General features: G+C 42.8%; 3 protein-coding genes across 4 annotated transcripts; all 3 read left to right on the top strand.

The window, feature by feature from the left end:
- Positions 1 to 8261: 8261 nt before the first annotated feature.
- On the top strand, positions 8262 to 11696 carry LOC141109817 (protein BTG3-like). Its single transcript, XM_073601083.1, has 4 exons — positions 8262 to 8434; positions 9322 to 9459; positions 10622 to 10667; positions 11430 to 11696. Exons 1-4 carry the CDS (start codon positions 8262 to 8264, stop codon positions 11694 to 11696), a joined length of 624 nt encoding a protein of 207 aa, XP_073457184.1.
- Positions 11697 to 45442: 33746 nt separating this feature from the next.
- Positions 45443 to 68091, top strand: LOC141110502 (protein BTG3-like). Of its 2 annotated transcripts, none has more exons than XM_073601882.1 (5): positions 45443 to 45544; positions 61935 to 62135; positions 64189 to 64326; positions 64969 to 65185; positions 67573 to 68091. In XM_073601882.1, exons 1-5 carry the CDS (start codon positions 45492 to 45494, stop codon positions 67768 to 67770), a joined length of 807 nt encoding a protein of 268 aa, XP_073457983.1. In that variant the 5' UTR covers positions 45443 to 45491; the 3' UTR covers positions 67771 to 68091. The 2 variants fall into 2 exon arrangements, with proteins under 2 accessions (XP_073457983.1, XP_073457984.1); XM_073601883.1 differs by lacking the exon at positions 45443 to 45544 and adding an exon at positions 45555 to 46276.
- A 30236-nt stretch (positions 68092 to 98327) lies between these two features.
- LOC141109958 (protein BTG2-like) lies at positions 98328 to 103508 on the top strand. The gene is made up of 4 exons (XM_073601212.1): positions 98328 to 98535; positions 99140 to 99274; positions 99941 to 100199; positions 103373 to 103508. The coding sequence occupies exons 1-4, from the start codon at positions 98333 to 98335 to the stop codon at positions 103418 to 103420; spliced, it is 645 nt and encodes a 214-aa protein (XP_073457313.1). The 5' UTR covers positions 98328 to 98332; the 3' UTR covers positions 103421 to 103508.
- Positions 103509 to 144179: the final 40671 nt, after the last annotated feature.

Raw genomic sequence — 144179 nt, 5'->3', positions numbered from 1 at the left:
GCATTGTAAACTGTTTACTATGCTTCAGCTTGTGAATGAACAGGAAGCCTCAGAGCACTTCCCGCTCAGTGCAGCCGAGGGGGTTAAAGCAGGAAGGATCCTAAGGGATCTGAAACGGGTGTAGTTTTGATGAGTTTTTGACTCTCCTAATAGAATAATAAAAAAATAAACATATATATATATCTATATATCTAGATATATAGATATATATCTATATATCTAGATATATATCTAGATATATAGATATATATCTATATACACAGAGTAGTAAAAAAAAAGGAGATACCGGACTATATAGGCCAGATTAGAAGTACACAACCATATAAAAACAATACATTTTATTGTACAATCGATCTAAATCACCATACCTTTTTTTTTTTTTTTTTAGGGGGTGGGGGGCGCTGCTAATATTGAAATTGTCTATAAAAAAATAAAAATAATAATAATAATAATAATAACTATATATATATATATATATATATATTAACATGCTTAATAAAAAAAATATATCACCCACAACTTACTGCAATTCTAGGTATTGGTTCTTGGTCCTGACTCCTTACTGTTTATCACCTGTCCAGTCTGCTCCTCATTATTTTATCACGTCCCATAATGTTGTCTTGTATCTGTAATGACAACTGACTACATGGAGGTGTTCTAGGTCATCCTTATTGCTACAGAAAATGAATAAACATATTAAATAAGAAAAAAGTAACCTACAAAAAAAAAAAAGAAAAGTTTCCATAATTAAATCTAACTTACACGAGACATTTGTTTGTTTTCAATAATACATAAACTGCACAGCAGGGGGCAGCAGCATAGCAGACAGAATCAGATGAGATGTGTGTGGTTAGATTGCTCAATGATATGTCCAATTCGATCCTTGGCTGTACGTTTTAACTCCTAACAATCTCTTCATCTGAGACAAATTGATTTGCACAGCTTACTTGTACGAGGGTAAAACAGCCCCAGGTACATGGGAGATTTCAATCACTTGCCAGGAACTGTTTTTCGATCTTCAGGCAGGCACTTTAGCTCACAATGAAAACATACTAAAATCCTGTCTACTCCATACATCAAAGCAGATCAGCCCCTAGAAACAGATTCATCTTTCATTACCGAATACTGAACGAGTGACCTGGAAGAAGGATGACGCCTGCGATCACAATTATTTAGTCGGTGATTTAGAAATGTATTGAAAACAGAGGATAAGTATGACAGACAGGCAACAAGCATTTTCAGAACCTTTGAGGACAGAAAAAAAAAATTTCAGTAGACATCAGTCTGTCGGTTATAAAAAGCCTAGGAGCCTATTCACACCTTTCCATTCTATTGATGTGCGTTATGTCATGCGTTAAGTCTTTGTTTTAATGCAGCCTATTCATTTGAAAGGACTGCAAGTGCACCAGAAAATACATTAAATAAAAAAACAGACATGGGCCATTTCCAGCAAGGCAGCCACCACAAGGCATAATACTGTGCTACAGTGCGGTGTGTTGCAATGCATGTGTGGCACTGCCCATACTGTTTGGTGGGTTAAAGTAGAACTATAGGCAAAACTTTTTTTACATTTTAGATAGAGGAGAGTTATAATATCAATCACATTTTTTTTTTTTGCCATCTGTGTCCCATTTCTGAGATTTCCTTTTACTTCCTGTCCCATAACCAAACAGGAAGTGAGAGGAAATCCCTGTAAATTAAGGGAAGCCCTTGTGGACCCCCCAGGACACCAGAACTAGTGTCCCCATTGGAAGATTTCCCCTCTATTACTTTTCTGGGGACAACCCAAAATTGGGATTTTCTTGATGTTTACTTTCAATGATAATGGTAAACAGGACAAATAGAGAGGGTGAATCTCCCTAACGGGGACACGGACAGCAATAAATACTGACAGGGGTTCTAATCCCTCCCCGCTCTATCCAAAGCGGAAAAAAAAAAACGTTTTGCCTTTAGTTATACTTGAAGCCGAATAAACTTCATCTTTAACCACTTGCCACCCGCCATATAGCAGAATGACGGCGGCAACGTGGTTGTGATATCCTGATTGGAGGTCATATGACGTGCCCAGATAACACAGCCAGTGCCTGCCCGACAGGTCATGTTTTCAGGATTTCCTTCAGATGAAAGGGCTGTGGTAATTACTAAAGTCTGAAAGCCTGAAAACATGACCTGTTGTGGGAACTTGAGGACTGGAGCTGAGTCAAATTGCTTTATGGACAATTACAGAATTGATACACTTCATCCAAGGGTTGGAAAGGGTCAACACCCTCTTGTGGTCAGAATTAGAAGACTCTCAGGTGTTCTTCAGCCTCTGCTTGGTAATTAGTTAATTGGCATTCATCTGAAGTCTAATTTTCCTTATATAACCCTCTGTTAGGTGAGGGGAAGTGAATAATGTTCTTTTAGTAGTTGTTTTATTAGCAGGTAGGAAGGTTTGCTGGGCTTGAGCTGCAGAACAGAGGTGAGATAGTGGCTTGATGTTTATGGTATGGGTGTCTATAGCATGTTAATGTCTGTATGTTTCCTGTTTGGTAAGGTTGTAATTGTGTGGTGGGGTCTTGTAACAAAATAATTGAGGGCCATCCTGCTACTTCAAATGTAATGGTTGTAAGGGTCAGTTCCTGGTTGGGAATCCTCCAATGGGTGCTTGTGGTTCCTTTTGATGGCCATCCTGCTACTTCAACCTTCTGAAAGACCTTCTAATGCTAGTGCTCCATAATAGTTGTAAGATTCAGTAGTTCCTGGTTGGGGTTCCTTTTGAGGACCAGCCTTCTGAAAGACTTTCTTCTGATGATCAAAGAGGCAAAATGCTTAACAGCTGGTCCCCTATTTCTGATCAGGGTTCATCTAAAGGGTGCTTTGGGGCTTCTTTTAAACTGTGGTTGACTGACCTCCCACTTGATGACGGTGCATATGTACTTCTAAGGCTGTTTGGCAGACCTAGCAGCATGATATTGATCTTTAGCTTCTCTTAACTGATGGTCCCTCAAGACACTTTATCAGAACAGCTCTACCTAATGGTATTGATTCTGGTAGACCCCCATAGCATGTACATATTACACACCCTTGCTCTGCAGTACACTCCAGTGATACATTGTATTCTATTTAGAATCTGATGTGGTGGTCATGCTACTGGAGCTATGGTGGAGTGCAGTTTGCCTAACGACCTGTACATTGGTCAGACAAGTTGGCTCTTGCATTGGGTTAAACACAAAAAACTTTCAGATTGTCTGATCTGCATCACATGGTGCCTGTGAATGTTGCATTTGTCTAGAGGGGCTGATTTGCTTAATTACATTGTATGCCTACTGTGTGTCGAGCAAATCTTTTGTGAAGGCCATTTGACTAAATTGGGTGGGGTTCATTTAAATATGTTCATATTGATGACTCAATTGCTTAAGAATCAATGTACATTGTCATCTGTTCACTATAAAGTCTCGGGGGGGGGGGAAATAGTGTGATCTGTAGGGTTCACCTTAATCCCCCTACAGATCTAATTACCGAATGCCAGTCTCTGGTGTGTTTTGACTTCTCTGCTGTCCTTCTCAAAGAATGGTCTCAATGGCTAGTTTCTTACCTGCTGTTTTAAACATGTAAAGCATATTGCATACACTTCTGCAAGCTATCCAAACCTTAAAATTTTGGGATGACGGTTGGTGTCGGCTCTATACCCGAATGATGGCCACAGCGTGGACCTGAATTTCTGGGAGGCTGTCGTATGATGGCCTCCCCTTTGCACGCTCCCTGTGCGTGCTGTGATCGCTGAGACTCTGGTGATCACAGATAAGATTAAGGGGCCCCTTACCACACGATCAGCTGATCCCATGATGTAAACAGAAGCTTGGTAATCGTGTGGGGGGGGGGGGGGGGGGGGGGGTTTTCTCACGCTGACAGAGTGAGGAGAAAACGACTATCACCGGCTTATGTGCAAGGGACATCAGTCCCGAAAGAGGCAATTCTGCCTCATCTGTGCCACCTAGCAGTGCTGCTTATCAGTGTAACCAATCGGTGCACATTATTGCCGCCTCATCAGTGTAAATCAGTGAAGGAGAAAAATTACCTGTTTGCAAAATTATTTTTAATATATTTATATTTTATTTTTTTATTCTTTTCTCAGTTTAGGTCGATATGTATTCTATATATATATATTTGGTAAAAATCTCAAGCATATATTTGAGCAATGTAGCGTCTACAAAATAGGAGATAGTTTTATAGCATATATATAATTTATTATGGCGGACACATTTTTGGGACCATTGGCAGTTCAGCAATCCTATAAAAATGCACTACTGTAAAAATGGCAGTGAATGGGTAACACTAGGGGGCAATCGAGGGGTTAACTGTTCCCTGGGAGGTGATTCTAACTGAAGGGGGAGGGGACTGACTAGAGAAAGTGATGGATCATGGTTCCTAGCTAATGGGTACACACGATCTGTGTCTCCTGGTCACGGTCGCTCGTGGCCGGCAGTCATCACGACCATTGGCCTCAAGCATTGGCACGGCTATCCTGACCCCGCAAGCCGACGTATAGCTACGACTGTTTGCGCAGGGGAGCCAACCTGCCATGGTAGGACTGCAGAGGTTGGTTGGGAAGCGAACAGGGAATGTGTTTGGCTCTTTAAATATTTGGCTCTTCCAGATATCTGGGTAAATGCCACCCTGAGCTGCAGCTTAGATTGGGTCCCATATCTATCTGCCATGAGCATTGTGGCCATTGTTGCTTTTAAATCCCAGGGTCCCATGTAGTCTTCCTAACAGGGGCTCCCCACTCCGAAAATATCAAATGATGTTTTTGCTAAAGTGCCATGTGTGCAGTGCTATGACACTTCACAGCCATGGCAGGAATTATACTCCCATCCAACAAGAGCCATTGAAGTGAACAGCTCTGCATGCACCCTGTAACAGAGTGCAAAGCATGTGGTTGCAATTCACTAGTGTTGGACTAAAGCAGGTGGTATGTCTTCTCACCACCTGTCAAGTGTGTGTGGTGTGGTGTGTGTTTTTTTTTTTTTTTTTTTTTTTTTTTTTCGGACCCCCTGAAGCCTCACATTTGGGGCACAGATGTGGACTAAGGGCATAGATTCATTAGTCCCCCTCTCTGCAGCCTCAGCTGCACTGAACATGCTGAGGCTTCCAGTTCACACTGAAGCATAGTAAATGGTTTACAATGCCTCATTGATGAATGGACACAGGAGTGATCTATACCAATCGCTCATGGTGTTTGTTCAGAAAAGGAAGGCCCCCCCCCCCTCCAATGTGCCCTCAGCAGCTGAGGGTGGGAAATTAGGAAATGAGCAGTGCTGGGGGGGGGGGTGGTCTGAAAGCATGTGGAAGGGGTGCAGATCTAAGTGCAGCCAGGGAGAGAAGCCAGCAGAGCTGCAGGGGGATCCACAAGTGTCAGCAATAAGGCAGTACAGCCTGCCCTTGTGCTGGGGGGGAGAGACTGATGGGGCCTGGTACCAGAGGGCTGGCTGTACTACCTTTATCAGCAGCCCTGATTGTAGCTGTTTGGAGACCATCCCTTCCTGGGCAAGCAGTAGCGGTACAATACTGCTGTTGTGCTTGCCATGTGTGCATAAAAACCCAAGACTACTGAAATGGCTGAAGGTTCGCTTGCAGCACTTCAGTCTGGTTTTCTTTGTGGTTACAGAAGAGATATGGTGTAAAACTTCTATTCTAGGTCAGCTGAGGCCTGTCTAGCTTCCTCTGTTTAGCAGAAGGTGAATTCTGACACCTGTGTCCCTGTAACAGCTTTTTTTTTTTTTTTTTTTTTTTTTTTTTTGCAACCACATTTCAGAATTGAGACTTCTGAACCAACATCCATACATGTTGTTTGACCAATGGGACAAGTGAAAGGCAAATTTCCCAACACAGATAAAGGTCAATTAAAACCTGACGGGGGCTCTAGCAGCCCTTCTCACCTAATACTTGGTGAGAGATTTACTATAACTGGAGCACTCAGAATCTGGTGCAGCTCTGCATGGTGGTTCAAGTAAGCTTTGGCAATAAGGGCTCTTTCACACTGCTCTGTAGCAATATGCATCTTACTGTTTATGGGTTGCATGTGATTCAAACGCACGTCACAATTTTACTGTGATTTCCATTCCTTTTAAAAGATGCAGTATGCAGGACTTTTCAAAAGTGCCACACCTGTAATCAGGGGCATTGCTAGGTGGCAAAAAGACCAGGGGCTTCAGCCCAAAGTCCAAGGCTGGCACAGCGGGGTTTTTTGGTTGGGCGGAGGGGTTGTGTGCAATGGTGTCCCTAGAGGGGGCCCTGACCACCCAACATTATGCTGTGCCCCCCCAAAAATAGATTTTTTTGTAAAAAAAAAAAAACCCCTAAGAGGGAGAGTCCCCAGTCAGCTCCTGCGGGTGATTCCTCCCCCCTCCCTCTGCTTGCTGATACTGCATAATGTGAGCACTCGCACAACCACGGCCGCCCAATCTGCTCCTTCCCCCCTGCATCCTCATTGGCAGGGAGGAGAGCGAGTTGCAGGAAGGACTACACCAGGACTCTCAGTTACTGAAAAAACAGACTGATTTCTCCCATCCCTGGGACAGGAGAACCAGCCTGTAAATTCCAAGAGATGCCAGACCAGAGCACTCAATAGCAGGGGCAGGACAGCAAGAGGCTGGGAAACGCCACAGTGGCAGAACACCAGGGCCTGGTGGCAAGACAACCTTTGCAACCCTGATAGTTCTCCCACTGCTTTGGATCCTTATATTTTCTTGGTATGCTGGTGACATATATCTCTTTTCTGCCACCCTGGGGAACCCCAATACAGTAGGGAGCTCACTGCAGAACATGTGAAAGGGCCGTGGGATCGTAGAGTCAGGCGGGGGCGGATCTAGAGCCGGAGCCAGCACTGCCAAGGCACAGTCTGCACCTGTCCCCTACATTCTAGGACAAGAGACTCGGGGCTATTAGCCCCAGGCTCTGGGCTGTAGCCTCAATAGCCACCCGCTGACGCCTCTGCCTGTAATGCAGTGGTGTGAAAAGTCCCATAGGATTTAAATTTTTTTTTTTTTTGCAAGATACAAGTGCAGGAAAAACTTTTTTTGGTGTGAAAGGGCCCCAACGCCTGGAAGCTGATTGTTTTCTATGTGCACCAGCTTAATGAATCTCCCCTTTTAGAGTCTAATTTAGATGACAAATGCAAAGTAACCCATGTGACCAATAAATGGACAAAGTTGGCAACCGTCAAACTGCTCTTCAATGCTTGGTTTGCCTTTGCAGCCTTGAAAGTTGGACCTTTAGCATGAGGTCATGTATGTTGTAGAGGCAGGATCAAAATCTATTAATTATTGCAGGGACTTCATGAGCTTTAAAAACTCCTGGTTGGTGTGGATAGTGATGCCTCCAGTGGGTACATGTTGCTCATGCATTAACCTATAAAAGTGATAGTGAACCTTGGCACCCCAGATGTTTTGGGACTACATTTCCCATGATGCTTAACTACTCTGCAGAGTGCATGAGTATCATGGGAAATTTAGTTCCAAAACACCTGGGGTGCCAAGGGTTACCGTCATTACCCTGAGTACAAGCCTGCATTATTTGGGCATCAAAGTAATTGCCTTGAAAGATGCATGGTACCTGGGTAAGAAAGTTACAGGCTATCCCATAATACACAAGCCCCCATGCACCCAGTCTCAACACAATGTTGGGTTCCTGAGCCATGGGAAATACTTGGTATGTCTGGGACATCATGGTACAGGTCCCAAACATAATGCAGTCTTGCCTTCAAGGGGCAATCGGGTCCAAGTGCTGCTGCATTGGCAGGAGGTTGCTGCCTGAACCCTGTGTAGTTTTGAGAATGTAGAATGTTGGCTTGCACAAGCTCAGTGATCCCGTTGATTTGAAGTAATGGATAATGGCAGAGCACCTTCAAAATGATTTGCGTTTCATGTTCTATGATGGGTTTCTTTGAAATGAAACTGTTGTCTGAACTAATATTTATGGATCGGACACTTAAAGCCCCACTTGGTGAATATTAAAACTTGTTGGTGTGGCTTTTTTATTTCCAATTGATTCCTTCACTTGTGTGGTCACCTAAACATGATTTAGGCATCTCCAATGCTGACTAGGACAAATATTAAATAGACTGGAGGCTTTTGCCCCCGTTGAACTTGCCCTTAACCCTTGCTCTCTGCAAAACACATTGTAACTGTCATTGGGCTGTAAAATTAGGGGGTGCGGGAACTAGTATGGCTGTAACAAATTAATCTCTTCTAAAATTGTCTGTTTAGACTCAACAAAAAATGTATCTGGAAATTGAAGCTGCTGTTAGATTCTTTATGAAGATTTTGAGCCTGAAGAATATTCTGACGGCAGACCAGCTGGACTCCCTGGGGAAGAACCTGGCATGTCTGCTGAGGGAACGGTATCGGGGACATTGGTACCCTGACCAGCCTGCCCGGGGCCAAGCTTATAGGTAACTATTTGTTGGACTTCTGCTCTCAGCTTCATCTAAACATGCTTTCACTAGTGGGGGGGCAGAGAGGAACTTTAGTGTTGGTTTCCCTTACTGTAAGGTCTAACTAAGTTTTTGTATTGGCTGAAACCATCATCTTAGATATTTCTCAGAGGTCTTGACAGTGTCTACTGAGATGTTGCTGTCAAATTTGATATCCATACTGATACAACAGTCCTAGGTACCATAGACTTGCTTTAAAACTTCAGGTTTTGAACTTTTAGACATTGCTGCTTAATGTTGGGCTTTCAGTTAGTCTTTATGGTGTATAAGTGGGGTGCAGCATGTGTGATTGCAATACAAGACTTTGTATTCACAACAAACCCAGTGGGAAGCCTGCCCAGCCGGGTTCACTCATGGGTTTCCAGCAACATGAAAGGAGCACATTCCAGCCAGACTGACAGCATCAGTTGAGAGGGGCAGTATGTGGCTTGGTCGTCACATGCCCAATCGGGAAGGTGTCCAGAATGGATGCAACCCTGCATGTTCCCTCATTGGACAGAACTAGCAGCAGGGAAAGGTACCCATTCCTAATCTACCAACTCGCACATGCATGCCAAACCAGGGAGCTGGGGCCTTAAATGGGCTCTGCCTGACCCAAGATGGCTGCCAGATTTGCAACAGCAGCCATCCAGAATAGATTGCTTCCCTAGTGGCCCAGGAAACCATTGACAAATCATATTCCTCATGACTTCTCTCCAGCTGCAGAGCCACTTTGGTTGAGCAGCACCTGCCTACAGGTGTGTAATTCTTGGGTTGTCATCTAGATTCATAGTGTGTGGTGGGAGGGGCATTTACAATTGTGTCTAAATGCATGTTATCTAACATTAACTGGATCTGATTTGCAGGTGCATTCGCATTAATAAATGGCAATATGTGGATGAGTCCCTGCTTCAGGCTTGCAAATACTGTGGTTTAGAATACTCAAGACTTCCCATCCCAAGGGAAATTACAATCTGGATTGACCCATTTGAAGTCTGTGGAAGGTGAGCAGTCTCTATGGGCTTATGTGTAAATGGGTTTGTAAAACTGACTGCTCTGTAAGATACAAGCAGGATACTTAAAGTACTACTAAAAGTTAAATGTCAAACAAGTGTAAACTACACTGCATCTGAGTGGGGGGAGGGGGGGGGGGGTTGCAGGGGTCAGGGCAGTGACCCAAGTTCTATTCTTCACATTAGAAGAAGTCAAGTCACCAAGTGACCTATGGTGATTTAAATCTCAAGACAGGATGAACAGAAGTGCAACTCTGGAACTTACCTCTGGATTGAATGGGCCATCCTGTCTTTTCAAATGGTGGCCTTCCCTGTAGCTGCACCCAACATGCAACCCTCCAAGGGTGAGTTTCAGTTAGAAAGGATCTTCTGCTCCATTAAACCTGTGAAGATGGGGTTAGGGGTGCAGGATATCTAAAAGGCATAACATCCCAGGCCTTAAAGTACCAGCAAACTTGACAGTGGTCCTATGCAGCCTTCTAACAGCAAAGTTGACAGTGACTCTGCCTCCCAGAGAACAGGCCACTGGGAGTACTATTGGTGGCCCTCAATTCTACATTAGCCAGTGCTGGGCTCAAGTATTCCAGGTGAATAAGATGTTTGATTTATTTATTTGTTTTGTCTTGTGAAGGGGAAAACAAGACTGCCAGTGGTATCCAGCTGTGGCTCATGGCCCTTTGCTTGCCTTTATCCAGTCCTTTGGGGCACTAATCTTTTCCTTGATGCAAGGCATTCCATCCTTGATGCAAGGCATTCCATTCTTGACAATGATAAAGCACCATTCTTTCCCCGACAGTGGGCCACTGCTCCTCTTACTGACACAAATGAGGTCCTATTTCATTCACCAACGCCCAATGATGGGGCACAATTTCTACACTCACTGACTTTTTTTTTTTTTTTTTTTTTTTTTTAAATAATCCATTTGTTATATATTCATTGCTCACCACTGGGGTTGCCCAATAGCAAACAGAAGCCTTATGTCCTAAACTTGGGAGAAACATAGCAAATAACACAAGCTGGCTACATCAGAACTGCAAATACAAGTCCCTTAAAGATGCACAGAAGGGTCCTTGCACAATTTTGGCTTGCTTGAACTGCCTATAGGGATGTATGAGGAATGTTCACTAACTTTTAACATGTTTACATTTTACAGGATTGGAGAGACCAGGGAATACTTCACAATAGCAATGTTTAAACCAGTTTATGAAGAGCCATTGCCTGTCTGTCAAGAACCAGTGCTCTTCAGTCCAGAAGATCCAGTGGTTGTCTGTCCAGAACAGGTGCATGAAGAACAAGTTGAACATGTGACTGAAGAGCCAGTGCTTGCCAGTCCAGAACATGTGACTGAAGAGCCAGTGCTTGCCAGTCCAGAACATGTGACTGAAGAGCCAGTGCTTGCCAGTCCAGAACATGTGACTGAAGAGCCAGTGCTTGCCAGTCCAGAACATGTGACTGAAGAGCCAGTGCTTGCCAGTCCAGAACATGTGACTGAAGAGCCAGTGCTTGCCAGTCCAGAACATGTGACTGAAGAGCCAGTGCTTGCCAGTCCAGAACATGTGACTGAAGAGCCAGTGCTTGCCAGTCCAGAACATGTGACTGAAGAGCCAGTGCTTGCCGGTCCAGAACATGTGACTGAAGAGCCAGTGCTTGCCGGTCCAGAACATGTGACTGAAGAGCCAGTGCTTGCCGGTCCAGAACATGTGATTGAAGAGCCAGTGCCTGCCGGTCCAGAACATGTGATTGAAGAGCCAGTGCTTGCCGGTCCAGAACATGAGCCAGTTGAACATGTGCCTGCTGGTCCAGAACATGTGACTGAAGAGCCAGTGCCTGCCGGTCCAGAACATGAGCCAGTGGAACATGTGCCTGCCGGTCCAGAACATGAGCCAGTGGAACATGTGCTTGCTGGTCCAGAACAGGTGAATGAAGAGCCAGTGGAACATGTGCTTGCTGGTCCAGAACAGGTGAATGAAGAGTCAGTGGCTGTCTATCTAGAATGTGAAACATCAGACTATTCCTCAGATGGGCTATCCTCTGAGTCGGAAATTGTTTCTGAGAATTCTTCAGATGAAGAGACTGAAAAGGCTGAGGCAGTAGTAATGCCAACAACCTGTACCTCTCCTGATGAAGCTGTTGACTCTCCTTCAACTTCCAATGCTGGGACCCCAGTAAGTGAGCTGTTGGTCGCAGACCAGGAGACAGATGAAAGTGTTGCCCAAGAGACCACATAACTGATTTCTCAAGTGAGAAAAGCCTATAACATTTTCTTGATCCAAGAAACTGCATGCTCTTATGTTTTAACACTAGCACTTCTACTGCAAATGGGTTTTTATTTTTTTGTTTTGTCGTTTGAGACCTTCAAAAGTAGCTCATGTATTGGCTTTCTGTAAAGAGCCTGATGGTGTTGGTAATTTAGGTAAAGCTTTGTCTAGACTTGCACCAGCTTTTGGCCTAGCTTGTCTATTAAATCAGTTTGGCTCCATGCACCTAATATTTGCAGCCTACTTGGACACTGGTTTGCAAAATCAGTTCTAAGACACTTGCAGAGGCTTAGATACTTGTGACCTGGAACCAGCATGTTGCAAGTAGACATGCCAATATGTGGTCTAATGACTCATCTAGGGACATTGAAGCCATTTGCTCAGTTTAGCCAGGTAACTGCATTTTTTTCACTTTTTTTTTTTTTATTTTTTTTTTTTTATATATATTTTAAAAGGCCCTATGACCTGTGCAAGGGTGATCTAAAATTAGAGCTCTTAAACCTGTGTTCTATTTTCAAAGATGCTCATAGCTAGGGTGCTGTATTTGACCATGTCGCATAAGTCGGAAGAATATCTTGCAGGGGACCTGAACAGCTGACCTAGCTTTTTAAAAGGGGGTTCTGGACAAGGTCCTGCATTGGGGCATAGCTGCCATCAATGGTGGGACAAGGTCTCTGGCACTCCCTAACAAGCTGTAATCTCATAGGGCAGAACCTGCAAACTTTCTGTCCCCTCCTGATAAAATGCCCAAAAGTTGGGTGGTGTAACAATGAACTCACTGCTTTGATATGCATGGGCAAAGCACAGGGTGGTAATTTGCAATTGTACCAGGCGTTAAATTTTAAGGTCAACTGCAAGTCATTAGTGGGTGGCCACTTTTTTAGTCAATATAAACTTCATTTTAATTGGGTTTTTTAGAACTTTTATCTTTAGTACAAAGACTGGCTCTGGATTATAATGCCCATGTTGGTCTTGTGGGATAGTGCAGAGTTGTGTAGACCAATGGTTTTTAACATGGGGTTGAAAAAATGGTGAGGATTGTATGTATACTACATGCAATTTGGGATGCTTTGTAACAATGCAATAAACCTCTGTGCTGACCTAATTCCAAATCCCCCCCCCCCCCCCCCAAAACCATTTGTCCCCTTGGGCATATAAAACAAAGGGGAGCAAATGGAAGTAGGTGGGTTGCTAGTTGATGGAAGGGTAGCCTATTCTGCCTATATACCAGTGTTTCTCAATTCCAGTCCTCAAGTTGCACCAACAGGTCATGTTCATGTTTTTTTCAATACTTTGTACAAGTGATTTGATCAGTTTCACTGCCTTAATAATTGCCACAGCCATTTCATTTAAGGGAAAACATGACCTGTAGGTCTGCCTTGAGGACTGGAATTGAGAAACTCTGCTATATACCATCACTGGTTGAGGTATTAAAATTTTTCCATAGCTTGCTCTAGTAGCATCTGCAGTAACTTGACTCCCTTTGGTTTTAAGCTTCTTTCTTGGCCATTGCCAAGCCTGTAATAGTAGGTTCACATACTGCTGGATAGGTTAAACCTTTCAGACCATTGCTGGATGTTTGGAAAGACTAGCTTCCTGGCTGATATTCTGACCCAACTTCAACATGGTCTTGAATTGCCAACCTAGTAAGTATTCAGGTCAAGTCTTTCTGGATTTGGGTGTATGGCAGCCAAGCAAGTGGTACTTGAAGAAGGTTCAGGAGTGGTGGTCTCTATTAGACTGAAATGGGCTTATTTTGTATGAGCCAGGTCTTGAATGTGAATTGGAGGGAGGGAATGGACATATTGCTAGTTTGCACAAAACACATCCTGAATTCCCAGGAGAATTGTTACAGGACATTTAAGTCAACTCCTGAATTGGATGTTTGGCTGTAAATGTAGCCTTAGAACACTCATGGAGCCCACCAGGCTCTCTAGTAGCCTGTACAAGGGTAATGCAGTAAGTACTTGGCATAAAGTTGGCTTTACTGTCCAGACAGTCAGTGGAATACACTTATCGGACAGACAAGGGTGTTTTATGTGTTTGTAACAGATCTCCTTCTGTATAAACTGATATGGACAGTGTTTATTATTTACTGCAGAATAAAAATTTTAAAAGCCTGTCTGTGTCCTTATGTATTTGTGTGGGGGGGTTTTTTTTTTTTTTTTTTTTTTTTCCTCATGGGCACTTTCAGAATTGGGAAGAATGTCTCACCAACTGAGTCATTTAGTTTTGCAGATTAGAAATGAGGGGAATTCTAGTAAGTGATCACAAAGGCTGCACAGGAATTTAAGAGCTCACATATTCCTGTTAGCTTAAATCAGTATTTCTTGGAACAACAGTGAAGAGTCGCAGTTCTTGGTGTTTTCCAGTATAGGCATAGACCAGGTGTTTGTGTTTTTTTTTTTTTTTTTTTTTAATTGATATTGACAGGATAATGCAACATGAGAATAATTGGGTCAATATACTAACAGACTAGAGACCAATTGTTAATTTAGGAATTGGTACCACATCTGTTGCCATGGTATTATCATCTAACCAACAGGTCCATTTTTTTTTTTTTTTTTTTTTTTTTTTTTTCTAATTTTTGTGGGCAACCCCAGACCAAGTAGGTGGCTTTAGGAAAGCCAGTTTACCCCTTTATAATCTTTTCCAGAAACTGACAGAAGGGGGAGACGATTGTTTCCAGTTCATTGTAACTGCCTTACGAGCATAGTATAATAGCAGGGATAGGAGTATTTTCCTGGCTCTAAGCATTAACACTTGCTCCACCAGCCCCAGCAGGCAATATTTAGGATCCTAAGCAATACAAGTTTTTATTACCTTAGCAATCACCTGGGGGTACTTCTTTGCAATAGTGTTCGATTGCTGGGCAGACCCAGAAAATGTGGAAAAAGTCCCCCCTGGTTGGTAGGAGACCTCACGGATGCAAATGAGCTGCATGTGGCTACATACAATGACTGGTAAAGTGAATAACAACATTGATCTTGTGGCAATGGCACTTGAAAGTGGGTGAGATGTGTTAGGAAGCAAGTCAACATGTTATCCATGATGTGCTTGAAAAAGAGTGGGCAAGTGTAAGATTTGGTGACTTTGTTAAGGACCGGGTTGTAAAGGGTAGAAGGCTGGCTCAGAGCAACTCCAGTACTGTAGCTCTTGTGAGATGTGCCTGGTCTGCAGTGGTCAGGACCTAACAAATGTGGTGTAAGGAAAGAACTGGTGACAGTGTCCTGGGGGGCTAAGGATTACTGATGCATGTATAAGTGGGGACCAAAATGGGACTGAGGCACCACCATTTCTTTCTCTAGAGACTGGATACAGTAGCACTCATTCAGGCCCAGCACTGGCCATAACCGTAGTCCACACTCTTGCATGTACGGTGTGCCATACAACAGGGCAGAGAGTGGGAGGCAGCACAGTACTGTATGAAGGGTGGGAGCAGTCCTAGCAACCAATCGCCAGCTAATTAATATGAAAAGTTAGCTGCAGAGATACTAATGTGATATACTGTGTTCTTCATGCTGTCTTTTTATTGGGCACTTGATAGGTAGGTTTTTTTTTTTTTGTTTTTTAAAAAGTTTCACTCAAGCCCCCCCTTCCCCAATAGGTATCTTTTGATTTTTTCCATATTGTCCAGGTAGATCTTAACTTCTGAAAGGTTGCCTATCCCTGACTTAAAGGATCATCTACTGACTGGTGCCAGATACCCCAGCATACCTTTTAGAGGACTAGTAGAGTCCATGCCTCGACAGGTTATGTTGGGTGGCCCCAATGTCATGGCTGATCGGTGTATAACCACGAGAGCTATGTCCAGCCTGACTGTAACTTCAGCTGCCTGATTGGGCACGTCTACTGATCTTCAAAATAGAACCGGAAAATTTTACATATTGAAGGAGTTTGATGGCTGAACTAACTGCATGTCAACCATTTATGTGATCCTCAGAGATCAAAGTCTAATGCTCAGAACATCTTCCTGCTTGCTAGTTCAGGCATGTTGAGCTCAAACGAAAGTAAGTGCTAGCTATGAATAGGATGCCCCGAGAAGTGTGTGTGAATCCTACAGAGGAACGCACTTATGTAATTGAAATACTTTTTATGTGTCCTTGGGGATAAACATACTAAAGTCCTGGTGTTGAACTCTAGTCTTCCTTGTAATTGTACAGTCTCCTCTCCTGGATTGAAATTGCTTGACTGTCCCTGGGTCTGCCCCTTTCGTTCATTTGATTTCAGTCATGGAGGCTCAGCATCACATGTGGGCATTACCTAGGGTGGTCTGTGGGCAAATATAGCCTACCTAGAAACGCATCCTCCAAAAACTCATCCATATTTGCATAACGCCTCCCAAAGGCTAGTACACTGTTTGCATCAGGACTGAGGGCTGTTGGTAGGAATCCTGAGGCAGGGTCGATGTGATGTTTTGAGGAAGCTATGTAGACCAGGGATATGCAATTAGTGGACCTTCAGCTGTTGCAGAACTACATTTCCCATGAGGCGTAGCAAGACTCTGACAGCCAAAAGCATGACACCCAGAGGCACGATGGGACGTGTAGTTTTGCAACAGCTGGAGGTCCGCTAATTGCATATCCCTGATTTAGAGCATCCTGCCAGCCCCTCCTACCAGCTGTGACCTGCCTGCATTGCATAGAGACCCAATAAAGATGTCACTAGGACTAAAATAACATACATTGCCTTGAAAAAGTATTCACACCATTGAAATTTTCCACATTTTGTCATGTTACAACCAAAAATGTAAATGTATTTTATGTGATAGACCAACACAAAGTGGCACATAATTGTGAAGTGGAAGGAAAATGATAGATGATTTTCAACATTTTTCACAAAAATATGTGAAAAGTGCCTGACCACACAAATGCAGTTCTTCGAAAATGGTCAAACATTCCCATAGACACACTTCTAAACCTTGTGGACAGCCTTCCCAGAAGAGTTGAAGCTGTTATAGCTGCAAAGGGTGGGCCAACTCAATATTGAACCCTACGGACCAAGACTGGGATGTCATTAAAGTCCATGTGCGTGGAAGGGCAGGTGTCCCAATACTTTTGGTAATATATTGTATATGTTCTCAGTGAATCAATCGAGACACACTGGAAGTTGGCAATTTTAACACCTCGTGTTCATAAAAAATTGAAAAATGTTATTCATACAATTTAAAATACATATTTTGTTGAAACACCATATCCATTAATAGTGCCCAATTTTTAAATTGATGTACTGATAATTTTAGAACATCATGGATCTGCGTGTTTTGCTTATAGCTAGCTTCCTCAGGATCCACCAATCATCTCTTCATAATGGAATATGGCAACTCTAAAATAACCCATAATATAAAGTACAAAATAATTTAATAGACCCATAAAAAAGGGTCCCACAAAACACAGCTCTTTCATACAAAGAGGAAACAGGCACCGTTTGCGTATTTTGACAGCCGTCTGGCCAGCTGTCAGAAATTAATAGTCACAGTGGGAGATTTGTTCACCCTACTGTTGGTTGGAGGAATCGTATAGATCTGTGTGTGTATGACTGGCTTTTGAAAGAACTTTGGTCCCTATTGGAAGATTTCCCCTCACCTCTTGTCTCATAACAGCATTGTAGCAATGATCATTAGAACAAATGGAGTGGTGAATTTTCCCTGCAAGGACACCACAGCAATGGAAACTTGCCCTATCCAGCTGCACGCTTTGAAGTGGTTGTAAACCCTTACATCTACCCGGGGCAAGAGGGATGACTGCCCTAGATACTGTGGTACCATGTGAGCTGGGGGGGGCGCAAGGAGATTGGGGGTGAAGATTTGTGCTGGGAGGGAGAATTATTTTAGGTGGGGAAATTAGGGGGGGGGTTTGGGAGGTTTGGGTTGGGAGAAGGGATGGGGGGGGGGGGGGGGTTGTGCTGGGGGGTGTGTGCTATAAGAGCACATATGGTAGGGGATTTTTGCTAGGAGGGGAAATGTTTTTTTTTTTTTTTTTTTTGGGGGGGGGGGGGGGTTGTGCTGGGGGGGGTGTGCTATAAGAGCACATATGGTAGGGGATTTGTGCTAGGAGGGGAAATGTTTTTTTTTTTTTTTTTTTGGGGGGGGGGGATTTGTGCTGGGAGGGTTTTTTTTTTTTGTTTTGGGGGGGTGATTTGTGCTAAGAGGAGGGATTTGGGGGGTTTGTGCTATAAGAGCACATATAGTAGAGGTGGGAGGGGATTTGTGCTGGGAGGGTTTTTTGTTTTGTTTTGGGGGGGCAATTTGTGCTAAGAGGAGGGATTTGGGGGGTTTGTGCTATAAGAGCACATATAGTAGAGGTGGGAGGGGATTTGTGCTGGGAGGGTTTTTTGTTTTGTTTTGGGGGGGCAATTTGTGCTAGGAGGGGGGGGGGATGGGGGCGATTTGTACTGGGAGGGGGGCTTTGGAGTGGATGGTGGGAATGGAAGTTTGAAGGGTAGAGGATTTATGCTAGGAGGGGTGATTTTGTTGGGGGGGGGGGATTTGGGGAAAGAGAAGATTTGAACTGGGAGGTGGGATCGGGGGGCAAAGATTTCTGCTGGGAGGGAGATTTGAAATGGGAGGAGGGGGAATTTATTCTTGGGGGGTAAGCATGCAGATTAATGCTCAATTTATTTTGAGGGGGGAGGGGATTTTTGCTGACGCATAACGCTTACACATCTTGGGGGTGGGGGGCAGTTTTGCATGTTCGCTCTAAATGACTTTCTCCCAGCACTGCATATACCCAAGGCATTGACTGGCCTCGGGTGATACACAAAAATGAAACAACGCCTCCTACATAAGTTGTACCTATTTATCTGCAGGCTTCACTTCTCTACAGCCATTCAAGGTCTAGAATTTATAAAGCTTGTCTGAGATTTCAGAAAGCAGGGGCGGAAATTACTCACTGCAGAGCTCAGTGAGGAGAGCTCTGACAGCTGATTGGAGGGAAGAGACACCCCCTTCACAAAGCACACAGGAACAGAGCGGAGGCTGTCAATCACAGGCTGTGTGTTGCAGCTCCCTCCCGTCACCTTTTTTTTCCCTCTTGGTTTCAGACAAACATGTCAGAAGTGACTCATGCGGATAGCAGAAGAATGAGGCAGCAGACAGAAATGACACTTAGTGCTCTGGATTGAGACAAGTACACACTATAGAGGGATAGGCTTTGTTCATATTTCATGTCTGAGGTTTACAACCACTTTAAGTTTTGGTGTTGGAGTCGCTGTCCTCTTACAGGACCTTTCATAGCTCTACATTGATGGCGTGCCTTGAGGTTGCTTTTGTAGGTTTGCCATCAGCTTTGTTACCGTATCAAACCCTGATAAACTGCCATGGCCATTTAGATAAGTGGGGAGGGTATAGAATTCCTGTACTATGTTCACATGGAGGAGATATGGAAAAACGTAGGACAGGTAATCTCTGCTTTATTATATAACCAACATCGCATGGCCTTGTGCTTTTATTTACAGTGGCCTGTTCAGAAACATTAATGCCCTTCAATTTTAAGACTAGGGGACCTATTTAACCACCTCTGGAAGATTTACCCCCTTCATTTCCAGGCCATTTGTTTGTGATGTGGCACTGCGTTACTTCCCCTTTCACACTGGGGCGGTGGGTGCGGCGGCAGTAAAGCGCCACTATTTTTAGCGGCACTTTACCGCCAATTTCGCTGCGCTATTCGGCCGCTAGCGAGGCGCTTTTACCCCATACCCCGCTAGCGGCTGAGAAAGGGTTAAAACACCGCAAAGTGCTGCTGCAGCAGCGCTATGCCGGCGGTAAAGCCGCGCTGCCCCATTGATTTCAATGGGCAGGAGCGGTGAAGGAGCGGTGTACACACTGCTCCTTCATCGCTCCAAAGATGCTGCTAGCAGGACTTATTTTTTAGACCTCTTTCACACTGGGGTGCTTGGCAGGCGCTATAACGCAAAAAATAGCGCCAGCAAAGCGCCCTGAAAGAGCCGCTGCTGTGTCTCCAGTGTGAAAGCCTCGAGGGCTTTCACACTGGAGCGGTGCGCTGGCAGGATGTTAAGGCCCTTTTCACACTGGCACGGTGGGTGCATCGGTGGTAAAGCAGTGCTATTTTTAGCGGCGCTTTACCGCCAATCTCGCTGCGCTATTCGGCCGCTGTTACCCCCCCCACTAGCGGCTGAGAAAGGGTTAAAACCACCGCAAAGCGCTGCTGCAGCGGCGCTATGCTGGCGGTATAGCGGCGCTGCCCCATTGATTTCAATGGGCAGGAGCGGTGTATACTGCGCTCCTTCACAGCTCCAAAAATGCTGCTAGCAGGACTTTTTTTACCGTCCTGCCAGCGCACCGCTCCAGTGTGACAGTGTGAAAGCCCTCGGGGCTTTCACATTGGAGACACAGCAGCGGCTCTTTCAGGGCTCTTTGCAGGCGATATTTTTAGCGCCTTATCGCCCGCAAAGCGCCCCAGTGTGAAAGGGGCCTAAAATGACAATTGCGCAGTCGTGCAACATTGTACCCAAAAAAAAATCAATGTCCTTTTTTTTCCCACAAATAGAGCTTTCTTTTGGTGGTATTTGATCAGCTCTGCGTTTTTTTTTTTTTTTTTTTTTTTTTTTTTTTTTTTTGCGCTATAAACAAAATATAGTCTAAAAATTTTGAAGAAAAAAATATATTTTTTACTTACTGCCATAATACATATACAATAAAAAAAATTAAATAAAACAATCAAATTTCTTCATCAATTTAGGCCAATTTGTATTCTGCTATATCTTTTTGGTAAAAAAAAAAAAATGCCAATAATTAATTGGTTTGCGCAAAAGTTATCGTGTCTACAAACTATGGGATATATTTACTTATTTATTTAAAAACATTTTTAATGGCGGCGATCAGCGACTTATAGCGGGACTGCGATATGGCGGTGGACAAATTAGACACCTAAATGACAGTTTTGACACTTTTTGTGGACCTGCAATGCAGCACTGCGTTATTTTAACTGACAATTGCGCGATCGTGCGACGCTGTACCCAAATAAAATCAATGTTTTTTTTTCCCTACCACAAATAGAGCTTTCTTTTGGTGGTATTTGATCGCCTCTGTGGTTTTTATTTTTTTTTTTTGCGCTATAAACAAAATATAGTCTGAAATATTTGAAGAAAAAACTATATTTTTTACTTTCTGCTATAATACATATCCAATAAAAAAATTGAAAACAAAATCAACTGTCTTCATCAATTTAGGCCAATTTGTATTCTGCTATATGTTTTTGGTAAAAAAAATTCATAAATAAAAATAAGCGTGTATTAATTGGTTTGCGCAAAATTTAACGTGTCTACAAACTATGAGATATATTTACTTTATGTATTTAAAAAATTTTTTTACTAGTAATGGCGGCGATCAGCTACTTATAGCGGGACTGCAATATGGCGGCGGACAAATCGGACACCTAAATGACAGTTTTGACACTTTTTTGTGGACCAGTGGCACTAATACAGTTACTTATTAATGGGAAACCTGAGCCTGGAACAATGCACACAACCAACATGATGAAATTAAAGTCTTTCTAAAGGAAAGAAAAATGTTATACTTACCTGCTCTGTGTAATGGTTTGCACAGAGCAGCCCCGATCCTCTTCTTTTGGGTCCCCCTGCTGGTGTTCCTGGCTCCTCCCCCTGCCGAGTGCCCCCAATAGCAAGCCTCTCAAGATGGGGGCTCCCGAACCACGCTCTAGGTGTCCATTCACACAGACAGCGTGGCTTGCACCCCCCCCCCCACTTCTCATTGGCTCATTGGTTGTGATTGACAGCGGCAGGGGCCAGAAGAGCTGCTGCTGCACATTGATGGTTCAAGATGGGGCTCGGGTAAGTATAAGGCTAGTTCACATCTATGCAGGGTGCAGTTGGTGCATTTTGCATTTATGGGCACGTGCTTTTGATGCTATTTTCAATTTGTTTGCTAATAGGAAAGTTTTACAGTCCTGTTTAAACACGTGCGTGACGAAAAAAATTTTTTTGTTTATTAATTCATTAATTGAATTATTTTGTTTTGTTAAATTTGGTTGATTTGTTCAGTTCGTATTCGGGCTTTGTATTCGTAATTCTTTTTATGTCTTTTTCAATTTTTCTTCGAATTTACAGATTTTTTTCGTTTCTTAGCACTCAAATTGATGCATTTTGAATCAGCCGAATCAAAAACTTAAAAAAAAAAAAAAAAATTTGATTCAAATGTGGCAAAGTAAACAAACAAAAGAAAAATCTTCATCAAATAATTATAATGACTCTTTAACCTCTTGCCAACCGCCGCACACAGATGTACGTCGGCAGAATGGCACAGGCAGGCAAATGGGCGTACCTGTACGTCCCATTAAGTTTGCAGCGGGCGCATGCACACCGCTGCACGCACGTGGGTCCCGGGAACTTGATGTTCGCTGGCGGCCCACGATTGCGGTGTGGAGAGGTAGAAAGGGGAGATGCCTTTGTAATCAAGGGATTTCCCCGTTCTGCCTAGTGACATGACAGGGAGCTACTGCTCCCTGTCATCGGGAGCAGTGATCGCTGTCATGTCAGTGGTAGCCCATCCCCCCCACAGTTAGAGTCACTCCCTAGGACACACTTTTTTTTTTTATCCAAGAAAATTTTTTTATTGAAAAACGAGTACATACAGTCCAAGAAGTCCACCATTAATATGTACATAATAGCATAAACAGGCATAATTCCAGAAATAAATTCAACTTTATACAATCCTATAATTCTCACTGATAAACAATAAAAACAAAAAAGGAAATTAAAACACTGCATCTTTATCTTCCCATAGTCCTTCCCTCTGTCTTTAACCAACAGGAGCAGTAAGCTCTATTCAAGTTAAATGCAGGGTACACAATACTTCAACCATTATTAAGGCGCAATAGTCTATCCATGACCAGATCCTCTGGGGCAAGCCCAGGAGTGCCCAGCCATGGATCCCAGAGTTTTTCAAATTTCCCTCAACATCCCCTGTGTTGGTATACAATCTTCTCCATTCTTGTATTGCCCAGTGCAGTAACCCATTGCTTGACTGAAGGGGGCGTTTCAGATTTCCAGTGTACCATAATTAACTTACGGGCCACAAAAAGGGCTCTAGATAGAGCTTCTCTAACATGGGGTTCCCACTCCAGTTCATCTAACACATTCAAAATACAGTGTCTAGGGTCCAATGGAATTGAGACCCCAAGAACTGCGCTCAGTGTGTCCACCACCCCCTTCCAGTACATATGTAATTTGGGACATCTCCACAGCATATGTATTAAATCTCCATGGTCTCTCTTTCATCGAGTACAGATTGGAGTGGAAAGAAGTCCCATATTGTGTAACCTATGAGGTGTATAATACGTTCTCAAGAGTGTATATAATTGCGTTAGTCTTTGCGTTACATTCAATGAGCATATGGAAACTGACTGCAGAGCCTCCTCCCATTGATCCTCATCCAAAGGCCCAACATCTATCTCCTATTTTCCTTTCACTGTCAAGGGGTGTTTTAGAAGGTATTTGTGAAGTAAGATGCCATAGCTCTGGGAAATGAATCCTTTAGAGGTCTCAGCCCCTTTAAGTAAAGCTACCAGAGGGTTCGAGTCTTTATGCCATTCAGAGGCTCTTGACTGGGCTGCAAATGCATGCCTAAGTTGCATATAGTAAAAAAAGCATGGAGGTCGGTAGTCTATATAGGTCCCTCAAGTGGTCAAAGGAACGCAGTTTTCCCTCACTTATAATTTGCGTTAAGTATAGAATGCCAAACCTCTTCCACCGCTCCGCATGTTGTAATTTAGCAAGTTCTAGATAGGATTCATTTCCCAATATAGGACTATACTCACCAATACCTGTCGCCTCCTGAATATACTTAGTTTTATTCCATATTTTTTGTATGAGGGCATATGTGCGAAAACATTTATGAGGCTTGCTGAAAGCTGAGGCCACCGAAGCCGTGGGAACGGATTTACCCCCTATTGTATGTAACATTATATATTCTGAAGCGCTACGGGTTCTGACTGTAGACTCCCCCTCCATGACCATGGTACCTATCAAATGTTGCATTTGCGATGACAGGTAATAAAGCCACGGATTCGGTAGTGCAAGGCCTCCTTCATCCTTAGGGCGTTGTAGATTTTCTAATTTTATCCTAGGTGGACGGTTCTTCCATTTCAATTCACTAAAAATGGCATTAACTATCCTGAAAATCTTAAGTGGAATGACTACCGGTGAAGTGTGCAGTACGTATCCCTAGGACACACTTAACCCCTTGATCGCCCCCTAGTGTTTAATCACTTACCTGCCAGTGTCATTTACACAGTAATCAGTGGATTTTTATAGCACTGATCGCTGTATAAATGACAATCGTCCCAAAATAGTGTCAAAAGTGTCTGATGTGTCCGCCATAATGTCACAGTCATGATAAAAATCACAGATCGCCGCCATTACTAATAAAAAGAAATTAATAAAAAAAATGCTATAAATCTTTCCCCTATTTTGTAGACGCTATAACTTTTGCGCAAACCAATCAATATGTAGAAGAATACGTATCGGCCTAAACTGAGAAAAAAAAATGTGTTTTTTTTATATATTTTTTGGGGATATTTATTATAGCAAAAAGTAAAAATTATTGCTTTTTTTTCAAAATTGTCGCTCTTTTTTTGTTATAGCGCAAAAAATAAAAACTGCAGAGGTGATAAAATACCACCAAAAGAAAGCTCTGTTTGAGGGAAAAAAAGGACATCAATTTTGTTTGAGTACAACGTCGCACGATCACGCAATTGTCAGTTAAAGCGACGCAGTGTCGTATCACAAAAAAATGCTCTGGTCAGGAAGGGGGTAAAATATTCCGGAGCTGAAGTGGTTAAATCACCTTTGGCTTAACTAAAACAGCATTATTTCGAAATGGTACTCTAATAACACATACAGTCTTTGATTTCAGAAACATATTTACAGTTGGAATTCGACTAGAATTCGATGTAAAATTCGATTTGATTTTCAATTTGAATTTTGGAAATTTGGACGAATTTTGTTTCGTTATTCGGAGCATTTGGTAAAGTTTGTTCATACTGTAATTGGGGTATGCGGATATATCCGAATCTCTGAATAATGAAAATTCTATCACGAATTTGCACGCCCACAGCTACTAACTAACCGCGACGTGCGTTCCGTGACCGGGGTATATGAGGAACTAAGGGAATAAGGGGGAACTTATACTGAGCATGTAAGACTGGCTGCGGTACTTTCACAGCCTACACTACCTTTGGCCACCACTAGAGGGAGACTCCACTCCAATCCAGCTAGCTGACCACACACAGGCAGATACAAATCTTACATACAATCTGGTGCACTCTAAGGGTTTGGGGAGCAATCTAGCAATTACTACACACTTCTAGGATTCCTCCAGCTATCCTGCAAGCTTGAACCCCGGTGTTAATCACTCTTCCCACTGTCCCCACACCCACACACCAGACACACAATAAACGATAGCCTGCCACCACCCAACAGTTTGTCCGCAGACTGGTCTGCTGAGCCACCACACACGCAGATCTCTGTCTGGAATATTTATTCAGGAACGAAACGAACCGCATATGTCTCATTCTATGCATGGAGTGCAACGTTGCTGCGACTTGAGTGCCAGAGAGTGTAAAGGTTGCATCAAAGTCGCACTCCATGAACAGAACTGTCTGTACTTTCCTATTAGCCAGAATAAAAACCCCATTTGTGTTTTTGGTGTACGCAAAACGCAATCTGCTGCGGGAAAAAAGTCCCTGACCCTTTCCAAAACAACGCACTGGCTCAAAGTGCACAGATGTGAATTAGATCCATAGGAAACCATCTTAAATGGACTGTAGTGTGTTTCTGCAAAACGCAGTAAAAAACGCTTAGATGTGAAACCAATAGTAAGAGGGGGCTTGGGGATTGTTGCACCCAGAAGGTTTTTTTATCTACCTACCTGCATTAAGGTAAAAAAAAAAAAAAAAAACCTTGAGCCTTTAGAAACACTTTAAATTCACATCAGTAGCCACCATCACAAGGGTCAAGGGTCCCCCTCATCACATCACATTCCCCCCACTCACGCAGTCCCCTTTTCATATCAAAGCATTATTTTTAGGTTAAGGCAGCGTAGCGGAGGGTGGGGAAGAAGTAGGCCTGGACGAGGTGGACTTCCATCTTCATCAATGAGTCTTCTCCTCACATCAGAGCCCCCCCACTCATGCAGTCCCCTTTTCATATGAAAGCCCTATTTTCAGGTTAAGCAGCGTAACGGAGAGTGGGGGGCGGAGCAGGTCTGGACGAGATGGACTTCCATCTTCTCCTGAATGGTTGGGGTGGCCCTGCATACCGCCTGCCCTGAATCAGAATCATGATTTGCCATTGTGTGGGTGGACCGGCTGCCATAAATATAGCAGAAAATAACGCTCGCTGTGCATACTGCCTTAGAGCATCATTGGGAAAAACTGGGTGTCGTGTTCGTGGCAACCTGGGGCAACCCAAATGGCACCCCGGTTGGAAATCATTCTGCTATACAAATGTCTGTGTTGCTTAGGTTGCCATTGGATTCTGGAGCATGCAAAGCCCTATTCATTTTCATGAAAGTCATTGAACACTGCTCCTCTGAGAGGACTGGGGTGCCACTTTTAATAAAAGGAAATCAATATTCTTGTTGTAGCCAGTCTGAAAATTAGGCAATGTTTGTTTTCCTATCGTGTAGTATTATTGACCTGGAAGGAGAAGATACCAATGTTTTGGAAATTCAAACACGAACCTTCCTTAAGTTTAGACAGAATGTGATAAAAACTCACATGACGGTAAACCAAGGCTGGGGGGATATTTAAAGCTTATCTGCAGGTGTTGCAGTCACGGCTGATTGAGAAATGCTGCTTCCTGTCTCTGATTACCCATACCGACTTCTTTGTGGTCTTGTAGATCAATGTGGTTAAAATATAACTTCTGCTATGATTCTCTATGCCCAGCATAAACAAAGGCTCTACTAAGAATTATTTGTATCTAAAATTGTCCACGTGGCATGAACTTAGTTTTATTTAAGCACAGCAGTTTTTTCTGTGGCCGAAAAGTGGAGTCATTTATGGATAAAGCTACATGGGAGACTTTCAGTAGCTTAAATCAATTGTGATCAAAGCTTTAGCACAGCCATTGTCAACCAGGGTTCTATGGAAGCCAAGGGTTCCTCCACAGGTTGCTAGGGATTCCTTGATCTGTGGATGATTGACCTTCCATCTCAGGTGTCTGGTGTCCAGCCATTCTCAGCAAGGGTTCTGTGTAACCCTAATGTTCCTCCACAGGTTGCTACATGGGTGAATTTCAGTAGCTCAAATCGATTGTGACCAAAGCTTTAGCCTTACCATTCTCAACAAGGGTTCTGTGAAACTTGGGGTTCCTTCAGAGGTTGCCATATGGGTGACTTTCAGTAGCTCAAATCAATTGTAATAAAAGCTTTAGGCCAGCCATTGTCAACTACTGTTCTGTAGAATTCTAGGGTTCCTCCAAAGGTTGCTACGTGGGTGACTTTCAGTAGCTCAAATCGATTGTGATCAAAGCTCTAGCCCAGCTATCGTCAACCAGGGTTCTATGGAAGCCTAGAGTTCCTCCAGAGGTTGCAACATGGGTGACTTTTAGAAGCTCAAATCAATTGTGATAAAAGCTTCAGTCCAGCCATTTTCAACCAGGGTTCTGTGGAACCCTAAGGGTTCCTCCAGAGGCTGCTACATGGGTGAATTTTAATAATTTAAATAAATTGTGATCAAAGCTTTAGCCCAGCCATTGTCCACCAGGGTTCTATGGAAGCCTAGAGTTTTTGCAGAGGTTGCTACATGGGTGACTTTTTCAATAATTCAAACCAATTGTGATCAAAGCTTTAGCTTAGCCATTGTCAACCAGGGTACTATGGAAGCCTAGAGTTCCTTCAGAGGTTGGTACATGGGTGACTTTCAATAATTCAAACCAATTGTGATCAAAGCTTTAGCTCAGCCATTGTCAACCAGGGTTCTATGGAAGCCAAGGGTTCCTCCAGAGGTTGCTAGGGATTCCTTGATCTGTGGATGATTGACCTCCTATCTGAGGTGTCTGGTGCCCAGCCATTCTCAGCCAGCATTCTGTGGAACTCTAAGGTTCCTCCAGAGGTTGCTACATGGGTGACTTTTGGTAGCCCAAATCAACTGTGATCAAAGCTTTAGGCCCAGTCATTGCCAATCAGGGCTCCATGGAAGCCTAGGGTTCCTCCAGAGGTTGCTAGGGGTTTCTTGATTTTTGGATTGATTGATGGTGACTGGATAGCTCTGGGGCCAACACCACTTGGCAGAACCAGTTGCAGAACACCAATTTTTATCTGTCTCTAAAGATGGCATTCTGACCACCAAGAAAAAGGGGGCATTCTTTCCACTGGCCACCACTGACCCCCCTCCCAGCTTAACTTGAGCTTTAACCATCCCCTACCCCATCCAAGACTAAGACCAAAAAAGTTTTGGCTGAAGTTATTTTGATACTGAGATACTACGTTTTGTATCACTCCGCCTACACTTGGCTGTTGATGCAATTGTATTGTAATACGTGTGGCCAGTTTATCACTTGTAAGTCTTTTGCTAGCACAGCAGAACTCCGTATGACTCACAGACTGTTTATGTGAAGTACATGTGTAGCCAGTGTTGCTCAACACCGACGTAGCTTATGGTGAAGTCACACGACGCTCACATCCTGATTGCTGGAACAGGACGGCCCGAGGCGGAGAGAGAGAGTCCCAAAACACTCACGCCTCTCCTGTGAGATCATGAGACCATGAAGAACATAAACACGTTTACTTTCATAACACGCCTGTGGCCTTTACTGTTCTCCTAAATTCCTTACGGCTAGCGGGAAAGTCTTTTTACTGCTGTTGACTTCTAGTAAGGTTGTAAACTTACCTCTGAAAACCAGCAAACCTAGAACCAAACCTCAGCCTGTTACTGAGATATCGTAATAAAATTCAGATAGTTATAGTAACTCCTCTCAGAATACATTTTTAATTGAGGTCTTCCCAAAACTGTAGGCTGTAGAGAAGGTTTTTTTCCTCCTAACGCTTCTCTTCTAGCAGGAGAAAAGCAACTTCAAAAACGTGCTTAAAGTGATTCTAAAGCCTTAGCCCCCTTTCACAGGGGGCAGAATCTGTCCAAGCGGATCCGCCTGCTCAGTGGGGAATCTCTCTGCTGATCCCCGATGAGCAGACAGGATGTATGCAGAGCAGACACAGACACTGCCTGCTGCTCTCTATGTCCGTGTCCATCTGATTGTCATCTGATCCGCCAGATGGATGGCCACTGTATCCCCACCCGTCTGTTTTTAGTGGACCGGATCGGATCAGATGCCGGCAGGTGACAGCGGAAACATGTCCGCTGACATCCGCTGCCCCATAGAGAGCAATGGGGGGTCCGATTGGGTCCGCCTGAAAAATCAACAGGCAGACCCAATCAGTCTTCTGGTGTGAAAGAGGCCTTAAAGAGGAGCTCCAGTTATTTTTGTGTTTATTAAAAGTCAGCAGCTACAAAATATGTAGCTGCTGACTTTTAAAAAACAGCCACTCACCTGTTCCAGGATCCAGCGATGTGCTCACTCAAGCCGTCCCTTCTCTCCCTCTTCTCTCTCCAGTGCCAGCATCTCAACTGCGGGCATCCGGCTGTGAAAGCCTGCGTCTTCACAGCCTGTGCCCACTGCGCATGTGCGAGTTGTGCTGTACCTCCTGAATGGTCTGGCAGTCTTCTGAGACCATTGACGTGCCCCAGAAGACTGTAGGGAGGGAGGGGGAGAGGAGAACTTCCATTCGGATTGCCTGGGTGATCCGAGCGGAAGTGGAAGCGGGTACCTGTCAAAACTAGGTACCAGCCCCCCCCCAAACAAAATTGCATGCCAAATGTGGCAGGGGAGGAGTATTTAAAGTTGAACTTCCCCTTTTGAGTGGAGCTCCACTTTAAGGTTTTTCACCTTAAAGTGATACTAAAGACCTGCTGAACCTGCCAAACTTTGATCCATCTATGGCCAACCTTAGACCCTCTGCTAAGTTTACATTGCCGTCTTTGTCCCCATTGGGGATATTCGCCCTTTATTTGTACCAGTGACCATTGTCACTGAAGCAGAAAGTGATGGGAAATGTAGAATTGTCATGAGAGTGAGAAATGCTGGGAAATCTTCCAACTTTCCAGTGACAACTGCCAATGGGGGGAAGTTCCCTGTCTTTGGGAAGATTTCTTCTCACTTCCTGTTGTGGTTCCAAGACAGGAAATGAAAGGAAATTTCCCCAGGAATAACCTGCTAAGGGTTTTAACTCTATCCAAAAAAAAAAAAGTTGGGCTATACATTGACTTTGCTCTACTTTCTCTTACGTAACTTTGGTTGTTCCTGACACATAGACTGAGTCAAAGCGATTAGAGCTAGATGGGAATGTAATGAATGGCCGTAATCACAATAATTAAAATCAGCTTACTTCCGCTTCTGATGGCTGGATAGTCATGACCGTCCTTCTAAAATAATAATTATAATTCTCACACAGTGTCGGCATGAGCAATCATGTGGCAATGAAGAGTATGTAAAGCCAAAACTTTTTCTTAGGGACCTTTGGATAGAGTGGGTGAAGCATTAAAACCCTTGTTAGTCTATTCTTTGTTGCCTGTGTCCCGTTGGGGAGATTGCCCTTCAATTTCTTCTTGGAGACACAACAGGAAGTGAGAGAAAATCAAGTGTTGTCACTGGAATAAGTGTCCTAATTGGAAGATTGGCTCTCCATTCTTCTTCTGTTCACAATTTTGGATTTGGAAGTGCCAGCTGGTCAATCGGGACTCCTGGTGAGACGGGGGATCCCAGTAAAGCAGCGGAAGGCATCGGGATGGTGGGGGGAGGTCCCCTCCCTCTGCTTTTAAAAGCAATCCAGTGGCTAGTTAGTTGCTAGGATTGCTTTTACAAGAGAGCCGACCATCAGCTCTAAAAAACTATACTGGGATGATGCCTGCAGCTGTGGACATTATACTGGTATAACCATTTGAAGTCCGGGGATGTACCGGTATGTTGGTGGTTGGCAAGTGGTTAATCTGATTGCTTGAGTGACTTCATTTTTGCATAGCTCCCAACTGTCCCTGATTTGGAGGTACTGTCCCTGATTTGGAGCAATGTCCCTCTGTCCCACTTTCCTCCTCATTTGTCCCTCATTTTGGTCTGATCTATATAGTTGTATATAAAATGCACTTTTTATCTATCAAAAAGTGTTTTCCAGCATGAAACCTTTCATCTAAATTGCTGCATTTGCAAATTCCAAAATCCAATATAAAGGAACAGTAGTGGTAAAAATAAGCACGTGTAGGTTTAACCAATCTTGTTTTTTTTGTACAATTGTCCTTTAAGGGGGCATGGCAAGGGGTGTGTCCTATGCCTGCATACTTTTGCTGATAGGTGTCCCATCTCAAAAAGTTGGGAGGTATGATTTTTGATATGCCGAAAATACCACGTTGGCCAAAAGCGAAAGGCTAGACCAGTGATCATACTTACATGTGATCATATTATATCGTCCTTCCTTCTAAAATGATCGTTCCACTCCAACAAAAAAAAAAAAAGGTGGATTTGGTCAAATTTGATTGGACTTTCTTCCCGGAATTTTTCTCTTCCAAAGAAGACAATTGTTTAGTGCAACCAAATTTTTTGAAAAGTCTCCAGATTGGAGTTTTCTTGAGTATCTTCTGGTGCCAGTCCCACTTCAGGAGGACAATGAAGGTGGTAGTTGGTGGACCTTACAGAAAGATGTTAATGATGGTCTCCTCTGATCTCCGGGTCCAATCTTCCTTTGCATTTCAACAAACAAGCGGGTGTTGTCGATATACATCTCCTTCCATTGTCCCAACCCGAAATAAAACAAAGGCCTTCACCTAATTGTTTAACTGACCCCCCCCCCCCCCCCCCCCCCCCCCGGATTATCCTGCTCTGATCTACATACATACACAGGAATCCAGGCATTCCAAAGGTTGGGAATGACGGGAATTGTTCAACTCTATCTCTAAAAGATGGATATACATTAGCAGATTTTCAAACAAAACGTTTGTATGAACATTCCTGTTCAAAGGAAAATTCTCGTCATTCGAGGGGCATGACGAACGTCATACAAAAGTACTTTTAAAATGTTTGCTTTTAACACTCGATTTTGGAGTGAACAGACTTTCCTGATTGAAAACCCCATTCACTGTTAGCCTAGGTCAGTGATGGCGAACCTTGGCACCCCAGATGTTTTGGAACTACATTTCCCATGATGCTCTACTAGGTCATATGTCAATATGTAAGCATGTTTGCAGAGTGGTTGTGGGGCGGCCCCATTCACTTGAATTGGTTGCATTCAGTGGTGGCACCACCCGCCAAATGCTACATTCCATTCATTGGCGTCAGCGCATGGTCATGGTGCGTGGTGCTTGTAAATGATGCGGTCTGTGCCAGCGCGCCAATCTGTGTGCTATCACAGATGGGGGTGGCACCGTCGCGGTCAGATATCACTTCCTACTTGATGGCGTCACCCTTCTGTCCGGTGTCGCCTGGGTGCGGTTCACACACCCATAGCAGCGCCACTAATTCCTTTTAATCTTTGCCGCGGGCACGATGCTTTGCTTGTGGTCGGCCCTGAGCAGCTGCATGCCGTTATTCAGGTGGACGGCCACGGCTCAATCACCTAACTTTACCACTCCCTGACTACCCATGTGACTGAGCCCGTAGAAATGTGTTTGTTCGAGAAAAAAATTTCCATCCCGCATCTTGAAATTTCCTGGTCACTGAATTCGGATATGAACGTCTATTTGCCATACGCCAGTAGAGGTTTCATTTTCTGAATGTTCGTCCAATTCGTAAATGGTTAGTGCGATCCAATTGATGTTCGTTCTTGACCCCAGTGACAAGAAAATTTGAAGGATGTCCTTTTCTTGTGCATTTAGGGTTTATTCACACTGCGTCATAGCGTTATTGCGTGCAATACCACAACGCACGTTAAGTGGATTGGCACAATGCAGTTCCATTCATTTGTTCTGATTGGCACCCCAATGCGCCTTGTAACAGATGTGCGTTGTACCGCAGCAAGTGTTACTGTGTGTTACCAAAAAATGCGCACTGCAAGCGTTAATAGCGAGTAGAGAAGAGAAACTGCTTTACCTGATCCTCGGCTCCACCAGCAGGAGGTGCTCCACCACGTTCCGGCAGTGGTCTGTCCTCGTCCCTAGCAGGGCTATGGGCATCGTGGACAGAATGCATGGTGCACATTTGGGTGCCATTATCCAATTAGGGGAAAGAATAATCTTCATTGTTGGTGTCAGTGGGAGGGATAGTGTCAAATCATTGGTGTCAGTAAAAGGAATAGTGCCCCATCATTGGTGTCAGTGAGAGGAATAGTGCCCCATCATTGGTGTCAGTGAGAGGAATAGTGCCCCATCATTGGTGTCAGTAAAAGGAATAGTGCCCCATCATTGATATCAGTGGGAGGAATAGTGTCCCATCATTGGTGTCAGTGGGAGGAATAGTGCCCCATCATTGGTGTCAGTGGGAGGAATAGTGCCCCATCATTGGTGTCAGTGGGAGGAATAGTGCCCCATCATTGGTGTCAGTAAAAGGAATAGTGCCCCATCATTGGTGTCAGTGGGAGGAATAGTGCCCCATCATTGATATCAGTGGGAGGAATAGTGCCTCATCATTGGTGTCAGTGGGATGAATAGTGCCCCATCATTGATATCAGTGGGAGGAATAGTGCCCCATCATTGGTATCAGTGGGAGGAATAGTGCCCCATCTTTGGTGTCAGTGGGAGGAATAGTGCCCCATCTTTGGTGTCAGTAAAAGGAATAGTGCCCCATCATTGATATCAGTGGGAGGAAGAGTGCCCCATCATTGGTATCAGTGAGAGGAATAGTGCCCCATCATTGGTGTCAGTGGGAGGAATAGTGCCCGATCTTTGGTGTCAGTAAAATGAATAGTGCCCCATCATTGATATCAGTGGGAGGAAGAGTGCTCCATCATTGGTATCAGTGGGAGGAAGAGTGCTCCATCATTGGTATCAGTGAGAGGAATAGTGCCCCATCATTGATATCAGTGGGAGGAAGAGTGCTCCATCATTGGTATCAGTGAGAGGAATAGTGCCCCATCATTGGTGTCAGTGGGAGGAATAGTGCCCCACCCATCATTGGAGCACAGGTGTGTCAGGAGGAAGGTGTCTCTCTGGAGCTGCTCCAGGTGATCCGTGTGAGAGGGGAGTGGTGGGGAAATCTCTCCCAGCCCTCCTGGCTCCTTTCTGGGGAAGCCATGGAGGCCAGCGGGGTCTCTCCTGCTGGAAGCTCTCAGCCATCTCCTGGGCCATCAGGTAACATACCTGCCCCTGTGCACATCATGGCTGGGGATCTCTCTACCCCTGGTGAGGATGAAGGTTCCGGGGCCATCCGGGAGCGAGTGGTGGCTGGGATTAAGGTCCTGAATAAGGAGAGAGACAAGCTGTACAAGCTCAGAGCGGAGCTGAAGCGCCTGAGAAGGCAGCGTGAGGGCTTGCATAGCCAGAGACGTGGGTCCATGGATCCGGAGATCCAACTGGCCAAGGTCCGGGTGGAACACCAGGAGACCATTGTGTCCATGATGGAAGGCAGAGATGGGCCATTTAAAGAAAAGTTTTGCAATGATAAAAGGTTTGCGAGGATGACAAAGATGGAGGTGGAGGAGGAGACCCCCAGTTCTGACCCCCTGCCCCCTCAGGGAGAGGTAAGCAGCCCCATGCCTTCCCAGGACTCAGGATGCATGCTGAGGGCCATCCAGGTAATGGAATCTCCTATGCGGGGGGATCAGCTGGCGTTTAATGATGAGGACATTGCTGATAATGTGCCTGACAAGGTAAAGCCTGTCAAGTCCCATATTGTGAATAAAACAATTTTTGTGCCATTCAAAACTGTGACTGATACTGACAATGTGCCCAGTGAGAGTCAGGCTGCTAGTCCTATGTGTAGCAATGCTGTGCCTGCTGATGCTGCAGTACAGCAATCCTTGCATTTAAAAAATGACATTCCTGCAGAGGAACTACAAGATTCAGCAGAGCCAATTAACCCCCCCCTTTAGCTGAGTCTAAAGCTGTTTGCCCCAAACCTGCTGAAGACTCTACAGCACAGCTTCAGGAGACAGCTGGTATTGCAGCAGAAACTGTGACTATTCCTGATGGGAATGTGAATGTTTGTGTGACTGATAAAAATCATCCCAGCACCAGTGTGATGAACAATGGTTCCAGTTCAAGTGTGATGGACAGTCCTACCAACTCCGTTCAAGCAGTGAATAATAATAGTAATGTACAGACTGCTGTAACTTCAGTGTGGGGCCTTGGCCCTGATAAACCTACATTTGCTCAGGTGGTACGCTCTGCTCCTGGTAGCTCCGCCCCCAAGCGGGTTTTCCCCCTGCAGCCTACCACTTTGGGCACCCCGGGATCTGGTCTTGGGTCTCTGGCTTCTGCTGGGGGTCCGAGAAGTAATGTGGTAATTCTCAAATGGGAAGGTGGTGCAATCCCTCCAGCGCGGCGTGCAGTGGTGGATTTGATTTTGGAGATGGGTTTTGGGGCAAATGACCTGTATGCTCTAATACATGTAGCTGGGACACGGGATTATACCATTAGTTTCACCAGGCCAGAGGGTCTTGACCTGTTCTGGGAGCGATATGAGGCTCGGTGCAGGTCAAGACCTGAATGGGAAGGTCTGGCCCCAGTTGCGGTTTCGCAAAGGTCAACGGTGAAAAAGATAACCATCATACTCACCAATGAGAGTGTTCCTGCTCGGGACCTAGAGGTCTGGTTAAGGAACTATGGTGAAGTTTTGACTAAGCCCAGCAAAATCCTTGATGAGCGTAACATCTGGACTGGGGGTTGGTCAGTAACAGTCAGGTTGGCCAGGGATGGGAATGTTGTCCATCACCTGCCCTCCTCAGCTTTTATAGGGAGGGATAGGATGACTATTTTCTACCCTGGTCAGCCAAAGCTGTGTCACCGCTGTGGAGAAAAGGGGCATTTGAGCTCTTCCTGTTCAGCCTTGATATGTTCAGTGTGTCGGGGACAGGGTCATATGGCTAAGGACTGCACCGAGATGATCAGGTGCAACCTGTGCCTGCGCCTTGGCCACCCCTACAGCAGGTGTCCTGAAGCCTGGCACAATATGGAGAAGGAGGTAATTGATGACATGTCAAGGCTGGACAGGATGGAGGGTGAGGCCCCTGGTGTACCATCCTCCTCTGCGGTGACTGACTCCCCTGGTCCTGCTCAGGATCCCTCCCCAGTTCCTGTGGCCACCCCTCCTGTGTCTGTAAGTATTCCTTCTGTATCTGTCTCTGTGTCCCCCCAGCCTACTGTACCCTCTCCTCATGTGTCAGAACCTTCCAAGTCTGTGCCCCCTGAGTCAGTTACCCCCCAGGAGTCTACCCCTCCTAAGTCTGACTCAAAGGGAGCACCCCCCCCCCACCAGGAGTGGTAACATGTACTAAAAAGGTTGCTTCTTCCTCTGTAAAGCTGTAAAGAAGTCTTGTGGAAAGACTTCACAGAAAAAAGTAAGAGATGAGGGCATCTCTGAAGCTGACCTGCAGTACCTGGAGGAGAGAAGGAAGGTTGGGAAGCGGAAGAAGCAGGTGGTGAGGACGGAACAGGCTCCAGTGCCTGTCTCCAACTGTTATAGGTCCTCTAATTGGGATATTTCTTCATCTGGAGCTTCTTCGGAGCGAAGTTCTGATTCTGAGATGGAGTTTGAGGCGGCCTCAAGAAAGAGAGAGGCTTCTGGTGATGAGCAGCAGAGGGGAGCTAAGAAGCAATCCACCCAATAACCCAAATGGCGGTTCCCCCTCCATTAAAAGTGGTGACAATAAATGTCGCCAGCATTAAGTCAGTAAGAGCTCGTTCTATGGCCTTCTTTTTGTTCAGCCAATTAGACGCTGAAATTTTATTTTTACAAGAGACTAGGCTCACCTCCTTGGCAGATATTCATATGGCCAAGAGAGAGTGGAGGTATGGTCCATCTTACTGGTCTCTTGCGGCCGAGCCTTACGGCGGTGTTGTTTAAAACCAGCATGGTAACTGTCCAGCGGGTTATTGAGGTGGAGATTGGGAGATGTATGGTCTTAGACGTCCTTGTGGGAGGGCAGGACCTGCGCCTAATTAATGTTTATGGGCCGCACACAAAGTGGGTCAGGAAGTGCCTTTTTACAAGGATCAAGCCATTTCTTTTTACATCCCGGCAAGTGGTCTTTGGAGGTGACTTTAATACAGTAACTAGGCCCAAGGACAGGAAGGACTTCAAGGACAGGCTGGGATATGATAGCGTTTTTTTAAATAGTATGGTTAGGGATGCTGGTCTTGTGGATGTGCACATTAAGCACCTCCCGGATGACACCGGGTTCACCTTTCATCGAGGTAATAGTCAGAGTTGAAGGAGACCTCTGCTTTCTCGCCCCCAGTGGTGCAGGCAGTAGAGTTCTCTGATCACTGTATGCTATCTGTGGTCCTGAATGCTTCAGACGCCCCTCAGAGGGGTAGGGGCATCTGGAGATTGAATTCGACTCTACTCAAGGAAGAACATGTTAGACAATCCTTTGAGGAATTCTTTCAGGCACAGGTGACCATCCTGAGTGGTGGGAGCTGACCAAAAAGAGGATCGCTGGATTCTTCAGGGGCCTAGCCAATAGAAAACAGTTTAATAAATACATGACCTAACAACATTTACGGAGGAAGCTGGATATTCTTGTCTCGAGAGGAGGAGATCCTGGGGCAATCTCCGAAGTGAAACTCCTTCTCAGGAAGTGTCAATATGACCAGCATGCCTCTTTGGTTCTGGAGAGGGACTATGGGAAGTACCACTCGCCTGACCCTTACCAGAACTGCAAACAAGGTGTAGCAGTTAAAACGGTCGTTGGCCTTAAGGACAGTACAGGTTCCTTGACAAAGTCCAGGTCAGGGATTCTGGAGGTCGTGAGGTCCTTTTATGCTGACCTTCTTGGGAGGAAAGGGCTTGACCGTGACAAGATGCAAAGCTTTTTGGACTCTACTCCAGGTCTAAATGATGAAGATGTCCCATTGATGAATTTGACAGAGGAGATCACAGTTGAAGAGGTGATGAGGGCAATTGAACAGCTTGCCATCAAAAAGTCACCTGGACCGGATGGCTTGACGGCTGAGTTTTACAAAGCTTTTAAGCCTATTCTGGCCCCACATTTGGTAGAGGTTTTTAACAGTTGCCTTGCAGAGGGGGTACTTCCCCCTTCCATGAGGCACTTGGCTGTGATTCTTCTTTCAAAGGGTAAAGATCCTTCGATGATTGAGAATTGGCGCCCCATCAGCCTTCTTAATGTCGATAGAAAGATACTGGCAAAGATATTTTTCTGGCGCCTATCGTCAGTAGCAGAGTCTTTGCTTTCTCGCCATCAGCACTGTTCAGTCCAGGGTAGGAGCACCTTCACAGCGGTTTTAGCTGTCCGGGAGGCCTTGGAGCGATGCAGGGCTGCAGGCTGGGGAAAGTATTTGCTGACATTGGATCAGGCAAAGGCTTTTGATCGTGTTAACCATGAGTACCTGTGGTTGCTCCTTAGTAAGTACAGTCTGCCGGGTGGTTTTGTCGATTGGTTGAAAGTCTTGTATAAGGGGGCAGAAAGCTTTCCTCTTGTTAATGGTTGGGTTGGGCAGTCCTTTGAGGTTGGCTCTGGAGTGCGTCAAGGTTGTCCCCTGAGTCCCCTGCTCTATGTGTTTGCAATCGACCCTTTCATCAGGAAGCTAGAGAGCGGCATGTTGTGTGGGGTGCCAGTGGGGCTCCCGGGTGAGCCGCCTTTGAGGGTTGTTGCCTATGCGGACGATGTGTCGGCGATTGTCACCGGGGCGGATGAAGCAGAGGAGGTGGTCTCTCTGACATCATGGTATTCTGAAGCATCAGGCTCCAAGATCAATCAGGAAAAGAGTGAAGTTTTCTGGATGGGAAAGGAAGGTGAGGGGTTTGATCTCCCGGACACCTTTCCAGTGCCCCAGGAAAGAATTAAGATTCTAGGCATTGAATTTGGACCTGGCGATTATGGCCTCAAAAACTGGGAAGGCAGACTGGAAATTGCCAATACTAAGGTGGTCAGCTGGAAGAGATGGAAGTTATCTATGAGGGAAAGGGTTGATCTGATTAAGACTTGATTCCGATCTTCTTGTATGTCAGCTTTGTCTGCATCTTGCCAGTGTCTCTCTATGCTAGGGTCAGTAGTGTGTTCTTCCAGATGTTGTGGGGGAACAGACTGAACCCCATCAAGAGGAATGTCACCTATCTATCCAGGAGGGAGGGTGGCTTAGGTATGGTCAACCCAGTTCTTTTTTTTTCACTGCTTTTTCTCAAGTTTAACATTGGTAATATGCTTGCAGTGGAACCTCCTGGATGGGTAGGCATTTTTAGATCTTGGTTTAGGCCTTTTCTGCGACTTTGGGAAGAAGGTGGCCAAGTGAAGAATCTCAGGAGTCATCGTGGTCAGCTACAAGCCTATGTCGCTCCGTGCCTGAAGTTATTATGGCAGTGGCGATTGTCGGCTGAAGATCTTAGATCGGTTCCGAGAAAAGTCCTTATGAGTCGAGTCTTGAGCGAAGTCTTTCATGACCCACTGGCCTTAAGGGATTGCCCAGGCCCAGTTTTGAGGGCAGGGTTAAGACTTATTAATTTGGACAGAGTACCCCCTAAATTCAGGGATCTGGCCTGGTTGTGCTTCCATGGGAGGCTCTATGTTCGGGGCAATTTGAAATTCCGCAGTGGGATGGATCGTAGCTGTCCTCGGGAGGAGTGTGCAGGTGAGGAGGAGACTATGGACCATTTTCTGCTTCATTGCCCTTTTAACATAGAGGTGTACAAACAGGTGGGGCGGGCCCTCGGTGTTCCTTTCCTCTCCAGGCTGGGTTATGCTGAGTGGGTGTATGGAGCATTCAATACTGGTGGGGTTTTTTGTTTAGATACACTTTTTCTAGTTAGCATAGTAGTCCGTTATTTCACTTGGAACGCACAGTGTCAGGTCTGCATTCGGCGTAAAATCCTTCCTGTTCAGGTGGTGGTGTATGACATTTTGCATGAGGTGGAGAAGATTCGGGTGCTTGAGAGAGACAAGCGGAGTCAGGGGGCTTGGTTGAAGGCGTGGAGGGGTTTCAAGCCTCCCTGACTGCCAGGAGTCTCTTTCCCGGGTGTGGCTGTCTGTCTCTTATCACCCAAGATTATTATTTTTTTGGATTAATTTTTGATAAATGGCTGCGTACATAGGTGATGGGTTGTACCTCTTAGGCCCTCTCTGCTGCTTTATGTAAATAGTTTTCTAAAAATATTTTGGTAGTGGATTATGTATATATTGTAAATATTCTGAACATAGATGTGTATTCCTTGGATTTCTGTTGAAGTTTTGTACTATGGTTTTGTTTTTTACTTTTGTATAAAATTGGTTGCTTGATTCTTTTCAATAAAAGATCAATAGTACTCCATCCCTATGAGTTGACTCAATGATGGAAAGATTGAAGTCTCTGACGAACGATGGTTCAAAATTTTGATTTGGACGTTCGCACGAAAATCTAACTTTGTACGGGCACAGTGTTAAAGTAATTGTAAATAGCAAACATGTTATACTTACCTCCTCTGTACAAGGGTTTTGCACAGAGTGGCCCTGATCCTCCTCTTCTGGGGTCCCCCAGCAGCGCTCCTCCTCCTCATCGAGTGCCCCCACGGCGAGCCGCATTCCCTGGGGACACCCGTGCGGGCACGCTCCCGAGTCATACTGCTGCATCCATTGACACAGACAGCAGGAGTCGGCCCCGCCCCCGTGTCACTGGATTTGATTGACAGGAGCCAATGGCTCCCGCTGCTATCAATCTATCCAATGAGGACCCGAGTCAGCGGCTGGAGCTACTGGGCCCGTGCTGGTCGCTGTAAAAATCGGGTTCAGGTAAGAAAAAGGGGGGCTCTGGGTGGCTGCTGCACTACAGAAGGTTTTTCATGGCAGGCGTTATACCGGGGTTATGGCAGATAGCTGCCATAACCCCGGTATATTCTTAAACGATGGACGGTCTTCTTTCTGATAAAAGTGGTCTCCGCGGCCACAATATCACTTTTATCGGGGGCGGGAGAGGGGCACCCTCACCTGTCACGCTCCAGTCGTCTCCGCCGCTCACCGGAGCCGATCGGGTCCTCTCCCCTCTGAGACATGGAACCAAGTAAGAGGAAGATGCCCCCCCCCGCTCGTCATAAGATGAAGGAAGCAATGTCAAATGTCACTTCTGCCCAATGGTCTTAAAGGGGAATTAAAAAAAAAAAAGACATTCATTTATTTATTTAATTTTTTAATCGCATTTATATGTAAATGTGAGGTCTTTTTGACCCCAGATCTCACATTTAAGAGGACCTGTCATGCTTTTTTTCTATTACAAGGGATGTTTACATTCCTTGTAATAGGAATAAAAATTGACCCCAATTTTTTTTTTTTTTTTTTAAAAGGACAGTGTAAAGATAAAAAATAAAAAGTAAAATAAATAAGAAAAAAAAAATTTCAAGTGCCCCGTCCCGCCGAGCTTGCGCGCAGAAGCAAACGCAGACGTAAGTCACAGCCGCATATGAAAACGCTATTCAAACCACACATGTGAGGTATCGCCACGACTGTTAGAGCGAGAGCAATAATTCTAGAAAAAGACCTCTTCTGTAACTCAAAACTGGTAACCTGTAGAAATTTTTAAACATTGCCTATGGAGATTTTTAAGGGTCAAAGTTTGTTGCCATTCCACGAGCGGGCGCAATTTTGAAGCGTGACATGTTGGGTATCAATTTACTTGGTGTAACATTATCTTTCACAATATAGAAAACAATTGGGATAACTTAACCGTTGTCTTATTTTTTAATTCAAAAAGTTGTATTTTTACCCCAAAAATTGTGCTTGTAAGACTGTTGCACAAATACGGTGTGACATAAAGTATTACAACGACTGCCGTTTTATTCCCTAGATGTGTGAAAAAACAAATAATAATAATGTTTGGAGGTTCTAAGTAATTTTCTAGCAAAAATAAAATGATTTTAACTTGTAAACACCAAGAGACGGCTACAGCGCGGACCTACTTTGCCGGGAGGTCATCCATAGACTCGATCCCAACCTCTTACCATGTGATCAGCTGTCAGCCAATGACATCTGATCACATGATGTAAACAGAGCCGGTAATCGGCTACGCGTGAGGAGAAAAAAAAAAAGTTGTTCACCGGCGGCTGTGAGAGGGACATCAGTCCTGATCGTGGAGAGCCTGTGCAGAGGCTTCTGTGCCCACCTGTGCCATCTACCAGTGCCCACCAGCGCCACCTACAAGTGCCCACCAGCACCACCCACCAGTGCCCACAGTACCACCCATCAGTGCCCACAGTGCCACCTATAAATGTCACCAATCAGTGCCTCATCACCAGTGCTGCCTATCCGTGCCACCTATCAGTGCCCATCAGTGCCACTCATCAGTGCCACCTTATCTGTGCCCATCAGTGTTGCCTTATCTGTAGGTTTGCATTGGATCAAAAAACTCACGGTTCGGATCGTTCCTCGGATCAGGAGTCACGGATCGGATCATTTTCAGATCAACAAAAAAAAAAATTAATTGAATTTACAAAAACCTGTGAAAATTTCACCACCATATAGTCCCCACTGTTATATCCATAATCTCCCCCACTGTAATATCCACAATCTCCGTCCCCACTGTAATATCCACGTCATCTCCCCCACTGTAATGGACATCTCCCCCACTGTAATATCCACATCATCTCCCCCACTGTAATGGACATCTCCCCCACTGTAATATCCACAATCTCCCCCATTGTAATGGACATCTCCCCCACTGTAATATCCACAATCTCCCCCACTGTAATGGACATCTCCCCCACTGTAATATCCACGTCATCTCCCCCACTGTAATATCCACGTCATCTCCCCCACTGTAATATCCACGTCATCTCCCCCACTGTAATATCCACGTCATCTCCCCCACTGTAATATCCACATCATCTCCCCCACTGTAATATCCACGTCATCTCCCCCACTGTAATATCCACGTCATCTCCCCCACTGTAATGGACATTTCCCCCACTAATATCCACATCTCCCCACATCTCCCCTACGATTGGAGCCTGCTCGCTTGCAGTTGAGGCGGCTGAAGATGACGGCAGGGCGCCGCTCACCTAGGCCGCCGCCGAGTGTACCAAGATGGCCGCCGCTCCTGAGCTAGGCCGAAGCCGCGGCCTTTCCTAAGGCCGAGACGGTGGAGCGCTCCGCGGATCGCGTGTGTGCCGATCCGAACAGGCTGAACTGTTCGGATCACGAATCGGTGATGATCGGTTGCACCCCTACTTATCTGTGCCCATCAGTGTCGCCTTATCTGTGCCTATCAGTGCAGCCCATCAGTGCCCATCCGTGCAGCCATATCAGCGAATATCAATGAAGAAGAAAAATTACCCGTTCGCTAAATTTTATAACAAACTATGAAACATAGAAAAAGGGGGAAACACTGCGCTCCTAACAAAATAAATTAAACTAAAAGTGAATATAGAGCAGCAACTAATATATGGAATATATACATATAACATCAAATAAGGAAGAAATAGCTGCGCTAAACAGTGAAACCACTAGTAATGAACCAGTGCTAAGCGAATAAAAATATAAGTGTACATGAATGTAGAAATAATAAAAATAGAAGTGACAACAAACAAAATGTTTAAATAAATAAAGATCCAAAAGAATGTGATGTCAGAATATCAAAAGGTGAATGTGGAACTTAATAAAAAAAAACAGGACTCAATGCGACCAATAAACCACTATAAAGATGTTGTGGAGACTCTCGGATGTATGCCAGACGTCACTCAGAAATAGAAAAAAAAGGGAACTTCCCATGGTGTAATACTGATACGAATGTTTTAATGTAAAAGATAAAAAATATATTGCACTTACAAATGAAGAGATAAAAATAGCATGAACAGCGGCATGCGAATGCCCGTTCGCTCAAGAGGTCAAGCGCAATGACGTCAGCACGTCCTGTCCATCCATGTCTGGCATACATCTGAGAGTCTCCACAACATCTTTATAGTGGTTTATTGGCCGCATTGAGTCCTGCTTTGATGCCCTCTGAGTTGTATATCCCGGATCCCCTGGGACAAGACCCTGGCTGAGTGTTTAGCCACAAGCTGTCTTTTGCTTGCCTTCCGGTAAGCGTGCACTCCTCACGGTGATCAGCACTCAATGGTGATGGAAGATTGCACACTTAGCTCACATCATCTTAGTGGATGATTTGGACTTTGGTTTTTTTATTAAGTTCCACATTCACCTTTTGATATTCTGACATCACATTCTATTGAATCTTTATTTATTTAAACATTTTGTTTGTTGTCACTTCTATTTTTATTATTTCTACATTCATGTACACTTATATTTTTATTCGCTTAGCATTGGTTCATTACTAGCGGTTTCACTGTTTAGTGCAGCTATTTCTTCCTTATTTAAACTTTGAAACGTGTTTATTTTTCAAAAATTTCTGTCTTTTTGTTTGTTTAGCAAAAAATAAAAACCCAAGTGGTGATTAAATACAACCAAAAGAAAGCTCTATTTGTGGGGGAAAAAAAATGATAAAAATTTCATTTGGGTACAGTGTAGCATGACCGCGCAATTGTCATTCAAAGTGTGACAGCGCTGAAAGCTAAAAATTGGTCTGGGCAGGAGGGGGGTTTAAGTGCCCAGTAAGCAAGTGGTTAAAGCGGAGCCTGCCCCTTTAAAAATTAAAAGTCAGCAGATGCACATACTGTAGCTACGGCCTTTTAACATTAGGACACGTACCTGTCCTGGAGTCTAGCGATGTGGGCACTGCGGGCGATCTTCGGATCGGCTGGTCGGGTGCTGCCGCGGCCATTGCTACTAAGGTAACCTGGCAGTGTTCACGGCCGGGCCCCTACTGCGCATGCATGAAGCGCACTGCGCTCTTTTACTGGCCGGCAGAAGAGAAGGGGGGAGGAGGAGGGGGACCGAGCTGCTGACGTAGATCGCCGCCGCCCGGTCTCCCGGAAGTGGGGACAGACAGGTATCTGCTCCCCCCCCCCCCCCGAAAGGTGCCAAATGTGGCACCAGAGGGGGGGAAATCAGATGAGCGGAAGTTCAATTTTTAGGCGTAACTCCGCTTTAAGTGGTTAAACGAAAATCGTACAATCTGGTATGGTATGAGAAAAAATTCTGTGCATGTCCGTTTGGATAATATCGGATGGACGGTCGTGATCGGTTATCGAAAGCTGTGTACTAACGATACGATTATTGTACGATCGCTTCGAAAGTGGTATTTTTCGTACGATTTTCGGATCCCGTGTACGGGCCGTAAGAAATTCTCCCAGATCTGATCATTCCATCCCATTCAAAGCTCCAGGACAGATGGAGGGGGATCCTAGTTGAGGGGGTTTCTGGCCACCTGTGGATAGTTCCTCTGGCTGTAGAGTGGAAAGCCTCTTTAAGGCTTTTTATAAACATTATAAACAAACGAAAAAGACAAGGGGGGGAGGGGCTATTCAGCAGAGCTGACAATTTAATTAACACCTTTATAGAAGTGGCCCCTCCTGATCACCCTCCCCCAGGGGGGGCCCAGGGGCCCCTCTCCCTACATGTCTCCCTATCCCTCTGCGATCTCTCCCTGTGCTCACTGACAGCTTCTCTTAATCACCCCAGGATGTCCCTATATGGAGTGTGACGTCACAGCGGGGATTCCCACCCCCTGACTGTGACTCATAAGCTGTGATGGGAAGTCCGGGCTCACCATGCTGAGCGGCAGACACAAAGAACACGCGGGCAGAGGAGGACATCCAGGCGGGTAAGAGGACCATGAGCCTAGGAGGAGCAGGAATGGGGGATCACACCTCTCTACTCACCAACCTACAACAGTCTAACAACTTACATTCTACTCTATAGTCCTGAGAAAGTTTTATTTCTTCTTCTTTTTAGTTGAGGAAGTTGGGTTGGGTGATACATTGTATTTTATATTTTATTTCTCTTTTTTCCCTATGGGTGGAAGAATTTGGGTTGGGTGATGCCACCATAATTAGATCCTAGGACTGCTATCCGGAAAAGTCCATCTGTGAACCTTTTAGTTGTGGTAGGACTACAAGTCCCAGCATCTCTGTTCATGTTGAGAGTCTCTGTGCCTTTGGTAGGACTACAGGTCCCAGCATCTCCGGGCATCCTGTCATTTTCTGTGCCTTCGAAGGATGATATGAGCCTTTTTTTTTAAATTTTATGGTGTTGATCGTCCTCAAAGTCATCAACAGCGGAGACTGGAAGCATGTGACTTGAGATGAGGACAAAAAGTTTCAGGATAAGCCCACCTGTGACCCTTATTTTTGGTAGGACTACAAGTCCCAGTATCCTTGTTCATGTTGAGATTCTTTGTGCCTTTAAAGGATGATATGAGCTCTTTTAAATGGTGGTGATCATCCTCAAAGTCATCAACAGCGGAGACTGGGAGCATATGACTTGAGACAAAAAGTTTCAGGATAAGCCCATCTGCTATCCCATTGAGAAGAGACCAGGAACAAAAAGTTTCAAGGTAAGCTCATCTGTGACCCTTTAGTTGTGGTGGGACTACAAGTCCCAGCATCTCATGCCCACAGAAAATCTCTGGATGGAAAGTTTCAGGGTAAGCCCATCTGTGACCCTTATTTGTGGTGGGACTACAGGTCCCAGCATCTCCATCCTGAGATTTGCTGTGGCAGAAATTTTCAGGGTAAGCCCATCTGTGATCCTTATTTGTGGTGGGACTAAAGGTCCCAGCATCTCCATCCTGAGATTTGCAGTGGCAGAAAGTTTCAGGGTAAGCCCATCTGTGACCCTTATTTGTGGTGGGACTACAAGCCCCAACAATCCTGTTTATGGTAAGATTCTCTGTGCCTTTGAAGGATGATATGAGCTTTTTCATACGGTGGTGATCATCCTTGAAGTCAACAGAAGAGACTGGGAGCATGTGACTTGAGACAGGGACAAAAAGTTTCAGGTTAAGCCCATCTGTGATCCTATTGAGAAGAGACAAGGACAAAGAGTTTCAGGGTAAGCCCACCTGTGACCCTTTAGTTTTGGTGGGACTACAAGTCCTAGCCTCTCCATTCATGTTGAGATTTTCTGTGCCTTTAAAGTACCATATTGTTTCATGCTGAGCATTTCTTTGTACATAAAGTTTCAGGATAAGCCTGTCTGTGATTCCGTTGAGAAGAGACAAAGACAAAAAGTTTCAGGGTAAGCCCACCTGTGACCCTTTAGTTGTGGTAGGACTACAAATCCCAGCATCTCTGTTCATGTTGAGACTTTCTCTGCCTTCGAAGGATACGAACCTTTTTTTATGGTTTTGATCATCGTCAAAGTCATCAACAGCAGAGACTGGAAGCATGTGACTTGAGACGAGGACAAAAGTTTCAGGATAAGTCCATCTGTGATCCTTTAGTTGTGGTAGGACTACAAGTCCCAGCATCTTCGATCAGGCTGAGATTTTCTGTGCCTTTGAAGCATGATATGATCTCTTTTACAATGTGATCGTCCTCAAAGTCATCAACAGTGGAGTCTGAGAGCATGTAACTAGAGACAAGGGCAAAAAGTTTCAGGATAAGCCCACCTGTGACCCTTTAGTTGTGGTGCAACTAGAGGTTCCAGCATCTCTATTCATTCTGAGATTTTCTGTGGACAGAAAGTTTCAGGGAATGCCCATCTGTAACCCTTTAGTTGTGGTGGGACTATAAGTCCCAGCATCCCTATTTTTTTTAGATTCTCTGTGCCTTTGAAGGATGATATGTGCTCTTGATGAGCGTTGATCAGCCTCAAATTCATCAACAGCGGAGACTGGGAGCATGTGACTTGAGACGAGGAAAAAAAGCTTCAGGATAAGCCCATCAGCGATCCCATTGAGAAGAGACGAGGAAAAAAGTTTCAGGGTAAGGTCATCTGTGACCCTTTAGTTGTGGTGGGACTACAGGTCCCAGCATGTCCATCCATCCTGAGATTTTTTGTGGGCATGTGACTTGAGACGAGGACAAAAAGTTTCAGGGTAAGCCCATCTGTGATCCTGTTGAGAAGAGACCGGGACAAAAAGTTTCAGGGTAAGCTCATCTGTGACCCTTTAGTTGTGGGACTACAAGTCCCAGCATTCTCCAATCATGTTGACATTTCTGTGCCTTTAAAGGACCATATTGTCTCTTTCTTAATGTTTTGGGCTTCCTCAAAGTCACAAATGGTGGGACTGGGACCATGTGACTTGAGATAAGGACAAAAAGTTTCAGGATGAGCCCATCAGTGACCTTTTAGCTATGGCGGGACTACAAGTCCCAGCATCACCGATCATGCTGAGAATTTCTGTGGACAGAAAGTTTCAGAATAAGCCTATCTATGACCTTTTACTGTAGTTGTGGTAGGACTACAAGTCCCAGCATCTCCATTCATGCTGAGATTTTCTGTGCCATTGAAGGATGATCTTTTATAATATGATTGTCCTCAAAGTCATCAACAGCGGAGTCTGGGACCATGTGGCTTGAGACGAGGACAAAAAGTTATAGGATAAGCCCATCTGTGATCCCGTTGAGAAGAGACCAGGCCAAAAAGTTTCAGGGCAAGCTCATCTGTGACCCTTTAGTTGTGGTAGGACTACAAGTCCCGGCATCTCCATTCAAGTTGAGATTTTCTATGCCTTAAAAGGACCATATTGTTTCTTTTTTAATATGTTGGTCTTCCTCAAAGTCATCAACAGTGGAGACTGGGAACATGTGACTTGAGATGAGGACAAAAAGTTTCAGCATAAGTTCATTTGTACTTTAGTTGTGGTGGGACTACAAGTCCCAGCATCTCTATTCAAGTTTAGATTTTGTATTCTTTTAAAGGATCATCTGGTCCCTAATGTGGTGGTCATCCTATAAGTCATCAGCTGCGGGGTGGTATAGAATTTAGGAGACAGAGAGCATGTGACTTGAGCAGAGGACAGAAAATTTCAGGATATACCCATCTGTGACCATATAGTTGTAGTAAGACTACAAGTCCCAGCATCTCCCATCATTCTGAGATTTTCTGTATCTTTGAATGATGATATAGTTTCTTTAATAATGTGGTGGTCAACCTTTTTGATAGTCATCAAAAGCAGGACGGTGTAGAATTTGGAAAAAGGGGAATATGTGATCGCATTGAGGTGAGACAAAGGCAAAAAGTTTCAGGATAAGCCCATCTGTTATCCCTTAGATGTGGCGGGACTACAAGTAACAGCATCTGCATTCATGTTAAGTATTGAAGTTCCGCTTTAGCTAAAGAGAATCCTAGGATTGCTTTAGGTGTACCCACAAGCTAAAATGGTTCTTCATTTCTGTGTCCTTGAATTATGGAACAATTGTGTAGGTCATCAGCAGCATGAAGGTATAGAATTTAGGAGATGGAAAACGTGATACTTTCATGAAAGACAGAAAGTTTTGGGACAAGCTTCTGTGATCCTTTAGCTTTGTCTGGACTACTAGTCCCAAAATATCCTTTTATATTGAGGCTTGTAGATCCACCATAGCTAGAGATAAACCTAGAATGACTTAGGTGAACCAGCAAGCTGAACTGGTTCCACATCTCTGTGCCCGTAAATAATGGTCTATTGAATTTCGTGATGGTCATCAGCAGCCTGTAGGTGTATAACAACCATTCTCAACCAGTGTTAAAGTAGAACTCTAGTGTTCCTCCAGAGGTTGCTAAGGCTTCCTTGAACTGTGGTCGGTTAACCTTCCATTTGATGGTGTCTGCATAGTTCCAGGACCAACAACACTTGGCAAAGCCAGCAGAATGACACCAATTAGCTGTCTGTAAGCATTGCATTATTCCTACTGACCACCAATGTAAAGGACCATTAACTCCCAATTACGGTAATTGGTTTTAGTAAGTGTTCCTTCGAGGCCTCAAAATTAATTTAGGGGTTCCTCTTGCCTAAAAAGTTTGGGAACGGCTGGTGTAGAATTTAAGAGTTGGAGAACATTCAATCCTTTTGACAAGAGCAAAAAGTTGGGTTTAAGTGGTCATTTTTTTTTAAACCATTAGCCTTATGTCTACCTGTGATTGGTTTTTCGTATCTATAGATTTTTGGGATTTCATGAAAAATCTGGTGGCCTTTGACCAGAGCAGTGCTGGTTACACACGTAGTTTTAAGCAGTTTTCAATCACAAACACAACACCAACCTTTAGATCATTTTACCATCTGGTACAAAATGTTGGTGGTAGGCTATTTTAATCCATTGGGTATTTATGGTACTGAAAAGGTAGTTGAATTTGCATAAGTGTGTGTGGGCATCATAAAATTGGATGATACAGGCCAACGCTGTTACCAGACAAAACTTTCTCTTGACAGTTTGCATGATCTTGTGCCATAATGAAAACCTATTTTTGACTTCCATGGCAAAGAATGGTTTAGCCTGATGCCACAAGGCCAAGCGCTGACATGTGACTCTATGGATTCATTGTCTGGCCGAAAAAGTTGGTTTTGTGACCTCAAGAAAATCAAAGAAGAAGCAACTGTTCTATGTATTTTTGGTCTCACCTGGATACTTAATAACTACAATTTACTGATCCCGAGCAATGGTGAGGGATTTACCTTTAATCCTTACACCTGGGGTAGGTCAACATACGGGTGTGGTGTGCGTGCGTAAAAAGGTTATTCGATTTAGTGCTTCCTAAAGCTAACCATACATATTGCAATCTGATTTTACAACCTCCTTTAAGCTGGCCATACACCCTACTGTTGGAAATCTTTATTGGCTGCTCAGGTACATCCATTAAAACAATGCTATAGCGTTTTGGCCGCTGTGGCCTTACTTCTAGCATATGAGTAAGACCACAGTGGCTGAAACACATTAGCATTGTTTTACTGGATGTACTTTTGTAACCAATAAAGATATTCAACGTTTGAGTCCACCGAGTTTGCCGGCTAATATCTATCAATGTAATCAGTTGATAAGCTCTGTTTTTTTATTGGTCAGGATTGCCATCTGGTTAGCAGGTCTTTAGCAGTGGTTAGCAGCTATGACTTTTAGTTCCTCCCCAACTATAGGGTCTAAGACTGTCCAAAATGACCGTAATTCGTATTCCTCCTATACAAATAGGAACCAGTTTCCTGCCAATGCTTTGACTAGGTAACTGAGGAATGGCAAAAGTTTAGGGAATTTCGAAGGCTATCGGAAGGTAACTCTGGGAAGTCCCAGACAAGCTGTCTTCTAGAAGTTGTTCAGTCCATTTCAGGGAACAGATGTGCAGATAGTTTTCCTGGTATTCACCGTCATAAGACCTCATTTACATAACCTGCTCAGCTGAACTTCACATGTTATTTCCTTCACGTTGTAAACATTTCTAGTGAAAGTTATGCAGGTCAGTGAGAATTTGCATATGAAATGTACACAACATACCGTTGCTGCACCGGCACATATATACCTAAAGTGGACCTGTGTTTCACCTAGAACCTGCTACCACTTTCTCTTTTTGCTCCTTTAAAGCCAAAAAGTTACTTCCAGCCCAAACGTTTTGTTTTGCTAGTATTTGTATTCAAGAGTTATAACCTTTTGTCAGTTTTATATTGATCTCCATGTTCCTATCGGGGCGATCTAATAACCTCACTATTTGTCCTGGGACCATTGCCAATAGCGCAAAAAGTGAAAAGGAATCCCAAATGTTTGGTTGGGAAATCGTTCATTGGGACACTTGTGCTGGTGCCAACTTTCAGATGTGGGCTTTCCACTTCCTGTAGTATCTCTGGAACAGGAAGTGCAGGAACATCTTCTCAATGGGGACATACACAGCAATAAAATCCTGGCAGGTTCTAACTCTTCCCCACTCAACATTATGTTTTTCTATTGATATGCCTTAACAGAAGGCATGGAAAAGCTACTAAGATCCCCATTGGTCAGTTATGTGATATCTACTGGAGACACCATTGGAAACCTATGGCAGCAGATCATGTGATCTGTGCCATAGACGCTTAGGGGTGCACCGATTCCCAGTTTTTTTAACCACTTCAATACTGGGCACTTTTACCCCCTTCTTGCCCAGGCCAATTTTCAGCTTTCAGCACTGTACCCATATGAAATTTTTATCATTTTTTCACACAAATAGAGCTTTCTTTTGGTGGAATTTATTCACCACTGGGTTTTTTTTTATTTTTTGCTAAACAAAATGAAAAAAGACCAAACATTAAAAAGAAAAAAAATATATATATTTTTTGGTTTCTGTAATAACATTTTGTAAATAAGTAATTTTTCTTCTTCACTGATACGCGCTGATGTGCCGGCACCGATGGGCACTGATGAGTAACTAATATGCAGGACTGATGGGCACTGAAATGCAGCACTGATGGGCACTGATGAGGAGGAACTAATATGCAGCACTGATGGGCACTGATGAGGAGGAACTAATATGCAGCACTGATGGGCACTGATGAGGAGGAACTAATATGCAGCACTGATGGGCACTGATGAGGAGGAACTAATATGCAGCACTGATGGGCACTGATATGCAGCACTGATAGGTGGCACTGATTTGCACTGATGGGCAGCACCGATGGGCACTGATGAGGAGGAACTAATATGCAGCACTGATGGGCACTTATATGCAGCACTGATGGGCTCCAATAGGTGGCACTGATGGGCTCCAATAGATGGCACTGATGTGCATTGATGGGCGGCACTGATGGGCACTGATGAGGAGACACTGATGGACAATAACAGGCATCACTGATGGGCACTGAAAGGCGGCACTGATGAGGAGACACTGATGGGCAATAACAGGCATCACTGATGGGCACTGAAAGGCAGTACTGATGGGCACTGATTGGCATCACTGATGGGGCTGCACTGATAATCAGAGAGAAGCCGCTTATCGGCTGTCCTCTCCACACACACTGTCAAAGGGACACACGGATAGCCGCGCTGCACACCCCCATCGTATGACGTCCAGTCAGAACGGTAAAGCCACCGCCCTCCCTTCAATCCGCTATAGGCCAGTTGGGAAGGTGCTAAGACTGATTACGACTACCGATACTGAGTACTCGCCGATACCAATTACCGGTAACTATTTTTAGTGCCAATTTTTTAAAATTGGTTGTATAACTACCTTTATTTTGTCGAAATGTTCCACACTTCCAGGCCTTGTCGCTGGGGCAAAGTACCTCCTCTCTTGTCTCCCATTGGCTCCAGGGATTTCAGTGTCATCAAACCCAGGATTCAACAGGCCTCCCTCGCTGCTGGCATTGCGTTATTTCAAAACCGGAAGTGACGCAATGCCAGGCGGAGTGAGGCAGCATTTTGGAAAGGTGGACTCGCTGTTCTGACAATACAGAGTATCGAGTGGTGGTGGGGGAGGAGGAGCAAAAGAAGAAGGAGGAAATGGCGGCGTGAGGAGCAAGGCATCAGTTCTAGTATGAAGCATTTGCGCGAGTACAAGTACTCATGCAAATGCTTAGTATATCGGCAACCGATATTGGTATTGGTGCAACGCTAAGAGAAGCTCAACGACCCAACGTGTGATCGTCACTGAAGCAAAGATATCGGTCGGATTGACCTGTCCTTCAACAGAGAGTATATGTCCCACCCAGGCTATTGTGGGAACTTGGAGAAGAATCATCTGTAGATAAAGTAGGTAGGAAAGTGTTCGTCAGCGGTAAGTCTGGCCATTCACACTACAGGTGCCACTGGCTCAGAAATAGTTTACAGCATTTGTGGATTGCGCGGTTTACATCATAATGGGCACTGGGGGTCAACTGGAAGTTTTCCAGCATTCTGGAAGGTCTTTGTGAGAACGCGTTTGCAAAAAATAAGATCAACCAGTTCTTTTGAGATCTGTAGAGCACAGGGTACATTCTTTACACAACCGGAGATGATGTATATTGTTTGTATACATTTCAACCGCCCTGGCAAGTTCTTGTGAAATGGCCTCCCATCAGATGTTCAGGGAGGCACAATGTTTACCGAGAAACCGGCGTGATCCAGACTTCCTGTAACACTTTTCTTCCAGAACAAGATAAACCCGTTTCCACTTTTACAATTTCCTTGTTACCGTTGATTTCACCATTTTCATAACAGTAATGCCCCAGATAGCATGAGGAACGTGCTATAAAACGCTCTCATCAACAGTGGATCACAAATATATTTGAAGAAGCTCTTTGTTACCTTATATATATAACCCCTTGACTCCCAGGCCTTTTTTTGACACTTTTTGTTTACATGTAAAAATTTTTATTTTTTGCTAGAAAATTAGCTAGAACCCCCAAACTTTATATATATATTTTAAAGCAGAGGCCCTAGGGAATAAATTGGTGGGTGTTGCAATTTTTTATATCACACAGTATTTGCGTTTTTTCAAATGCATTTTTTGGGAGACAAAATACACTTTTTTGCATTTTAATGCAAAAAAAACACAATACATAACCCCATTTTTTTTTAATTGTAAAAGATGATGTTATACCCGCGTAAATAGATACCTAACATGTCATGCTTGAAAATGTTGCGCGCCCGTGCAACGGCGACAAACTGCGTACATTCTGCTATCCATAGGTGACGCTTTAAAAGCCTTTACAGGTTATCACTTTAGATGTACAGTGGAGGTCTGGTGCTAGAATTACTTCCAATGATCTGATGTTCACGGTGATACCTTACATGTGTGGAATGATTGCTGTTTACGTGCATGTGTGCGTTCGCTTTTGCGTGATAGCATCATGGGACGGCGGGACACTTTCAATGTTCCTTTTTTTTAGTTATTAATTTTTTATTTTTATTTTTTTCACTTTTGCTTTAATTTATTTATTTTTTGATCACTGTTATTGCTTTCACAAGGAATGTAAATATTCTTTGAGAGCAATAGACATGTGAAAGGTACTCTTTATGGAGAGATCTGGGGTCTATAAAATCTCAAATCCCTCCCCTGCCTTTTATGAGCATTCAAAACACCAAAATCTGTGTTTTGGAATGCTTTAGATTTTTTTAAAATAGCGCCATTGACATCCAGGTAAACCGTAAGTGATGTGTCATCGCTTCTGGGTTACGATAACGGTGGGACGGGAGGGCCCAAGCAAGGCACGGAAGGCGGCGGGAGGAAGGGAACGTCCCCGCCCGCTGCTTGTAATGGCAATCGAGCGGCTAGTTAGCATTGATTGCTTTTACAAGAGAGCTGATCGCCGACTCTAAAAAAACGGTACAAGGATGATGCCTGCAGCTGCAGTCGTCCTCCCAGTGTGACCACGGAAAGTCCCGCGACATATGGGTACGTGATGGTCATTAGAGTAGCCTTTCTCAACCTTGCTAACATGGAGGAACCCTTGAAATAACTTTCCAGTCCAAAGGAAGTCCTGCTAATACTTACTATGTCTACAGTTCACGGTTTACTAGCATGAAGATCATTGGGAAGAATCCGTCCCCCTCCCTTAACCTCTTGCCGACCGCCAGCAGTGCATTTACTGACCAAAGAGTATTTGGCAGGACGGAACCTTCAATCCAGTGTCCAGGTTTTGCTTGACACTTACAGCCTGTGTGCAGCCCTGGGCACCGCATTGTACCCATGCAGTGCAGTGTACTTCCTAGTTTAGAGGTGTGCATTTACGTCCCCCCCACTGACCTGTGCTTTTATTGTACACAGCACGAGTTTGTCAGCAGGTTACAGCCCATTATTGTGGCTGTATACCTGCTGATTGGCTGTGGCGAATCACAGCACAGAGATTAGTGTGTTAGTACACTGTACGTTGCGGTTTACTGCCTGGGTTAGAGACACACATACACGCACCCCTTGCTGACCTGTGCTGTGATTGTACACAGCACCAGTTTGTCAGCAGGTTACAGCCAATCGTTTTGGCTGTATACCTGCTGATTGGCTGTGGCCTATCACAGCACAGAGATCTGTGTGTTGGTACACCGTATGTCACGGCGTACTTCCTGGTTTAGAGGCACGCATGCACGCGCCCGTTGCTGACCTGTGCTGTGATTGTACACAGCACCAGTTTGTCAGCAGGTTACAGCCCATCATTTTGGCTGTATACCTGCTGATTGGCTGTGGCCAATTACAGCACATAGTAGTGTAAGTGTTAGTAAACACAACACACAGATCTGGCTGGATTTTTTCCTGCTTTAAGCTAATGTTCAGAAGAGAGACTCCAGCCAGATGATCGGTGAGTAAAAGCGCACACATACACTTGTTAGGCACACAGTTAACCTCTTGATTACCCTTCTGATCACTCCTGTCACCCAGCCAGTGCCATTAGTACAGTGTACAGTATTATCACTGATCATTGTAGTAGAATCACTAGCAACGTCATTGTCCCTTCCAGCCATTTTCAGTTAGCACCAGATTGTCCACCACACTATCACAGTCACACTACAAGTTGCTTATCACCGCAATCACTAATATAGTGTTTGTATGGATCAGTATTTTGATCATGATTAAAATTTGGGTTTTAGCAAAGACATGTAGCAGAAGACATTTTGGTCTACATTTATGAAGGGTTGAACCAAGGCTTGGGCCGAAATCACTTGGCCATATTTGGACAAGGTCAGTGACCAAATATGGCCAAGTGAGTTGGGCCCAAGCCTTTACATTACATTACATTACATTACACTACATTAGATACACTTTAAGCAGTAGTGTACTTACTTGTGCTACCCTAGGCCTGACTAAACTTGTGTACACCCTAATTTAAATATGACCCACCCATTCCCCATTCCTGTCAAGGCCACACCCCTTGCTGTTTAAGACCTGCCCTGAAATTTTCGAGTGAGGACACTAGTTCTAAAGGCGGGGGGGGGGGGGGGGGGGGGGCAGTGCAATCGATTCCCTTAATTTGCATAGAATTCCTCTCACTTCCTGTTTGGCTATGGGGCAGGAAGTGAAGAGCTGTCTGTGCAATGGGACAGAGATGGTAAAAAAATAAGCTGACAGGGGCTATAACCCTCCCTTACTCTATCCAAAATGAAAAAAAAAAGTGTTGCCTATAGTCCTACCTTAAACACAAATTTCTGATAATTGTATGGAGAGGACTAAGAAGAGATAACCATGCCAATGGTGCAGCAGAAAAAAATAGCACAGTGATGAAGGTTTGTGGTCCAGGACGATGAGATTCAAAATTAAAAATTAGAAGCCGTGAAACCCCCCCCCCCCCCCCCAGTTGCGGAATGCCGCCCGCATACCGGAAGCGGTGCGGCCGCTTTATGTGGGCGCTAGACTAATTTGCCTCTCAGCCCAGTCTGCCCCATAAGACAGGCGCTACACTAACAGTGTAGCTCAAGATGGCAGGTACTCTTTCCGTGCTGCCCTAGGCCTGGGCCTTGTCGGCCTAGGCCAGGATACAGCATTGACTTTAAGGTCAACTTATTAAGTTTAAGGTCAATTTATTTTATTTTTTTCCAAAAGTTTATTTAGACATTATTCAGTTTACAAAGGTCTAAAATTTATTAACTTTAAGCTCAACTTTAACACTCAGGACAAGAAGGAGGTTGTTGATGTGGGGGTTTATACACAGCGATATACATCTAAATAGAGGTGGAGGAAGCCACTAAAACCTTTAAACATTCAGCAGAAAGAACCAAGGTCTTTAACAAATGTAGGGCAGTGAGTAGTACATACACAGGAAGGAAGCTATGACTATGAGTCGTATTTAAAGATCTTGAAGGTTATCTTGATGGAGTGGTGGGTGGGCAGAGTTACTGGGCAGCTTTTAATATTTTTGGAAGCTCTAGTGGTGAGAATTCTCTCATAGGTTATGTTGCTTTCATAGAACCACAACATGTCCCCCTCACCCAGCTAACTGCTCAGCTGTCTGGGGAGGGTTCTTCACCATTTACCAAAAACCAAAAGAACAGTTTTGTATGGACTAACCCTTTAAGAAACCGAGGAACACATACTTCCAAAACAATAGATAAGCCCTAACCTCCTACCGAAACTCTTTTTTTTCCCTTGGGATTGAGCAGATGAGGGTTGGGACCCCCTGTTGGAGAGATCTACCGTTACTTCTTGTCAGGACAGTAAGGCTCTGTTCCCACTAGTGCGACTTGTGAATTCAAAAAAACATGTATTTCAATGGCCCGTTCTAATCAGGGCAATTCAAGTCAACAAAGATTCCTGCACTACTTTGAGACTTTCTTATGACTTAAATGCTATAGAGTGTAATAAGTTGCACTGGAAATTGCACGACTTTGGAATTGGCGAGAACTGAGCCTTAGGGATGGCCTATCTCTCCAACGTGGACACAGACAAAAATTAAAATACTAGAAAATCCACATCTTCTCCATATAAAACAGGAAAAAGGTTTGGAAGCATTAAAAATAATAAAGTTCTGCATCAGTCTAACCCCCCCCCCCCAAAAAAAAAATATTTTTTAGTTTTTGGATAGAGTATGCAAGGGTTCCAGGTTATTTTTGCTTGCCCTCTGTGTCCCATCAGGGACATTTTCCTTATCCCACAGGAAGTGAGAGGAAATCTCTCCAAAGGGAGGGAAAGTCTCTCTTGATCAGTTGTTACCAGAAGAAGTGCCCCCATTGGAAGACCAATCTCTTATAACTGTTGACTACTCACATCTTTGGAATTTTTGAGGTTTTGGTCACCAGGAGGAATATGGTGAGTCTCCCCAAAGGGGACGCAGATGGTAAAAAGGGCATCTACGTTGCCAACCAGCCATCACCCTATCCAAAAAAAAAAAATGTTTGGGCTTAGATACACTTTAATTTCTTAATTAATCACATTGGGAACCTGCCCTTTTGTACAGTGACCTAAGAAGACTTTGCAGCTCCAAGCAGGAGCATGTAGTATTTTCCCCTCGGTCCTCAGGTGTAGGGGTGCTGCCATTTAAATAACACATCCAGCTGTGACAATAACAAACATCGGTCAAGCGTCTCTCCCTCCCGACCCCTAGGAAATGTTAACCTCAGCCAGCGCTCCTCCTCTGACCACACCTCCTGATGTTTTCACTGAAGTCATAGCGGTGACACATTTCACCCCGCCCACTGGGTGCTTAATCATAAAGGTGACTAAGCCCCGATGGCCAGGGCAAAACTTGTCAGCGGAGAAGCGCTGGTTGAGGCTGTCTAACACATTTCCTATGGGTCGGGAGGGAGGGGGAGCGGTGTTACTGAAGTTTGTCAGTGCCCTCTTGTATATGTCCGATAAATTGTGTGATATGTAAGTGTCTCTGAGTGAGGGCCCATTCACACCAGTGGGTGCATTTTATGCCCTTTGAAAAGCACAGCCGCTGATGTGTGCTGTAAAGGGGTGGTGCCAGGCATTGTGACATCAGATTTTAGTGTTTGTTTTCTTGACTTTATTGAAATGTCCAAAAATTACATTTTATTCCTTTCTATGCACTGCAGCACACTATTGTTTTTATAGGAACTGAACTAGTAGGACATAAGACAAATTTCCTTGTCTATGCGCTTAGACTGCGTATGGTACCATGCATTGTGACATCAGATTTAAGTGTTATGTTTTTTTTTAAACTTTATTAAAATGTCACAAAATTACATTTTATTCATTTTTATGCACCGCAGCACACATTTTTTTTTTCATAGGAACTGAACTAGTAGGACATAAGGCAAATTTCCTTGTCTATGCGCTTAGAATGCGTATGGTGCGAATGAGCCCTTTGTTTTTGTGCTTTTTTTTGTTTTGTACGAGACGCAGTTGCACGTTGTCATTGAAGTGCACAGCTTTGCTGCGTCACAGGCAGTTCTTGTTACACGCACAGCAGCGACCTCGCCTGACTCTGCACATGGCGTGTTCCTTCCCGGCCACTCATCCACAGTAAATTCTTTGTCTGCTAAGCTGATGAAACAGACGGCAAAGGAAAGGCGGAGATGGGGGTCACAGATGGCAGGCTGTTGCTGATGTTACGGCGTGGTGTCATCACCTGATCTGTCCGTCATCCTCTTCCACCTACGAGTCGCTTTGCACACAGGAGGAAGTTGGGTTGAGGCACGCTGCGACTCAAAAACCTTTTGTGCTTTTTTTTTTTTTGCAGGAAGTGGTTTAGTCATTAAATGTCTGACTGGCAATGTGTCGACAATGACGCTCGGGGTTTATTGCTTTGGACTTGGTCCTCCAAGTGGTGGCAGCTTACAGCTGAACTCTAGACGGAAGTGAAAAAAACAAACACACAAATAAAAACGATTTTTACAGTTGTGTATTCTTGAAAAAAATTGTCTTTTTTTTTTAAATTAAATGCAGCTAGTACAAGTACCTAAATGACGTAGTTGTTGTCACCCTCTGTACAGTAAAAAGCATTTAGTACAAGTACCTGAATCTTACAGGGTTGTTAGCTTCTTGTCACCCTCTGTACAGTGAAATGCAGCTAGTACAAATAACTTAATTTGACTGGGTTATTAACATTCTGTATCCCCGTGATCAGTAAAATGCAGCTAGTACAAGTATCTGAATTGGACTTGGTTGTTAGCCTCTTGTCATACCTGTACAGTATAATGCAGCTAGTATAAGTGCCTGAATTAGACTTGGTTGTTAACCTATTGTCACCCCCTGTGTAGTAAAATGCAGCTAGTGCAAGTACCTGAATTTGACTGGGTTGTTAACCTATTGCAAATTTTACTTGGTCGTTAGCCTATTGGCATCCTCCGTACAGTAAAATGCAGCTAATACAAGTACCTGACTTTGAAGTTAGCCTATTGACATCCTCTGCATAGTAAAATGCAGATACTACAAGTACCTGAAATTTACATGGTTATTAGCCTATTGACATCCTCCCTACAATGAAATGCAGCTAGTACAAGCACCTGAATCTGACTTGGTTGTTAGCCTGATGTCATCCCTGTACAGTAAAATGCAGCTAGTACAAGTACCTGAATCTTACAGTGTTGTTAGCTTCTTGTCATCCCTGTACAGTATAATGCAGCTAGTATAAGTACCTGAATCTAACTTGGTTGTTAGCCTCTTGTCATCTTCTGAACAGTAAAATGCAGCTAGTACAAGTACCTGAATCATACAGGGTTGTGGGCCTCTTGTCATCCTCTGTACAGTAAAGTACAGCTAGTACAAGTACCTGAAACTTACATAGTTATTAGCCTATTGACATCTTCCTTACAATGAAATGCAGCTAGTACAAGCACCTGACTCTGGCTTGGTTGTTAGCCTGATGTCATCCCTGTACAGTAAAAAGCAGCTAATACAAGTACCTGAATCTTACAGTGTTGTTAGCCTCTTGTCATTCCTGTACAGTATAATGCAGCTAGTATAAGTACCTGAATCCTACATGGTTATTGGCCTATTCACAACCTCCATGCAATGCAATGCAACTAGTACAAGTACCTGAATCTTACAGGGTTGTTAGCCTTTTGTCATCCTCTGTAGAGTAAAATGCAGCTAATACAAGTACCTGAATCTGACTTGGTTGTTAGCCTCTTGTCATCTTCTGTACTGTAAAATGCAGCTACTACAAGTACCTGAACTTGACTACGCTATTAGCCTATTGACATCCTCCATGCCTTCTAATGCAGCTAGTATAAGTACCTTAATCCTACATGGTTACTGGCCTATTGACATCCTCCATACAATGAAATGCAGCTAGTACAAGTACCTGAATCTTACAGGGTTGTTAGCCTCTTGCAATCCTATATACAGTAAAATGCAGCTAGTACATGTAGCTGAATCTTACAGAGTTGTTAACCTATTGGCACCCTTTATAAAGTAAAATGCAGCTAATACAAGTACCTGAACTTGACTACGCTATTAGCCTATTGACATCCTCCATACAGTCAAATGCAGCTAGTACAAGAACTAGAGATGCTACAAAGGACCACATACAAGTATTTTATCAAAAATATGGCGACTGTATTTATTTATGGGTCTATTTATAATACAATTTGCTGTGCGTATTCCTCAGCATCTGCAAAGCCTTTGCAAATAATCCTCGTAATGTGTCTAATATGTGTATTTCCTATAATCATCTGCTCCATCTAGTGGCCATAATGTGAGATTTTCCTTATTGCAGTGTTTTGGGAAAATGACACATTATGGCCACTAGATGACACCGTTGTTCATAAGAAATGCGCATATTCGACCCCTTAAAGTTTACAAGTACATTATTCTTTTTAACATATTGTTTTGGGGACCTGCATTTGTGAGTTACTGCTAAGTCATATTGATGTGGCATTTGTTTATTTAATGTTCTTGTCTATTCATAAAGAAGAAATAAGGTTTTGATATGTCCATTAATGTCGTATATATGTTTATTTCAGGAGTGCGAAAGAGATAGCACTAGAGAAGATGCACGAGGAGGTTAAGCTTGGGGCGTCTTACATCGTAAGGCTGCTCAATCGTCACCAAAAATTGGACAGCAAGCAAGTGGAAAAGTTTACAGAGACTTTGGCCTCCATCCTGTGCGACAAATTCGAAGGACATTGGTACCCGGACAGCCCGCAGAAAGGACAGGCCTACAGGTAAGAGGAAAAAGTCATCACTGGGTCTCTGTGCTTGCCTAGGCAATGCAGGCAGATCATGGCATAGCTTGTTGAAAGACCTACCAAGGCTGAGCCTCCATGAAAGAACTAAATCCTAATAAATGAAAGAGGGCAGGCCAAAGACGGGCTGGGGAGGAAGATACTTAATGTCCCCCATACAAGACATGAGGGCACTCCTTGTGCATGTGTGCTGCTCACCCCCATTCATTCCTGTTGGTGCCCAATCCATAGGAATGAAGAGGTCCACCTCGTGACTTGAGTTGAGCATTGCGGGCATAGGGCGACTGCTCCAGCTGAATGGGAAGGGGCCTTCTTAATGCTGGGGAGGGTGGAATTTACCGGAACCTGCCCCATGCCAATGCCATAGGGCAAAACACCCACCATAACCAGGGAGGACTATCATACATTCCCTTTAAATATTTTCTAGTAGAGCAAAAATTGATGTGAAAGCTGCTTAATTCCCGTAATGCATACAATATTCTTAGGCAATGATGTCCAGGATAGCTGAAGGTATAAGAGCTGCTGGGACAACACAAGTGACGCATACAAAATTACCATTGCAAGGGGAGAGGGCATCAGGTATTTTTCGCTGAATCCCCATTCGCAGAAATCCTTCCCAATTTCGTCCAGCCTACTTCCTCTTTTTGGTCTCATGTTTACACAATACTTAAAAAAAAAAAATGTTCAACAAAATGTCATGTTAAAAGGTCAGTTCACGCACGACTGATGTTGGAAATTTTGGTAAATTTTGCAACGGTAGACCATCTAACAGTCTCTTTTGTTTCTCGAAGCCTCCATTGGTGAGATTTCTGCTATTGCTTCTTAGGGCCATCTGTTCTGCCCCATTATGAGCCATTTCCAGCATCCTGGTGCTGAGTTCACGGGTCTGCACACCTGCTCTGGCCACTATGAGCCATTCCCACCGCTGGGTTGCAAGGTCTGTACACCTGCTCTGGCCATTATGAGAAGTTCCCACCGTCCCAGGGCTGAGTTCTATGAGGCATATCCACCATCTTGGCACTGAATTCCCAGGTGTGCACACCTGTTCTGGCCATTATGAGGTATTTCCACCATCCTGTTTCTGAGTTTCCGGGTCTATACACCTGTTCTGTCCATTGTGAGGCATTCCCACCATCCTGGCGCTGAGTTCAATTAAGCATTTCCACCATCTTGGCACTGAGTTCCTGGGTCTGCACACCTGCTCTGGCCATTGTGAGGAGTTCCCACCATCTTGGCACTGAGTTCCTGGGTCTGCACACCTGCTCATCATTATGCGTCATTTGCACCATCCCAGCACGGAGTTCCTGGGTCTGCATACTTACTCTGGCCATTATGAGGCGTTGCCACCGTATTGGCGCTAAGTTGCCAGGTCCATACACCTGCTCTGGCCATTGTTAGGAGCTTCCACCGTCCCGGCGCTGAGTTCTATGAGGCATTTCCACCATCTTGGCACTGAGTTCCCAGGTCTGCACACCTGCTCTGGCCATTATGAGGAGTTCCTGCCATCCTTGCTATATTTTATATAGTGGGGAATGTAACGGGAAACTGAAACTTTTACGACGGACTTTCTGAATGAACAGACTTGCCTACACACAATCCACCAAAGTCCGTCGAATTCGTACGTGATGACCTACGACCGGACTAAAACAAGGAAGTTCATAGCCAGTAGCCAATAGCTGCCCTAGCGTGGCTTTATGTCCGTCGAACTAGCATACAGACGAGCTGACTTTTCGACCGGACTCGATTTCGACGGATTGATTTAAAACATGTTTCAAATCTAAGTCCGTCCAACTTTTGAGAAAACAAAGTGCGCTGGAGCCCACACACGATCAAATTGTCCGACGAAATCCCGTCCGTCAGGCAAAGTCTACCGTAAAGTCCGCTCGTGTGTACGCGGCATAACTCTTTCCCACCAACCAAGCTATAAAGAACACTTTGACTAGAGTTGGGCTTTACCCTTGAATGTTAACACACCTTGTCCAGAACCTTCCTACAAGTGCCTGCTAATCCTGTGCCTTTCTTATTATTTCAGGTGTATAAGGATCGAGAAAAACCTCTTGTTGGATGACTCTGTATTAGAGGCCTGTGTCAGGAGTGGCCTGCGCTGCTCACAGCTTGCTCTGCCCAAACACATGTCCATCTGGATTGACCCCAAAGAGGTCAGCTGTAGGTAAGTCATACCTAAGAGACTGTAGTCCACTCTACAGAGCTGGGGTTTACTACTGAGTGGGGGATCAGCAGAGCTGGGGTTTACTACTGAGTGGGGGATCAGCAGAGCTGGGGGTACTTCTGAGCAAGGAATTTAGCGATATGTGAGTACCAATAAGCTGGTGATCTGGTGAACATGGATATTAATGAGCTAGGGATCTGCTGTACAGGGGTACTACTGAGCTGGGGTTCTACTGGGCCCCTTTAAAACAAACAGAAAATCAACACACAGGGCATTTGCCAAGCTTCACTAAAGCTTCGAAAAAGCATCACAGAAGCATAAAAAAAAAAACACTTCAAAAAAGCATGTTGAAGCAATGGGTAGGTTAAAGCCGAAGGAAGTGTAAATTAGCCCTAACAGAGAAAGTGGCATCACTTTCCTGGCTGTACTGTCTGGCAGGGGTGTATAAATCACAAAACTAGCTGGACAGAATTACAAATTCATTGGAAGATGGGACATTTCACAACTGTGTGCCTGGAGTTCAGATTGTTGTCTTGAAATTTTATGGGGCTGAGTTAATTCATATAAATGCTAAGTTTTACAATGCGTTTATGAAGGTGACCTTGGCAGGTGTCATTTACCTCCGCTGTTCTATTTCCCCAGGCTTGGAGAGAGCTGTAGCCCCTTTATTGTAAAGGCTTTTGAGCCCGAAAAGTCCAAGAAGGATCAAAGCTCAGACAAATCTGACCTGGAGACCTCAGACTATCACTCTGATGGCTCAGACACCACCGGATCGCCATCAGAGTGCTCCAGCGAGGATGAAGAAAGTGTTATCAGCAAGGGCAAGAAGACCACCCCAAGGATAGACACCCAAAAACTTGTAAGTGGTTGAAAGTACACCAGTCATTAGAGAAACATTCTTGACCTTTTTGGATTTTGAGAGAAAATTCATACAGTTGGACCATACCAACTCAATGCAATGATTGGGTTTTGCTTTGGTTTGACCCTGGGTTCTCTGTTCTGTTAGACAAAATGTGCTTCTATAGTCTGTTCTATCCTAAGCACATTGTTATGAATCAAATTTTATTTATCCAACTGCTGAGAATTGTAGGAGGTAAATTGTTTTCGTAGAGCCACGCGTGTCATAGATTTCCCACAGACCCGGATCTCCTTGATAATTGTTTAAACTGGAGTTATGAGTCACCAATTTCACATTCTTCTGTAAGTGATTCAGTTATTTGAGTCATCTTATCTTTTTGGTTCCTATCCACCCTTTCATTAAAGAGAAGGAAATGCCATTAGAATTTTTTATTATGAGTTATATCTACTGCATATATATTTAAAAGAAGCTATAATAGTTTTGGTTCCGTTTTATCTCTCATAAAGGAAAGGCATGGTTTGACCAATATAGTGTGAAAGAACTTGAGTGGCCTTCATAGAGCCCTCAACTCAACTCTACTGAAGGCCTGTGGAATGAATTGGAACAGTGTGAGCCAGGTCTTCTCACCCATCATCAGTACCTAATAAATAAATAAATATATATATATATATATATATATATATATATATATATATATATTTTTTTTTTTTGTTAATTATTAATATAAAAAAAAGAAAATAAATGTGTGTGGTGTGTATATACACACACACATATATATATATATATATATATATATATATATATATATATATATATATATATATATACACATATATATATATATATATATATATATATATATATACATATATATACATATATATATATATATATATATATATATATATATATATATATATATATATATATATATATATATATATATATATATATATATATATATATATATACACACATATATATATATATATATATATATATACACACATATATATATATATATACACACATATATATATATATATATTCACACAGCGCCTTGAAAAACTATTCATTTCCCTTGAAATTTTCCACATTTTGTCACGTTACAACCAAAAACGTAAATGTATTTTATTGGGATTTTATGTAATAGACCAACAATTTTCAAGTCAAGTCTGGGGTGTTCCTTGGCCTTGATGATGTAGTTTGTTCACTAAGATTCTCTAACAAACCTCTGAGGGCCTCACGGAACAGCTGTATTTATACTGAGATTAACTTAAACTTAGGTGGACTCTATTTAGTAATTAGGTGACTTCTGAAGGCAATTGGTTCAACTAGATTTTAGTTAGGGGTATCAGAGTAAAGGGGGCTGAATATAAATGCACGCCACACTTTTCACATATTTATTTGTTAAAAATGTTGAAAACCATTTATCATTCTCCTTCTGCTTCACAATTATGTGCCACTTTGTGTTGGTCTATCAAATAAAATCCCAATAAAATACATTTACTGTTTTGGATGTAAAATTACAAAATGTGGAAAATTTCAAGGGGTATGAAAACTTTTTCAAGGCACTGTATATGTGAATGTGTGTATGAATGTATATATAATATATATATATATATATATACATTTTTTGTAAGAGAAAGCACAGCAGAAGCAGATTCATTTTAGATTGTGAATCACGTGCTTCTTAAAAATGCCCTAATAGCGATGTGTGCAATTTTCAGCTTGAGCTATTGCAAACTGTAAACATACTTTTTTTTTTTTTTTTTTTAACAAAGCAATTAAGGATGTCCTGGTTAAGATGGGAAGATGACCCTTCTTAAAATGAGAATATTCCTATGCCAACGTTTATACCTTGAATGAAAAAAGAAAAATATTTGTTAACATTTTAAAATATATTTTACAAATAATTACCATTAGGCCTCATGCACACTGGCTCTTGTAAATGTTTTTTTTCCAAATGCGTTTAGGCCCATTTAGGTGCGTCAATCTCTTGGGTGTTTATTCATTTTATTGGAAGCCAAGATTATTTATTTAAATATTGATTTATCGTGGCTAATAACATGAAAAGCTAAATGTGCTTATGTGCTTTTAGAAGCGTTTGCCCGCGTTTAGGCGCGTCAGAGGTTTTTTCTACCAAAACGCTCCCCTCTTGAACATATAAGTGATGTTTTTTTGTTTCTGCCTCTAGACTCCTATAAACGCCTTTGTGTATATGGACACATTGGCTAACATGGAAGGGCATTTAGAGAAGTGTGCATGAGGCCTAATAAAGGTCTTTTTTTAGAAGATCACTACACATACCTTTTAATGCGTTGATGCTATTTGATGCCTTTACTAACAGTTGTGTTTTGTTTTTTTTTTGTTTTTTTGAATGGCAGGGTGCCCAATATTACTACAGCCCAGCTCCAGCGTCCACAGTCTACTACCAATATCCCAGAAATGCTTTGAGCTTTATTCCAGCCTACCAGCCCATGACGGTCTATTACTTGGTCCCGAAGTACTTTCACAACATGAGGACTAAGGGCGGCTATCGTAAATGGAAGTCCAAGAAGTCCCCACCTCCTGCCAAAAGCTAAATTGTGATTTGTACGTACCCTTGTGATTCAACCGCTAGAAGACCTCAACTATTCACCTCTTGGAAGATGATTTTGAGCCAATGGAGATCATCTCACAGGTTAACCTTCTCGAAAGCTGAACCTGCTCTTGAAGGTCCAAACCTGATATTTTTCAGGCAAAAACTCAGAAAGAAACTACTGAGACAGTTTTTATTTTTTTTAATTAATTTATTAGCACAAAATCTCTGCTCAGGAGCATGGCTGATAACGCACTGAAAGTGATTTAGGATGCTGTAGTATGTAGCTGAACACCATAAGAGGTATTCCTATATGGGTGATTGACGTCTCACCTGATCTTTGGTTTCCTACTACTGATGATGAGGAAGGTGGAGCACTGAGATATAATATCTTAGACAAGCACAGTCATCTTTTTCTAAATGTGACCTCTATTGTTCCACCTGCATCTTGTTTCTCCATTTCCTCTTAATTTCTGCATGCTAATGGTTTGGTGGATGGGAGCCTATGCTGTAGGTGGCGTACATCTATGGTATCGTTCCCCCAGACCTGGGATTTTACATTGTGGTTCAGTCCATGGCCGAAGTTGGTGACTGTGAAAGTTTTAAGGCCCTTAAAGACCATAATTTTGGTCAGAAAATCCATACAGCTAAATATTTTGTTTTATAACCTCATGAATCTAGAGACCAGAAAATTTGCTTTGGCTTGCACTGCTCGCTGTGGACACCTGCTATATCAGATGTGTGCTCGAAGCCTCCAGAGATGCAGGACATCCTTCTGGTGTGCTAAAGCCTTCTAAATATCTGCTTTGCCTGCTTGTTTGCATGGAACTTAGTTCCCGAAGACTCATTTCCAAAGTTCTGCTTGTCCACAAGGCTCTCTGCTTTCATGAAGATGTTTCTCCTTTGAGGTGAACCTTGCACTTTAGGCAAAGTCAACTTATCCTATGAGGAAAGGAGATGAAAGATGGCAACTCGTTCTTCCGAATATTGAAATTTGATTGCAGGCGGAGTACAAGAAATACTGCAGCTTACGCATTTCGCCTTAGTCATAGCCAATAATGGCTATGACTAAAGCTAACAGCCGAAACGCACAAGCTGCTGTATTTTTTGTACTCCAACTGCAATAAAATTTCAGTATTTGAAAAAGAACGAGTTTCCAGCTTTCATTTCCTTTCTTCCTGTTGTCCTCGGGTGTAGGGAAGACACCACAACCCAGCACCGTCTGCTGGCTCACCTGGGGTATTGGTCTGGGCATTGTCTGTTTCTCCATATGTCCATTTATCCTAGGTGCCCCCCTTTTTTTGGAAGAACCTGTGGGAGAAAAAAATGGTTAGATAAAATTACCTGCCTTTCCTTGGCTTCCTTAGTGCAAGGGGTGATGTCATCCTCCTTCCAGCCAAATCTTTGAGAACGTTGAGTTGCCCAAATCTTGCACAGCGCGGGATTGTCTTTTTGAAAGATTGGGGCTACTCAACGTTCTCTGAGATCTGGCCAGAAGCCATGGAACGGCAAGTATATTATCTAACATTTACTCCCCCTACAGGTTAATTTTGTCTTTTCATCCACCGTTTCAGGGAAGGGGAGGGGTTCGCTTGAATAAGCAGATCTTGTCACTGAAGTGGAAAGTCTGCTTTAACGTGTATGTTTAGCTAAAACTGTCTTCAGAACATGAGTTGGGGGGGGGAACATCCTCCAATGGGAACACTGGTTCCAGTGACAATCAATATGGAAATGACCCTTACTTTGTGGAGATTTCCTTATCCTTCCTTCCTTCCTTACTAATCCCTCCAAAGGACGAGCGCAACAAAACAATGAACCGCTCTGTGCAAAACAAAATCAAAAAAGCTTTGGCTATACATACACTTTAAGTCGTAGAAATTGCACTGCAACTACCCCACTACAAATCTTATATGCCTGCATAGAGAAATGATTCATGTGTGTCCAATGGTGAGTGAGCTCTGATTTCCTAATTGTAGAATAACGTATTTCATTATCTTACAAGCTCCTTTATTGCATCATAAGCATATTACAACATCATGGAAGCACAGTGTTTCACAAAAGCATGAAACATACACTGTGTGTATATATCTATATATATATCTATATATATCTAATATATATAGATATATACACACATACATATATATATATATATATATATATATATATATATATATATATATATATATATATATATATATATATATGTGTGTATATATATGTGTATATGTGTGTGTGTGTATATATATATAATATAAAATGTATAGGCCAACATAAGATTCCACATTACACAATATCTCCTTTACTGTTATGCCATCTAGTGGTATATATTGGTATTGCAGTGCTCTTTAGCCAAAGCTTTATTGTTTTTTAGGTTTGAATAGAGTGATGAGTGAGAACCCATGCCAGGATTCATTACTGTATCCTGATTTTGGGGATTTCTCTTTACTTGTGGTCTCTTTTATGGGAGTCAGACAAAACAGGAAGTGAAGGACGATCTCTTGACTTCCTGTGTAGAAGAAGGTCAATTTCCACAATTCCTGCCTTTTTGGATATCATATAGAACAGGAGGTGAAGCAAAATTCCTAAATTCCTGTCTAGGTGTCAGACACGGCAGGAAGTGAATGAAAATGTCCTGACCTTCTTCTGTTTTTTTTTTTTTTTGAATGGACAAAAGAACAGGAAATTAAGAAAATCTCCCAAATTCATATCTAGTTGGTGGATCGCAGACAGAACAGGACGAAAAAGAAAGAAAAAAAAAAATCGAAATTCCAGTCTATTTATATAGTGCCAGACAGAGCAGAGAATGAAAATCTACCATATTCATGTCTGTTTGGCAGGCTTCAGATAGAACAGGAGTTAAGGGAAAATTTCCTAAATCCCTGTCTATTTGGCCAGTGTCAAACAGAACAGGAAATTAATACAAATCTACCATATTAACATCTATTTGACGGGTCTCAGATAGAACAGGAAGTAATGTAAAATGTACTAAATTCCCATCTATTTGGCAGGTTTTTGGACAGACCAGGAAATGAATGAAAATCTATCATATTAAGGTCTATTTGGCAGGTCTCAGATAGAACAGGAAATAAAGGAACATTTCCTAAATTCCTTTCTGACAAGTGTCAGACAGAACAGGAAATGAATGAAAAAAATCTACCAAATGAATGTCTATTTGGCAGGTCTCAGCTAGAACAGGAAGTAAAGAAAAAAATCCTAAATTCCATCTATTTGGCTTTCTTGTGGACACAGGAAGTGAATGAAAATCTCCCAAATTCCTGTGTAAGTGACGTATGTCAGACAGACGTTGGCAGGAAATTCCCCCCAGAATAAATAATAATACATTTTCTAGTATCATAAGAGAGGTGTCCTTGTGGAATTTCCCCTTGCTTCCCGTGCAGGTGATGGGTATTGAACAGCAGGAAGAAAGGAGAAATCTGTGTGTGTGTGTGGGGGGGGGGGGGGGGGGGGGGGATAGCGCTTCTTAAGCAGAGGAAGCTGTAAGACTTAAATTAGATCTATTGATAGCAATTTTCCAAATTTTTAAATATTCTTTTTTTAAATGTATAATGAATATTCCAAAAAAAAAAGCATAGTATAAAAAAAATAATTCCTGAAATATTAGAATTGATCTATGTGGTGCTGCTTAACAATGTTGCATTTAATTTATATATTACCCTATTGAAGAATATGTGAATCTTAGAGGACCATGCTGAGACTCTGGCTGTGGCTGCACCAAAACTCCCATCATCCTCCATGGCTGAAGATGTTCCAGTTCCCCGCAGTAAGATTCGCAGCTGGTTTGGGTCTCCTACCTGCGTCTCATTTGCTCAGGGCTCTTAATAAAGGGTGGATTTATAGGAAAAAAAAAATAAATGCAGAGTTATTTGTCATGTGAAACCGCATTCCTCCTGTGCAAATCGGAGCAAAATCTAATCTTGTAAGGCTATTTTCTGTCCTGATTGAATGTTATTTATTCTCATCAAATACAATATGTAATACTGGTTTATGGCCACTAGGTGGAGCTGATGATTATAACTCATATTTAATATGCTTGTTAGCTCCACCTAGTGGCTAAATGCTGTATTTTCCCAAACTAGTCTAGTTATAATGAATGAATGAATAACGTTTGACCTGGAGAGAAAAAAGCCTAATGACGTTCGACTTTGCACTGGAAGAATGTACACTCGGTTTCATAGGACGAATAGCTCTGCAACTTTTTTTTTTTTTTTTTATAGATATACCTCAAAGTGTTTGTTGTTGATTTTTTAGTAATTTAACTAACAGGTTCAGTGTAAGCACAGAAAACCTTTTTATTTAACAGTTTGCTATTTAATGTATATAGCTGAAATTATGGGATATCACAATGTTGGTTATTAATAAGCTTTGTCGATTGTGTTGCACTGTACATGTGGTTAATATACTTTTATATGTTTTTAATATATATATTTTTTACACCCATGTAACATTTTTATGGAATATTTATTATATAAAAAGAAAATTTTACTAACAAAAAACGCTTCTGGTTGTGATTTTTAGTTTATAATCCGCACAGATATGATCAGTTTTAGGTGAGTTTATAAAGTTCCCATGTCTCTCTGACATTCAGAAGGGGAGATTTCCATGCTGGATCCCAATTTGTTATGGATCTCTTATAGAAAATGTCGGTTGCCTGGCTGTCACAGTTATTAAGTATTCACTGTGGTTTTTTTAAAAAAAAACTAAACCTGGAACAAGCATGCAGCAAGTGAAGTCTTAAAGTGATATTAACCACTTGTCGACCAGGCTTTTTCTTGCACTTTTTGTTTACAAGTTTAAGTAAGTAATTTTCCTAGAAAATTACTTAGAACACCCAAACATTATGCATTTTTTTTTTTTTTAGCAGAGACCCTAGGGAATAAAATGGCGATCGTTGCAATTTTTTATGTCACGCGGTATTTACACAACAGTTTTTCAAACGCAGTCTTTTGGGGAAAAAAGATACATTTTAATGACTTAAAAAAGTAAAAAACACAATATATACCCCAATTTTTTTGTAAAATGTGAAATGTTACGCCGAGTAAATAGATACCTAACACGTCACGTTTTAAAATTGCGCACACTCGTGGATTGGCGGCAAACTACAGCACTTAAAAATCTCCATAGGTGATGATTTAAATGCCTTTACAGGACAGCTGTTTAGAGTAACAGAGGAGGTCTAGCACTAGAATGATTGCTCTTGCTCCAACGTCCGCGGCGATACCTCACATGTGTGGTGCAAACACCGTTTACATTTGCGTCTGCGACTTACGTATGTGCTCGATTCTGCGTGCAAAAACGGATGGACGGGGCACTTTAATTTTTTTTTTCTTATTTATTTTACTTTTTATTTTTACATTGTCCCTTCGATTTTTTTTTTTTTTTGATTAGTTTTATTCTTATTACAAGGAATGTGAACATCCCTTGCAATAGAAATAAGGATGACAGGTCCTCTTTCTGGAGAGATCTGGGTCAAAAAGACCCCAAATCTCTTCCTTACCTTTTAAAGGCAAAATTTTTTTGATCTTTTGCTTTAAAAAAAAAAAAAAAGATTTACTTCTAGCCTGGACCGGAAGTGACGTCATGGCGTCTCTCCGGTCCTCCAAGGCCATAGAGTTGATCAAATAGTATCTACTCTTTGATCGCCTATGAGAGAAGTCGGATCGTTTCTCGGGCGAACCGGCGGAAATGGAAAAAACAGAGAAACACCAGCGGCTGGCTTTCTCATGAGCTGCTGGAATGCAACGTATAGAAAACTTACGCATTTCGGCTGCAAAGCCTTAATCACTGTAGCTGAAATGCGTAAGCATCTGTACAACTCTACTCCATCTGCATTAACTCGTTATACGTCGGCTGTTTGACATTGCATACCGGGGTTATGGCAGCAGATAGCTGCCATAACCCCGGCATCTTTTTAAACAGTGGGCGGTCTGCTTTCAGATAAAAGTGGTCTCTGCGGCGTATTCGCTGTGAGATCACTTTTATCGGTGGCGGGAGAGGTGCACCCCCCCCCCCTCCCCGGTGAAGACGATCATGTCCTTTTCCTTCAGAGGCATGTGTCGAGTGAAGGAATAATGAGCCAAACGTCACTTCCGCCCAATGGTCTTCAAGAGGAATTTTTTTTTTTATTTAAAAAATTTTTATTTTTTTTTTTTATTGCTTAGAAGTGTAAATATGTGATCTGAGGTCTTTTTGACCCCACATCTTATATTTAAGAGGTCCTGTCATGCTTTTTTTTTCTATTACAAGGGATGTTTACATTCCTTGTAAAAGGAATAGAAGTGACCCAGATTTTTTTAAAAGACAGTATAAAAATAAAAAGTGAAATAAATAAGAAAAAAAATAAAATAATTTAAAGCGCCACGTCCCGCGGCGCTCGCGCGCAGAAGCGAACGTAAGTCGTGCCCGCATATGAAAATGGTGTTTAAACCACACATGTGAGGTATCGCCACGATCGTTAGAGCGAGAGCAATATTTCCAGCCCTAGTCAGAGGCTTCATACCACGATCGGAGTTTCGGTGTGTCAGACTGAAACGCAGCACCTCCGATCGCCGCACTGTGCGCCCCGGCCGGCTTTGCTATGCTGGGCACGTCATATGACGTCCGGTCAGGATATCACAACCACGTTGCCGACATCTTTCTATATGGCGGGCGGCAAGTGGTTAAAGATGAAGTTTATTCAGCTTCAAGTATAACTAAAAGCAAAACTTTTTTTTATTAGTTTTGGATAGAGTGGAGATGGATTAGAACCTCTGTCAGGTTTTTATTGCTGTGTCCCCGTTAGGGGGACTCACCCTCTCTATTTGTCCTGTTTATTTCCACTTTCAATGAGAATGGTAAAGAAAATCCAAAATGTTGGGTTGTCCCCTGAAAAGTAATAGAGGAGAAATTTTCCAATGGGGACAGAAGTTCTGGTGATCTCGGGGGTTCCCAAAGAATTCCCTTAATTTTCAGGGATTTCCTCTCACTTCCTTTTTTGGCTATGGGACAGGAAGTGAAGGGAAATCTCCTCGATGGGACACAGATGACAAGAAAAAAAAAAAACCTGACCTTTCCTTACTATATCCAAAATGAAAAAAAAAAATGTTTTACCTATAGTTCTACTTTAACCACTTGCTTACTGGGCACTTAAACCCCCCTACTGCCCAGACCAATTTTCAGCTTTCAGCGCTGTCGCACTTTGAATGACAATTGAGCGGTCATACAACACAGTACCCAAATTAAATTTTTATCATTTTTTTCCCACAAATAGAGCTTTCTTTTGGTGTTATTTGATCACAGCTGGGATTTTTATTTTTTGCTAAACAAACAAAAAAAGATGGAAGATTAAAAAAAAAAAAAAAAAAATCATGTTTCATAGTTTGTTATAAAATTTGATGGGCATGGATAGGCACAGTTAAGGCGGCACTGATGGGGACAGATAAGGCGGTACTGATGGCCACTGATGGGCGCTAATGGGTGGCACTGATGGGCACTGATAGGTACCACTGATGGGGGCACTGATGGGCGGCAGTGATGGGCACCTATGGGCACTGGTAGGTGACACTGATAGGTGGCACTGATGTGCAGCACTGTTGTGGCACTGATGTGGGCACTGATAGGTGGCACTGTGGGCGCTGATGGGTGGCACTGTGGGCATTGATGGATGGCACTGTGGGCACTGATGGGTGACGCTGGTGGGCACTGGTAGGCGGCACTGCTCCCTTTTCTTAGGTGTCACTGGCAGGGGGCAGATGATCGCCGTGATCGGGACTGATGTCCCTCTCACGGCCGCCGGTGATCGGGTTTTTTTTCCTCCTCACGCTGTCAGCGCGAGGAGAAAAAATAGCCGATTACCGGCTCTGTTTACATCACATGATCAGCTGTCATTGGCTGACAGCTGATCATGTGGTAAGGGGTCGGGACCTTACTCTGATCTGTGATCAGGCGAGTCTCATAGACACCGCTGATCACCGAGCGGGGCGCGCAGGCCGCTCGTGCACGGGACAACGTCAATAGACGTAGTCCCGGCAATGTAGATCCGAGCTGTTGCCGTCATTTGGCTAAAGCAGGGATCTGAAGCGGTTAAATTTCCCCTTCCCTGGTTCCTCCTACCCCCAACATGCCAATGACATTTGTAAATGAAATGTGTCTATTTTCATTTCATACCTTATTTTCGATATAGTGATGTCATCACTGGGTCTCTGCACTTCTCTATGAAAGACTGGCAGATCATAACTGGTAGGAGGGACCAGGGGGATGCTGTACAGGGCTTCCTGAAATCATCACAGCACCCTCAGTACTCCTCTCAACAGCCCTCAGGCCTGATGCAAGTGGTGGATCTGTATGCAGACTGCCCTAGGTAACTCCCACATGTGAAGATGAGTCTCCATGATTGAAAGAACTAAAATCCAATAAATGTAAAGGGCGGGCACAGGGGCCTTCAGGCTTTGTCAGAAAAGAGGTAGATCAGTGGTCTTCAAACTTTTACCCAGCCCATGGGGCACCATTCTGCCTAATGAAACCAACAATGGGGCACTAATCCTCCCACTGACACCAATGATGGGGCACTATTCCTTCCACTGATACCAATGATGGGGCACTATTCCTTCCACTGATACCAATGATGGGGCACTAATCCTCCCACTGATACCAATGATGGGGCACTATTCCTTCCACTGACACCAACAATGGGGCACTATTCATCCCACTGATACCAATGATGGGTCACCATTCCTCCCACTGATACCAACAATGGGGCACTATTCCTCAACTGATACCAATGATGGGGCACTATTCCTCCCACTGACACCAACAATGGGGCACTATTCCTCCCACTGACACCAACAATGGGGCACTATTCCTCCCACTGACACCAACAATGGGGCACTATTCCTCCCACTGACACCAACGATGGGGCACTATTCCTTCCACTGACACCAACAATGGGGCACTATTCCTCCCACTGACACCAACAATGGGGCACTATTCCTCCCACTGACACCAACGATGGGGCACTATTCCTTCCACTGATACCAACAATGGGGCACTATTCTTCCCACTGATACCAATGATGGGGCACTATTCCACCCACTGATACCAACAATGGGGCACTATTCCTTCCACTGACACCAATAATGGGGCACTATTCCCCCCACTGACACCAACAATGGGGCACTATTCCTCCCACTGATACCAATGATGGGGCACTATTCCTCCCACTGATACCAATGACAGGGCACTATTCCTCCCACTGATACCAATAATGGGGCATTATTCCTCCCACTGACACCACCAATAGGGGCGTACTTCCTGCCAAATGAGGCAAATCTCTGTCTGACTTCACGCAGCTTCTAATGCACACTATGAGAAGTTCTGTCTGAGCAGCCAATCAGTGCCTTTTCCTCACACAGCGCCATGGCTAAGACGTGCAAATGTAAGTCGTACCCAAACAATGGGTGTGTGGTGCTGTGCTGTTAAAAATAAGTGAAATGACCTTGAAACATGACATTCAAAAAGACAAACACTGTGCAGAGTGTTAGGGCAAATAGCTGCCAAAAAACATAAACATAACATTAAAAAAACTAATGACCAAGTGGAATGTCTAAAAGTGCAACTTATGCAAAAACCAATAATGCAAATATAGACTCATGCAAATTACATGGTAAACATAATGATGTGACACAAATAAATCCCTAAGTGGAAGTGCCTGGGAGTGGGTGGAGTGATGAGTGATATAATCCCTCTTTCACTCCTTGCAGATAAACAGTAAAGGTGGGTGTCTTTTCTTCCTATATAGTGACACCTAAGTGCAGGGTGGCCTCTCACCTTACTGCTGTAAGGTAACAGCATATGTGGATTATATTGGAGATCCTAGATGATGTGATCAGTCTCGCTGTGGACTTCTGAAGATGGATAAAGCGACTTCCTCGGGGGGGGGGGGGATTTCTTCTCCTGGTTGATGATTCCCACCGGGATAAGTATGATATATATACTTCTTTTAGGACGAATGGGTGTTCTGGGAGTTCCTCTCAGGCTTACCCATAGGTATATAGAAAGAAAGAAGGGGTCCCAGATAGTGTAGTATGTAAAAGCAACTATATTTATTCAAAGACGACAGCTGATGTACTCACATAAACATTTGAAATAAAAGCATGTAATCCACTAGCAGCAAGCTCGTATTCCGACGTCTCTTCCGGAGTGCCTGTCCCAACGCGTAGCGTCAAGCCCACGTGACTTCATCAGGGGATCATTTCACTTATACTTAACAGCGCAGCACCACACACCCATTATTTATCCACCTTTTGGGCATGGATTGACCATATCAGTGATTGGAGCAGTTAGACGTTTTTTTTCTGTGTATTGATAGTACGGGAATATCACTTTTTTTATTTGTATACATAATTCATACCCAGTGGCACCCAAAGAGATCAAGTAGTGGATAATACCTAAGTATTGCAAGGTTCCAGCTGGGATAGCAGCTTGGTGTAGAAATATAGAAAGAAGAACCAGACCATAAACAGATGAAAGAGTCGGAGATGATTGTAATTGTTGGTAACAAAGTCCAAAAGAAAATCCAACGTGTTTTTGCAAATCCACAAATGCTTGTGGCAAATTTTTCATAAATAGACACCATAGTGTCCAGTAAAGTCCAGTTTTAACTTCAGTCAACAAAAAAGAATTGGATAACCAAGAGTTTGTCATAAATGTGTTGTGAATTTAAATGAATAGTTAAAGTTCTGTATTGTGTTAAAAATAAAAAAAATGAGATGATATGGTTGATTTAATGCCAGCAACCATGACTATTGTCCGCATACTTCACATGCCTTCAGTGAAGTGTCTGGAGGCACATAGAAAAGGAAATGCCCTGGAGGAAAAGAACAAGGAAGGACGGGCAGGATATTGTTCTAGCGTTATCTGGCATCCCTTTAGATATGAATGCTCTTTCCTCCGGTAGGAGGGGAGGAGCAGAAGCCAGCAGCTGCAGGGGAGCCACAGGGGATCGGTGCTGGGGGGAGGTATCGAGGGGTGCTGAACCGTGTAGAGGCTAATGGCCAAATGGCCTAGCCACCGTGAACATCTGAAAGGATGTAAGAACTGCTTTTTTACATCTTTCTACACCCAGGGGCTTACCTGCAGCACACAAAGAAAAGGGAGAGAAGAGAAGAAGATATATAGTGATAGATATTAGGTGGTTCCGCAGGTGATGAATGGTGTTGATCGATCTTTGGATATATGGACTACTACCTTGCTGGTACGACAGAGCTATCACATCAGTTGAGAAGATACTTAAGGAGAGAGGAGCGCCCGTGTCCAGAATAAGGAAACTCTTGATGAAAAATATGGTCATTTAATGGAGATAAAACATGTACAGATAGAGCCAACACGTTTCGGGGGGAATTGCCTCCCCCTTCTTCATGGCTGTTAATACATTCTAACTGAGGTGGGTAGGATCTGTGGTTGTATCTAAGTTTCTTATGAAAGCTGATGAAAAGGAACAACTGCGGAGCCTACCCATCTCTGTTAGAATGTTGTTGGTTGGTACATGCTAACGGAGATGAGTTGGACCGCTTGTGAGATGCAGTGCCACCAAAAAAAAAAAATGCCTCTGCATCTCACAAGCAGTCATAAGCTTTCATAAAAACCTTGGATACAACCGCGGAGCTTACCCATCTCCGTTAGAATTTACCAATTGCCCAGAAGAAAGGGGAGGCAATTCCCCAGAACATGTCACCTCTACCTGTACATGTTTTATACCCAATAAACAATTATATTCTTCATCAAGAGTTTCCTTATTCTGGACACCGGGTGCTTCTCTCTCCTTACTCACATCAGGTTGGCCTCCAACCAGGGTAGAAAATAGTAAAAACCTTCGCGCCAGTGGTGTCGATAGCAGATAATATATATGAATTACATATACTGGTGATACATCTAGTAAGAAAACATTCCCAACAATAAAGAAAATTTGTGGAAATATATAAACAATCAGTGTAAGCTGCTCCCCAATTTTTGAATAATCAAAAAAATAGATAATCAAAAAAAGGAATGTAAGGAAGATAGGGGGCGCTAGATACCATATTATTCAAGTGCTCTAAATAAATAAATCTCCTGCATTACCAAAAAAATGGAAATGTAAGAAAGCTAGGGGGCGCTAGATACCATACTATTCAAGTGCTTTAAATAAATAAATATCCTGCATTACCAAAAAAATGAAAAACATAATAATGACAAATCATAATTAGATTACACATTGGAGTGCCCACAATAGTGAAAAAAATATATAGTGATTGATTGTCCACATAAAAAAGTGTTTTGAAGTGGTTGAAATGATATCTTTCAATAATATCCCAATCTTGTTGCTGTAAACGAAAGGTTTTCCATCACCAAAGGAAAATAAGAAAAAGGAAAACACCTCGAAGTAGTAGATATCTGCTTACCAGATACCAATGACTCCTTTAGTTAAAAAGAGAGTCACTAGCGCTTGTGCAGGGTTGTGCCTGCTCACATGGATGGCCGGACTGTGGTTGGTATTATAGGCATGGATCGTTCCCGTCAAGCTCATTCAAGATAGGATAAGGATACATAGGAAACAAAAACAGTCTCCATAGCGTAAAACCATTTATTAAAAAAGTAAACAAATTAAAAAGCCAAATGGCCGCTTACATTGGTGGGTGCCTACCCGGCACTGGGGCTGCTTGCATGTCAGGGTGACTTCACAGTCAGAAAAAGCCTATCATGTCTCCTCCACGCTGGCGTGCGTTCCAGCTTACACAGGGGGGCAGCCAAAGGATCCGGATGTTGTTGGGTGATAGGACATGTGACCACGTACCGCTCCGACGTACGTGTCGTAGTGAACGTCGGAGCACTTGAATAGTATGGTATCTAGCGCCCCCTAGCTTTCTTACATTTCCATTTTTTTGGTAATGCAGGAGATTTATTTATTTAGAGCACTTGAATAATATGGTATCTAGCGCCCCCTATCTTCCTTACACTCCAACCAGGGTAACCAAAACAATTTTCTACAAATGTGGGACTTTAGAGGTAATATAATGTCTTCCAACCAAGGTAAGTGGTACCTGAGCTAGGTCTGAACTCACGGGTAAAAGTCTTCCAATAACAACTGCTGGGAGCTCAGTTTTATGTGACGCAGAACTACCAGAACTACATCTCCCGAGAGTCCTTTCCCTACACCCAGTGAGTGAGTTAAGGTTTGGCCTGGACTAGGGTTGCCACTTTTCTTTAAGCCAAACCCGAACACTTTAGTGGCGCACAGCAATTAATTATTTTTTTAGTATACACTCTACAGTAGGATTGTAACAGATCTGGGACACCTTTGGGTGCTCCAAAAAGAATAGTAATGTGGCGCACATTGTGTCCCCTCACCCTCCTATCAGGCCCTGCTTCAAGTCACATTCCTGTCTGAATAATGTAGGACAGTCCAAGTTTTGAATCATGTATCCAGGCTTCAGTCCACCTGAAAACAGGACACATGATTCAAAACCCGGACTGTCTGGGTGAATCCCGAACAGGTGGCAACCCTAGCCTGGACTGATGTCAGGAAGTCAATAATCAATACATGTTCCAGTGGGCAGGATTTTTACAAATAGCTGATATGCACTCATATATGGGTGCAGCCTCGTGCATGTCTGCGCAATGGCGAATGTCCAAACCCGGTGACACCAAACTGGCAATGAAGTGCTGATGCCCGGTAATCAATGTATGTTCTTCATGCCCGGTAACCAATGTATGTTCTTCAGCTCCCCCATGAACTTCATGCTCAGGCACTCCCCCAGAACTACATCTCCCGAGAGTCCTTTCCCTACATGAAGTAAGAGAGTTAAGATTTGGCCTGGACTGATGTCAGTAAGCCGATAGCCGCGTGAATACGCCAGCGAGCAGATGGAGGACTTTTGCAAATATCTGACATGCAATCACACATCAGCACCTCTGTGTGCAGCCTTGTGGCTCCGGCGTGCATGTCTGCATGCAATGCCCCCCTGCCCCCCCAACCCAGCGATGGCACCAAACTGCCAAGGAAGTGCTGATATCTGGTAATCAATGTATGTTCTTCAGCTCCCCTGTTATCTGTGTTCCTGCTCTGCTCAGGGATGCTCCCAGAACTACATCTCCCAAGATACAGTACCTTTCCCTACACCCAGTAAGTGTGCAGGCTCTTGAGAGTCAATGCAGCAGCGTTGGTTTGCTTGGGGAAAAAAAAATCAACGTGGTGCGGGGAATAAGTGGAATTCTGTAGTCGGGCAATGCTGATGACCCTGGTTGGGATTTCAGTGCAGCAGAGGTAGTGTTGTCATCTGAAACAGCACATGAGGAGCAGACTGGATTTCTGGCAGATCGATAGATATTTTACTAGTTTGAGAACAGCGACTGAGATCATGAGAGCGTCAGGCAACCAGCATTTTCAAAAGGAAGTTAGCAATGGCAGTCTATGGAATTCTCATGTCAGAATAATTAAAATCTAAATAAGGTAAAAAGGGTGGGATGATGTGAAATACATTCTTCTTTTTTTTTTACAGGCAGATAGTAAAAATAACAAGAACAAAAATAAGTATACGTTATAGACAAATCTGGTTTGCAGCTACATCATTTGGTGTAGTCCTCTGCCATCTAGTGGTAAATATTGAGAATGCAGTTCCCTTTAACATATAGTATATAGCTATAGTAAAAAAAATAAACTTTTCAAAAATTTGGATGGAGTGATGAGATTTTAGACTCCTTGTCAGATTTGAATTTCCATTATTGTATCTTCATGACAGGAAGCAGAGGGGATATATATGATATAAAATAAAGCCACAATTCAGCAGGGATGGTGGGAGCCCCTTATAATGGAAACAGAAAGACTGCAGACCTGGAAACACAGGACAGTATCAATGGGAACCCCTCATAATGTGTGAATATGCAGGAACTTGGTGCAAGGATGGTGGGAACCCCTTAAAAAAGGGTATAGAAGCTGTACAGACCCAGAATATCAGTACGGGGACAGTGAGATTCTATCATAATGGGCACAGCAGGTGTGTAGACCTGAGAACTTACTGAGAACAGTACAGGAATGGTGGGAAACCCTCATAATGGGCACTAAAGGGATACAGACCTAGGAACTCAGCACAGGGATGGTAGGGATGGTGGGGATGGTGAAAAAACACCTCATAATGAGCTCAACAGGTGTGCAGATCCAGGAGCTCAACACAGGGATGGTGGGAAGCCCTCATAATGGGCACAGCAGGTGTACAGACCTAGGAACTCGGTACCAGAATGGTGGGAGACCCTCATAATAAGCACAGCAAGTGTGCAGACCCAGGAGCTCAACATGGGGATGATGGGAAGCCCTCATAATGGGCACAATAGGTCTACAGACCTAGGAACTCAGCACTGGAATGATGAGATCCCCTCATAATGGGCGCAGCAGGTGTGCAGACCTAGGAACATGTTACCGGAATGGTGGGAGCTCCTCATAATGAGCACAGCAGGTGTGCAGACCCAAGAACTCAAGACAGGGATGGTGGGAAGCCCTTACAATGGGCACAATAGGTGTACAGACCTAGGAACTCAGCACAGGGATAGTGAGAGCCCCTCATAATGGGCACAGCAGGTGCACAGACCTAGGAACTCAGCACAGGGATGGTGGGAGCCCTTCATAATGGGCACAGTGGGAGTACAGACCTAGGAACTCAGCACCGGAATGGTGGGAGTCCCTCATAATGAGCACAGCAGGTGTGCAGACCCAGGAACTCAACACAGGGATGGTGGGAAGCCCTCATAATGGGCACAATAGGTGTACAGACCTAGGAATTCAGCACTGGAATGGTGGGAGCCCCTCATAATGGGTACAGCAGGTGTGCAGACCTAGGAACTCAGCACCGGAATGGTGGTAGCCCCTCACAGTGGGCAAAGCAGGTGTACAGACCTAGAAACTCAGTACAGGGATGGTGGGTAAACCTCATAATGGGCACAGCAGGTGTACAGACCTAGGAACTCACCACCGGAATGGTGGTAGCCCCTCAAAGGGTACAGCAGGTGTGCAGACCTAGGAACTAAGCACAGGGTATGTGGGGATGGTGAAAACCCCTCATAATGAGCACAACAGGTGTGCAGACCCAGGGTCTCAACACAGAGATGGTGGGAAGCCCTCATAATGGGCACAATAGGAGTACAGATCTAGGAACTCAGCATCGGAATGGTGGGAGCCCCTCATAATGGGTACAGCAGGTGTGCAGACCGAGGAACTTAGCACCGTAATGGTGGAATCCCCTCATAATGGGCACAGCAGGTGTACAGACCTAGGAACTTAGCACAGGGATGGTGGGAGCCCCTCATAATGGGCACAGTGGGTGTACGGACCTAGGAGCTCAACACGGGATGGTGGGAAGCCCTCATAATGGGCACAATAGGTGTGCAGATCCAGGAGCTCAACACAGGGATGGTGGGAGCCCCTCATAATGGGCACAGCAGGTGTACAGACCTAGGAACTCAACACAGGGATGGTGGGAGCCCCTCATAATGGGCACAGTGGATGTACAGACCTAGAAACTTGGCACCGGAATTGTGAGAGCCCCTCATAATGAGCACAGCAGGTGTGCAGACCCAGGAGCTCAACACAGGTATGGTGGGAAGCCCTTCTAATGGGCACAATAAGTGTACAGACCTAGGAACTCAGCACTGGAATGATGGGAGCCCCTCATAATGGGTACAACAGGTGTGCAGACCTAGGAACTCAGCACCGGAATGGTGGTAGCCCCTCACAATGGTCACAGCAGGTGTACAGACCTAGAAACTCAGCACAGGGATGGTGGGTGCCCCTCATAATGGGCACAGCAGGTGTACAGACCTAGGAACTCAGCACCAGAATGGTTGGAGCCCCTCATAATGGGCACAGCAGGTGGTCAGACCTAGTAACTCAGCACAGGGATAGTGGGAGCCCCTCATGATGGGCACAGCAGGTGTACAGACCTAGGAACTCGGCACCAGACTGGTGGGTGCCCCTCATAATGAGCACAGCAAGTGTGCAGACCCAGGAGCTCAACACAGGGATGGTGGGAAGCCCTCATAATGGGCACAATAGGTGTACAGACCTAGGAACTCAGCACTGGAATGGTGGGAGCCCCTCATAATGGGTACAGCAGGCGTGCAGACCTAGGAACTCAGCACTGGAATGGTGGTAGCCCCTCACAGTGGGCACAGCAGGTGTACAGACCTAGAAACTCAGTACAGGGATGGTGGGTGCCCCTCATAATGGGCACAGCAGGTGGTCAGACCTAGTAACTCAGCACAGGGATGGTGGGAGCCCCTCATAATGGGCACAGGGGGTGTACAGACCTAGGAATTTGGCACCGGAATGGTGGGAGCCCCTCATAATGAGCACAGCAGGTGTGCAGACCCAGGAGCTCAACACAGGGATGGTGGGAAGCCTTCATAATGGGCACAATAGGTGTACAGACCTAGGAACTCAGCACAGGGATAGTGGGAGCCCCTCATAATGGGCACAGCAGGTGTACAGACCTAGGAACTCAGCACCAGAATGGTGGTAGCCCCTCACAGCGGGCACAGCAGGTGTACAGACCTAGAAACTCAGTACATGCATGGTGGGTGCCCCTCATAATGGGCACAGCAGGTGTACAGACCTAGGAACTCAGCATTGGAATGGTGGGAGCCCCTCATAATGGGTACAGCAGGTGTAGAGACCTAGGAACTCAGCACTGGAATGATGGGAGCCCCTCATAATGAGCACAGCAAGTGTGCAGACCCAGGAGTTCAACATGGGGATGGTGGGAAGCCCTCATAATGGGCACAAATGGTCTACAGACCTAGGAACTCAACACTGGAATGATGAGACCCCCTCATAATGGGCAGTGGCATCACTAGGGTTGGTGTCACCCGCTGCCGAAAAAATTGGTGTCACCCCCTCCTCCACCAACTACCTCAGTACAGACCCCTCTCTACTAACTACAGACGCCACTCCATCAATATAGCCCCCCTCCCTCAGTACAGACTCCCCTCCCTCAGTACAGACCCCCCTCCATCAGTACAGACCCCTGCTCAGTGCAGACCCCCTTTCCTCAGTATAGACCCCCCACTAAGTACTGTCCCCCTCCCTTAGTACAGACTCCCCTCCCTTATTGCAGACCCCCCCATCAGTACAGACACCCTCCCTCAGTGCAGAGTCTGCAGACCCCCCTCCATAAGTATCAACCTCCCACCTCAGTGCAGACCCCCCATCAGTACATACACCCCCCTCAGTGCTGACCCCCATCAGTATGGAATCCCCCTCTCAGTGCAGACCCCCTCCCATTAGTATAGAATCCCCCACAGTGCAGAGCCCCCATTAGTATAGAATCCCCCCTCAGTGCAGAGCCCCCATTAGTATAGAATCCCCCCTCAGTGCAGACCCCCCATTAGTATAGAATCCCCCCTCAGTGCAGACCCCCCATTAGTATAGAATCCCCCTCAGTGCAGAGCCCCCATTAATATAGAATCCCCCCTCAGTGCAGAGCCCCCCCATTGGTATAGAATCCCCCCTCAGTGCAGACCACCCCATTAGTAAAGAATCCCTCCTCAGTGCAGAGCCCCCAGTAGTATAGAATCCCCCCTGAGTGCAGACCCCTCCCCATTAATATAGAATCCCCCCTGAGTGCAGAGCCCCCATTAGTATAGAATCCCCCCTCAGTGCAGAGCCCCCCATTAGTATAGAATCCCCCCTCAGTGCAGAGCCCCCCATTAGTATAGAATCCCCCCTCAGTGCAGACCACCCCATTAGTATAGAATCCCCCCTCAGTGCAGAGCCCCCCATTAGTATAGAATCCCCCTCAGTGCAGAGCCCCCCATTAGTATAGAATCCCCCCTCAGTGCAGAGCCCCCCATTAGTATAGAATCCCCCCTCAGTGCAGACCCCCCCATTAGTATAGAATCCCCCCTCAGTGCAGACCCCCCATTAGTATAGAATCCCCCCTCAGTGCAGAGCCCCCATCAGTATAGAATCCCCCCACCAGTGCAGAGCCCCCCATTAGTATAGACACCCCCTGCACATGTCAACCCACATATACATAAAGTTTACAGACCTCAGAACAGCGCGGACAGATACACACAGCCGTGTGTGTCCCTCGGGCTCCTCCTCCTCTTGTGTGGATGTAAACAGAGGAGGGGGAGGCGGATTCAGTCCGCTACGCTGAGGGACACAGCGCAAGACCTAAGGCACAGATCAGGGCAGCGGGCAGTGTTAGCAGTGCGTGCCGCTACCTACGGGTGTCACCCCTCTGGCGGGTGTCACCCGGGTGCGGCCCGCACCCACCTAACAACGCCACTGATAATGGGCGCAGCAGGTGTGCAGACCTAGGAACACGTCACTGGAATGGTGGGAGCCCCTCATAATGAGCACAGCAGGTGTGAAGACCCAGGAGCTCAAGACAGGGATGGTGGGAAGCCCTCACAATGGGCTCAATAGGTGTACAGACCTAGGAACTCAGCACAGGGATAGTGGGAGCCCCTCATAATGGGCACAGCAGGTGTACAGACCTAGGAACTCAGCACCAGAATGGTGGGAGCCCCTCATAATGGGCACAGCAGGTGTACAGACCTAGGAACTCAGCACAGGGATGGTGGGAGCCCCTCATAATGGGCACAGTGGGAGTACAGACCTAGGAACTCAGCACCGGAATGGTGGGAGTCCCTCATAATGAGCACAGCAGGTGTGCAGACCCAGGAACTCAACACAGGGATGGTGGGAAGCCCTCATAATGGGCACAATAGGTGTACAGACCTAGGAACTCAGCACTGGAATAGTGGGAGCCCCTCATAATGGGTACAGCAGGTGTGCAGACCTAGGAACTCAGCACCGGAATGGTGGTAGCCCCTCACAGTGGGCACAGCAGGTGTACAGACCTAGGAGCTCAACATGGGATGGTGGGAAGCCCTCATAATGAGCACAATAGGTGTGCAGATCCAGGAGCTCAGCACAGGGATGGTGGGAGCCCCTCATAATGGGCACAGTGGGTGGACAGACCTAGGAACTCAGCACCTTAATGGTGGGAGCCCCTCCTAATGAGCATAGCAGGTGTGCAGACCCAGGAACTCAGCACAGGGATGGTGGGAGCCCGTCATAATGGGCACAGTGGGTGTACAGACCTAGGAACTCAGCACCTTAATGGTGGGAGCCCCTCCTAATGAGCACAGCAGGTGTGCAGACCCAGGGGATCAACACAGGGATGGCGGGAAACCCTCACAATGGGCACAATAGGTGTATAGACCTAGGACCTCAGCACTGGAATGAGAAAAAAGGTGTCTGGGAGGGATCTCCAGCACACAGCCTGTGACTGACAGCCTCAGCTCTGTACCCAAACTACATTTATATCATTTTTTTTAATCATTTTCTTCCCACAAATAAAGCCTTCTTTTGGTGGTATTTGATCACCACTGGGTTTTATATTTTTTGCTAAACAAACTAGAAAAGACCGAAATTTTTGAACAAAATAGGTTTTTCTTCATTCTGTTATAAAACGTTGTTTTCACCGACAGGCACCGATGAGGCTGCGCTAACGGGCGCCGATGAGGCAGCACAGATGAGCACCGATGAGGTGGCACTGATGAGGTGGCACTAAAAAGGTGGTACTGATGAGGAGACACTTATATGCAGCACTGATGGGCACCGATAGGCAGCACTGATGGGCACTGATGAGGAGACAATTTTATCCAGTGCTGATAGGCGGCACTGATATGCAGCACTGGTGGGCACTGATAGGCTGCAATGATATGCAGCACTGGAGGGCACTGATACGCAGCACCGATAGGCAGCACTGATGGGCACCGATAAGCAGCACTGATGGGTGGCACTGATGGGCACTAATAGATGGCACTGCTAGGCAACACTGATGAGGAGGCACTGACAGTCATTACTGATGGGCACTGATTGGCATCTGTGAAGGGCACTGACATGCATTACTGATGGGCACAGACTGGCATTTTGATGGACACTGACTGGCATTTTGGTGGACACTAATTAACATTTGCTGGGCACTGATTGGCATTTTGGTGGGCACCTCTGATGGGGGCTGTGCTGATAATCAATGCGCTGATTATTAGAACAGACCCCCCCCCCTGTCAGGAGAGCCGCCGATTGGCTCTCCCTGTCAGCACGAACAGTGGAAAGCCATTTCCCGACACATCCTGATTACCACTGTGATCAGCTGTTATTGGTCACAGCTGATCACATGGTTAAGAGCCTATATCATAGGCTCTTTAGCAGGATCGGAGATGCGGTGTGTCAGAGTGACACATAGCACCACCGATTGCCATGCTGAGTGCCCCCCGGGGCCGCGCGCGATCACCTTATCTTGCTGGACGTCATATAACACCCAGTCAGGATAATGGAGCCACATTGCGGATGTAAATCTGCAATAGGGCAGGCGGGAAGTGGTTAAGCAACATTTAAAGCATGTGAACGATAATTTGTTCAATGTTCACTCTTATCTTTTAATGCCATTTTTATAGCTTTGTAGTGACTTGGAAAAATTCTTGTCACTGGTGGCGCTCTTTTGTCCTGATGGGCCTCAAACTTATGGGAACTGCCTCGTGACGGTTTTCAAAGTTCCAAAAGACGTCAAACTCTTTAAAATCACAGCATCAAAACTTGTGCGTTTGCATGTTTGGCAAACATTTGCTTCCGCAATTTCAATCAAATGAATTAGTCATTTGCAGGTGAAATAGGCTGAGATGGGCGTTTTCTCTGTTTTGTTTATTTCTATTCATAGGTTGATGTGCTGAGAGTGGTTACAACTTTTCAAATGGTAATGGGAGGATTGCGAGAGCTGCCAAAAAAGCATTGAAGTTACAGAGCCCTGAAATGCTACAGGGAGACCCCCACCCATCGCCTAATTTGGCAACATTGTGCTGCCAAGTGCAAGGAAAATATTACACTGAGATGTGATCATCCAGATTGTTACAACTGCATAGAGATTGATCAATCGGACAAATTATTGGGTCATATTGTAAAGGCGTTTAATAATGAAAATGGGGGAGGGGAGTAATTAAAATCTTGTCTATGAAGGCTGAATTCTTCCTAATACAAACTACATCTATAATTCTGGCAGAAAGGAAAAGCTTTGAACATTGCCAGATATTAGACTGTGGCTCAAAGAAATTGGTTTATAAATATATTATATATCTATCTATAGATAAATCTATAGATAGATATATTTATATATATTATATATATTGCAGATTAGGCGGAATATTACATTAATGAAAATTAGCTACACAGATACTGTATATATGTTAGATATTGAATATAATACCCAAATTTAGATGGACAAAAGAAAGGGTTTCACCGTGTCAGGTCCAAAAGGTGTGGTTGCCACATCCCTCATATGTGATTAAGAAAAAGAGAAATCCCCCTTCATTGGGACTTTTGAGGCAACACACACTTGGGTAATGCGAAAAATTTAATTTATTAAATGTACATAAAGGTAATCGATCATGGGAATGATCGATGGTTAAACAGACATCAAAGTTTGTACAACAAATACATACAAGAAAAACAAAAAAACAAAGAACAATTTACATGAACAGTATGACAACCAAAATAATACTCTCCGGTATATAGTAATCCCCGGTACCGGTAAACTTTGATGTTTTTTAACCATCGATCATTCCCATGATCGATTACATTTATTAAGTGTACACAAAAGTAATTTGTTTTTTGCATTACCCAAGTGTGTGTGTTTCCTCAAAAGTCCCAATGAAGGGGGATTTCTCTTTTTCTTAATCAAATTTAGATGGGCGGTATATATAATAATATACTATATTAATACACATATTTAGATTACATATTTTCTTGTTTACAAAAGTTTTTATTGGAAGATCAATAAAAAAAAGTGGTACAAAGTAGATAATTATATGCAATAAAATGATATTGTACAAAAAAAGAGAAGTTATTGGAAAAAAGGAAACTTGGAGGAGGATAACATTGCCTAGGCAATATGAGCAAAGGGATTACAATTACTATATTACAGTGGTAAACAAGTGTTAGGAGAAATCTAGAAGATTAAGGAGGATCCCAATATGACCATTGTTTATTGAAAATATGCATATTGTCATGGAGTGTATGATGGATTCTTTCAGTGAGTTTCATCATTTCCATTCTGGATAGTACTTGTGACCAGATGAGATTAGTTGATCTCCAATTATAAGCGATCATCCATTGTATGGCACTAAACAATGAATGTATTAGTCTGTTGCAAGGGGTTGGGATATTCGGTATGGAAGCAAACAGAAGACATATTGTGGGTGTAAGTTCAATTGTTTGGCCTGAAGCTTCTTTAATTTTGTTATTAGCAGCTTACCAGATTGGTTTTAGGAACTTACAGCTCCAGAATATGTGTACTAGAGTCCCTTGTTCTGAGCAGCCCCTAAAACAATTAGGGGAGGCTGTAGGGTAGAAATGATGAATTTTTGCGCGGTCAAATACCATCTGGTTAGTAGTTTAATTGGTGTTTCTTTGATTGAGATAGCACAGTTGCTTTTTCAGAGGTTGTCTATCATTTTTTTCCCAAGATGGGGTTGTGAAGGAGCAGTCTAAATCTGTTTCCCAATGTAGCATGGGTCCAGATTTCTCTGGGAGGGAAAGTCTGCTGATATGACTATATAATAGGGAAATTATGCCTCTATCTCTTGGGGAGTTTATACAGATGTGTTCAAAAATTGTTAAAGGGGGTTGTAATGATAGTGCATAGTGATCTGCAAAGAAATTTCTAATCTCAGTATAATTAGGAAGTTCCAAATTTGGGAGTCCAAATCGAGATTGGAGGTGGTCAAAAGTGAGGAACTTCAGGTCATTGAGAAGGGATCTAAGAGAGGTTAGTTTATTGTTAATCCACAGTGTGTAGGGGCTGTAGTCATTATATGTCTGTATGAATCTAGGATCCCCTAGGAATGAGGCTAAGGGGGAGACTTCTGAGGAAAGTTTAAAAGTATTTTTTTGTTTAAGCCAAAGTTGGAAGGAGTGTGCAACTATTACATTCTGTTTTAGGATTTTACGGTGAGAGTTCATGTCCGCCCGCAAGAGACCAGGAACGGAAGAAATAATGGAAGGATCGAGATATATTCAAAGGATAACCATGGTATAGAATCTATTTGGGCAGACCATTGTGCTAGCTGTGAGAATCTGGCCGCTAAGAAGTATTGCCAGATGTTTGGGAGTCCTAGACCTCCTTTGATTTGCAGTCTATGCATTAGGGAGTAGCTGAATCTGGGTTTTTTTTTATCTGACCATATGAATTTATTAATTTCCCTTTGAAGTGCATCTAATCTAGTTTTGGAGATGTTGACTGCGAGTGCTCTGAAAAAGTAGAGAAGTTTTGGGAGTATTGTCATTTTGAAAGTGCAAATTCTACCAAGGAATGAAATATGGTAGGAGGACCATAATTTCAATAGTGAGCTAATCTGTGAAAAGAGGGGTGGGCAGTTAGATTTGTAAAGAGTGTTATAGGAAGCGGTGATATTAACTCCAAGATACCTAAAAGAATGGGGGCACCATGTGAAAGGAAGCTTTTCTTGCAAGTTGGATGTCATGATAGGAGTGATGTTAATAGGAAGAGCAGAGCATTTGTTTAAGTTTATACTTAGATCAGAGAGCTTATGAAATTTGTGGAGTTCTGCCAACAGATTGGGTAGAGAGATAATTGGATCAGTTAAAAATAGGAGAGCGTCATCTGCATATAAACTCATTTTGAATTCCTTAGGGCCCTTGGTGTAACCTTTAATGTTGATGTTATTTCTTATTGATTGAGCGAGAGGTTCCATTGCTAACGCAAAGAGTAAGGGGGATAATGGGCAGACCTGTCTAGTGCCTCTACTTAGTGGGAAGAAATCTGAATTGTTACCTGGTATTTTGATTCTAGTTTGGGGGGTGTGATATAGGGCATTGAATCCATGTATACATTTATCTGAAATTCCAAATTTAGGGAGTAGGTGGTTTAAGTATGTCCAATTTACACTATCGAACGCCTTGTGTATGTCAAGGCTTAATAGGCAGACCTGGCGAGAATATATATTAGCATCTTGGATTATATTTGAGACCAATCTGATATTATCTATTATTTGTCTGCCAGGGATAAAGCTGGTTTGGTCGATATGAATCAAAGATGAAACTCCAGCTAATCTATCTGCTAGGATTCTTCCAAAGATTTTTAGATCGTTATTAAGGACAGAAATGGGTCGAAAATTTTGTGGGAGGGAATAATCTTTGTGTGGTTTAGGGATTAGGGATAGGTTAGCTAATAGCATGTCATCAGGGAAGTGATTGCCTTGTAGGATATGGTTGAACAGTTTAGTTAGTTTAGGGGTTAATATTGATGCAAATTTTTTGTAATAGGAGGTGGTGAATCCGTCTGGACCTGGGACAGTGGATGATTTTAAAGATTTGATAATATTATTGATTTCAAGGTCTGTACATGGTTCATTAAGAGAGGCAATTTGTTGGCTAGATAGTGAAGGGAGTTGTAGGCCGTCTAGCCAGTTGAGTGAGGATGTTGAGGGGTGTGTTTGAGGACCAGAAAGGAGATTTTTATAGAAGTTAGAAAATATCTCTAGATAGATTACATATTTTCTTTACATACTTAATTGCAGGGCTTTTTTTCTCAGAGAATAGGTGCAGGAACTCCCACCGTCTGAGTCACCCCTTGTCTCTGCCCCCTACCCACCTCTGACCACCGTCCCTTGATTCCACCCCCTACCCACCTACCACTAATGCCCCTTTTAGAGAATACAGAACCAAGTATCATTTTGTGGTGCTAAATCATTTGTATGGAACATGTTAATAATAAAAAGAAAAGCAGTAAAATAGATCCCCTGCAGCCAGGAACAATAGAATGCCAGCAATAGATCCCCACACAACAGTAGACTCCCCCAGCAACATTGGACTCCACCCCAGCCAACAATAAAATATCACACCCAGTAACAAAATATCCACCCAAACAACATTAGACCCCCCCCCAGCAGCAACAACAGATCTCCCAGCAGCCAGCGTCAATAGATCCTCCAGCGGCCAGTAAAAATAGACCTCTCCCTCAACAGTAGATCCCTTCCAGCAACATAAGACCCCCCACAGCAACAATAGATTCCCCATCAGCAACAATAGACCCTCACACAAAATCAGATCTCCACCAGTGACAATAGATCCCCCAGCAGCCAACATCAATAGACCCTCCAGCACACCCCACGCTATTACATAATTCAGTGCTGGGGGTGCCGGAACTGCATTCCCCTGCATTCCCGCTAAAAAAAGCCCTAGTTAATTGACAAATTTCACTGGTAGGTTGAAATAGATAGATAGATAGATAGATAGATAGATAGATAGATAGATAGATAGATAGATAGATAGATAGATAGATAGATAGATAGATAAATAGATGTTCATTGGATGGGCTATATTAATTACACATAACATACAGTATATATATGATATATATTGTTGGATATTAGTATGAATATAACTATACCGTACAATTAACTATTTTTAATGTGTCTGATTTTTTTGTACAATTTATTTGAGATATAGATAGACAGAGCTATCTATCTAATGTAATTAACATGTGTTAATATATGTTCATCTAAATAACTGTATCCTGTCCAATAAACTACCCATCTATCTATCTATCTATGGATCTATATCTATCTGTCCAACTATTTCTCAGATAAATTGTACATAAAATCAAACACAGTAAAATTCATAATTGTAGTGTACAATCTATGTATTATAAATAATAATATATATAATTATAATAATTATAATATATACATAATACTATCTATGTAATTCATATACGTTCATGTAAGTAATTAGTATACGTTTATCTAAGTAACTATAACCCTTCTAATAAACATTATTCTTATCTATCTATGAATGTTTTTTCTATCTGCCCATGTATCTCCATATATACTGTAAATAAAATCAGGCACAAAAAAATAAAATAGTAAAGTGTACAATCTTTGTATTGTATATAATCCTAGTTATACATATCTTCAAAGATACAGTATATATCTATGTAAATAGTATAGTCACCTAAGTAACTATAACCTTTCCAATAAACATTATTGCTATGTATTTATCGATCTATCTATGGTGTTGATTTACTAAAACTGGAGAGTGCAAAATCCGGTGTAGCTCTGCATAGAAACCAATCGGCTTCTAACTTCAGCTTGCTCAATTAAGCTTTGGCGAAAAAATAAAAAAAACTGTATTTTAAATATATTGCAGATAAAGTCAGGTACAGTGAAAGGAAATAGTTCATTATGTACAATAATTTGGATTATAATAAAGTTTAGCACATTTAGAGAGTCCTCAGAAAGTCAGTTTTTAGGTGTGGTTAGTGTCTGGTTGATGTCTGGACAATGTCTGGACAATGGCGCTTGTAAATCAGTCAATCACCTTTTTAGAAAGTGACATTAACCTGAGTCCTCCCCTTTGTGTTGCAGGTCCTATATAAACATGGATGCCCCCCCAACATTAGACAACATTTTTATATACAGTGTGGTTAGTATCTCCCCAGGAGCAGAGGACCGAGCTTCACATCTACTTTATCTACACCAGGAAGAATAAGGTATGGCAGGATACATATTGATTATTTTATATATGTTATATTATTGTATGTAATATATCATATGTTACATTCCTTTATAATGCATTACATTTGTAATTAAATGCTTTGTTATGGTATTATATCAGTATGGACAGATAACACATAGAACTTCCATCTGGTCCTCAACTTTCTTGGCTTATGTTTATTGTAAAATGATTTATGTTTGCCAGTCTTTTTATTTTGGCCAGTGATGGTTTCTAGTCAATTTTATTTCTTTTTCAAATGATGTTTTTAACTATCAAACTGCTATAAGTTTTAAAGACTTATAGCAGCTTGATAGCTAAAAACATCAGTTGAAAAAGAAATAAAATTCACTAGAAACCATCACTGGCCAAAATAATGGCAAATTGGCTGTTCACTTTGCAGGGGAATGTTCCCTAAGCTTAGCTAATGTGGTGAAAAATCACCTTGGCTAAGAATACCCAATCAAATGCAAGGAATTTTTTTTTTTTTAAGTATTTTTGCTTGCACATGATTGGATAATGGAAGTCAACAGAGATTCACCTTATTCACAAAACCATGGGAAAATTCTCATTTCAAATTGAACAACCTATTCAGTAAATCAACCCCAATGGGCTTCATCTTCCTTGGTAGGCTGAGTTGGCCTTGGATTACTTTTATGTCTTGGAGATTCTAATGGTGAGATCTCCCTTCCAACTGTTTATCTGGAGTTTTGTGTGTTCCCACCCACATTTGGTGTTTCAGTTATGCCCGTGGAATTAAAAATATATGAAATATAGAAAATATTTAGCAATCGGAAAGCCGTCATAATGGCCACATTTGGTCATTAGACCCAGGACCTCAAGATGGGAGATCTCACCAATAGGGTTCTCAAGAGATATAAGGAACTGCCAGATGGTTTAACTCACCAGCAAATGCAACCCCAATGGGTTGATTTACTAAAACTGGAGTGTGCAAAATCTGGTGCAGCTGTGCATAAAAAACAATCAGCTTGTTCAAATAAGCCTTGACAAAAAATAACCTGGAAGCTGGTTGGTTTCTCTGCAGGGCTGCACCAGAGTTTGCATCCTCCAGTTTTAGTAAATCAGCTCCAAAGCATACTAAATAGTGCCTAAAGACAATGGGGTTGATTTATTAAAACTGGAGAGTGCAAAATTTGGTGCAGCTCTGCATAGAAACCAATCAGCTTCCAGGTTTTATTGTCAAAGCTTAAGGTCTCATGCACACGAGACGCCGGTGCAAACTCTGCTGAACACATTTTTAAAATCTGAAACCGGTGTTTAGAAACGCACATTTTGCCGCGTTTGCATGCCGCGTATAGCTGTGTTTAGCCGCGTTTGCATCTAGAAGCCTCTGCAGAGCAGAGAGTGACATTTTGCGACCCAACTTTGGGGCCCGTATCTCGGGGCCACTTGGTGTTAGGAACCCCAAATTTGGTGTGCTAACACAGCTAGCACTAGCACTACAACATATCAAAAGTTGGGGTTCCTAGCACTAGGTGACCCCGAGATATGGAGCCCCAAAGTCGGGTCGCAAAATGTCAAGCACTTCTGCAGCAGAGAATGACATTTTGTGGCCTAAATTTGGGGCCCCATATCTCAGGACAACTTGGTGCTAGGAACCCCAAATTTGGATATGTTATATTGTTAGTCCAACTGTGTTAGCACACCAGATTTGAGGTTCTCAGCACCAAGTGGCCCCGAGATATAGGGCCCCAAATTTGGGTCGTAAAATGTCAAGCAATTTTCTGCAGCAGAGAATGACATTTTGTGACCCGAATTTGGGGCCCCATATCTTGGGGTCACTTGGTGCTAGGAACCCCACATTTGGATATGTTATATTGTTAGTCCAACTGTGTTAGCACACCAGATTTGGGGTTCCTAGCACTAGGTGGCCCCGAGATATGGGGCCCCAAAGTTGGGTCGCAAAATATCAAGCACTTCTGCAGCAGAGAATTACATTTTGTGGCCCGACTTTGGGGCCCCATATCTTGGGGTCACTTTATGCTAGGAACCCCAAATTTGGATATGTTGGAGTGCCACTGTGTTTGCATACCAAATTTGGGGTTCCTAGCACCAAGTGGCCCCGAGATATGGGGCCCCAAAGTCGGGTTGTAAAAAACACTTATAAACGAAAACGCGGCTAAACGCGGTACCCGCGTTTAGCCGCCTTTGGCGTCTGAAACGTGGAAAACTTTTGCGTCTGAACCCATTTTTTTGCTTATGGAAAAACGAGGTTAAACGCAACTGCCTAAAAACGCCAAAAAATGAGACTCTGTACATGGACACATAGAATAACATTGAATGGGTTCAGGGGCAGTTGAAAAAAGTGTCCAACTGCCTCTGAACACGAGTTTAACAGTGTCTCGTGTGCATGAGGCCTAATTGAACAAGCTGAAGTTAGAAGCTGATTAGCTACTAAGCCCAGTTGCACCAGATTTTGCACTCTCCAATTTTAGTAAATCAATCCCAGTTTGTTTTAGATAAAGTAGGGTTGGAGCCTTTATCAGTTCTTTTTATTGCTGTCCGTGTGCCCATTGGTGAGATTTACCCTATTAGTCTTTGCGATTATTATCAAAGGGTGCGAAAGTGTGAAAAAAATATGGCGTTTTCACTGGAACAGAGGTAGAGGGAAAATGATCCAATGGGCACCACTTGTTCTGGTTGCAATTATCTAAGAAAAATTACTTTGCAGAGATCTCCTTGTAAGTCCTGTTGTGACTCAAGACAAAAAGTAAAGGAAAATTCACCAAACTGTACTGTTTCCAAAACAACAAAGAGAATTTATGTTTTGGAGATGGTTTAAGGCATGCTAAAAGGAGCTCCCCAGCTCATTGCATGATATTAACATGCCTTAAGTGTCATTACAGTGTAAGAACAGGGCCAACACCTTTGTGGAGAAGTAAAAAGAACGTGTCTCCACTCAACGTAAAATATAACATTAGTGCTTTTTGTCTTTCCAGATACAATGATGTTATTACCTGGTATCCCTCTTGTGATGATGAACGAGATCCTTGCCGGAGTGGATTTAATCAAGATTCTGGCAAGCACATTCGAGCAGCTGAGTCAAGATATCCTTGACGAGTTTGGAGATAAGTTGGCAATCATTTTGTGCCATAGATACACCGGGCACTGGAACTTGAGCAAGCCTAAAAAGGGCCAGGCATACAGGTACATTTTTTTTTTACTCTACAGTCTTGACTTATAACTATCTTTTGACTATTTGAAGACATTAGATGGCCATTGTCCAATGAGTGAGATTTACTAAAACTGGTGCACACAGAATCTGGTGTATAGTAACCAATCAGCTTCTATGTTCTATTGTCAAAGCTTAATTGAACAAGCTAAAGTTAGAAGAGGATTGGTTACTATGCACAGATGCTCCAGTTTTAGTAAATCAACCACAATGCTTCACCTTTCTTGGTAGGTTGCGTTGGCCTTGGATTACTTTTATGTCTTGGAGATTCTAATGGTGAGATCTCCCTTCCAACTCTTTATCAGGAGTTTTTTTGTGTTCCCACCCACCTTTGGTGTTTCAGTTATGCCTCTGGAATTTAAAAATATATAAAATAAAGAAAATATTTAGCAATTGGAAAGCCGTCATAATGGCCACTGCCACATGACCACTGGGAACTGCCAGATGGTTCAACTCACTGGCAAATGCAAAAATTCAAATATCAGTTATGGGTGCACAGACCTTTATAGGCCAAAAGGTGAAGAAATGACAGACCCAATTTATGGTGTAATATTTAATTCTGAGACTATTCTTTTTCAGATGTATCAGGAGCAACAAAGACGTAAAGGATCCGAGCATCCTAGAGGCCTGCGCTCAATGTGGCCTCGAATACACAGACTTGTGTTTGCCTGACGAGATGACCCTGTGGATTAACCCAAATGATGTCTCTGTTTTGTGAGTAGTCAAAATCTTATATGACAGTACTTTAGCAATTCTCAGTATATATAGCAGTATTAAGTTAGTAATTGTATCTTAAGGTAAACTTAACCTTAACATTAACCAGCTACTGTGATTGGTGATCCCATACAATGACACCATTACTGATGCCAAACTAGGCCACACATCTTCACCAGCCTGCCTGGTTATAGCCAGGAGCTAAGGGGATTCAGGAACATGGATGATGCAGCATTAGATTAAAGTATGTGACCCTGGCCTCCTTGTGGTTGTTATTTTCCAGGTACATGGTTTCTCACTTATTTAGGTGCGCTTGTATTTAAGGAAGTGTATAACAAGAAGCAAACTTCCTACATATAAAGTAAATACATGCCCAAATTTATATTAAAGTTTAAAGAGCAGGGGAGCCAAAACTATAAGGATGCAAGGGTTGAAAAGTTTATTGTAACATGGTGGGGGATGTTTTTGTTTAAATTTCAGATTATCCCCCATTGCTGCTGCAAGAGAGGAGATGGAGGATCTCGTTTACTCAATGCTAAGCAATGATAAGTGACTGCTTGCTGCTGCTTTAATGCTCTCAATATTTTTAAAATGTGTTTATTTTTTTTATTTTTTTTATAAGTAGATTGCATAGGCTTGAGTTAACATCCTCTCATTTATTAATAGGGTGGTAGTAGACAACCACACATATACAATGAAAATCTATGGGCCAGGGGCCCTTTCTGCTTCAGAAATTGACTTTATGATGGAACAGGAAAGTACCATCTTAGATGACATCTCTATCGCAATTTCTTCACTCTCAATATCCCCCAGTTACAGTGATAGCGGGAATGGCAGTAGTACTCAAGATATTACACCGCCAACCTCGTGTACTCCTCCTGAAGAAGACATCTGCCAGGCTCCCAGCGTGGAACCTGGAACTCTGGTAAGAAATATGATCAGTGATATTGTACATTACATAGGTATTTTCGAAAATGATAAATTGACCAAAAGAGTTTGTTTGATTTAAAGTTAAAGAGGAGCTCCACCCAAAAGGTGAAGTTCTGCCTTAAGGCCTCGTCCCCCAGTAATGGCATGTTTGGGGAGGGGGGGGGGGAGCGTCTACCCGATTTCTGGCAGGTACCTGCTCCTATTTCCACTTTGATCGCCTAGGCAATAGAAAGCAGAAGTTGTCCCCCTCCCACCCCGCAGTCTTCCTGGGTAAGTGCAACATATACTGTATATAAATATATATATATTATATATACTGTATATATATATATATATATATATATATATATATATATGACAAGATAGGACACCTCTGCCGTATCTTTCTCTTAGAGATTCACATCTAATATGGTACTCCTACTTCCACCAGATATATAACAAAAAATTGGAGATGCAATCTCAGTTTCTATTCAAAATCGTTTTACTTCAATCTTCATGCATATACAAAAAACGACTGCACAGTTTCGGACAGGAACTCCGTCCTTCATCAAGTTGCATTTATAAGCACTGTTTCTTCTTAAAGAGAAAAATCTCAAAATATATTCTATTTTCTTTTTTTTCCCTGCAGGACTCTAAATCCCTGCCTGAAGAGCAAGAGAATATTGCTCTTCAGCATGGAGGGAATGGCAGTTGTACTCAAGATAGTACACCGCCAGCCTCGTGTATGCCTCCTGAAGAAGACATCTCCCGGGCTCCCAGCGTGGAACCTGGAACTCCGGTAAGAAATATGATCAGTGATATTGTACATTACATAGGTATTTTAAAAAATGATAAATTGACCAAAGGAGTTTGTTTGATTTAAAGTTAAAGAGGAGCTCCACCCAAAAGGTGAAGTTCTGCCTTAAGGGCTCGTCCCCCAGTAATGGCATGTTTGGGGAGGGGGGGAGCGTCTACCCGATTTTTGGCAGGTACCTGCTCCTATTTCCACTTTGATCGCCTAGCCCTAGGCAATAGAAAGCAGAAGTTGCCCCCCCCCCACCCCGCAGTCTTCCTCGGTAAGTGCAATATATACTGTATATAAATATATTATATATACTGTATATAATTTTATATATATATATATATATATATATATATATATATATATATATATATATATATGTGTGTGTGTGTGTGTATGTATATGTATGTATATATATTATATATAAATAAAAGACAAGATAGGACACCTCTGCCGTATTTTTCTCTTAGAGATTCACATCTAATATGGTACTCCTACTTCCACCAGATATATAACAAAAAAATTGGAGATGCAATCTCAGTTTCTATTCAAAATCGTTTTACTTCAATCTTCATGCATATACAAAAAACGACTGCACAGTTTCGGACAGGAACTCCGTCCTTCATCAAGTTGCATTTATAAGCACTGTTTCTTCTTAAAGAGAAAAATCTAAAAATATATTCTATTTTCTTTTTTTTCCCTGCAGGACTCTGAATCCCTGCCTGAAGAGCAAGAGAATATTGCTTTTCAGTGTAGAGGGAATGGCAGTAATACTCAAGATAGTACACCGCCAGCCTCGTGTACTCCTCCGGAAGAAGACATCTGCCGGGCTCCCAGCGTGGAACCTGGAACTGCGGTAAGAATTACGATCAGTGGTATTGTACATTACATAGGTATTTTCGAAAATGATAAATTGACCAAAAGAGTTTGTTTGATTTAAAGTTAAAGAGGAACTCCACCCAAAAGGTGAAGTTCTGCCTTAAGGCCTCGTCCCCCAGTAATGGCATGTTTGGGGAGGGGGGGGAGCGTCTACCTGATTTTTGGCAGGTACCTGCTCCTATTTCCACTTTGATCACCTAGGCAATAGAAAGCAGACGTTGCCCCCCCCCCCCCACCCTGCAGTCTTCCTGGGTAAGTGCAATATATAATGTATATAAATATATTAAATATACTGTATATATATATATATATATATATATATATATATATATATATATATATATATATATATATAGCTTTTTTTCTCAAACAATAGGTGCTGGAACTCAACCACGACCCCCCAAAACCCCTCCCCCCACACACACCCTCCAAATCACATCACATAGTGGGTGTGGTCATATTTCACAAACAGTAGAAGGGTCTTAAAGGGGCATTAAATATCAGGATTGCATTACATACAGAGTGCAGAGTTCATGGGGGTTACACACAGAGTTCAGAGCTGTCACTTGTAAACACAGAAACCAGACTTCTGTGTTTACAAGTGATTGTGGTGAGCAGACACCAAAGGGTCTGAGCCAGAGGTGGTGGAACGGAGTTCCACCAAGTTCCCCCTGAAAAAAAGCCCTGTATATATATATATATATATATATATATATATATGAGAAAAATCTAAAATATATTCTACTTTCTTTTTTTTTTCCCTGCAGGACTCTGACTCCCTGCCTGAAGAGCAAGAGAATATTGCTCTTCAGCGTAGAGGGAATGGCAGTAATACTCAAGATAGTACACCGCCAGCCTCTTGTACTACTCCTGAAGAAGACATCTGACGGGCTCCCAGCGTGGAACCTGGAACTGCGGTAAGCGTTACGATCAGTGATATTGTACATTACATAGGTAATTTCAAAAATGATAAATTGACCAAAAGAGTTTGTTTGATTTAAAGTTAAAGAGGAGCTCCACCCAAAAGGTGAAGTTCTGCCTTAAGGCCTCGTCCCCCAGTAATGGCATGTTTGGGGAGGGGGGGAGCATCTACCCGATTTTTGGCAGGTACCTGCTCCTATTTCCACTTTGATCACCTAGGCAATAGAAAGCAGAAGTTGTCCCCCTCCCACCCCGCAGTCTTCCTGGGTAAGCGCAACATATACTATATATATATATATATATATATAAAAAGACAAGATAGGACACCTCTGCTGTATTTTTCTCTTAGAGATTCACATCTGATGTGGTACTCCTACTTCCACCAGATATATAACAAAAAATTGGAGATGCAATCTCAGTTTCTATTCAAAAGCATTTTACTTCAATCTTCATGCATATACAAAAAAATGACTGCACAGTTTCGGACAGGAACTCCGTCCTTCATCAAGTTGCATTTATAAGCACTGTTTCTTCTTAAAGAGAAAAATCTAAAAATATATTCTATTTTCTTTTTTTTTTCCCTGCAGGACTCTGAATCCCTGCCTGAAGAGCAAGAGAATATTACCGACAAATGACTGTAGACCCAACACAAGCTTTTTGGTTGTAGGCACTATGAGAAGGAACACCCGGCTGTATATACTTTTAGAGATTTACTATTTTTTTTTTTTTACCTGTAGATAAATAAGTTTTCTTTTTTTGTTTGTTTTTTTTCCCCAATAATAAAAAGACCCTATTAGCAATCAGAATTCATTGTGGCTTTTGTATAATATGGACATTGGAAATGTGATAAAGTTTATAATGTATAGCTGAACATTGGCATAGCCAATAACAATCCACATGGTGGATATGGAGGCTTGGAGGATGTTTGGGGCTCTTTTAGGTAGGTTGTTGAGGCAAACTAAGGAAATAAATTGGGTTGTGTATAAATGGCAGCACAAATTCAGTACTGTATCTTTAGGGGTTGGAGAGGTTCTCTCCAGTCTAGAAGAGTTGATGTCAGACACATAGGAGGAGTCATTAAAGTGGTTTTAAAGCCTTAAGATTTTTCACCTTAAAGTGGAACTTCAGTAATTTTTTCATCTCTCCATCTGTTAAATCTTCCGCTCTTGTTGTTTTTATCCTTGGATAGTAAATTATTTTTTTTCTGCCAGTATATACCTTATACAGCCCACTTCCTGTTTCTTGTCTGGTCATTGGCCTAGGCTTATGACATCATGCACAGCTCTCTCTCGTCAGAATTTGCCAGGAAGGGGGGGGGGAGTCATAAGAGGGCCAATGAGAGCTGCAGAACTGGAGGTGTGTCTGTGTAAATCCAGCAAGTGAACAGGCAGCAGCTTCAGCTGCCCACAGTTAAAATGGATGTAGCCAGACTTAGTGGAGGGAGATTTCTGCAGCATATTTGGCAAGTACAGAATGACAGTATATATAAAATACTATACAAAGTGGTTGGGGAAGCTTCAGAATGGCAAAGACGTTTTTATTACAAATTATGTGAGCAGACTGCAGTTCCTCTTTAACGCATTCTCTGCATTAAGTGAAAAACCTGTGTTGCAGAATCCTCTCCAGATCTTCCTTTATACTTACCTGTGCCTGATCCGATCCAGCAATGTGCATAAGAGCAGCGGCTCTCGCTGTCTCCCTCCTCTCTGGGCAGCCGGAGCCATTGGACCCCTTAACAGCTCTCTGAAGTTAACCCTGTATACCAACACAGTCTTTCTTAAGTCGGCCATAAATGGCAGGCTGGTTGTACTGAAGTTTATTCATTGATTAACTTCAGTACAACCAGCCCGTCTGAGTTTTTTCACACGATCAGCTGTCGGCAGTGATCATTGTGTTCTGTCAGCAGCAGTGCTGAATTTAGACGGGGGGGGGGGGGGGACTTCAAGTTTGGGGTCCTCCCTACTCTTTGCTGATTTCATCCAACACCCCGCTGTGTCATTCTGGCTGAATTCCAATACAGGGCCCAGCCTGCCCCACAATCAACCAATCTCATAAATTTGTGGAAAACTTGCTAACAAAGTTTTACCCCATTCGAGGTCGGATTTACCCCTCGACACATTCAGGGTCACATGGGGGAGTGAGCATCACTTTCATGCTTCTCATAGCGATAAATCAATGCTGGTCATTAAAGTGGTTCTAAAGGATCAAGGTTACCATCATGCAGTCTATGAATGAAGGTAAAAACCCGTCTCTGTGCAGCAGCCCCCTCTAATACTTACCTAAGCTCCCTCTTGATCCAGCAATGTGCACGAGAGCCTTGGCTCTTCTAGGACTCTCCCTCCTCACTGGCTGACACAGCAGCGGGAGCCATATACTAGCCTGTCCATATACTACCCTAGCCTGTCTATATATAGTGCCCTCCCCTTGGAATTGAAAATAATGGTATGTCATATAAATTTGTATATAGACAAGATGCTGTTGCATGTAACTCTGACTTCCTGATAAATAAAATTTTAGTTTTATTAATCGTGATATAAAATAATGGATGTGAGGGCCTTTTGGTGGGCATGATTTTTTTGGGGGGGAGGGGGTGGAGGGGCAGCATTTTATTCTTGGACCCAGGTAGCACAATGTCTTGGGAAAGCCCTGCTGCCCCCCCCCCCCCCCCCCGACAACTTATAACCACAGCTCCACTCCCTAGTATTGGGCTGACTATGCTGACAGCTCTCCTTCTACCTGTCCTTGATTTAGGCATAAGTTATATTACAATCAATGATCATATTTTTTGAGCGGACACTACCAGATGCCACAATGGAAGGCCACCATGGGGCACCATCAGTGAGCACAGCAGGTATGCAGGCCAAGGAACTCAGCACAGGGATGGTGGGAACCCCTCATAATGGGCACAGCAGGTGTGCAGACCCCGGAATTCATCACAGAGATGGTGGAGACCCCTCTTAATGAGCACAGCAGGTGTACAGAAGTGGGAACTCAGCACAGGGATTGTTGGAACCTCTCTTAATGAGCACAACAGGTGTACAGACACAGGAAATGGACACGGGTAATGAGAACACCTAACAATGGTCGGAATGGGTGTGCAAACCTGAACATTTGGCACACGGAGGGATTGTTGCAACCCATTATAATCGGCAAAGTAGATGTCTAGGCCCAGGAACGCAAGGATAGTGGAAACTCCTTGTAATGGGTGCAGCATGTGTGCAGACTCAGGAACTCAGCACAGGGATGGTAGGAACCCGTCATAATAGACACAGTGGATGTGTAGAGGATCTTAGTGCACGGAAGGTAGTGACCCTGCATAATGGGCACAGCCGGTGTGCAGATCCAGAAACTCAGTGCAGGGATTGTGGGAACCCCTCATAATGGGCACAGTGGGTGTATAGACCCAGGAACACAGGGATGGTGGAAACTCCTCATATTGGGCACAGCTAGTATGCAGTCCTTGGAACTCTGCACAGAAACAGGAATGGTGCTAGCCCCTCATAATGGGCAAAGAAGATGTACAAACCCAGGAACACAGGGATGCAGTGGGCGTGCAGACCTTGGAGCTCAGCACAGGGATGGTGCACAGAAGATGTATGGATCCAGGAACTCAACACAAGGATGGAACCCCTCATAATGAGCACAGAAGGTGTGCAGATCTGGGAACTTAACGCAGAGATGGTGGGAGCCCCCGATAATGGACACAGTGGGTGTGCGGACTCAGAAACTCAGTAGAGGAATGGTGGAAACCACTGATAATGGGCACAGTGTGATTGTGGACCCAGGATCTTAGTGCAAGGATGGTGGGGACCCCGCATATTGGGAACAGTTGGTGTGCAGTTGTGTTAACGCAGTGCACTGATGGTGGGGGCCCCTCGATAGGGACATTATGTGTTCAGACCCAGGAACTCAGCACAGGGATGATGATAACACCTCATAATAGGCACATTGCAACCCAGGTATTTAGCATGGGGATGTTGAAGACCATTCATAATCTGCAAAGTAGATAACAAAAAACACATATACTGTATTTTTTTATTTTTATTTATTTATTTCAGGTACTTATATAGCGCCGTCAATTTACGCAGCGCTTTACATATACATTGTACATTCACATCAGTCCCTACCCTCAAGGAGCTTACTGTATATTATTTTTTAAATACAAATATGATAGATAGATAGATAGATAGATAGATAGATAGATAGATAGATAGATAGATAGATAGATAGGATTTTATTAAGAAAAATATATAGTATGTGTTTTTTTACACATATATGAACCTATGAAACATAACTTCACATTTGGTTTCTAGAGAGTGGAACTTGGAGGAGAAAGTACAGCACATCCATACATATGCTAATCCCTAGTGTTGTGTCAATATTAGTGTAGACCTGTAGTGTAGTCTACTGATTAACATTTACTTGCATATTCTTTGGAGCCTGATTAGTTGGATTGTCCAGGATAAGTGTTTGCATGTACTTAGCTACTTTACGCAACTTCCATGTACTTTTCCTGAAACAATACCCATAAATCTGCATAAAAAGCATTAATCAAGAATATAAAAAATATTTTAATACATAAAGTTGGTGGTAACATTAGCTATATAGTTCTAGTGTATATTATTTTTTATATTATTTTTTAGTGTATCATATATTTTTTTTGTCTCTGTTGGTTGAACTAAATAGTCTTTTTTTTTTTCAACCAAATATGTATATGTTAATAAACGTATAGTATATAGTACAAACTTTTTCCGCTGTTTGAAAGTAATTAGAGTTATTTTCTTGCAGGATCAGTTATGAAAATTAGAGACTGCCAGGAATAATCATGGCCAGTTAGCATATCATTTTATTTTTACTTTGTTACTATTGACATTTTAAAATAATTTACCAGTTATTTTTACTGCCTTATTTTTTTCCCCGAGCTCACAATGTACAGCATTTTGGAAAGACAATAGCTAATATTTTTTATTTTATTTATGTGAGTAATTTTAGAGTAGTCATTTTTCAATATCAAAGATTCCCACTAGTAATTTAATATATATCTATCCCTTTTTTAGGTATCAAAAATTTATAAGAATTGTAATAATTACATTTTGATTTGAGGAGTACAATAGCTAGGCATTATCACTTTTTTTTCTGTGATTTATTTATTTCTCATCAAAGATTCCCACTAGTAATATACATATACCTGTATATATATTATGTCTATTTATTACATTGTATTCATTTTTTAGCTATCAACATTTTAAAATAATCTTAATAATTACATTTTGATTTGGGGAGTACAATATCTAGGCACTATCACTTTTTCTGTGATTTATTTTAGGCTATTTATTTCTCAACATCAAAGATTCCAACTAGTAATATACATATTTATCTATCTATATAGATATATACTGTGTATATATATATATATATATATATATATATATATATATATATATATATATATATACACACACACACATAATGTATATATATCTATATATAGATGTGTATATTATATCTATTTATTATATTGTATTAATTTTATAGCCATCAACCTTTAATAAGGAATTTAATAATTACATTTTGATTTTGCTGACCCAGAGTTTATAAGCTCACCGTGTAAAATTGTAAAATATTTCTATGGAAAGACAATAGAATTTTCCGCTTTATTCCAATTAAATTTATGTTTTCTTGCAACTTAAATTCGGGTCAAGTTATTTTAGTGGAGGAGATAAGTCCTAAAAAAAAATCAGGGACTGCTAATGGTAATTGAAGACAGTTTGCAATTGATATAATTATGTATATATTACATTATATTATAGTATATTTTATATGATTTATAATAAATTGTGTTAATCATATAATAATAAATCATTTTAGGCTACAACTTACTTACATAAAAATCCATTTTCTTTAAAACCTATTTAATGTATTTTGTTAAAGATACTTTTTTTGCCGTTTTATAACTAGGCCATTTCAATAAAAAATAAATAAATATATTGTAATAATTATTTTTTAAGAGCTCTTAAAAGTCCAGTTTTGCTCATCTCTACCCAGATGTGAATAATTGTATGAATGTAATTATAATATGTGTTGAACTGTTAACACAGGTTGTTATTAGCGATTTGCAGGTGAACTAGTCTGCAATGGGTGTTTTCTTAGTTTTGTGTATTTCTATTCATAGGTTGATGTCCTGAGAGTTGGCTCAACTTTTCAAAATGTTAATGGTATGTTTGGGACAGGTGCCAAAAAGACATTGAAGCTACAGACATCATGTTAGGGCAGCTGGTCGGGGGGTGGGAAGAGGTGCTGCAGGGAGACCCCCACCTGTCACCTGTACAGGATCAGCCTTACTGCCAAGTGCAAAGATAATACTATATGGGGATGGGATTATGTTAAAATTGTGTGTGTGTGTGTTGGGGGGTTGCTCAGATTTGGTATTGTAGGGGTGAGGAACAATGGGAATGGGGGAAAAAGTATTTAAAATCTTGTCTATGGAAGCCGAGTTCTTCCTATTACAAACTACATCTATAATTCTGTCAGAAAGGAAAATAATGCCAGATATTAGACTGTGGTTCAAAGAAATTTAAATTTATGTACACATGGGTATTTCCTAGCACAAATATAAATGTACTTTTATTAGGAGGAACTCTGCTTCCATAGACAAATTGTTAGTTTTTTCACTTCAATGCCTTGTTGTTACATGTCTCGGTCCTTCCAATTAGCATTTGACAAGTTGCACCCACTCTCAGCGCATCAACCTATGAATAGAAATACAAAAAACTGAGAAAACACCCATCTCAGCCTATTCCACCTACAAGTGACTAAAAACAACCACTGTTGTCAATTTTAATTGTACATTTATTTACATCTAGGTAGATATTTTCAAAGTTGAACTTTTTACAGCTACTATTTTTTTTTTTTTTTACAATGGCCTATTTGTAAAACAGCCCAACAAAGAAATAGGTTATATACAAATAAGATTTCCTAGCCTACAATCATTTACATAATATAATTAATATATTGCATTAAAAATCATATAATATATACTATAATGTTTTGTAAAATTTAATAGTAGTCCATCATTTTTTAAAACGTATATCCTCCACAAAATTAACTTTACCTACATTTAAGTTGCAACATAAATTACATTTAAACACAAAATTCTGTTGTCTTTCCCTAAAATATTTTAAAATTTCACATGATGAGCTTAGAAAGTCTGGGTCAGCAAAATCAAAATGTAATTAATACAAATATTTCCTTGATAACTCAGGAAATTATTAACAGAAAAATAAATACAATATATATATATATAGATATATATCTATATATATAGATCTATATATATAGATATATATCTATATATATATATATATATATCTATATATATATATATCTATATATCTATATATAGATATATATATCTCCAAAAACAAGGGATTGCTGCACAAACCGTATTTATTTTTAAATCTTCAAAAGGACATCACGACATCCATAAAATCAGGCATACATAATAAACGTTTTCGGGCTATTGTAGATAAACGCCCTTCATCAGAAGATCATGCCTATCTAATGAATATACATATAGCAATATATACACTCAATGAACAATCAATTAACGAGCTAATCATCTGGAATCAATCAAATAATCATTTATGTTTAACAGAATCTGTTATCACATACACATACAATTATCATCAGTGAATACAATTGTTTACAATTTAGGAATCAAAGTCACAGGTAGAAAGAAGATTTCACACTTCATGGAATATGGACACAGAAATCCTGCAATTAAAAACGGAAAAATGAAAAGAATGAAAAATAAAATATTAAAATGTCACATCTATAAAAGGTATATATTTTTATATGTGCAGATTTAACCCTTTTTATATGATCTACAGTGGATACCTATATCTCGCATGTTAAACTATGCACCCTCTCTATACCTCAACAGGTTGTGCATAATCAATCCCTGTATTAGACCATACACACCACAACTAGCACCAATCTGATTGCACGAAATACCAATAAATGTGAAAAAAAATGAAAAAAAAAAAAAATAGAGAAAGTAAACACTGTTAATTGTGATAATATAAATAACATAAATGACATTAATGGCATTGACCAGCTCTCCAAAAAATTCTAAACCTTCAAAAGCAATAAAAAAAATTTTTACTATAAAAATAAATACAAATCAAAATTTAACCCTTTCGGCTGGAGTGTATCCAGCCGATGGATCCAACCCACTTCTTTCTTAGAGACTTTTCTCTGTCCCCACCACGTCTATTTATGGTGACACCATCTATCACCATAAATTTTAGCTGTGACACCGTGTGTCCCCGCTCAACAAAATGTCTAGCCAGAGGAAGTTTAACTAATTTGTCCCGAATGGAGTACTTATGACGAGCTATGCGGTCCTTAACCTTCTGTGTGATCTCCCCCACATAAAGGAGACCGTAAGGGCATTTTATGATATACACCACGAAGGATGACTGGCAGGTGTAGGGATCTCTGATCAAAATATCATAACCCTTAAGTGGGTGGGAAAAACTTTTCCCTTTTATCATGCTGGAGCATTGGATACAACTTAAACATGGAAATGAACCAGTATTTTTAAGACCCAGAAAGGTTACCCAGGGATTTGGTATTGAAAATTGATCAGACTTCACCAACCTGTCACGTATCGTCCTGCCTCGTCAGTAGGATGGTAATGGGGGATTATTGAATTCTGGAACCGATGGATAAGCACTTTGCAACATAGACCAATGTTTTTTAATAATATTGTTGATCTTATGTGAAAACGGATGAAATTGTGAGGTGAAAGGCATTCTGCGACCTTGATTACTAACTGATATGGTCTTATTGTGTATGTTAATGCGTTCAGAATGTACTGAATCTGCTGGATATCCTTGCTGTCGCAGCCTGCCTTCCATCTCATACTCAATCTCACAAAGGACTTGAGCACTTCTACAGTACCTATAATGGACTACACTACTTGTGCGGTACATAACATTTCTTCTATTGTATTGAGTGAAATAGAATTGCAGGTATTGAATAAGGGGCTTAATTTTTGTCCTAAAGCTAGAATGGATACATTTACATTAAGACAGGACCTTTACCGTTTTTATAGACATGTTCGTTTGAAGGCATTTTATACTTCCAGACCTAAAATGAACAATACCAGATCACTACATTTGTCTATTGTTAATTTACAATTAAAAAACAAAAGTGGCTTTATGCCCCCTACTTCTAGTGCAGCTGCTGAATTGTTCATTAATAGAGTGGATGATGATGTTAATCTGTTTAAGATTTGGTTAAACATAAATGATTATTTGATTGATTCCAGATGATTAGCTCGTTAATTGATTGTTCATTGAGTATATATATATTGCTATATGTATATTCATTAGATAGGCATGATCTTCTGATGAAGGGTGTTATCTACAATAGCCCGAAATTGTTTATTATGTATGCCTGATTTTATGGATGTCGTGGTGATGTCCTTTTGAAGATTTCAAAATAAATACGGTTTGTGCAGCAATCCCTCCCTTGTTTTTGGATTTTTTCTATGTCGAAGCCTGTGGGAGGGCTTGATTGCTAAGCATGGCCATCTGAGACTGTAGTGCACCTCACCCTTCTGAATATATATATATATATATATATATATATATATATATATATATTTATGGGTGGAGCCCTATGTCCGATATGGACATAGATAACATTTGTAGTTAACATAAAACTTACCATCGGAAATAGACCTGGAAGTGTGGACTTACCATATGAAATGGACCTGAAAGTGTGCCTTGGTCTGCTGGTCGGTATGCCAGAATAAGGGGGCAAAAACATTCAGGTAGGGGTGTGGTTTTATTAGTTCTGGCTTTATTTATTTGAGCAAGTTTGGTGAATGCTTGTGCCGTTTCCACCTAAGGAGTGGGGACGTACCGGGCGAGGTAGGCAGAGTTTCACCTGCTAAGTCTCTTGATGACGTGGTCTGGGACCCATGCCGACATGCTGCCAAGGCTGCCCCAATACTAAAGAGTGACTGGAGTGCTGACTGGGGTCGAGGTGTAGGCAGCGTAGAAGAACCCCAGGTGTTTGATGAACTGGCAGGCACTCGAGGGTTGGCCGAAAGGTAATAGAGGACTAGAGTTTGAGTGTTCCGGTAGGAGTGACAGTAGGCGGTCGAGTATGGTTACTGGCCACCGGACGTCGTTTACTTTATGGAGATGGATGTCTATCCTGGAGCTTGATTGCTGGGTTTTGGACACTGCTGGGTGGAGGATGAAATGGTGTTGGCAGCGAGCCAACTACACAGAACTTGGCCTGCGGGATTGCTGCGGGTGAACACGCTGGGCCACCAGAACCCGTGATAGGCCAAGTAAAAGGCTACTTGTATGACCCAACTGGGGAGAAGGCCCAATAGCGTACTGGTTAATATAGTAGACATGTCCCAGAAGATGGCAGCCTGGAACAAACATGCAGTGGACATTAAACTGGTGTTGCCAAGATAATTACACCAGCGTGCGCAGGAAGGACATCACAGAGCGATGCGGACCTGGCTTCATTAACCACTTCAGCCCCGGAAGGATTTACCCCCTTCCTGACCAGAGCACTTTTTACAATTTGGCACTGCGTCACTTTAACTGCTAATTGCGCGGTCATGCAATGCTGTAACCAAACGAAATTTGCGTCCTTTTCTTCCCACAAATAGAGCTTTCTTTTGATGGTATTTGATCACCTCTGCCGTTTTTATTTTTTGCGCTATACACGGAAAAAGACCGAAAATTTTGAAAAAAAATGATATTTTCTACTTTTTGTTCTAAAAAAAATCCAATAAACTCAATTTTAGTCATACATTTAGGCCAAAATGTATTTGGCCACATGTCTTTGGTAAAAAAAATGTCAATAAGTGTATATTTATTGGTTTGCGCAAAAGTTATAGCGCCTACAAACTAGGGTACATTTTCTGGAATTTACACAGTCTTTAATTTATGACTGCCTATGTCATTTCTTGAGGTGCTAAAATGACAGGGCAGTACAAAACCCCCACAAATGACCCCATTTTGGAAAGTAGACACCCCAAGGAAATTGCTGAGAGGCATGTTGAGCCCATTGAATATTCATTTTTTTTGTCCCAAGTGATTGAATAATGAAAAAAAAAAAAAAAAAAAAAATTACAAAAAGTTGTCACTAAATGATATATTGCTCACACAGGCCATGGGCATATGTGGAATTGCACCCCAAAATACATTTAGCTGCTTCTCCTGAGTATGGGGATACCACATGTGTGGGACTTTTTGGGAGCCTAGCCGCATACGGGGCCCCGAAAACCAATCACTGCCTTCAGGATTTCTAAGGGCGTACATTTTTGATTTTACTCCTCACTACCTATCACAGTTTTGAAGGCCATAAAATGCCCAGATGGCACAACCCCCCCCCAAATGACCCCATTTTGGAAAGTAGACACCCCAAGCTATTTGCTGAGAGGCATGTTGAGTCCATGGAATATTTTATATTTTGACACAAGTTGCGGGAAAGTGACAATTTATTTATTTATTTTTTTTTTTTTTGCACAAAGTTGTCACTAAATGATATATTGCTCACACAGGTCATGGGCATATGTGGAATTGCACCCCAAAATACATTCTGCTGCTTCTCTTGAGTACGGGGATACCACATGTGTGGGACTTTTTAGGAGCCTAGCCGCGTACGGGACCCCGAAAACCAATCACCGCCTTCAGGATTTCTAAGGGTGTACATTTTTGATTTCACTCTTCACTGCCTATCACAGTTTCGGAGGCCATGGAATGCCCAGGTGGCACAAACCCCCCCAAATGACCCCATTTTGGAAAGTAGACACCCCAAGCTATTTGCTGAGAGGCATGGTGAGTATTTTGCAGCTCTCATTTGCTTTTGAAAATGAAGAAAGACAAAAAAAAAAATTTTTTTTTTCTTTTTTTAATTTTCAAAACTTTGTGACAAAAAGTGAGGTCTGCAAAATACTCACTATACCGCTCAGCAAATAGCTTGGGGTGTCTACTTTCCAAAATGGGGTCATTTGGGGGGGTTTGTGCCACCTGGGCATTCCATGGCCTCCGAGACTGTGATAGGCAGTGAAGAGTGAAATCAAAAATTTACGCCCTTAGAAAGCCTGAAGGCGGTGCTTGGTTTTCGGGGTCCCATACGTGGCTAGGCTCCCAAAAAGTCTCACACATGTGGTATCCCCGTACTCAGGAGAAGCAACAGAATGTATTTTGGGGTGTAATTTCACATATTCCCATGGCATGTTTGAGCAATATATCATTTAGTGACAACTTTGTGCAAAAAAAAAAAAAAATAATAATAATTTGTCTCTTTCCCGCAACTTGTGTCACAATATAAAATATTCCATGGACTCGACATGCCTCTCAGCAAATAGCTTGGGGTGTCTACTTTCCAAAATGGGGTCATTTGGGGGGGTTTGAACTGTCCTGGCATTTTATGCACAACATTTAGAAGCTTATGTCACACATCACCCACTCTTCTAACCACTTGAAGACAAAGCCCTTTCTGACACTTTTTGATTACATGAAAAAATTATTTTTTTTTGCAAGAAAATTACTTTGAACCCCCACACATTATATATTTTTTTAAAGCAAATGCCCTACAGATTAAAATGGTGGGTGTTTAATTTTTTTTTTTCACACAGTATTTGCGCAGCGATTTTTCAAACGCATTTTTTGGGGAAAAAACAAACTTTTTTACATTTTAATGCACTAAAACACACTATATTGTCCAAATGTTTGATGAAATAAAAAAGATGATCTTAGGCCGAGTACATGGATACCAAACATGACATGCTTTACAATTGCGCACAAACGTGCAGTGACAACAAAATAAATACATTTTTAAAAGCCTTTAAAAGCCTTTACAGGTTACCCCTTTAGATTTACAGAGGAGGTCTACTGCTAAAATTACTGCCCTCGATCTGACCGTCGTGGTGATACCTCACATGCATGGTGCAATTGCTGTTTACATTTGACGCCAGACCGACGCTTGCGTTCGCCTTAGCGCGAGAGCAGGGGGGACAGGGGTGCTTTTTTTTTTTTTTTTTTTTTCTTTATTATTTTTTTGCTTTTTTATCTTATTTTAAAACTGTTCCTTTCATTTTTTTTTTTTTAATCATTTTTATTGTTATCTCAGGGAATGTAAATATCCCCTATGATAGCAATAGGTAGTGACAGGTACTCTTTTTTGAAAAAATTGGGGTCTATTAGACCCTAGATTTCTCCTCTGCCCTCAAAGCATCTGACCACACCAAGATCGGTATGATAAAATGCTTTCCCAATTTCCCAATGGCGCTATTTACATCCGGCGAAATCTAAGTCATAAAATGCTCGTAGCTTCCGGTTTCTTAGGCCATAGAGATGTTTGGAGCCACTCTGGTCTCTGATCAGCTCTATGGTCAGCTGGCTGAATCACCGGCTGCATTCTCAGGTTCCCTGTTGAGACAGGAGAGCCAGAGAAAAACACGGAAGACGGTGGGGGGGGGGGCATTCTCTCCCACTGCTTGTAAAAGCAGTCTAGAGGCTAATTAGCCGCTAGGATTGCTTTTACATGAAAGCCGACCGCTGGCTGAAAAGAATGATACCAAGATGATACCTAAACCTGCAAGCATCATTCTGGTATAACCACTCAAAGTCGTGAATGCTGTACCTGAAGACAAAAATATGGTTAACAATAAAGCACAGTAAACGGTAAAGTATAAAAAATTGCAGACCTGAAAAGCAAACATGATAAAACATAACAATAAAACATTGCAGAATAGAATACAGTAAAAAAGAGCAGAATAATAGAGAGAATAGAGAGAGAACAATAAAACGACAACTATTATTTTTTATTTTATATTTTTGTTTGTGTTTTTTTTTTTTTTTTTACACTTTTTTTGTAACTAACTTTTATAACTGTAACCGGTTCCAGGTTCGGGTCTCTCAAAATGCGATGGCATCTTGGGAGACCCTGTGAAAGTGCGCCTAGTCTGTGCAATGCTGTACCCTACGCTAATACTCAACTAGTGAATGGTAGCGTTCAAAACATTCACCAATGCAAAGACCAGGATTGTCAGGACAGGAGGGACAATAATAGCGGGTGTCACGCCTATATCCGCGCTTGCTGCAGACACAACATCTTTTTTGGGGGGGGTTCGTTGGGTAGGGGTACTCGGGAGGACATAAAAATGCCTCTCATGCAGCCGACTGCATTTGGTTGGGGATGTGAATGGGGGAAGTACGGGCGCTGCAGAAGTGGTGGGTTCCCAATTAGGATTGGCGAATGCAGCAGGAAGGGCACTATGGGCACGACGGGCCTGTGTTTGTCTTCTTGGTGGCAGCGGGACACTAATTGTGCTAGCCACCTCACCAGCTTGAACTGCACTTATGGGACTCGCCACGTCACCAAGTGTTACTGCAGTGCTGGTTTGACTACGACCGGGGTGTACTAGGCCGCTGGCGCTTGCCAGTTCACCAAAACGCTACCAAAAAAACTGTTAACGATCGCAGGGATCAGGCCTGACTCTGCGAACGCTGCAGTTATGCATTTAGTGTTTTGTAAGTGACAGTGATCGATCGATACTGCACTTGGGTGGGCTGGGCTGGGCCGGGCGGAGGGGCAAAACGCAGGTGCTAGCAGGTATCTGGGCTGATCCCGCTAACACTGCGTTTTTGGGAACCCTAAACTGCTGGGGACGCCAGTATAGATCTGATCGGATCAGATATTGATCAGTTCAGATACTATACCACTAAGGGAGGTGTACGGTGCGTGCGTGGGTGTTAGCGCTACTGGCACTAACCTGACGCTGCCTGGGGCTGGTGCTTGCCAGTTCACCAAAACGCTACAAAAAAAACTGTTAGCGATCGCAGGGATCAGGCCTGACTCTGCGAACGCTGCAGTTATGCGTTTAGTGTTTTGTAAGTGACAGTGATCGATCGATACTGCACTTGGGTGGGCTGGGACGGGCGGAGGGGTAAAACGCAGGTGCTAGCAGGTATCTGGGCTGATCCCGCTAACACTGCGTTTTTGGGAACCCTAAACTGCTGGGGACGCTAGTATAGATCTGATCGGATCAGATATTGATCCGTTCAGATACTATACCACTAAGGGAGGTGTACGGTGCGTGGGTGTTAGCGGTACTGGGACTAACCTGACGCTGCCTGGGGCTGGTGCTTGCCATTTCACCAAAATGCTACCAAAAAAACTGTTAGCGATCGCAGGGATCAGGCCTGACTCTGCGAACGCTGCAGTTATGCGTTTAGTGTTTTGTAAGTGACAGTGATCGATCGACACTGCACTTGGGTGGGCTGGGCCGAGCTGGGCGGAGGGGCAAAATGCAGGTGCTAGCAGGTATCTGGGCTGATCCCGCTAACACTGTGTTTTTGGGACCCCTAAACTGCTGGGGACGCTAGTATAGATCTGATCGGATCAGATATTGATCCGATCAGATACTATGCCACTAAGGGAGGCGTATGCTGCGTGCGTGGGTGTTAGCGGTACTGGCGCTAATCTGACGCTGCCTGGGGCGACGCATATCACCGCCGGGTGATCAGGGGGCTAAATCTTTATTCGGTAATAAACGGCGGGTGCCCTGACACTATAAAAAATAAACAAACTAACCAGCGTCACCCGTAACGGTTATACAGTGATCAGTGGTGAAAGGGTTAACTAGGGGGCAATCAAGGGGTTAAAACATTTATTAGGTAGTATATGGGGGTCCCTGTCGCTATAAAACGCTGACGGCGAACCTAAATATTTACGTCCCTAACTAGCGTCACCAGCGACACTAATACAGCGATCAGAAAAATGATCGCTTAGTGACACTGGTGACAGGGGGTGATCAAGGGGTTAAAACTTTATTAGGGGGGGTTAGGGGGGTACCCTAGACCTACAGGGGGCCTAACACTCACTGCCCTGACACTGTAACTGTCACAAACTGACACCAATACAGTAATCAGAAAAAAAAAAAAAAAACCTGCTTGGTGTCAGTTTGTGACGGGGGGGGGGGGTGATTGGGGGGGGATCGGGGGTCGATCGGGGGGGGGAATCGGGGTGTTTTGTGTGCCTGGCATGTTCTACTGTGTGTGTGTAGTGTTGTGCACTTACATTGCAGTCTTCTCTCCTCGGCCCGGAACGGAAACTACCGAGCCGAGGAGAGATGACATCATTTCCTCTGCCTCTGTGTACAATACAGAGGCAGGGAAATGATCCCATTGGCTGAGAGCGATCGCGAGGGGGGGGCCACGAATGGATGGCCTCCCCCTCACCTCCGATCGGACCCCCCACCCGCGGGCAGGCAAGGACGTACATACACGTCCTTTTGCCTGCCCGTGCCGCTCTGTCGACGTATATAGTCGTGCGGCGGTCGGCAACTGGTTAAGAGGCTCGCCTCGGACCGGATGTCGGTGGCAAAGCCACGGCCTGTCCTGTCCAGTTAAGACCCTGGAGTTAAGCGGTTGCCATGACCGGGTGTAACTTGAAGAGGGAGGAAGTCCGGGTAAACCCGGGGTTTTAGGAGTGTCTCTGGGGGCCATGTACCTGTAAACCGATGATGGCCAAAAATTGCCGCGATGCCTGTGGTGGCTGTGGCATCTGTCGCTACCTGGGGTGACAAGAGCGACGTAGGTTATAAAACCCTAGAGTTAAGGTATAATCATTGATACACCGATCCACGTAGTACGGGACCTTCCGACATTGATAGGACCACATTCTTAGGAAAGACTGCAGCTACTTGTTAGTACACACTCGTGTATGGGTGAAGTTTTGGGGAACTAACCTGATACGGGTCAGTTTGTCAAGGGGGAGGCTGGCCTGCGTGGTATTCGTTAATTCGGAGGAGGTTATTGTAGACCTCGGTTCCGGATTATTGAGTTTTTTGAGACTACAAGCTGAAGGACATAATGGTATTACCAGCGAGTCAAGTTGTGTCTACGTAGTACCTGGCTGCCTGTGCCAGTAAAGTGAATTTGTTAGGCCGTAGAAAACCACAGAGGGCCAGGTAGATGGCTGCTTGTATGACTAGACTGGGGAATGTCTGAGGTTTTGACATGTCCCTGAAGATGGCAGTTGTGATGGGCAAGCGTTTGCCGTTTAGCTATGGCCTGATGCTTCTGGACGCCACGTAGAAAGGATCCTACTGTATGAGCCGTAAACACGGATGACTCTCTGGGGTCCTGTGAGGGCAAGAAATGCTGGATGTTGGCTAGGTATGGCCTGATGATGTTATGAGGAGCCAGCTGTGTGTGACAATACGATACCTGGTGCGGGGATGGAACCTGAACTCAACTGACCTAAGCGAGAAATGACACAGAAATTGATGAGTGGCTTGTATGAAATGCCACTGGAGACAAGTGGCTGATTAAGTGCCACAGAAGAATGATGTGTGACTGATTGTGTGCCACTGGAAATGTGTACTGATTGCAAGAAGTCATGCTAAGATGCGAGCCCTGCAATGATTGCAAGAGTTGTGCTTAAATACTTGTTTGCAACAATTGCCAGGGAGTTTGTGTCAATGGTGATGTGTTTGCCGTGACTGCGGGAAGTCCGTATTACTGCATGTGCTTGCACAGGCTGCAAGGAGTTATACTTGGATGCGTGTCTGCAACGATTATAAAGTTGTGTTTGGATGCATGCTTGCCATGATTGCAAGAAATATGCTTGGGTGTGTCCCTGCAACATTTTGCAAGAAGTTGTGACTGGATGCGTGCTTGTAATGATTGCCAGAAGTTATGCTTGGATGCATGCTTGCAACGTTTGCAAGAAGTTATGCTAAGATGGGTGTCTTGTAATGATTGTAAGATTTGTGCTTGAATGTGTGCTTGCAACGATTGCAAGGGGGTTTCTGTCGGTGGAGATGTGTTTGTAGTGACTGTGAAAAGTTCGTATTGCTGCAGGTTTCAACGAATGGATCGGGACCATGACTGAGCTTCGAAGGAAGACGGGGTGTGGCCCCCCCCCCCTTTTTTTTTTTTGACTGGCCTAGAGGAAATGACAGATGAGAACCGGTGGAGGGTTTGACTACCTGGTTTGAAAGGTAAATTGTAACATGTTTAAGCGACAGGTGCATGGCATTAAATAAATGAGTGAACTCGGTGTGCCATGACTGCACCAATGAGGCCGCGCCAACTGGGGCTTGCCAGGATGAATCGATGTCTGACGGATGCCCTGAACTTGAATCGGGGCGCGGCATGCGACAACGAAATAAATGAAATGTTTGCCTTAGAGTGAAATGAATGAAAAAACGTTTCGCCATGACAGAGGCACGAATCGGTCGTGCCGCAGCTGCAACTGACAGCGACCCGGACTCTGGAGCATGTACTGAAATGAGGCAAAAGAAACGCTGGTGCATGCCGGAGTACATTGGTGCATCACGGATGCGACTAGATATACTACTTATCCATATATGTATATACATATATACATGCACACACATGTTTTTGTTTCTTTTTTTTTTGTATATACACATATATATATATATATATATATATTTTTTTTCGACTGTGATAAATGACGAGTCGGACTATGGAGTACGAAATGAAATGAGGCCAAGACAACTGGGGCGCGCCGGGACGAATCGGTGCATCTCGGATGCTACTGGATTCGAATCGGGGCGCGGTACGTGACAGTGAGACGAGTGAAATGATGAAATGAATGAAATGATTTGTCATGGTAGAGGCACGTGCCATGACGGAGGCACGAGTCGATCATGTCGCGATTGCAACTGACAACGACCGGACTCCGGAGCATGTACTGAAATGTGGCCGAAAATACCTGGGGCACGCCGGGACGAATCGTTGCATCATGGATGCGACTGGATTCGAATCAAAGCGTGATTCGTGACAGTTGAAATGATTCCCATGACAGAGGCACGGATCGGTGAGCCGCAAACTACGACTGACAATGAACCGGACTCTGGAGTATGTCCAGAAATGAGGCCGGGCCCTGGGGCACGCCGTAACGAATCGGTGCATCGAAGATGCGACTGGATTCGAACCGGAGCGTGGTAAGTGCAGGTGTAACATTTGTTGCCATGACAGAGGCATGAATCGATCATGCCGCTATAGCGACTGACTGCTAATCGGACTCTGGAGCATGTACTGAAATGTGGCCAATACCTGGGGCACGCCGAGACGAATCGGTGCATTTCCATGCGACTGAATTCGTAACGGAGCGTGATACGTGGCATGATAACCATGACAGAGGTACGAATCGGTGAGTTGAAAGCGACTGATAATGACGTGACTCTGGAGCATGTACTGAAATGAGGCCGTAACTACTGGGGCACACCGGAGCGAATCGGTGCATCTTTAGATGCGACTAGATTCGAATCGGAGCGCTGTACATGACTGAAATGAAAGAAATGATTCGAAATGGTTTGAAATGTTAGAAATGTATTTAGAAATGTTCAAAAAATGAGAAATGATTGGTATCGAACTGACGTGGTTCGATAAGGATGCGAATCGCTATGGCTGTCTACTGACACATGTTTAACAACTTAGACATGCCTGAAATGAAGCGACGCCTGCGTCGCGGTGGTTTTCTCAGATAACGCGAAATGGTAACATAACGATAGTACGAGTGATATACATTGCGGTACGTTCGTGAAATTTGCGAGTGATTCGTAAGTTTGATATCACGGTTTAGTGACATGATATCTATAATGCGTAAAAACAAAAGTCCGACGGGACCCTACCTGCGACAGCCAAGCCAGACGCGTGGTCCGAACGTACGACTCGGTAAACGCGGGCTTCGAAACTCTCGAGCAGAGAAATTGCGAGTGCGGGAACTTGCATGATCAAAACTGCGGACGCTGGTATACGAATAGTCGGCCTAGTGACGTGTATCGCGCACAGGAAACCGACAAGCACCACAGGTGAGCGGCTGCTTAAATACCCCCCGGGCTCCTCCCATAAATTCAGGCCACCATACTGGCCTTCCTACATATACACATATATATATATATATATATATATATATATATATATATATATATATATATATATATATATATATATATACACACACACACACACACACACATATATATACACACACACACATGTACTGTATATGCTGCAGATTAGGTGGGATAATACTAGGATAAAAAATAGCTACACTGATACTATATACAGTATATGTTAGATATTGAATATAATACCCATAAGTAGATGGACAGTAGATATAATAATATAAAATATCACTATGCATATTTAGTTTACATATTTTATACATAGTTTACAAATTGCACTGGCAGGTGACTTAAGATAGATAGATAGATAGATAGATAGATAGATAGATAGATAGATAGATAGATAGATAGATAGATAGATAGATAGATAGATAGATAGATAGATGTTCATTGGATGGGCTATATTAATTACACATAACACAGTATATATATGATATATATTGTTGGATATTAGTATGAATATAACGTACAATTAACTATTAATTTTAATGTGTCTTTTTTTGTTCTATTTATTTGAGATATAGACAGATCTATCTATTGTAATTAACACGTGTTAATATATGTTCATCTAAATAACTGTATCCTGTCCAATAAACTACCCATCTATCTATCTATGGATCTATATCTATCTGTCTAACTATTTCTCAGATAAATTGTACATAAAATCAGACACAGTAACATTCCTAATTGTAGTGTACAATCTATGTATTATATATAATATATAGAAATATAAAATCAGGCACAGAAAAATAAAATAGTAAAACATGGATGCCCCCACAACATTAGACAACATTTTTATATACAGTGTGGTTAGTATCTCCCCAGGAGCAGAGGACCGAGCTTCACATCTACTTTATCTACACCAGGAACACTAAGGTATGGGCAGGATAAATATTGATTATTTTATATATGTTATATTATTGTATGTAATATAGCATATGTTACATTCCTTTATAATGCATTACATTTGTAATTAAATACTTTGTTATGGTATTATATCAGTATGGACGGATAACACATAGAACTTCCATCTGGTCCTCAACTTTCTTGGCTTATGTTTATTGTAAAATTATTTATGTTTGCCAGTCTTTTTATTTTGGCCAGTGATGGTTTCTAGTCAATTTTATTTCTTTTTCAAATGATGTCTTAAAGACTTATAGCAGTTTGATAGCTAAAAACATCAGTTGAAAAATAAATAAAATTCACTAGAAACCATCACTGGCCAAAATAATGGCAAATTGGCTGTTCACTTTGCAGGGGAATGTTTCCTTAGCTTAGCTAATGTGGCTAAGAATACCCAATCAAATGCAAGGAATTTTATTTTTTTTTAAGTATTTTTGCTTGCACATGCTTGGATAATGGAAGTTAACAGAGATTCACCTTATTCACAAAACCATGGGAAAATTCTCTTTTCAAATTGAACAACCTATTCAGTAAATCAACCCCAATGGGCTTCACCTTTCTTGGTAGGCTGAGTTGGCCTTGGATTACTTTTATGTCTTGGAGATTCTAATGGTGAGATCTCCCTTCCAACTCTTTATCTGGAGTTTTGTGTGTTCCCACCCACCTTTGGTGTTTCAGTTATGCCTGTGGAATTAAAAATATATAAAATAAAGAAAATATTTAGCAATTGGAAAGCCGTCATAATGGCCACACTTGGTCATTAGACCCAGGACCTCAAGATGGGAGATCTCACCTATAGAGTTCTCAAGAGATATAAAGACCTGCCAGATGGTTTAACTCACCAGCAAATACAGCTACTAAAATATCAGTTATTGGTGCACAGACCTTTTTAGGCCAGAAGATGAAGAAACTACAATTATAATATCTAACTCTGAATGTATTCTCTTTTAGATGTATCAGGATCACCAAAGAATATGGATCCGAGCATCGTAGAGGCCTGCAATCAGAGCAGACTGCTTAACAGGAAAGACTTGTCTTCCCCCCAGAGATGACCCTGTGGATTAACCCGAATGAAGTCTCCTATTGGTGAGTAGCCAGAATCTTTTATGACAGTATTTTAGCATTTCTCAAAAAAAATATATATATATATATATATATATATCAGTGGTAAGTCAATGATCATATCTTACGAAAAACCTAACCTTAACATTAACCAGTCCTCCCACTATGGTTGGTGACCACATACCATGACACCGTTATTGATGGCAAACTAGGCCACACTTCCTCATCAGCTTGCCTGGCTATTAGACATATGCACTGCCAAAAAATTGTTTCTTTTCGTTTCATTCTTTTTTTTTTTTTTCGTTTATCGGATCATTCGTTATGATCGCATTTGTTATGTCGATAATTCGTAACTTCGGATGCATTGGAATTCCTTATGTTCCATTCATATAGATTTTGTTATTTCAAATTCATATAGATTTGTTATTTTGGATAATTCGTAACTTTGGATAAATTCGTATTTGTTATGTTCATGTTTATAACTATTATTATAGTTTTTATTATTATTATTATTTATAATTAATAAAAAATAATAAAAATTAAAAAAAAAAACCTATAATAATGGTTATTAATTTAATTATAATAGAAAATATGAAAAACAAAATGATCCAAATGTTTTTCTTATTTTCGGATTTTCTTTCTTATTTTCGTTCTTAATTTTAGATTTTCGTTCTTTCTGATTTTTTACGAATTTTTGGATTTTCGTTCTTTCGATTTTTCGTTCTTTTGGAATATTTGTTTCCAAAAAAATAAAGCAAATAGTCTTTCGTTGATTTGGATGCTTCCTGAATTAACGAATATGCCAAATTTCGACGAAAAACGAATTAGGAAAGAAGCAAATTGCACATGTCTACTGGCTCTAGCCAGGAGCTGAGGGGTACCAGGGACGAAACAGTATTGGATTAAAATACATGACCCCGGCCTCCCTGTGGTTGTTCTCCAGGTCTCAGTATATGGTGTCTCAGTTATTTAGCTGTTTGTTTTAATTTTTTTTTTATTTCTGGAAGCAATGTAGAAATATATAAAGAGAAGCACTGAGTAAAACTTCCTACATATAAAGTAAATACATACATATGCCAAAATTTATGTTAAAAAGTTTAAAGAGCAGGGAAGCCAATACTGTAAGAATACAAGGGTTGCAGAGTTTATAGTAAAACTAAGGGAGGTGGTGCTTTTTTACATGTAAAGACATCCAGTACTGCAAGAGAGGGTCTGGATTACTCAGTGCTAACCAACAGTTATATGTCATCACTTACTGCTGACTTGATGCTTTCAATTTTTTTTTTTAAATGTGTTTTTTTTTTGGAAGTAAATTGAATATGCTTGAGTTAATGTCCTTATTTTTTTTAATAGGCTGAGAGAAGAAAACCAACGATATTCATGGGCCACCATTGACAATGTCTATGGTTCAAAAGGAAATATCATCTTTTTGGAACATGACAACACCTTCACAGCTAACCCTACCCTAGAAGACAACTTCTTCAGTGAAAGGTATTCACCCCCATCATCCCCCAGCATTATGGATGAGGAGTCGGACAGTGATTACTATTCTGACTGTAGCTGTGAAGATTTCACATATACACCACCAATCACATTTTGTCCTACCAAACAGGGCAACTACATTTTTCCCATAATAATACCTATAATTCGGGTAAGGAATATTATTCCATCATGCATCATTATCATTGTAGGAATATCATCGATATTGCACATTACATATTTGTAAAAGAAAAAAAAATACAATCACCACAAGAGTTTGTTTCATTTAATTGAACCTGTCAGTATCTGGTAAGAAGCTAATAATGTTCAGGAATTGATGGTTCACTGTTCTTGGCTTTGTACAGGTCAAGTGGTACAGTCTACTTGAACTACTCTGCTTATAAGACAAGGATTGAGTAACAGAATTAACAATAACGCCCCACCTTCTGGCTCAAACCGAAAATGCTAAATATTAATATATAATATATATGGAGGTTTTCAATTTTTTTATTCTGGTTGAACTAGGTGGGCTTATGTCTTTTTAGCCTATGTATTTTTACCTAAGTAGAAAAAGATACATAAATATATACAGTATAATATATATATTGTATAACATTTTTTTTTGTTTGTCCCGGCCACAATAAAAAAAGCAGTTACTGCATGTATAAAACAAAAGAACATAAAAAAAGAAACCACCATACATCCCTATCTAACAATTTTTCATTAGTTAACACATTAAACAGTCAATTCAATCAATAGAAGCTGAAATCATTGTTATTTTAATAATTTGTCATAGAAAAAATTAGCAGTGTTTATTCTCGATCTCCTAAAATAATATTTTTATTTTTTTTTCAGGAATTCCCAGGTACATTCATAACGCCATCTCCTTTCTTCGTCCCTCCCTGTAAGGTGGCAATGTTGTATCAAAGCATGAATATGAGTATCATAGGCATTTTGAGAAACAGCTCCTGACTGTATATACTATTATAGTTTTACTATTACTTTTTGTTTTGCATCTGTAAACAATGTGATTTTTTTTTTTATATATATTTTTTTAAATAAAGACTTCATTAGTAGTATCAGAATCACTTGTGGTTATTGTATAACACGGACATTGGAAATGTGATGATATTACTAATTTAAAGCTGAACAGTGGCCTTGCTATAGCCATAACAGCCCCTATGGTAGATATTGGTCTTGGGGTGGAAGGGGGGCTTTCTTAGGTATTTAGTAAAACCTGTGTACAAAACAAAGGAACATCTTTAAATATACCTCCGATAGTAGACTTACACACAAACAATCCAGTAAAATAATATTATATTTTATTAAAAAATGTCAATAAATATTGCCCAATAGGGCATTAAAATTATATCATCCTGAATATGCATTAGATAAAGGTTCACATGGGAGATTGAAAAGATGAGTGTCTTAAATATGAGTATACAGACTATACAAAATGAGAGCCAAAGTCTATGAGTTTCGCAGAATGATCTGCTTCTTTAGGACTCTTCTGGTCTACAAGGGATCCATAATAATAATTAGAAGGAACTTACATAATTACAAACACGTTAAAGCTCAACCACATAGCATATTCAAGTGAGGAAAAGAAAAAAACATATAAAACAGCCATACAGCACCAAAGCATCTCATACACATAAATTGCACCTAACCGGTCCATCCCATGGGCACCAATTTTGGAGAGAGGGACGCGCACCAAAGTTCCCAAACTAGTACTACTAGTGTTGCCAGGTCCAGCACCCCACCTTTAATAGTTTATTGGCTCTTTTACTTATGTTAAAGCAAACAACATAACTTAAAATAACTGACAACTTATATACAGAGCTCCACTCCCTAATATTGTACTGACTATGCTGACAGCTCTCCTGCTATCTGTCCTGATATAGGCATACTTTGTGTTAGGATCAATGAGCATATTTTTTCTTCAGCTGATACTACAAGATGCCACAAAGAAAGGCCACCATGGGGCCCCATCAATGAGCATGGCAGGCATACAGATCTGGGGAACTCAGTACAGGGATGGTGGGGACACCTTGCAATGAGCACAACAGGTGTACTGACCCAGAAACTAAGCACAGGCATGGTGGGGGTCCCTCTTAAATGGCACAGCAGGTGTACAAACCTAGGAACTCAGTGCAGAGATGGTGGGATCTCTTCAAAATGGGCACAGCAGGTGTACAGTCGTGTGAACGGTGTGTTCTCCCCATGAAAGGGTCACTCGTGGCCAGGATCAGCGGTAATTAAATTACGGAGCCCCGATCTCCAGGTATAAACCTGGCCCCAGGGTGGGCCCCTTTCATTTGGCTGCATTACACTACGCCTCTTTCTGAGCTGGCTGGGCATCCCTTCTTTCGTCCTGAGCTGTGGATTGAACACTCTGTGCCTCTTATTCTGATTGTGTGCCAATAGGATCCCCTGAAGAAGCCATTGGCAAAAACGCATAGCATTCCATTGGCATTGGTACAGTGACTCCGCATTTGGCCCCCCACATACGGAAGACCACTTTATATTCATGTTTCACTCGATAAGTGATTCATTTGTAGGCCGAGTTGCACAGGTTTTTGTACAATCTGTTTTCTGATACATGGGAGAGGTATATATATTGACAGTATGCACAAATCCTGCAATGTTTTTATAATGATTTTTTATATTTGGTAAATAAAAACTATGAATTTTATATATTTGTGAGCACTATTCTTTTCTACTTGGGATTAAGTCCATCAACCCTTTTTTTTTCTAGGTGTACAGACCCGGGAACTCAGCACAGTGATGGTGGGGACCCCTCATAATGGTCACAGCAGGTGTACAGACACGGGAACTCAGTGCAGAGATGGTGGGAACTCTTCAAAATGGGAACAGCAGGTATACAGACCTGGGGAGTTACTGCAGGTATGGGGGAACCCATCATAATGGGCGCAGCAAGTGTACAGACCTGGGAACTCAGCACAGTGATGGTGGAAACCCCTCATAATGGGCACAGCAGGTGTACGGACCTGGAAACTCAGCACAGTGATGGTGGAAACCCCTCATAATGGGCGCAGCATGTGTACAGACCTGGGAACTCAGCACAGTGATGGTGGAAACCCCTCATAATGGGCACAGCAGATGTACAGACCTGGAAACTCAGCACAGTGATGGTGGAAACCCCTCATGATGGGCGCAGCAGGTGTACAGATCTGGGAACTCAGCACAGTGATGGTGGAAACCCCTCATAATGGGCGCAGCATGTGTACAGACCTGGGAACTCAGCACAGTGATGGTGGAAACCCCTCATAATGGGCACAGCAGGTGTACAGACCTGGAAACTCAGCACAGTGATGGTGGAAACCCCTCATGATGGGCGCAGCAGGTGTACAGATCTGGGAACTCAGTACAGTGATGGTGGGGACCCCTCATAATGGGCACAGCAGGTGTACAGACCCAGGAACTCAGCACAGTGATGGTGGAAACCCCTAATAATGGGCGCAGCAGGTGTACAGACCTGGGGACTCAGCACAGTGATGGTAGGGACCCCTCATGATGGGTGCAGCAGGTGTACAGGCCCGGAAACTCAGCACGGTGATGGTGGAAACCCCTCATAATGGGCGCAGCAGGTGTATAGAGCCGGAAACTTAGCACAGTGATGGTGGGGACCCCTCATAATGGGCACAGCTGGTGTATAGAGCCGGAAACTTAGCACAGTGATGGTGGGGACCCCTCATAATGGGCACAGCTGGTGTACAGACCTGGGAACTCGGCACAGTGATGGCGGAAACCCCTCATAATGGGCGCAGCAGGTGTACAGACCTGGGGACTCAGCACAGTGATGGTGGGGACCCCTCATGATGGGAGCAGCAGGTGTACAGACCTGGGAACTCAGCACAGTGATGGTGGAAACCCCTCATAATGGGCGCAGCAGTGTACAGACCTGGAAACTCAGCACAGTGATGGTGGGGACCCCTCATAATGGGCGCAGCAGGTGTACAGGCCTGGGGACTTAGCACAGTGACACCCGGTGATCCTACCATTGACACACTTCCTGTCCTAAAGTGGCAACTGCACTGAGCAGAATTGTCAGCCTAGACAGGGAGTGTGTTCAGACTACATAACATCTCCCTCTCTTCTCCATAACATGGGGAGGCGTTTTAAGTCCATGGAGATAGCAGGAGACTATGTTAACTGATAACAGTCCAGGGGCAGAGAGCACAGGAAGTTAAAAGCTCATAAGATTTCTGGTAGGGTTGAAAGTTATTTTTTGTACTTGATGAACAGATATAATAATAAAATGCTCTCAATGGTATATTTAACTGACCTAAAGGGAGCATATACAAGAAAATTATGGTTAGAGTTTACTTACACTTAAGTGTTCTAATATTCTTGCTGTATTGATTATTAGCTTTATATATTAGGCAGTATAGTGTTCTTTTGTTAAGTAGGTTATAGAGTTAGGCCGACCACACGTAGTTCAAATCTCAGCTGGTTCAGCAGGAACGAAGTTTGAACCGTTAATGGGCAGGCTGAATGTACCAAGTTGATTGATCAATCAACATGGGTACAACCAGCCTGCTGGATTCGCTTTGCGATGATCGCTAGGCATAATCACAATCTTCTCTCAGTGGGGACGGCTTCTCGTGGTTGCAGGAAAAAAAAAATTGTTCCGTGTATGGCCGGCCTTAGCTAATGCCTGACAGGAGTCAAGAGTGTTTTACCATATGAAAACCCAATCTTAATCTTTGTGACTTTACTTCTACATATTAAATACTACAGTATACATTTTATTTTCAATAAGAAAACATATACAGTATATGTGTTTTTACTTTTTACACATATATTTACCTTTAAAACTTATAACATTTAACTTATAACTTTTCGTTTTCAGAGAATGAGGAGAAAGTACATCCATACATATGCAAACCCCTAGTAGCTATTGAAATTTTTAAATAATTTTACCGGTTTAAGTTTAGAGTTATTTTAGGGTAGCCATTTCTCAATATCAAAAATTCCCACTAGTAAAATATATATATATATATATATATATATATATATATATATATATATATATATATATATATATATATACATATATATACACACATATACATACATACATACATACACACACACACACACACGTTTTATTTATGAACATTTATTATTAAATAAATGTAATAATTACATTTTGATTTTGCTAACCCAGACTTTATACAGTAAGTTCACCATGCAAAATTTTTACGGAAAGACAACTGAAATTTCTGAAGAATTCCAATGTGTATAAAATTTAGATAAAACATTTTTTCAACCTAAATGCAGGTCAAGTTGTCGTTACAAACAATACCCCATAATGACAACGTGAAAGAAGTTTGTTTGAAATATTGACAAATTTATTAACCACTTCCCGCCCGGCCCATAGCAGATGACGGCCGGGCGGTGGTTCAGTTCTCCTGACTGGGCGTCATACGACGTCCAGCAGGATAACATGCCGCCGTGCGCCCTCGGGCATCGCAGCGATCGGCGGAGCGGTGTGTCAGTCTGACACACCGCTACACTGATCTTGGTAAAGAGCCTCTGGCGGAGGCTCTTTACCACGTGATCAGCCGTGTCCAATCACGGCTGATCACGATGTCAATAGGAAGAGCCGTTGGTCAGCTTTTCCTCACTCGCGTCTGACAGACGTGAGTAGAGGAGAGCCGATCGGCGGCTCTCCTGACAGGGGGGGTCTGCGCTGATTGTTTATCAGCGTAGCCCCCCTCAGATGACCACACTGGACCAGCAGGGACGCCACTATGACCACCAGGGAAGGGGGCAACATGTGGATGGCCAGGTATGTACCCCATTGCTAAACACATGTGCCTAATGTGTCCAATCTGTGCCCACAAATGGGCACTGATTGGCACCATTATATTGCAGTGATGCCCAGCAATGCCACCAATCAGTGTCATCAGTGCCACCTGTCAGTGCCCATCCCTTCCCAGTGCCCACCTATCAGTGTCCATCAGTGCCCATCCGTGCCACCTATCAGTGCCCATCAGTGCCACCCATAAGTACCCATCAATGCCACCTATGAGTGCCCATCAGTGAGTGCCCTTCGGTGCCACCTATGAGTGCCCATCAGTGCCGCATACCAGTGCCACCTATCAGTGCCCATCAGTGCCACCTATCAGTACCCATCAGTGCCGCCTATCAGTACCCATCAGTACCCGTCAGTGCCACCTCATCAGTGCCACCTCATCGGTGCCAATCAGTGCCGCTATATCAGTGCCCATCAGTGCAGCCATATCAGTGCCCATCATTGAAGAAGGAAACGTACTTATTTACAAAAAATTTTAACAGAAACAAAGAAAAACTTGTTTTTTTTTCTAAATTTTCGGTCTTTTTTTATTTGTTGCGCAAAAAATAAAAACCGCAGGGGTGATCAAATACCACCAAAAGAAAGCTCTATTTGTGGGAACAAAATGATAAAATTGTTTGAGTACAGTGTAGCATGACCGCGCAATTGTCATTCAAATTGCAACTGCGCTGAAAGCTGAAAAAGGTGCTTAAGTGCCTGGTATTGAAGTGGTTAAAAATTAAAAATGAAAAAAATCCCTTATACATAAATATTCAAAGCCTTTGCCATGACACTCAACATTGAGCTCAGGTGCATTCTGTTTCCACTGATCCATCTTGGGATGTTTCTACAACTTGATTGGAGTCCACGTGTGGTAAATTCAGTTGATTGGACATGATTTGGAAAGGCACACACCTGTCTATATAAGGTCCCACAGTTACCAGTGCATGTCAGAACACAAACCAAGCCATGAAGTCCAAGGAATTGTCGATAGACTTCCGAGACAGGATTGTTTTGAGGCACAGATCTGAGGAAGGGTACAGAAACATTTCTGCAGCATTGAAGGTCCCAATGAGCACAGTGGCCTCCATCATCCATAAATGGAAGAAGTTTGGAAGCACCAGGACTCTTCTTAGAGTGGGCCGCCTGGCCAAACTCAGCTATCGAGGGAGAAGGGTCTTAGTCAGGGAGGTGACCAAGAACCTGATGGTCACTCTGACAAAGCTCCAGCGTTTCTCTGTGGAGAGAAGAGAACCTCCCGGAAGAACAACCATCTCTGTAGCACTCCACCAATAAGGCCTATATTGTACAGTAGCCAGACGGAAGCCACTACTCAGTAAAAGTCACATAACCGTCCACCTGGAGTTTGCCAAAAGGCACCTGAAGGACTCTCAGACCATGAGAAACAATATTCTCTGGTCTGATGAAACACAGAATGGCAAGCATCATGTCTGGAGAAAACCAAGCACCACTTATCACCCGGCCAATACCATCCCTACAGTGAAGCATGGTGGTGGCAGCATCATGCTGTGGGGATGTTTTTAAGTGGCAGGAACTGGGAGACTAGTCAGGATCGAGGGAAAGATGAATGCGGCAATGTACAGAAACATCCTTGATGAAAACCTGCTCCAGAGCACTCTGGACCTCAGACTGGGGCGAAGGTTCATCTTCCAACAGGACAATGACCCTAAGCACACAGCCAAGATAACAAAGGAGTGGCTATGGGACAACTCTGTGAATGTCCTTAAGTGGCCCAGCCAGAACCCAGACTTGAACCCAGCTGAACATCACTGGAGAGATCTGAAAATGGCTGTACACCAACGCTCCCCATCCAACCCGATGGAGCTTGAGAGGTCCTGCAAAGAAGAATGGGAAAAACTGCCCAAAAATAGGTGTGTCAAGCTTGTAGTATCATACTCAAAAAGACTTGAGGCTGTAATTGGTGCCAAAGGTACTTCAACAATGTGTTGAGCAAAGGCTGTGAATAGTTCTGTAGATGGGATTTTTTTTTTTTAATAAATTTGCAAAGATTTCAAACAAACTTATTTCACGTTGTCATTATGGGGTATTGTTTGTAGAATTTTGATGAAAATAATGAATTTAATCCATTTTGGAATAAGGCTATAACATAACAAAATGTGGAAAAAGTGAAGCGCTGTGAATACTTTCCAGATGAACAGTATATGTTCTAAAAATCCTACTAGTAACATATCTGTCTATATATCTATGGGCCTTCATAATATAATAATATATATATATATATATATATATATATATATATATATATATATATATATATATATATATATATATATATATATATATATATATATATATATTTTTTTTTTTTTTTTTTTTTTTTCTGAGTTATCAACATTTTAGGATATTTGTATTAATTACATTTTGATTTTGCTGACCCAGACTTTCTAAGCTCATCATGTAAATTTTTAAAATACTTTAGGGAAAGACAACAGAATTTTGTGTTCAGTTCCCACGTGTTTAAATGTAATTTATGTTGCAACTTAAATGTAGGTAAAGTTAATTTTGTGGAGGATATAAGTTTTAAAAAATGATTGACTGCTACTTGTAATTAAGGAGAGTTGCCAAATTGTATTAAATTTTACAAAACATTATAGTATATATATATGATTTTTAATACAATATATTAAATTATAGTATGTAAATTACTGTAGGCTAGGAAATCTTATTTTTACATAACCTATTTTGTTTTTTGGGCTGTTTTACAAATAGGCCATTGTAAAAAAAAAATTTTAGTAGCTGTAAAAAGTTCAGCTTTGAAAATATCTACCTAGATGTAAATAAATGTACAATTGTACGGTAATTATTATATGTGTTAAAATGACAACAGTGGTTGTTTTTAGTCACTTGTAGGTGGAATAGGCTGAGATGGGTGTTTTCTCAGTTTTTTGTATTTCTATTCATAGGTTGATGTGCTGAGAGTGGGTGCAACTTGTCAAATGCTAATGGAAGGACTGAGACATGTAACAAGGCATTGAAGTGACAAAACTAAGATTTTGTCTATGGAAGCAGAGTTCCTCCTAATAAAAGTACATTTATATTTGTGCTAGGAAATATCCTTGTGTACATAAATGTTAGATATAATGATATAACATATTACTACACATATTTAGATGAAATCACTTTAACTTTTACTTAACCTCCCTGGCGGTATGATTATTTCAGATTTTTGCGTCTCAAAGCGGTACAATTATTTTGCATAGAAATTTAGCGTTTTATATTGTAGGCCTGTAATTCTTAGCAATAACACACTTATATCTGTCCACCAAGAGTCTAGTAGACATCCCGGGTATGATGAAGTTTGAAACACAAAATCATAAATTATAATATAATAAATAAATATAAATAATTTAAAAAATAATAATATAATAATAATAAAATAAAATTTCCACACGATTCACTATCACCCAATTCTGCAAGTGTTCTAATTTACTATCGCTGTCTTCTAGCTGGTCTAAAGCCACTTTTCACGTAAAGGGACACTTTTTGGTTGCTATGGACAATCTCAAGTTTCCAGGCAGAAAGAACAGTATATATAATATAAAACAGCATGCAGGGCATGGGCCAAAGCATTGGGGACAAAAGGGATGTGAAATGATTTCATACAGTACTGTAATCTGTATGTGTTATGTTTTTACATTTTTTTTTAATTTGCCGCCGGGCTCCACCCCCGTGCGTCGCGAAGCTCGCAGGGAACAAAGCCTGGCACAGAGAGGCTTCGGGCGGAGGACAGAGCCTGCAGACACCGCGGGGGACATCGCAGATTCCTGAGGACAAGGTAAGTATACCGCACCAGGATCCTTAGATGTAATCCCGAGTGTGGCTTGGGGTTACCGCTAATGGTGCTGAAATTTAACCCCGAGTCACACTCTGGAAAACCGTCAGGGAGGTTAAAGTAGAACTATAGGCAAAACTTTTTTCATCTCGGATAGGGTAAGGGAGGGTTAAAACTCCTGTAAGGTTTATTTTTTGCCATCTTTATCCCATTGTGGAGATTTCCCCCTTCACTTCCTGTCCCAAAGCCAAACAAGAAGTGAGAGGAAATCCCTGCAAATTAAGGAAATTCCTTGGGGATTCCCAGGTCACCAGAACTAGTGTCCCCATTGAAAGATTTCTCCTCTATTACTTTTCTGGGGGACAACCCAAAATTTTAATTTTTCTGTTACTTTCACTTTCAAAGATAATAGTAAACAGGACAAAATGCGAGGCAGAATTTCCCTAATGGGAGCACAGACAGCAATAATAACGGATAGGGGTTCTAATCCAACTCCAGTTTTGCCTTTAGTTATACTTTAACTTACATATTTCACAGACTGGTTGCTTACGATAGATAGATAGATAGATAGATAGATAGATAGATAGATAGATAGATAGATAGATAGATAGATAGGATAGATAGAACTATCTAGCTACCTATTTGCCCATCCATTTATATAAAATGTGCCGTGTATTAAAGGTAATATAGTATATTCATCCATCTACCCAGAGATATAACGATCTAATGAATATATATTAAATATAACCTGTCCAATAAACGTTATTGTTATCTATCCATTGATCTATATCTATCTACCTATATTCCTGAAGTATTCTAGATAAAATCAGGCACAGTAAAATGAGATAATTTGCTGTAGTGTACAATCTTTGTACATATAATCCATAGATATCTACTATAACTATGTAATGTAAGCCCCGTATACGCGGGCCAAACATCGGCTGAGTTACAAGACAAGTGTGTCTTGCCTACAGTCTAGCATGGTGGTGGGAGTGTCATGGTCTGGGGCTGCATGAGTACTGCCGGCACTGGGGAGCTACATTTCATTGAGGGAACCATAAATGCCAACATGTACTGTGACATACTGAAGCAGAGCATGATCCCCTCCCTTCAGAGACTGGGCCGCAGGGCAGTATTCCAAGGCGACCACTGCCTTGCTAAAGAAGCTGAGGGTAAAGGTGACGGACTGGCCAAGCATGTCTCCAGACCTAAACCCTATTGAGCATCTGCGGGGCATCCTCAAAAGGAAGTTGGAGGAGCGTAAGGTCTCTAACATCCACCAGTTCCGTGATGTCGTCATGGAGAAGTGGAAGAGGACTCCCGTGGTAACCTGTGAAGCTCTGGTGAACTCCATGCCCAAGAGGGTTAAGGCAGTGTTGGGAAATAATGGTGGCCACACAAAATATTGACAGTTTGGGCCCAATTTGGACATTTTCACTTAGGGGTGTACTCACTTTTGTTGCCAGCAGTTTAGACATTAATGACTGTGTGTTGAGTTGTTTTGAGGGGGCAGCAAATTTACACTGTTATACAAGCTGTACACTCACTACTTTACATTGTAGCAAAGTGTCATTTCTTCAGTGCTGTCAAATGAAAAGATGTTGTCAAATGAAAATTTACAAAAATGTGAGGGGTGTACTCACTTTTGTGAGATACTGTATAACCAAAGATATATGTATGCAATTGATATACATTTATCCATGTGATAGATCAACACAAAGTGGCACATAATTGTGAAGTGGAAGGAAACGATAAATGGTTTTCAAATTTTTTTACAAATAAATATGTGAAAAGTGCGGCGTGCATTTGTATTCAGCCCCCTTTACTCTGATACCCCTAACTAAAATCTAGTGGAACCAATAGCCTTCAGAAGTCACCTAAATAGTAAATAGAGTCCACCTGTGTGTAATTTAGTCTTAGTATAAATACAGCTGTTCTGTGAAGCCATCAGAGGTTTGTTAGAAAACCTTAGGGAACAAACAGCATCATGAAGGTCAAGGAACAGACTAGACAGGTCAGGAATAAAGTTCTGGAGAGATTTAAAGCAGGGTTAGGTTATAAAAAAATATCCCAAACTTTGAACATCTCACGGAGCACTGTTCAATCCATCATCTGAAAATGGAAAGAGTATGGCACAACTGCAAACCTACCAAGACATGGCCGTCCACCTAAACTGACAGGCCGGGCAAGGAGAGCATTAATCAGAGAAGCAGCCAAGAGGCCCATGATAACTCTGGAGAAGCTGCAGAGATCCACAGCTCAGGTGGGAGAATCTGTCCATATGACAAGTATTAGTGGTGCTCTCCACAAATCTGGCCTTTGTGGAAGAGTGGCAAGAAGAAAGCCATTGTTGAAAGCAAGTCATAAGAAGTCCCATTTGTAGTTTGTGAGAAGCCATGTGGGGGACACAGAAAACATGTGGAAGAAGAGGTTCTCTGGTCAGATAAGACCAAAATTGAACTTTTTGGCTTAAAAGCAAAACGCTATGTGTGGTGGAAAACTAACACTGCATATCACCCTGAACACACCATCCCCACCATGAAACATGGTGGTGGCAGCGTCATGTTGTGGGGATGCTTTTCTTCAGCAGGGACAGGAAAGCCGGTCAAAGTTAATGGGAAGATGGATGGAGCCGAATACAGGGCAATCATAGAAGAAAACCTGTTATGCCGTGTACACACGGCCAGACTTTCCAACAGGCTAAACTCCGCCGGCATTTCCGACGGAAAGATTTAGAACATGAGTCCGTTGGAAATGCAGACAGAAAAAGTCCGATGGGGCATACACACGGTCGGAATGTCCGACCAAAAGCTCCTATCGGACTTTTTCTGTCGGGCAGTCCAGCCATGTGTACGCAGCATAAGAGTCTGCAAAAGACTTGACTGGGGTGGAGGTTCACCTTCCAGCAGGACAACGACCCTAAACATACAGCCAGACTTGAAAATTGCTGCTCACAGACGCTCTCCATCCAATGTGACAGAGCTTGAGCTATTTTGCAAAGAAGAATGGGCAAAAATGTCACTCTCTGGATGTACAAAGCTGGTAGAGGCATCCCCAAAATGACTTGCAGCTGAAATTGCAGTGAAAGGCGGTTATACAAAGTATTGACTCAGGGGGGCGCTATACAAATGTACCCCACACTTTTCACATATTTATTTGTAAAAAATCTTGAAAACCATTTATCATTTTCCTTCCACTTCACAATTATATGCCACTTTGTGTTGGTCTAACACATAAAATCCCAATAAAATACATTTACGTTTTTGGTTGTAACATGACAAAATGTGGAACATTTCAAGGGGTATGAATACTTTTTCAAGGCACTGTATCTATCTGTCCACCTTTCTCCTGGATATATTGTAGATAAAACCAGGTGCAATAACATGAGATAATTAATTGCAGTGTACATGCTTTGTATTATGTATAAATCTATTTATACACACACTGTATAACCAAACATATATATCTCTGTAATTATTATATTCACTTAAGTAACTATAACTCATCTTATAAACATTATAGCTATTAATTTATCTATCTATAAATTGATCTTTCTACCTATATCTCAAATATATTGTATAGCCATCTATATCTTGTAGCTAAAATCAGATTAAGTAAAAGGAAATAGTTCATTGTATACAATAAATAAGATTATAATACAGTTCAGCATATGTAATTAATATACATTAATCTAAATAGCTATAGCCTATCCAATAAACATTGCTTGCTATCCATCTATCCATCCATCTATCTTTATCTGTCCACCTATCTCCTGGATATATTGTACATAAAATCAGGCGCAGTGAAATGAGATAATTGTAGTGTACATCCTTTGTATTGAATACTATTTATGCATACTGTATATTCAAAAATATATGTAATTATTATATTCACTTACAGTATAACTAACGGCAAAACTTTTTTTTTTAGTTTTGGACAGAGTCAGTGGTGTATTTAGGTTTTGTGCTGTCATCTGTAAACCACACCCCTTCTTCTTTAGGCTCCACCATTTCCTCTTAGAGCTCCATCGCTTCCTCTCTGTACATTAAAAGTGGATACCAAGTGCCTACTTGGATATTTTGTTGTTTTGTATAATGTTGTATCTATTATTTTAAGAGATAATAATCATCAAATAAAATAATGAAAAGTGTGCGGCTTCATCAGTGGCCATCGGTGCAGCCTATTAGTGCCCATCAGTGCAGCATATCAGTGCAGCTCATCAGTGCTGCCTCATGGCCATCAATGCACCCCCATCAATGCCCATCAGTGCAGATCAGTACAGTTTATCAGCACCCATCATTGCCGCCTCATCAGTGGTCATCAGTGCTGCCTCATCAGTGCCCATCAGTGTCGCCTCATCAGTGCCCATCAGTTCAGCATATCAGTGCAGCCCCATCAGTGCAGCTTATCAGTGCTGCCTCATGACCCTCAGGGCAGCCTCATCACTGGCCATCAGTGCATCCTATTAGTGCTCATCAGTGCATAATATCAGTGCCCATCAGTGCAGCTTATCAGTGCTGCCTCGTGGCCATCAATGCAGCCCCATCAGTGCAGCCTCATTAATGGCCATCAGTGCAGCCTATTAGTGCCCATCAGTTCAGCATATCAGTGCAAACCCATCAGTGCTGCCTCGTGGCCATCAGTGCAGCCTCATCATTGGCCATCAGTGCAGCCTCATTAGTGCCCATCAGTGCATATCAGTGCAGCTTATCAGTGCAGCCTCATAGCCATCAATGCAGCCCCATCAGTGGCCATCAGTGCAGCCTATTTGTGCCCATCAGTTCAGCAGTTCAGCATATCAGTGCAGCCCCATCAGTGCAGCTCATCAGTGCTGCCTCATGACCATCAGGGCAGCCTCATCAGTGGCCATCAGTGCATCCTATTAGTGCAGCAAATCAGTGCCCATCAGTGTAGCATATCAGTGCAGCTTATCAGTGCTGCCTCATGGCCATCAATGCAGCCCCATCAGTGCAGCCTCATTAGTGGCCATCAGTTCAGCCTATTAGTGCCCATCAGTTCAGCATATCAGTGCAGCTTATCAGTGCTGCCTCGTGGCCATCAGTGCAGCCTCATCAGTGGCCATCAGTGCAGCCTATTAGTGCCCATCAGTGCAGCATATCAGTGCCCATCAGTGCAGCCCCATCAGTGCAGCTCATCAGTGCAGCTCATCAGTGCTGCCTCATGACCATCAAGGCAGCTTCATCAGTGGCCATCATTGCATCCTAGTAGTGCCCATCAGTGCAGCACCATCAGTGCAGCTTATCAGTGCTGCCTCATGGCCATCAATGCAGCCCCATCAGTGCAGCCTCATTAGTGGCCATCAGTGCAGCCTCATCATTGGCCATCAGTGCAGCCTCATTAGTTCCCATCAGTGCAGCTTATCAATGCAGCCCCATCAGTGCAGCTTATCAGTGCTGCCTCGTGGCCATCAATGCAGCCCCATCAGTGGCCATCAGTGCAGCCTATTAGTCCCCATCAGTTCAGCATATCAGTGCCCATCAGTGCAGCATATCAGTGCTGCCCCATGGCCATCTATGCAGCCCATCGGTGCAGCCACATCAGTGCAGCTTATCAGTGCTGCCTCATGACCATCAGGGCAGCCTCATCAGTGGCCATCATTGCATCCTAGTAATGCCCATCAGTGCAGCACCATCAGTGCAGCTTATCAGTGTTGCCTCATGGCCATCAATGCAGCCCCATCAGTGCAGCCTCATTAGTGGCCATCAGTGCAGCCTCATCATTGGCCATCAGTGCATCCTATTAGTGCTCATCATTGCAGCATATCAGTGCCCATCAGTGCAGCATATCAGTGCCCATCAGTACAGCATATCAGTGCTGCCCCATGGCCATCAATGCAGCCCATCAGTGCAGCCTCATCAGTGGCCATCAGTGCAGCCTATTAGTGCCCATCAGTGCAGCATATCAGTGCTGCCTCATGGCCATCAATGCAGCCCCATCAGTGGCCATCAGTGCAGCCTATTAGTGCCCATCAGTTCAGCATATCAGTGCAGCCCCATCAGTGCTGCCTCATGATCCTCAGGGCAGCCTCATCAGTGGCCATCAGTGCATCCTATTAGTGCCCATCAGTGCAGCATATCAGTGCACGTCAGTAGGGATGAGCTTCGAGTTCGAGTCGAACCCATGTTCGATTCGAACATCGCCTGTTCGATGAATTGCGAATGTTATGGGCCGTTTGCGCTAAATTCGAGTGGCGCGTCACGGCCCGTAATTCACTGCGGCATCGCAGTGCATTGCTGGCTGATGATTGGCCAAGCATGGACTATGACCCACATGCTTGGCCAATCACAGCGCCGTCTGTACAGAGAGCCGTAATTGGCCAAAGCCAGGGTTGCTTTGGCCAATTATGGCTCAGGGGGTTTAGTACACGCCCCACACTATATAAGGCCGTCTGCATGGCGGCCTTGTGTAGTGTGTTGCGGCGGCGCAGTATTTACAGTTATATACACATCCCAGCTTTGTGCAGCTACATCTCACTGCAGGCCATTAGTATGTCTGGAAGGCCAAAAAGGAGTCACAAGCCAATAAAAGAGGGCAAGCAGGCTCTGTGTCTAGAGGCAACAGTGCTGGTCGTGGACACGGTGCATCCTCATCAGCACGTGGCCGTGGGACACGTTTGCCCTTTTTTTCGAGAGCTGGTCGTGTTGAGCTGCAACATGCCGAAGACTTGGTAGAGTGGATGACCAAGCCATCCTCATCCTCCTCATCCTCTCTCACCCAGGCTCAGGGTACTTTGTCTGGCAAAGCAGCTGCCAATGCGGCCTCTTCCCTCGGCTCAATGGCATCAGTCACTCCTTCCCTAGCTCCACCATGTCCTCCTGAGGAGTCCCCCAAACTGTTTAACCACAGTGTTGGGTACATGCTCCAGGAGGATGCCCAGCATTTTGAAGGCTCCGATGATGGTATCAAGGGATGAGCTTCGAGTTCAAGTCGAACCCATGTTTGACCGTTCATCGAATTACGAACGATATGGGCCGTTCGCGCCAAATTCGAGTGGCGCGTCACAGCCCATAATTCACTGCGGCATCGCAGTGCATTGCTGGCTGATGATTGGCTAAACATGCACTATGACCTTATAGTGCAGCGCTAAACCTACATGCAGAAAAAATAAACTATTATGTACCTCTATATATGTGCAATATAGTGACAAACATCAAAAATGCAGTGACGTGCTGTGAATGGACAAAATAATGTCTCTAAAAGATGTGACACACTCAAAAGTCCATAAGCAGTGGGAAAAGTGAAAGTCTTCTCCAAAGCGAGGGGGGTATCAGTGTCTTGGAGAAATTATGGACACTCGAGTAGGGAGGCGACCACAGGTAACAATAACACTCCAATCTTCAAGAAGAAAAGATGGGTACTCTTACCGGATCCGTGGGACGCATCTGCCGTATAGCAGTGCATCTGTAAGGCAAAGGGGGTGGTTATCCAGGATATCCAACCAGATAATGTCTTCCAGGTCTCAATCACCAATGGGGGGGGTGGTTGTCTTGGACAGGCGGTGGATCTCCAATACACCCGATCTCCGGTTCTGGAACAAATCGATCAGAAGCAAATGATTCTTAGTGGGCCCATGGAGGAAAAGAAAAAGGAACTCCACATAGTGTAGATTAAAATTAGGTTTTAATGGTCCAAAAACCGTACAAAATACAGGTGATCACGAACAGATAAAAAATATAAAAATGGCAATGTGGGAAGCTGAGATAGCTGGCCCTACGCGTTTCGACCACACAGTCAGTCAGACATGATCCGCAACCACCTCCTCCTAGCCACGTACAAGTCCATCACTGTAAATGATCCCTTAAAGATTGCTGCTGATGCTGAGTGCCAGGCTCCACCTCCATGCTGACACAATCCTCCTCCTCTTCCTGTGTGATCGGCAGGCACACAGGAACACCGTCTGGATAAAGGGGGCCTTGAGAGCTAAGGAAGTCCTCCTCTTCCTGCCTCTGTTCTGCCTCAAGTGCCCTGTCCATTATTCCACGCAGCGTGTGCTCCAACATGTGGACAAGGGGGACAGTGTCACTGATGCATGCACTGTCACTGCTCACCATCCTCGTGGCCTCCTCAAATGGTGACAGGACAGTGCATGCATCCCTGATCATGGCCCACTGGCGTGGGGAAAAAAAAAAACAAGCTCCCCTGACCCTGTCCTGGTGCCATAGTCACACAGGTACTCATTGATGGCCCTATGCTGCGTGTGCAGCCGCTGCAGCATGGCCAACGTTAAGTTCCACCTGGTGGGCATGTCACAGATTAGGCGGTTCTTGGGCAGGTTAAATTCCTTTTGGAGGTCTGCCAGCCGAG

The sequence above is a fragment of the Aquarana catesbeiana genome, linkage group LG10, assembly GCF_042186555.1.
Source record: "Aquarana catesbeiana isolate 2022-GZ linkage group LG10, ASM4218655v1, whole genome shotgun sequence".
Lineage (NCBI taxonomy): Eukaryota > Metazoa > Chordata > Amphibia > Anura > Ranidae > Aquarana > Aquarana catesbeiana.
Note: the sequence above shows the minus strand (reverse complement) of the source record. Positions and strands in the feature narration are given on the sequence as shown.

Coding starts and splice junctions, on each gene's coding strand:
- LOC141109817 (XM_073601083.1), top strand. CDS start 8,262: ATGTATCTGGAAATTGAAGCTGCTGTTAGATTCTTTATGAAGATTTTG. Junction 8,435..9,321: donor GCCCGGGGCCAAGCTTATAG/GTAACTATTTGT, acceptor TCTGATTTGCAG/GTGCATTCGCATTAATAAAT. Junction 9,460..10,621: donor CCATTTGAAGTCTGTGGAAG/GTGAGCAGTCTC, acceptor TACATTTTACAG/GATTGGAGAGACCAGGGAAT.
- LOC141110502 (XM_073601882.1), top strand. CDS start 45,492: ATGCTGAGCGGCAGACACAAAGAACACGCGGGCAGAGGAGGACATCCA. Junction 62,136..64,188: donor CAGAAAGGACAGGCCTACAG/GTAAGAGGAAAA, acceptor TTATTATTTCAG/GTGTATAAGGATCGAGAAAA. Junction 65,186..67,572: donor GGATAGACACCCAAAAACTT/GTAAGTGGTTGA, acceptor TTTGAATGGCAG/GGTGCCCAATATTACTACAG.
- LOC141109958 (XM_073601212.1), top strand. CDS start 98,333: ATGATGTTATTACCTGGTATCCCTCTTGTGATGATGAACGAGATCCTT. Junction 98,536..99,139: donor AAAAAGGGCCAGGCATACAG/GTACATTTTTTT, acceptor ATTCTTTTTCAG/ATGTATCAGGAGCAACAAAG. Junction 99,275..99,940: donor CCAAATGATGTCTCTGTTTT/GTGAGTAGTCAA, acceptor ATTTATTAATAG/GGTGGTAGTAGACAACCACA.